The sequence below is a fragment of the Symphalangus syndactylus genome, chromosome 18, assembly GCF_028878055.3.
Source record: "Symphalangus syndactylus isolate Jambi chromosome 18, NHGRI_mSymSyn1-v2.1_pri, whole genome shotgun sequence".
Taxonomy (NCBI): Eukaryota; Metazoa; Chordata; class Mammalia; order Primates; family Hylobatidae; genus Symphalangus; species Symphalangus syndactylus.
In genome coordinates, this window is record NC_072440.2 from 104,412,980 (window position 1) to 104,557,158 (window position 144,179).

General features: G+C 42.0%; 2 long non-coding RNA genes across 2 annotated transcripts; both read left to right on the forward strand.

Annotated features, from left to right (window-relative positions):
* The first annotated feature begins 18,697 nt into the window (after nucleotides 1-18,697).
* On the forward strand, nucleotides 18,698-32,101 carry LOC129468586 (uncharacterized). Its single transcript, XR_008652713.2, has 6 exons — nucleotides 18,698-18,846; nucleotides 21,006-21,182; nucleotides 22,240-22,347; nucleotides 29,051-29,124; nucleotides 31,118-31,152; nucleotides 31,863-32,101. It is a non-coding gene; the product is annotated as an uncharacterized lncRNA (long non-coding RNA).
* Nucleotides 32,102-46,704: 14,603 nt separating this feature from the next.
* On the forward strand, nucleotides 46,705-116,160 carry LOC129468657 (uncharacterized). The gene is made up of 3 exons (XR_008652743.2): nucleotides 46,705-46,769; nucleotides 81,433-81,613; nucleotides 116,078-116,160. It is a non-coding gene; the product is annotated as an uncharacterized lncRNA (long non-coding RNA).
* Nucleotides 116,161-144,179: the final 28,019 nt, after the last annotated feature.

A 144,179-nucleotide genomic window follows, 5' to 3' on the forward strand; every position in this document is an offset into this window, starting at 1 on the left:
CTGGCAGAAACAGCATCAGAATGCCCCTGCTCTGGGATCCACAGATGTCTCTTTTTTTCTCCCTATGGTGGCCATGAGAAAGGTCTCTCAGACAGCGTGATTGGCCAGGGGATTTGCTGCTGCTATAGTTGGAGACCCTGCAGCCCTGCCTCCCATGGGCAGCTCCTGGGCAATGATGCAGCAGGAATACCGCAGGAGACCTGCTCCTGGGGCTTGAGATTCACTGACACTGTCACCAGGCACTGTGGCCTCCTTGTGCCAAGAAGAGTCACCAGATGGCAGGGAGAATTGACCTGGACCAGCAGGATAGGGTAGGATTGTTTTTATACATTGTGAGCAGGGAGGAAACTTAGACCCATGTAACTGTGAGCAGACATGCGCAGCAACTCTAAATGAAAATGGGTGTGATGGCTAAGGGCTCAACGTTTTGGGTGGCACTGATAGGCAGGTAAGCCAATGAGACCTTGTGAGCTGAGAGCTGAGTGGGAGAGGAATTTGGAATGAATAGAGAAGGGCGAGGAGGAGTCCCAGTGTGGAGTTGAGACCACCTGCAGTGACAGAGGCTGGAGTTTGTCCCACTCACCTCCCTCTTCCTAGTTTGCCCTCAGAGGCCTTCCTCTTCTGAGTCCCTATTTGATCCTCCTTTTCTTATCTCTGGATAAGGGGCATGGCCAAGACACCTGTGGCAAGCCCCAGGATATGGATTGGCTGTGTCCCCACCCAAATCTCATGTCGAATTGTAATTTCCAGTGTTGGAGGAGGGGTCTGGTGTGAGTGATTGGATCATGGGGGTGGATTTCCCTCTTGCTGTTCTCATGCTAGTGAATGAGTTCTCTTGAGATCAGGTTGTTTAAAAAACGTGTAGCAACTCCCCCTTCTCTCTCTCTTTCTCTCTCTCTCCTGTTACCACGTGCAGAAGGCACTTGCCTCCCCTTTGCCTTCCACCATGACTGTAAGTTTCCTGAGGCCTCCCCAGCCATGCCCTCTGTATAGCCTGCAGAACCGTGAGTCAATTAAACCTCTTTTCTTTATAAACTACCCAGTCTCAGGTAGATCTTTATAGCAATGTAAGAATGGACAAATACACCCTGCTAGCTCCAAAGTCCAAGACCCAGTAGGAGGAACGGGTAGGCTCATTAGCACTTCGGCCGCTAAATCTTCCTTTAAACTTTCCATCTTGGAGGTTGACCCTGGATGCTAGTCTGTGAGGAAGAAAGAAAGGGAGAATGGTCCCCTCTCTGAAATCCAAAACAATTTTGCTGAGTGTGGTGCTCTGAGAGCCTGTGGAGGGCACTGGCGAGATGGGCCCCTCCACTTTCTGCCTGACCTTCACAATTAGGCTCAGCACCTAGTGGGCCAGGCTGGGGCTCTGCACACTGGGGTGCCCCCCAAGACATCTTTCAGAAACAGGTATTCAACCTGCTTTGTCTTGAGTAACAGTGGTGCCCCAAGTGTCAGATCCTCCCACAGGAAAGGATTACGTTTATTTACATTCTGGCCTTGAAATTCTCTGGCTGCAGTTGTGTTGTGGAAGAAGTTTTTGCTGTACCTCACTCAGTCACCTCCTCCTTCCTCACTGGAGTTCTGTTCTTTTTGGGTTTCACTTGTTGGGATGACATAGCCTCTTGTTCAGAAGATTAAAACTGCAGATAAGTCAATGAGGTGTATTTGTCTATCTACCTTTTTCTTCCTTTCTACCTTCTCCTGTCTCCATCTAAGCTACAGTCTTCATTGCCCACACCCTCAGAGCTGTCTGATGACACCTTCCATTCCTGTAATTTCAAGTACTCTCTCTATGTCTCATGCTCAGCAGTGTCTAAATATGGGCAATATGTCCTGCACCTTATAAAACCCTTGCTCGGCCTCATCCTATTCCAGCTACTACCCTTGTGCTTACCTTCCCTTCATGTTCAAACCTCTAAAAGCATTGTCCATACTCCCTTCTCTCTCTCACTCTACATACACATGCAGGCACATAGACACACACACACACACACACACACACACACACAAATAAGTAAACCATATATATGTAACACAAAAGGTTCAAATGGTGCACAGGAATCCAGTGAAAAATGAGTGCTTCCCCCAGTATAGGCCACTAGCCACTCAGCTGCCCTCCTAAGTGAAACCACCAATATGAATTTTTTTTGTATATTTCCCAATATATACAAGTATGTATATAGTGTGTGTGTGTGTGTGTGTGTATAGTTTCTTTCTATATATACTACATTATATATTGTTTTTATTTTAGGATATGTTTAAGAGAACCTGTTTCATTTCTGTGTGAATAGAACTTCTCCATTCTTTTTCATGACTGCATATTATTCCATTATAGAAATGAGCTACAATATACTTCACAAGTTAAGTATTGAGAGGCATTTCATTTATCTCTAGTCTTGTTTTATTATAATACTGCAATTTATCTCCGTGTGTGTGCATTTGTGTGTGTGTATGTGTGTGCAATTATATATCAAGGATAAATTATGAGGAATAAAGTTGCTGGATCAAAGAATACATGCATATAGAGTTGACGCATATTATCAAGTTGCCAGTTTCTTCTGTTTCTTTTGTTACTGCAATAGAGAAAGCGATTGTTTTCCCTGTACCATTACTAGTAAAAGTTTACCTTTTTGAACTTTTGCTAATCTGACAAGCAAAAAATTGTATCATATTTTGTTGTTAATTTGTCTCTTACTATAAATAACATTGAATATCTTTTAAAATGTTTAACAGCCATTTGTGCTTGTGCGAATGTGTGTGTGCAAGTCTGTGTGTGCACCTGCCTCTCTTGTTCTTTGCCCATTTTTTATTGAGTTTTTTTACTTTTTTGACTATTTTAAAGTGTCTTTATAGTTTAAGAAAATCAGTACTTTATTTAATTTTCCAAGCATGTATTTTATCTTTTGATTTTGTTTAGTGTGGTTTTGTCCACAGAAATATTTTTATACGACCTACTTTATCAAACTCTTCTTTATGGTTTCTGTTCCTGTTCTAAACTTTGAGATGTCCTTCTCATTGTTTTAATGGATATTTGATATAATCAGATTTCATCTTGAAAAGATTATTCTAGTTACAGTTTAAAAACTAGATGGGGTGATAACAATTAGAAGGCAATTGTAGAAATTCATGTGAGTGAAATTAACAGCCAAGCTTATGATGATGGCAGTGAAAGTGGAAAAACAGGGATGAATTCAAGATCCATTTAGGAGGCAAAATAGACAGGCAATAGATTGGATGTGGGAGAAGGTTTTTTTGTTGTTGTTTGAGCAAGTATTTCGAGGATATCATTTACTGAGCTAATATTACCTTTTGTGTGGGGGATCATGAGTGTGGTGTAACACACATTATCTTCAGGTGGATTTGAGATTTCCTAAGGGAGCCATTGAGTGCAACATCTCAGACTGTGGACCAGGGGATGCATGCATGAGGAGTGGTGAAATAGTCACGGGTATTTGATGGCATGGGCCCAAGATGAGATTTCTTATGAAGACAGCATGAAGAGAGCTGGGAGCCAGGAAGGCCTTTGAAGAAGTCCAGCCTTTCCTTGCTGAGTGTAAGAAGGTGATGCTGCTGAAGGCATGGCTCGTGAGCAAGCCCTGGATGCTGCCTGGCTTCTGGATGCACGAGACGGGATGGACCTCGAGCAGAGGGGGGCTGCGGGGTCACCCAGCCCGCTGGGCGCAGGCGAGTATCTGTGAGGGTCACTGCGGAGAATTCACTGGTCTGGGCTGCTTTGTCTACCAGGGAACTCTGGGACCCCCATATTTTGCTTTGTGTGGTTTTCTTTCTGCCTTTGTTACCATTTCCACATTATGAGAGGAGATTCAAGAAACAGATTACTCTAACTGTGCCCCAACATTGACACCAAGTGTTTTCTCTCCACGTTGACTCATTAGTGATGCAAAAAGATTTCTTCAAGAGAAATATGCTATGTTCTTTCCAGGCAAGATGGCAGAATAGATTAAAGAAACCACATTTGTACCTCAAAATCAGGAGATGAAAAACATGGGAAAAGGGTTTTTCAGCAGTTCTACCTAAATGCCTGTTACCATCTGCCTTATTATTAGTGTGGTGTCATAGAAACAGCTTGGATTTTAAAAGTATATGGACCTTGGTTCAAATCCCAGCACTGTCTCCTGCTGCAGCTGTGGCTCTGAACGAATGGCTTAACCTTTTTAAACTTCAGTTTTCTCATCTACGAGGTGAGGATAATTGTGTTATTTCCCAGAATTGAATCAAATGAGATGGCACGGACGAGGGCCAGGCAGAGGCTCTGTCACACAGCAGGTGCTTAATGATCTCTGGTGAGTCCCTTTCTTCTCCATCCACAGCCTGGATCTTTAGCAAGCTCATTCAGTTCTGTGCAAGTATAGTGCATTTTTCCTCCTGTCGAAAGAAAAAAAAAAAAAAGCAAAATCCTCTGAATTTCATTCTAAGCAACAAAGGATTTCTCAGGTAAAAAGGTCCACTTGTATTCTAACTAACATTGCCACTGGCTTCTGGGTAACTGTAGTTGGTGAACAAAATAGTTACAGAGATGGTAGAGGACAGGATCCGTGGTCTTGAAAATTCATCTGTTCAGAGCAAGAAGACAGCCAGTGAGAAGTGTGGTGGCAAAGGGATATGATGATTAGACAAAAGTGTAGCCTAATTTTAAGCCTAAAGGCTGGAACTAGGGCTTCTTATGGCATTACAGTCAATCTATTCATCTTTTGAGAGGCTTAAAAATATCCCTTGTTGGCATCCCCTAAGCCGCCCCATACAGGAAAGATTGTGACATTTCTGAACCAAAGACTAATTTATGTACATCTCATTTTAAAGCACCTGGGCACGATATTCCGCCTGATGCAAACATTCAAAGCTTACCATGTTTTGAGAGACAAGAGCACACCTGTGTCGACAGGTGGAACTGTCCTGGCACCGGGCCAGTGTGCTCGCACCGTGTCCAAATCTCTGGCACTTGTTTGCTGGTGCACCGGGCTGTACAAGGTATTTGCCTTCTCTGGCCCTCAGAATCCTCACCTTAAAAATGACAATATGATGTGCCCTTTGACCTCTATGATCCTTTGCAGTCTGACAAACTATGACACAAAAGGCCTGGAGATCTTTGTAACTTCACTGGGGCTGATATTGGTATCAGAATTCCAGGAAGGACTCCATCTCTCCTATGAGCAAATTTTACACTTTTATTATTTGCATCTCATTGTGCAGCAAAGCATGCATCATTGGTTAATTAATGCTGCCAGCATGGCACTCTGCTAAACGATTGTTTAGCCTGGAGTGGAATAAAATGCTACAATGACCAGCACTGTATCATTATGTAACAGAAAATTAAAAATCTGATAATTTGATTGGAAGTCTCAGGTGAGTTTTCTGTATAAAAATGTTAACCTCAAGTAGCTATAAGCAGGTAAATGTTTTATTCATCCCACTGATATGAAATAAATGCTTGTGATATAAATTATGTATAATTAATGCTCCTGGGATAAAAAATGTATGCTAATAGGTTGTCAGTTAATTAAGAAAGGAATATGAGGTAAACAAAGGTGATTATAATTTATCTTGGGACCATAAACAGAAATCGTGCCTTAAATAATCTCTTTGAAAAAATACATTATACAGCAAATCCTTCATTTTTCTCCAGAGCGGCCGCCTGATGGTATAGAGCAAGGGTTCAGTGGAGATGTTCAATGAGGAAGCAGCTCAGGAGAGCAGAGCAGGCCGCGGGCTTACGAACAACAGCTCAGCTGAGGTGGTCTCCTATGAGCAGTCCTGTTCTCCTCAGGAACATTTTCTGAAATATACAGTTTTTTGGAAGCTAGACGCTACATTACAAGAGAGGAGAAAATACATCAACTGGTGACAACTTGAAAAAGTGTACCTATACTAAAGGCAGTCTTTGGCAGTCTGGCTAATTTCATCTGCTTTGAAACTGCCTAGCAGGTACATTACACTTTTCCCTGTATGTGGCTGGGGAAAGTCAGAGCGATGGCAGCTAGGGACCAGTAAAAAGTATCCTCTGAGTATTTCTGAGCTCACTTGACTATACATGTATTCATTCACTCATTCATTCATTCAACAGACATTTCTTAACTACACAGCGTGCTCAGCGTGGAGGATAGAAACGTGCTGTGGGTACTGCCATCTTGTCTCTTTTCTCCTCTCGCATGGTGGTCTTCACTGATCTATGGGATCTGGGTATTCAGGCGAAAATATCCAGCTAAGAGATGGATATAGAAGCTTAAAGGTCTGCGGGAAAAATAAAGGCTTAGGTTATGTGAGCTGTGTGAGCAGGAGACAGAGGGGAGTGTCCAGGGATGATGGGCATTCAGGGGCAGGAAGTGGCGAAGTCCAGCAGGGAAGGGCACTCCACTCCAATCATCTGGTCAGAAGGGCATTTGGAGGAGCCTCTGGGAGGGCAGAGTCACCCACTATGTCACTGCAGCAGAGAGGGTGAGCCACGAAAAAAAACCTGGAAGTTTCAGGTAGATTTTGAAATTATAGAAGTTTGGTGGAAGCAGCTACAGCAAAGTGGAGGGTGCAGGCTCCATCACACCCACTCAAAAGGGTATCCAGAAGCAGGCAGAGGATCATGGCGGCCTTGCTGGAGACCAGTTTAGATGAGAGGTGAGTAGGGGAGAGGTTTTGGATGGTGAGCCAACATAGGAGGAGTCAGTTTGGAGGGTAATTCAGGTTCAAGAGTGAGACATGAAAGAGTGGCTCAGTTTGGGGAATTGAAGAGACATACTTTTTTGTAAACTGCTTGAAAGAGTCCTTAAAGGAAGATAGCAGGATTGAGGGCATGGGGGAATGGTTCTGTGTGAAGAACCCAAGGCCATCCTCCACCCCTGAGGCAGGAGAAAAGGGATGAGGATGGCGAGGGCCTCTCTGCAGGCACATGGGCAGAAGGGCTGGGGTGGCCTATTGGCTTCAGGTTCTTCTAAAGTAGAAGTTCAAGATCAAATGCTGGAACAGACGAAGGAGGTCCAGTGAGAAACTACAATCATGGTGAATAGTGAGAATTGTTATCAAGAGAAACAAGAGAGGAAATTCACCAGGGACAAGAAAAAGCCTAATTGCCTCCTTCAAAGTGCCGTTTCCTTCCATCCGCAGTTCATACTTTCTGTTATGCAGAGGAGATGGGGGACTGCCAGGAGATGGAGAACTCTGTGAGATGGGGGACTCTGTGAGACGGGAGACTCTAGGAGATGGGGGACTCTGTGAGATGGGAGACTCTGTGAGGAGATGGAGGACGGTGTGAGGAGATGGGAGGACTCTGTGAGGAGATAGAGGACTCTCTGAGATGGGGGACTCTGAGGAGATGGAGGACTCTTTGAGATGGGGGACTCTGAGGAGATGGAGGACTCTGTGAGATGGGGGACTATGAGGAGATGGGGGACTCTGTGAGATGGGGAACTCAGTGAGGAGATGGAGGACTCTGTGGGATGAGGGACTCTGTGAGATGGAAGACTCTGTGAGAAGATGGAGGACTGTCAGATGGAGGACTCTGTGGGATGGGGAACTCTGTGAGATGGGGGACTCTGTGAGGAGATCGAGGACTCTGTGAGATGGAGGACTCTGTGAGATGGGGGAGTCTGTGAGATGGGATAGTCTGTGAGATGGGGGACTCTGTGAGGAAATGGGGGAATCTTTGAGATGGGAGATTCTGTGAGGAGATGGGGGAATCTGTGAAATGAGAGACTCTGTGAGGATATGGAGTACTCTGTGAGGAGATGGAAGACTCTGTGAGATGGGGCACTCTGTTAGGAGATGGATGACTCTGTTAGGAGATGGAGGACTCTGTGAGGAGATGGAGGACTCTGTGAGATGGGGGACTCTGTGAGATGGGGGACTCTGTGAGGAGAGGGAGGACTCTGTTAGGAGATAGAGGACTCTGTGAGATTGGGGACTCTGTGAGGAGATGGAGGACTCTTTGAGACTGTGAGATGGGGGACTCTGTGAGGAGATGGAGGACTCTGTGAGATGGCAGACTCTGTGAGATGGGGGGACTCTGTGAGATGGGGGACTCTGGGAGATGGGGGACTTTGTGAGGAGATGGAGGACTCTTTGAGACTGTGAGATGGGGGACTCTGTGAGATGGGGGACTCTATGAGGAGATGGAGGACTCTGTGAGATGGCAGACTCTGAGATGGTGGACTCTGTGAGGAGATAGGGGACTCTGTGAGATGGGAGACTGTGAGGAGATGGAGGACTGTGTGAGGAGATGGACGACTCTGTGAGATGGGAGACTCTGTGAGGAGATGGAGGACTGTGTGAGGAGATGGAGGACTCTGTGAGATGGGTGACTCTGTGAGGAGATGGAGGACTCTGTGAGATGGAGGACTCTGTGAGATGGAGGACTCTGTGAGATGGGGCACTCTGTAAGATGGGAGACTCTGTGAGATGGGGGACTCTGTGAGGAGATAGGGGACTCTGTGAGATGGGAGACTCTGTGAGGAGATGGAGGACTGTGTGAGGAGATGGAGGACTCTGTGAGATGGGTGACTCTGTGAGGAGATGGAGGACTCTGTGAGATGGAGGACTCTGTGAGATGGAGGACTCTGTGAGATGGGGCACTCTGTAAGATGGGAGACTCTGTGAGATGGGGGACTCTGTGAGGAGATGGGGGACTCCGTGAGATGGGAGACTCTGTGAGGAGATGGAGGACAGTGAGATGGAGGACTCTGTGAGAAGATGGAGGACAGTGAGATGGAGGACTCTGTGGGATGGGGGACTATGAGAAGATGGGGGATTCTGTGAGGTGGGGGACTCTGTGAGCAGATGGAGGACTCTGTGAGATGGGGGACTCTGTGAGATGGAGGACTCTATGAGATGGGGGAATCTGTGAGATGGGGGACTCTGTGAGGAGATGGAGGACTGAGTTGGAGGACTCTGTGAGATGGAGGACTCTGTGAGATGGGGGACTCTGTGAGATGGAGGAGTCTGTGAGATGGAGGAGTCTGTGAGATGGGGGACTCTGTGAGGAGATGGAGGACTGTGATGGAGGACTCTGAGATGGAGGACTCTGTGAGATAGGAGACTCTTTGAGGAGATGGAGGACTCTGTGAGATGGGGGACTCTGTGAGATGGAGGACTCTATGAGATGGGGGAATCTGTGAGATGGGGGACTCTGTGAGGAGATGGAGGACTGAGTTGGAGGACTCTGTGAGATGGAGGACTCTGTGAGATGGGGGACTCTGTGAGATGGAGGAGTCTGTGAGATGGAGGAGTCTGTGAGATGGGGGACTCTGTGAGGAGATGGAGGACTGTGATGGAGGACTCTGAGATGGAGGACTCTGTGAGATAGGAGACTCTTTGAGGAGATGGAGGACTCTGTGAGATGGAGGACTCTGTGAGATGGGGGATTCTGTGAGATGGGGGACTCTGTGAGATGGAGGACTCTGTGAGATGTGGGATTCTGTGCAATGGGAGACTCTGTGAGATGGGGACTCTGTGAGGAGATGGGGGACTCTGTGAGATGGGAGACTCTGTGAGGACATGGAGGACTCTGTGAGGAGATAGAGGACTCTGTGAGATGGGGGGACTCTGTGAGGAGATGGAGGACTCTGTGAGATGGGAGACTCTGTGAGACGGGTGACTCTGTGAGGTGATGGAGGACTCTGTGAAATGGGAGACTCTGTGACTCTGTGAGGAGATGGAGAACTCTGTGAGGAGATAGAGGACTCTGTGAGATGGGGGACTCTGTGAGGAGATGGAGGACTCTGTGAAATGGGAGACTCTGTGAGACGGGTGACTCTGTGAGGTGATGGAGGACTCTGTAAGATGGGAGACTCTGTGAGATGGGGGACTCTGTGAGGATATGGGGGACTCTGTGAGATGGGAGACTCTTTGAGGAGATGGAGGACGCTGTGAGGAGATGGAGGACTCTGTGGGATGAGAGACTTTGTGAGGAGATGCAGGACTGTGTGAGGAGATGGGAGGACTCTGTGAGGAGATAGAGGACTCTGTGTCATGGAGTACTCTGAGGAGATGGAGGACTCTGTGAGATGGGGAACTATGAGGAGATGGGGGACTCTGTGAGATGGGGGACTCTGTGAGGAGATGGAGGACTCTGTGGGATGAGGGACTCTGTGAGATGGAGGACTCTGTGAGAAGATGGAGGACAGTGAGATGGAGGACTCTGTGGGATGGAGAACTCTGTGAGATTGAGGACTCTGTGAGACGTGGGACTCTGTGAGATGGGGGACTCCGTGAGGAGATAGAGGACTCTGTGAGATGGAGGTCTCTGTGAGATGGGGGACTCTGTGAGATGGAGGACTCTGTGAGGAGATGGAGGACTGAGATGGAGGACTCTGAGATGGAGGACTCTGTGAGGTGGGTGACTCTGTGAGGAGATGGAGGACTCTGTGAGATGGGGGACTCTGTGAGACGGAGGACTCTGTGAGATGGGGGACTCTGTGAGGAGATGGGGGATTCTGTGAGATGGGAGACTCTGTGAGGAGATGGAGGACTCTGTGAGATGGAGGACTCTGTGAGATGTGGGACTCTGTGAGACGGGGGACTCTGTGAGGAGATGGAGGACCATGTGAGATGGAGGACTCTGTGAGATGGGGGACTGTGTGAGATGGAGGACTCTCTGTGATAGAGGACTCTGTGAGATGGGGTACTCTGTGAGATGGGGGACTCTGTGAGGTGATGGAGGACGCTGTGAGATGGGAGACTCTGTGAGGAGATGGAGGACTCTGTGAGATGGAGGACTCTGTGGGATGGGGAACTCTGTGAGATGGAGGACTCTGTGAGATGCGGACTCTGTGAGGAGATGGAAGACTCTGTGGGATGGGAGATTCTGTGAGGAGATGCAGGACTGTGTGAGGAGATGGGAGGACCTTGTGAGGAGATAGACGACTCTGTGAGATGGGGGACTCTGGGGAGATGGAGGACTCTGTGAGATGGGGAACTCTGTGAGGAGATGGGGGACTCTGTGAGATGGGGAACTCTGTGAGGAGATGGAGGACTCTGTGGGATGAGGGACTCTGTGAGATGGAAGACTCTGAGAGAAGATGGAGGACTGTCAGATGGAGGACTCTGTGGGATCTGGAACGCTGTGAGATGGGGGACTCTGTGAGATGGGGACTCTGTGAGGGGATTGAGGACTCTGTGTGATGGGGAACTCTGTGAGGAGATTTAGGACTCTGTGAGATGGGAGACTCTGTGAGGAGATGGAGGATTCTGTGAGATGGAGGACTCTGTGGGATGGGGAACTCTGTGAGATGGGGGACTCTGTGAGATGGGGGACTCTGTTAGGACATGGAGGACTCTGTGAGATGGAGGACTCTGAGATGGTGGATTCTGTGAGATGGAGGACTCTGTGAGATAGAGGACTCTGTGAGTTGGGAGACTCTGTGAGGAGATGGAGGACTCTGTGAGGAGATGGAGGACTCTGTGATATAGGAGACTCTGTGAGGAGATGGAGGATGCTATGAGATGGAGGACTCTTTGGGATGGGGAACTCTGTGAGATGGAGGACTCTGTGAGATGTGGGACTCTGTGAGATGGAGGACTCTGAGATGGTGGATTCTGTGAGATGGAGGACTCTGTGAGATAGAGGACTCTGTGAGATGGGGGACTCTGTGAGATGGGGGACTCTGTGATGAGATGGAGGACTCTGTGAGATGGAGGAATCTGTGAGATGGGGGACTATGAGGAGATGGGGGACTCTGTGAGGAGATGGAGGACTCTGTGAGATGGGGGACTCTGTAAGATGGAGGACTCTGTGAGAAGTTGGAGGACAGTGAGATGGAGGACTTTGTGGGATGGGGAACTCTGTGAGATTGAGGACTCTGTGAGATGTGGGACTCTGTCAGATGGGGGACACTGTGAGATGGGGGACTCTGTGAGGAGATAGAGGACTCTGTGAGATGGAGGTCTCTGTGAGATGGGGGACTCTGTGAGATGGAGGACTCTGTGAGATAGAAGAGTCTGTGAGATGGGGGACTCTGTGAGGAGATGGAGGACTGAGATGGAGGACTCTGAGATGGAGGACTCTGTGGGATGGGTGACTCTGTGAGGAGATGGAGGACTCTGTGAGATGGGGGACTCTGTGAGATGGGGGACTCTGTGAGGAGATGGGGGTCTCTGTGAGACGAGAGACTCTGTGAGGAGATGGAGGACCCTGTGAGGAGATGGAGGACTCTGTGGGATGGGTGACTCTGTGAGGAGATGGAGGACTCTGTGAGGAGATGGAGGACTCTGTGGGATGGCAGACTCTGTGAGGAGATGGAGGACTGTGTGAGGAGATGGGAAGACTCTGTGAGGAGATAGAGGACTCCATGTGATGGGGGACTCTCAGAAGATGGATGACTCTATTAGATGGGGAACTATGAAGAGATGGGGGACTCTGTGACATGGGGGATTCTGTGAGGAAATGGAGGACTCTGTGAGATGGAGGACTCTGGGAAATGGGGGACTCTGCGATGGAGGACTGTGTGATGGAGGACTCTGTGAGATGGGAGACTCTGAGATGGGGGACTCTGTGAGGAGATGGCAGACTGAGATGGAGGACTGTGTGAGATGGAGGACTCTGTGAGATGGAGGACTCTGTGGGATGGGGAACTCTGTGAGATGGAGGACTCTGTGAAATGCGGACTCTGTGAGGAGATGGAGGACAGTGAGATGGAGGACTCTGTGAGAAGATGGAGGACAGTGAGATGGAGGACTCTGTGGGATGGGGCAATAAGTAAGATTGAGGACTCTGTGAGATGTGGGAATCTGTCAGATAGGGGACTCTGTGAGATGGGGGACTCTGTGAGGAGATAGAGGACTCTGTGAGATGGAGGTCTCTGTGAGATGGGGGACTCTGTGAGATGGAGGACTCTGTGAGATGGGGCACTCTGTAAGATGGGAGACTCTGTGAGATGGGGGACTCTGTGAGGAGATGGGGGACTCCGTGAGATGGGAGACTCTGTGAGGAGATGGAGGACAGTGAGATGGAGGACTCTGTGGGATGGGGCAATAAGTAATATTGAGGACTCTGTGAGATGTGGGACTCTGTCAGATAGGGGACTCTGTGAGATGGAGGTCTCTGTGAGATGGGGGACTCTGTGAGATGGAGGACTCTGTGAGATAGAAGAGTCTGTGAGATGGGGGACTCTGTGAGGAGATGGAGGACTCTGTGAGATGGGAGAGTCTGTGGGATGGGGGACTCTGTGAGGAGATGGAGGACTCTGTGAGATGGGGGACTCTGTGAGATGGAGGACTCTGTGAGATGGGGCACTCTGTAAGATGGGAGACTCTGTGAGATGGAGGACTCTGTGAGATATAAGAGTCTGTGAGATGGGGGACTCTGTGAGGAGATGGAGGACTGAGATGGAGGACTCTGAGACGGAGAACTCTGTGAGATGGGGGACTCTGTGAGGTGATGGAGGATGCTGTGAGATGGGAGACTCTGTGAGGAGGTGGCGGACTGTGAGATGGAGGACTCTGTGGGATGGGGAACTCTGTGAGATGGAGGACTCTGTGAGATGTGGGACTCTGTGAGACGGGGGACTCTGTGAGGAGATGGAGGACCATGTGAGATGGAGGACTCTGTGAGATGGGGGACTGTGTGAGATGGAGGACTCTCTGTGATAGAGGACTCTGTGAGATGGGGTACTCTGTGAGATGGGGGACTCTGTGAGGAGATGGAGGACGCTGTGGGATGGGTGACTCTGTGAGGAGGTGGAGGACTGTGAGATGGAGGACTCTGTGGGATGGGGAACTCTGTGAGATGGAGGACTCTGTGAGATGGGGGATTTGGTGAGATGGGGGACGCTGTTAGGAGATGGAGGACTCTGTGAGATGGAGGACTCTGAGATGGTGGATTCTGTGAGGTGGAGGACTCTGTCATATAGAGGACTCTGTGAGATGGGGGAATCTGTGAGATGGGGACTCTGTGAGGAGACAGAGGACTCAGATGGAGGACTCTGAGATGGAGGACTCTGTGAGATTGGGGAATCTGTGAGGAGATCGAGGACTCTGTGAGATGGAGGACTCTGTGAGATGGGGGACTCTGTGAGATGGAGGACTCTGTGAGATGGAGGACTCTGTGAGATGGGGGAGTCTGTGAGATGGGAGACTCTGTGTGATGGGGGACTCTGTGAGTAGATGGGGGACTCTGTGAGATGGGAGACTCTGTGAGGACATGGAGGACTCTGTGAGGAGATAGAGGACTCTGTGAAATGGGGGACTCTGTGAGGAGATGGAGGACTCTGTGAGATGGGGGACTCTGTGAGATGGGGGACTCTGTGAGGAGATGGAGGACTCTGTGAGATGGGGGACTCTGTGAGATGGAGGACTCTGTGAGATGGGGCACTCTGTAAGATGGGAGACTCTGTGAGATGGGGGACTCTGTGAGGAGATGGGGGATTCTGTGAGATGGGAGACTCTTTGAGGAGATGGAGGACTCTGTGAGATGGAGGACTCTGTGAGATGTGGTACTCTGTGAGACGGGGGACTCTGTGAGGAGATGGAGGACCATGTGAGATGGAGGACTCTGTGAGATGGGGGACTGTGTGAGATGGAGGACTCTCTGTGATAGAGGACTCTGTGAGATGGGGGACTCTGTGAGATGGGGGACTGTGTGAGATGGAGGACTCTCTGTGATAGAGGACTCTGTGAGATGGGGGACTCTGTGAGGAGATGGAGGACTGAGATGGAGGACTCTGAGATGGAGAACTCTGTGAGATGGGGGACTCTGTGAGGTGATGGAGGACGCTGTGAGATGGGAGACTCTGTGAGGAGGTGGAGGACTGTGAGATGGAGGACTCTGTGGGATGGGGAACTCTGTGAGATGGAGGACTCTGTGAGATGAGGGATTTGGTGAGATGGGGGACGCTGTTAGGAGATGGAGGACTCTGTGAGATGGAGGACTCTGAGATGGTGGATTCTGTGAGGTGGAGGACTCTGTCAGATAGAGGACTCTGTGAGATGGGGGAATCTGTGAGATGGGGACTCTGTGAGATGGGGGACTCTGTGAGATCAGGGACTCTGTGAGGAGATGGAGGACTTAGATGGAGGACTCTGTAGGATGGGGAACTCTGTGACATGGGGGACTCTGTGAGGAGATGGAGGACTCTGTGAGATGGAGGAATCTGTGAGATGGTTTACTCTGTGAGGAGATGGAGGACTGAGATGGAGGAATCTGTGAGATGGGGGACTCTGTGAGATGGGGGACTCTGTGAGATCAGGGACTCTGTGAGGAGATGGAGGACTGAGATGGAGGACTCTGTAGGATGGGGAACTCTGTGACATGGGGGACTCTGTGAGGAGATGGAGGACTCTGTGAGGAGATGGAGGACTCTGTGAGATGGAGGACTCCTCTTCCTGCTAGGAGGACTTTCCATCTTCCTTTCTCTTATGCAGAGGAGATGGAGGCCTCTCATGTCAAATTCTCTTTGGTATTCCACATTCTCCTTGAGGTGGGGTTTAAAATGCTCATTTTACCAAACCCTCTCCTACAGCTTTATGAGACATTAAATATTCTCTTTTTTACCAAATGAGAAAATAACATTTTATCTGATTCCACAGATTCACAATCTCCAATTTAGCAGGATGAAAAGAAGAGAAGACATTTCTGTAGATGGGACCCTGACAGGCAGCTGCCAGCCCCACAGGCTGTTCTTATCCCTGCCCAGTACTACGGATGTGAGAAAGTTCTTCCTACTAAGGATGGGAAGAGCTGCTTAGGATTGGCAGATCCTGCATCTCTTGAGTTATGTACTTTGATGAGGGTTGTTACAAAGCACCACAAATGCATGAGGGACCCTACACAGTGGGGGCAGAAATCCCACCAGCATTGATCTCTGCCTCATTCAGACAGACAGAACTCCCAGCACTTTCGTGTCACTGTGGATAGGGGCGTCAGTTTCAGTGACTCAGTATTTACAAACTGAGAAGGGTTTCTGAGTTACAGATGAAAAATCGTACCATTCTTTCATGAAGTGGGAAATCTGCATAGAATCAATAGATTCTGTCCAAGAGTCAAGTTTGACCCTGACAGGAGCTGGGTGACTGAACAAATTAGCTACCTTCAATTTCCCAATCTGTGCAACAGGAATTCCAATTCCTGATTCCCAGGACAGTGTCAGGTTATCAAAAAGTCACCAACATATTGTCTATCACCTAATAAATAGTAGTGCTGTTTTCACTGTAGTTGAAGATATTTGTCGTTGTTGTCATAATTATCACCACCATCTTCATAACCATGGCCCTGAAACCTATTAACTATAAATTTTAAATAATTTACTCTGTCAGTCAGGAAAATAGAAGACACTCCAGGTATCCCCAGGCTGAATTTTTTTAATATAACATTTTAATTAAAGTATAAAATTTATTTAAAAGTGCACAAATATTAACAGTGAATTTCAATGAAATTTTACAAACTGAACATGCCATGTAACAAGAATCCATGCTAAGGAGGTCGACATTAACAAGAAGTCCCCCGCCTTCTAATCATTACCTCCCAAAAAGTAGCCACTATTTTGAGTTCTAAAGCCATGGATTTTTTTTCTGATTTTTAACCTTTATGTAAATAGGATTATCCAGTATGTATTCTTTTGTATCCAGGCTATTTTGATTGTGAGTCATCAAAATTATGATTTGTTGGGAAAATGTATAGTTATTTCATTCTCGTTGCTTTATAGTGTCACATGTATGAATACATCACAGACTATCTATTCTATGGATTGATCGATGGGTTGTTTGTAATATGAACTACTCAAATATTGCTGCTATAAATAGTCGTATGTCTTTTGTAAACATGTGTGTACATTTCTATTAATATATATGTAGAGGTAGAATTGCTAGGATGTAGGATGGATGGATGTTCAGTTTAACTAGATAATTTCAGTTTTCCAGTGTTTTCCAACGACATGCAAGCATAGCTGTACCAACTTACTCTTAAAAGTAGGTGAATTCTAGTTGCTCCAAACACAATACTTTGTTTTGTCTGTCTGTCATTTAAATTATAGACTTTCTCTTGTGTATATAGTGGTTTTAATTTGCATTTATCTAATAATTACTTAATTTGAGAAATTTTTAACATGCTTTTGGCTACTTAGATATTCCTTTTTGAGGTACCTACTTTGAGACGTCTGTCTTTTTTATTGATTTGTGTAAATTTTTATATGCTCTGGGTAGTCTTCTCAGATATGTGTCATGCAAATATCCTTTCTTATTCTGTGGCTTGACTTCTCCTAATGGTGTTTTTTGATATGCAGAGAATACTAACTTTATTGGAGTTCTATTTATGATTTTGTGTGTTATGACTAGCATTTTTTGTGTCTTGTATAAGGTCTGCCTACCCCAAGGTTATGAAGATGCTCTTGTATGTTTTCTTTAAAACGTTATTGTTTTACTTTTCACATGTAGATCTAAACTCTGTCTGGATTTTGTTTTTATGAGGGAGGGGTCAGGATTTATCCTCCACCTCAACTCTGTGTATCTAACTGACCCAGCACCATGCATTAAAAAGATGATTCTTTTGTCGTAGGAAGATTTTAATGCAAGGAAATAAAACCTAGCAAAATTTTGGAAAAGCCAGGGAACAAAGGACAGTGAAGTTATTGCTAAAGTTTTCAGCTTGCAACACTACAGCAGGAGCTGTGGAGGAGCTTGCCTGGGAGCTGCTGAGACCATCCCATCTGCTTCCTCCCCACACTGGTCTATGAGTCACCTGTGCTTCTTCCCACCATAGCTGCTGGAGAACATGGCATCCTAACATGGCCTCCTTCCTTTTCACGGAAGCCTATGGGGAAGGGATTCTAAGAGATGCCGTCCTAGGCTTTGTCTCTGAGACAAAGTGGTAGAGCAGACTCCAGGAGGTGGAGTTGATGCCAAAGTGCAAACATAGTTCACAGAGTCACTGAACATTCTTGCACCTGTGATGCAGAAATTAATTTTGAAGTTGGGTTAGATGGTCTCTAAGAACTTTCTATCTCAAACATTCATTAAAACATTAGATATTATAAATGCTTTCTTAATGAATTTTATTCATTCATTGAGGTATTGAACTAGGCCAAAAATATAAAAAGAAAAAGAAGGAAAAGCACTTTTATCAGAGGCACTTCGAATACCACTGAAGTAGGAGCATGCAAACAGATGACCCAGTGCAGGAAAATAATGGCTATGGCTGTAAGAATACACCGTGCAGCAGGTTATAGGCAAAGGTGTAGCCAGACCACCTGAGGGACGCTCCTGCAGTGTTACTGGAAGGCTGCGTAGAATCCTGCCTGTAGGAGCAGAGCAGGAATTGGGAGCCCCAGAGAAAGAACAGCAGGTGTACCCAGGGATGCCGTTGTAGTACCTGGGAAAATGTAAACTCAAGCTTTGTTTTCTTTTATCTTGAATTTCTTGAGGAAAACCACAGGTGCCTTCAAGGAAACAGATGGAAGTTGTAATCTGTTTTGTGTAACCAAAGCGTTAGGCAGTGTTTGTATGGCATTGGGCAAGTTACTTCCTCTCTGTGCTATGATCTCTTCTCTCAGTTAAATCTCCAGGATTCTTCCTGCATCTTGCAGTTTGGGCTCTGGAAGGTTCTTGAGTTTGTTCTTCCACTGCACTGTATTTGCAATTGCAAAAATTCAGGCATGCCGGGCTTACAAGTTAGAGACAAATGGCATCTAAACTCGCTTTCTCTTCTCTACAGGTTTCTTTCCAGAATCTTTGGACAATAGGTGGAGTGATGGCAGAAAGGGGAAGAATGGACATGGTGGGTGTCAGTCAATCACAGCATATTCAATGATTCCACATGGATTGGAGAGCGCTGAATCATGAGGAGGCTGGCAAAAGGGCCCTCTCCTCATGAGGTCTGGTTAATATCAGGAATTATTGCCTCAAACGCTGCAGGTGTGGATCGATCTCTTTCAGTCCCAGTAAATGGGGCTGCAACCGCCTTTGACAACCTCAAAGCTGCACAGTGCTCATGCCCTGGGGCAGACAATGATGTGGGGGAGTTGCTGATTTTAGGATAGAAAATTACAATGCTTATATAGTAAACAGCACCTGGAAGTTTACTAATGATTTTTACAATTAACAGCAGCAGTGCGGTCTGATTATTCATGCGTGCTTTCTGTGAAAGAAAAGAAAGGAAGCAGATGTTGAAAAAAGTCACATGGCTTAGATTTTATTGGGAGGGGAGATGCGGTGGTGAAAGAAGGATATATGAGTAGGAGCAGGAGGAAGGAAAGAGTATGAGGTAGAGAATTCTCACTGTTATTTTCTTCAGGCTGTAATATGCAAATCACGCTGTTTCAAATTTCAAAATTAACCTCAAGGTATGTTCTATATCATAAGAACTCTTTTCTACAGCACGTATGTTTAAAAGCTTATATATTTTGCAGTAGCTAGGCAATTTTATAAGTGCATTAGGTATCAATAAAACATATATGATTGGGCATTTTAAAAGTCTTTCTTTTTCTTTTTTTTTTTTTTTTTTGAAGCAGAGTCTTGCTCTGTTGCCCACGCTGGAGTGCAGTGACGCAATCTCGGCTCACTGCAACCTACACCTGCCAGGTTCAAGAGATTTTTGTGCCTCAGCCTCCTGAGTAGCTGGGACTACAGGCACCAGCCACCACATGCAGTTTTGTTTGTTTGTTTGTTTGTTTGTATTTCTAATACAGATGGGGTTTTGCCATGATGGCCAGGCTGGTCTTGAACTCCTGGCCTCAAGTGATCCACCTGCCCCAGCCTCCCAAAGGACTGGAATTACAGGCATAAGCCACCATGCCCAGCAGTTCCGTGTAGTCTTTAAATGTACCAACATTTTCTTGGTTGTTGAAAAATCTAATATTTTTTACATACAGTAATTAACCAATTATTGATGGGGAATTTGTATTATTTTAGATAGAAGAAATGTGCTTGAATAGATTTTTGCTTCTGTTAAATTTTTCATTAGGTAAAATTCTAAATGATGGGATCACCTGGTCACAGGAAAAGAGCAACAACAATCAAAGAAGGCTCTGGTTTCTTTTTATGCTATTGGACTGGAAAGTGCTCTCAGGAGCTGCTGCATGCTAAATGCAGCCCAGTCTCACCAATATCAGAGTGGGGGTCTCTGTGTGTTCACGTGCACATATATGTGTGCATGCAAATTTTTCTATCTATGCCTCGTATCACAAGATGGTTTTAAATCTATTATTTATTAGATTATTGGCCAAGAAAAATTTTTCTGTTTTTAAATTTATTGAATTTTCTCCCATGTATCAAGGGACCTTTCATATTTGCCTCATTTATCTACCATTGGAATCTTAACATTTTATTGAAAATGTCCTCAGGCAGTAAGTTCTACGAGGGCAAAGATGTATCTATATATACACAGAGATGAAGAGTGACTTGCCCCTCTTTTTGTCTATCTCTCTTTCCCTCCCTTTATTTTCTCTTTCTCTTTCTTTCTTTCTTTCTTTTTCTTTCTTTCTTTCTTTCTTTCTTTCTCTTTCTTTCTTTCTTTCTTTCTTCTTTCTTTCTTTCTTTCTTCTTTCTTCTTTCTTTCTTTCTTCTTTCTTCCTTCCTTTCTTCCTTTCTTTCTCTCTTTCTTTCTCTTTCTTTCTTCTTTCTTTCTTTCTCTTTCTTTCTTCTTTCTTCCTTTCTTTCTTCTTTCTTCCTTTCTCTTTCTTTTTTCCTTTCTTTCCTTCTCTCCTTTCTTTCTTTTTTCTTTTCTTTTCTTCTTTCTTTCTTTCTTTCTTTCTTTCTTTCTTTCTTCCTTCCTTCCTTCCTTCCTTCCTTCTTCCTTTTATTTCTTTCTTTCTTTTTTCTTCCTCTTTCTTTCTTCCTCTTTCTTTCTTTCCTTTTTTCTCCTTCCTTCCTTCCTTCCTTCCTCTTTTCTTCTTTGCTTCTTTCCTTTCCTTTTCTCTCCTCCTCTTTCTCCTCCTCCTTTCTCTCTCTCTTTCTCTTCACTCTCCACTCTTTCTTCAATGTTTCTGTTGCTGAGGACCTCAGTAGACGATAATGGCTGTATTTGAGATTCCTAATTAACAAACCAATATGGTTTAATTTTTCTTTAAATCTAGGTTCAACCTGGATCAGAAGCCAAGACCAATGCTGCACTTCGAAGGGATGACCAATAGTTCTGTGTTCCTGACCTATCTTACAATCTTTCTTTTCTATCCACAGGGGACTGTTTGGCTGATCACATCACTCTACAGCTGAACTTCTGCCACATTTGTGCACCCACATTAAAGATAAAAGTATGTATGAGAAATAGAGCCACTCAGAGCCCGTCTGCTACACACGATTTCAGCACCAGGACAAACAGCATGGTGACAATGGCTAATCACTGCTGTTTACCTTTATTTCTTCCTTAAAAGTTGAGACACATTAAGTCAGTGTTTACCGACATGCTATATCTCAGACTTGTCTCCAAGAAAGCTCAGTGGAGATTTTGTAGGTAAAGAGAGAAAATAATGTCTTGTATGTCTTTAGCAACATACGCACAATGCTTTTTAGTACTGTGGGCAGTTAAATGCATCTAGGAGTCTCAGTTCTTCATCTATAGGTTGTGGATGGTATAAAACACCTCACAGAATTCTTGGGTAGTTGGTCAGGCTGGTCTCGAACTCCTGACATCATGATCTGCCTGCCTCGGCCTCCCAAAGTGCTGGGATTACAGGCATGAGCCACCGCACCCGGCCAGTAGTAGAGTTCTTAAACCAACATCCCCCAAGGGTCTAAACACAGGCTCTACTAAGTTCTACTTCACCTACTGAATTTCCCGGGTGATGGGGGAAGCGCTGTCTTTGTTCATTCAGAGGAGTTAACATCTGGATATTCATAGGCACATACTTTTATCCCTCCCAAAATGTCAAAACTTATACAAATACAAAGATGATAATTAGAAATTGGTCTCCAGCCTTTTTGGACTTGGCTTCTCACTTGAGATAGAATCAGAAGATTCTGGAGATATTTTCTAATTGACATGAAATGCCTTTCTCATTTTCACTGTCCTCAATCCTGTAGGTTATAAATCTAAGCACTTCCTGTAGACAAATGCATTGACTTCTTCCAGCAGGCTTCCAAAGTGAGCATTCATTTCTGACATCCATATATACTAAGTTTCGCTGGGTTTTACCAGATTATCAAGAACACAGGAACAGTATGCACAAACAAAGAGACTGGCTGATATCATGATAGGACATTTTCTATTTGGTTCAAATTGGGTTGTTAAACCCTGCTTCAGTCTTATCAGGTAATGGACAGTGCTTACTTCTGAGCTGACAAACAAAATGTTTCTCTTTAATCTCTCAGGTTGGGGAGATAATGGAGAGGGAAGACAGCAATATGGGATTGGCTGGAAAGATGACAGACTGCATATGCACATCAAATAAATTCTGAACACAGCCGTCTATTCCCAAGGTAACTTAACTCCACCAGATATCATCTCACTGCTATCTGTCAATGATTACTCTGTCTAGTTTTAATATTGAAAGCAAGTTTTCACCTTCAGCAAAGCCATGCAATGTGACCAGCATGTGATCTAAGAATTCAAGGCTGTACCAGCTGTTCTGTAGACACCGAGTCCCACCAACCATGGCAGGAAGAGTGGGCCTTGGGTTGATATGGCTGCCAGCTCACCAATCCCTCCAAATGTTCTTCATGCTACTTCTTTCTAGGAATCTCTATTCCAGGCCCTTCATTCTGACCATCACCACCTGCATCTTGTATCCTGGATTCTTTTATTTTAAGAATTTTAAATAGTGCACTAGAGGTTGTAGAAGAGATACTTAAGATATGGGTGTCTTCACTCTATTCTTGAGAGGCCGTGCATGATACATGGAGGTCAATGACATCAGAACTTTATAAAGCCTGACATAAAGATTGTGGCGAGCCCTTAGCAGGAGAGAAGGTCATTGAGTCCCCATGGCTGCAGCAGAAGGTGGAAGAGGAACTGGATAGCAGCCTGGAGCTGGAGAGAATCATCACCCACATCCAGGGAGGGGTGGACTTGTTTTGTGTTGGTTGTTTAGTTTTGCTTTTATTCTCATGCTTCCCTGAATGGATCTCTGTCAGTGCTTTAACATCAACAGAGTAAGAATAAAACATGGGTCAGCCCTGTCTCAGCCCAAAGTGGGTGGGTGACGTTAACTTGGAACTAGACCACAGCATGGGTGGAGTCCTCAGCAAATGGTACAGCAGACTTGGCCAGCCTGACAGAGCCCCTGAGCCCCACCTCCACCAAGTGGGACATGTAATGACAGAGGGGTTGATAACCATGGGGACAGAGCAGTGCCTGGAAAGGAAATCCTAGAAAGCCCCATGGTGGGGAGAAGGCAGTAAGGAGAGTCCAGAACCTAGAATGTAACACTGGGAACTGTGTTCCCTGGAACAGCCCCAAACTTTCCTGGAAGAAAATAAACTAAAGGCATGCTTTTACTCCATCATCCAGCACACATTGTAAACAAAGCAGCTCTCTGGAATGGGGTGGTATTAGTCCATTCTCACACTGCTATGAAGAAATAGCTGAGACTAGCTAACTTATAAAGAAAAGAGGCTTAATTGACTCACAATTCCACATGGCTGGGGAGGCCTCAGGGAACTTACAATCATGGCAGCAGTCACCTCTTCACAGGGTGGCAGGAGAGAGAATGAGTCCCATGAGAATAAAAGATGACCTCACAGGAAATCCCTCTGGCCAAAGCACTATGAGAACCACTGAATAAACAGAAATATCAATACTTGAGGAATCAAAACTAACAGAATGTTATAGAATAAGAATATAAAATATGTATATTGTCTTCTGAAGGTTCACTGACAAATCATCTTGCAAAATGCAGCTTAATTGGAGATAAGACATACAAATTTACTTAATGCATATACACAGTAGCCTTCAGAATGAAGATGCAAAGATATAGAGGAAATTGTCAGTTTTTATGCTTAGGTTCAGCAAAGTATGCACAGCTGTATAGAAATATGATTGGACCAAAAGTATATGATCTAATGCTAATAAGCAGAGTGGGGACACCCAGCAAGCCCTGTCTATCTGGACTCTTCTTAGCCTCCCTGAGCCTGCATTCTTTCCTTCTGAGTATTGGGCAGGACCCTCTCTGGAATGGGGTGGTATTAGTCCATTCTCACACTGCTATGAAGAAATAGCTGAGACTAGCTAACTTATAAAGAAAAGAGGCTTAATTGACTCACAGTTCCACATGGCTGGGGAGGCCTCAGGGAACTTACAATCATGGCAGCAGTCACCTCTTCACAGGGTGGCAGGAGAGAGAATGAGTGCTGAGAGAAAGGGGAAGCCCCTTATAAAACCATCGTATCTCGTGAGAAATCACTCACTATCATGAGAATAGCATGGGGGAAACTGACCGCATGATTCAATTATATCCATCTGGTCCTGCCCTTGACATGTGGGGATTATTACAATGCAAGGACAGATTTGGGTGGGGACACAGAGCCAAACCATATTAGGGGTCTTATGATCTACAGTCAAACAAGGTAGGACAGATAATTTCTCTGTGGCCAGTTTTTACACAAAAAGGCAGAGACAACACTTACGTAATATTTCCAGGTTTTATGATTGACTTAGGGACAGAGGGGCTTTGGTTTCTATGATCTGCCTTGGGAAAGAGAGATTTTCATTTCTATGGCTGGCTAAGGACTGAGAGACAGAAGGTCAGGAGAAAGAGGAAAACTTTCACTGCTGAGGCTGCTGCTGAGGCCTTCTTTTTGGAGTGTTGTTTTTCTGAGCTCTAAATGTGTGTATGTGTGTGTATATATATATACACATATACAGATATCCTCAGAATAAAAAAGATATTGAAAACAAGAACAAGCATACATGAAGTCTTTGGGCATGACAAATGAAATTGATGAAATAAAGAGCTTAATGAATGGATATTTACAGATGAATAGATAATAGATAATAGATACAGCTGAAGAATCAATTTGTAAGTTGAATTTAAATAATGTCTTCCAGAATACATTCCAAAGCAATAAAGTAATATGATGATTGAGAAAACATTTAAAAGATATGGAAGATAGAAGTACTAACATTAATTTAATAAAAGTTCCAAAGGGGTCAGGCATGGGGGCTCACGCTTATAATCCCAGCACTTTGGGAGGCCAAGGCGGGCAGATCACCTGAGGCCCAGAATTTGAGACCAGCCTGGCCAACGTGGCGATACCCCATCTCTACTAAAAATTTAAAAATTAGCCGAGTGTGGTGGCACATGCCTGTATTACAAGCTACTTGGGAGGCTGAGGCAAAATAATCACCTGAACCCGGGAGGCGGAGGTTTCAGTGAGCCAATATCGGGCCATTGCACTCCAGCCTGGGTGACAGAGCGAGACTCCGTCTCAAAAAATATCATAAAAATTTTAAAAAGTTCCAAAGGCAAGAAATTAAAAGAAGGAAATATTGTCATATGTATTAGAATGTTTTCTATTATTTTTCACTTTTCATAGTGAGTATTTATTTGCTTATTTTCTTTTAGCATCTAGTTTGTCTATATCTTACTTTCGTACAAGTAAAAAAATCTTTGCTTTAAAAAAAAAGCACACAAAAACACACACCAGCTGATTAACAAATCCTTCAGCCCATGAAATGGAAATACTAAAATGTCAGCTAGATTTCTGACAAAAATGATCCCGAAGTTAGAGAGAAGATGGTAATAGATAAAATGGACTATGAAAATTGGAAAATGATAGTAAATTAAGCAAATTACTAAACCTAACGTATAGTAACACTGTAAGAACTATCTGCCAATAAAATGGAAATCTCATTGATAATAGATGGATTTCTGATATGCCAAATTCAGTATATATGCATGTATGTATATATGTATGCTCAATACAAATTTATTTATATATGTATATATACACACATAAATATGTGTGTATATGTACAGACTGGTAACCATGAAAGAAAATTAAATATTAATGATATAATTGTCTATAGGTAGCTATGTAATTTTAAACTTCCAGGAAACAGGTAATCCCTATCTGATGGAACTTGTCCCATACAATATAAAAAGTGAAGTCATCTCAAAACACTTCATGAGGCTTCACACTTTATAAGATTGATTCTAAAATTGGACGAAGATATTATAAGAGCAAAAATAATCACTTTTACTTATATATGTAGATTTAAGATCCTAAATAAAAATTAATTTACTAATTTAATGACAGCATGGAAAATAGTATCTCACAATCAAGCAGCATTCATAACAGAGATTCAAGGACAGTTCAGCCTCAGAAAATATAATTATTCAATATATCATATAATGAAAAGTAGAAAAAATCCAAATAATTATCTTAATGGAAATGGATACAGAAAAAAGCATAAGACAACTTCAATACCAATTTATCATTTTTAAAAAACCAGTGCCATTAGAATACTAGAAAGGGAAGATAGATCTTGTAGTTTGTTGAAAGTTATTTATCAAAACCCTACATCCAATATTATATTGAACTGGCAAATTTTAATCACATTCTCTTTAGGCACATGATAACGAAAACAACCATTATATGTGTAAGTGTTCAACATCTGGTCTGTGAATGGCAGTCAACTGAATGAGTCAAAGCATTAAGAAAAGAAAAAGAAATGCACATAGAGACTATAAGAGCAGTGACATTGTCATTAGTTGCACATAATGTGATTATTTCAACAGAAATTATCAAGAGGGGATGGGTAATCCAGAGGAGCCATTAATACTATCATGAGGTTTAGTGAGATTGCCAGAGAGATAACCAATAAGTAAAAACCATCAGTGTTCTTCCACACTAGCTAGAAATTTGACCACCAGAAAATGTTAGACAAAATGGCAATAGAAATACCATTTATAATAGCAACAAAAATACGGTATTTAAGAATGATAAAACAACAATATAAAATACCTTTATTAGAATAAAACAAACTCTAAGAACAAAAAAAGGAGCTCTGTACAAGAGCTGACTGATTGGATGAGTTAACTTCAGCACTTTGAATTTGCCTTTGGGTCTCCGTGGTTTCTGAGGCGGAATCAGCTTTGAGTCTTATTGAGGATCCTCATAGGTGATGAGTTCTCTGGACCTAAGGCTTTGAGGCAGCTCCAATCCTGTTCTGCCTCCTGCCGGGTTTTCATTATGAGGGTGGGATGTTGGTTTTAAGGCCCCTGCAGAGATGGAGAAAGAAGGAAGGCAATTGGGCAAGTTCAAATCCCTCAAAGCTTGCTGTTCTTACTGAGATTCTGTCACCTTTCTTGAATAAATGCAACCTGAATTGCTTCAAGTCTCTGGCTAATTTCCAGAGTTCTGAAAAGGTTGATTCAGACCATTTTTCCCCAGGATTTTGTTTCCATAGAGAAAGGAATTCTCAAAAGTCCTCACTTTGCCATTTTTGCTGCTGCTACCTGTTGGATGAGTTAATTTTATGAATAATCAGTTTTGCTAAATTCCATTAATCAATTCAATACAATTCTAAGCAATTTCTCAGTAGCAGGTTTTGGCAAATTGGAAAACCAATTCAAAATACATTCAATAGTTAAGAAACTTTGGAAATGAAGAAAAGAGATGGGGGAATAGCCCTACCAGATAATAGGACATGTTTCCAAACATTTGTCAAACAAATAGTATTTTAGAACAGAAATTGACATACAAGCCAGGAACAGATGGAGAAACCTGCAAACTTGATGTGTAGTGAAGTAGTGAAAGCACAGAGGCTCAGGAAATGTATTGGGAAACCTGGGTCTAAAGTTTGAAAATTAAAAGTAGGTCCCCAACTCATAACACCTCAAAAATCAACTCCAAATGGAACAAAATCCTAAATGTAAAATGTAAAGATTTAAAACTTATGAAAATGAGGAAGAACATCACTGAGATGAGGGAAGACTATCAGTAGGATTTCAAAAGCACAAACCAAAAAGGAAAACTTAATAAAGTGATAAATGTAAATAAAGGATAGCTGTAAATATGATTACCTCTAAATTAAAAATATGTATTTAACCAAGAATGTCAGAGACAAACATGGAAGAAGGGACACTAATGAAAGACAGTTATAAAATCTTAAATTTTCAAAAAAATTCACATCTAGAATACATAGGAGCTCACATAAATCAGGAAGGAAAGGAAAACACAACAGAAAAATGGGCAATGAGTATGAACAGTCAATTTATAGACCTTGAAATATTAGTGATTAATAAATATGTAAAAGAAACGCAAATTCATGAGCAATGAGAAGGATACTGATTTTGAAAAGCACATGAGGTCATTTATTATAGCTTCGTGTAAGGTAGACATCATGACATATGTGTAATATGAGATGCTATTCAATGACCTGAGTATGTAAAAATTGAAAAAACATAACATTGTATCAAAAGTTTTTAAAAGACTTTTATTTTATGTTTAGGGTGAACACAAGTCTTAGTTTGGCAAGGATCGTCCCAGTTTTTGACTGTTATCTCAGAGTGAATATTACTAGGTGCCCATTTCACTCTCAACATTCCCTGGAAAATCAGTTATATGCCCACTGTACTTGCTGCACAAGACCATTAATTTAAATTTAAAAACACAAAGCCTTCACACTCATTTTCCAAAGAATACATTGGTTTTATGTACATAAGGCCCAAAGACAAACAAATGGACAAAAAGTATGTGTCGGGGTGGAGGGGAGGGTGCAAGGGATATTTAAGAATAACGTAAGGAATCTGGGACTTGGCGCTCAGGTTAGAATTTAGGAATTTCCTACGACCCCTTCTTTCCACAGTCAACAATTAATTTCCAGATTTATGTAAGGGCCACCCATGCTTTCCTGGATAAACCTGAGAAAAGCAATGCTTTTGGAGGACAAAATGGAGTCCTCAGAGGAGTCAAATAAATCCCTCTGTAATGGTACGCAGCCTCTGTCTAGGATGCAAACCAATCTCAGACGTTAATCAGAAGTCTCAGCTGTATAAACCAAAGTTACAGGATGTTAAACTCAGGAAATCTCATTTTACACTAAACAAACAAGGAAAGGGGGTCTAATTGGGCTCCTCTGCAATCAGATCCTATTGCCTTCTTGGGCTCACCAAGCTGTGCTGAGGGATGGTCTGGGGGAGCTCATGCAGCCTTGGGCCGTATGTCTCTTCCTTTACAGGTTTGGACAAAACAAGGGAAGGAATGTGGAACAGAAGTTTCAAAGACCTCTATGGAAAGATAAAGCTCTCAGAGGTATCAACCTCATATGAAAGGGTCTTTTAAAAGGTCATTTTATTAAAGCTATGGAGAAGAAATAACCTTTGGAAATGGCAGTTTTTCATTAGATGGAATATTTGTTTTCCCTTGATTTTATACAGTCTACAGTGTACTTTGATTCCTTAACTTATTTAATTGTCAGAACAGCCCTATGAGATAAGTAGGATTAGCATTTCCACCCTTGTAGGAGAGCTGGTATGTCAACCCTTGTCTCCTGGACATGAAAATCCATGTTCCTAATTATTATATCAGGATTTGGTCAGGAATACAGGAGCAACTCCAAGTATTGTAAGTAAGGGAAAGTGAGGCTCAAATCTTTTATCAAAAAATAGAACAGAAAATAAAGAAGCACGAATTACAAGCAAATACCTTGTTAAATGGGATTTTTGTAAGCATTGCATCACCTCCTCTATCTTTGCAGGTGTCTGGTCTTTTGCAATAGACTGCAGGAGGGGCAACCTTGTGTTCTCTATATTGTGCCTTTTCCTAGGATCTCAAAAAAACTACGTTTCCCAGCCTTCCTTGCAGTTAGGTTGGGGCCATATAACTCAGTTCTGTTCAGTGGAATGAGAGGGGAAATGATGTCTATCACTTTCAGGCCTGCACTTCCTCTACCATCTTTTTCTTCTACCACTGAACCCTTGGATTCCAGATTTTCCAGATGCCACGGCTACAAGATGGAGGAGAGCCACTTGACCTGTAGGGACTTTGAGTGAAAATAAATAAACCTTTATTGTGTTAAGCCATGCAGATATGGTAGTTGTTATAGCAGCTAGCTGGTGTTAATTACCCTCTTAAAGGGATGCCAAGACATTGGTATATTTTATCTTGCTTGAGAACAATAGACAGCTGTCAGTCTATTTCCTCTGCTTCCCATAAATAGGAAGAGATCAACACCTGGTAATATTATTGGGTTCCTGACTAGCTTATGGAGTCCTTGTGGGCAGGGATGTTGTAAAACTTCATTTCGTAGCCTTCTTTTCTTCTATTAGGTTGGTGCAAAAGTGATTGCTGTTTTACCTTAGGCAAAAACCGCAATTACTTTTGCACCAACCTAATAGGCTAGTACCTGACACATTGAGGGTAGGCAGTAAATGAATCTACAGGGACTAATGAATGATTTGATGAGCCATGATTTTGATGTATTATCATTCAATGCAGACTGAAAGTTTTTAATTATTTGAATGGTAAATAAGACTTAACTTGTTGTTTTGCTAAAAAATGATAAGCAACTAAAAGGAGGACTATAATCTCATTTGTACTAAAAATGTAAGCTTATTTGAGTTTTATTACGTTTAACATTTTTCTTACTGATTACCACAATAATGAGGAATCATTTGTGCCAATCAAAATCAGTATGGCCTCCACACACAGGGAGCTCTGATCACTGGCTATACTTCTGATAAATCTGAGACGCTCTGTGCTCAGCAGTGCTCAAGGTTCTGTCAACACGAATATCTCCTTACCCCATGGAACCAAAGGAAACCAATGATGTTCCTGACATCTACAAGAGTGCCTCTGAAATGGGTTAACTGTAAAAAATTTTAAATATGTGTCTTGTCTTTTATAATTCAATTGGTGTTTGGATTTAAAGTTAATTATCTGGGCCGGGCGCGATGGCTCACGCTTGTAATCCCAGCACTTTGGGAGGCCGAGGCGGGCGGATCACGAGTTCAGGAGATCGAGACCACGGTGAAACCCCGTCTCTACTAAAAATACAAAAAAAAAAAATTAGCCGGGCGTGGTGGCGGGCGCCTGTAGTCCCAGCTACTCGGAGAGGCTGAGACAGGAGAATGGTGTGAACCCGGGAGGCGGAGCTTGCAGTGAGCCGAGATTGCGCCACTGCACTCCAGCCTGGGCGACAGAGCGAGACTCCGTCTCAAAGAAAAAAAAAAAAAGTTAATTATCTGATTTCCTAAACTAACTTCTCTGCGCATTTTTCTCCCTCTGATTTTGAACATTCCTAAAGATTGGTTGGCCTACAGTATCTAAGTGGTCTATAATGTAAGTTGGAAGGCTGTGATGCAAAATGGAACTGGAGTGGTTTAATCCCTCCTCTTAGTGACCTAAGCTATTTAGAGGACATGAAGAAATGCTTGAAACGCTTTTAATTAACCAAATAGCTGTTGGAAAGCCATGTAGCCCACTGCCTGCCAGAAGCTGTCATAGCTCAACTATTTCAGGGTTTCTTTCACACAAACAAGACTGATTAAAAGTGACCAAAGTTATGTAATTGCCATTGTCTTATTCATAACTATAAAGGTTTTCTCAGAGAAGCCACTGAGTCTGCTCATTTCCACAGTTATTGGTTGCTTCTCCCTGGCCGTGGAGATTCAGCCCCTAACTGGTGTCTGGAAGGAACAGTCAGGGAAGCTTCTGCTGAATGATGTGTGCTGTGTGCCGTGTTCTATGTGCCACGTGCTGTGCTCTGTGTGCTCCTGCTACACTGGCAGGCAGGGAGGTGATAGTAGGGAGGAGATGGGCCTGGGGTAAGGAGGAGGCTGAAGGAGAAATGGCCAAGTGGGTACATTCATTATCTGCCCTTCTGGAGCAATCGTAGACTCTAAGAAGAAATTATTAAGGAGCAGGCATTTGACTGCCATTTGAGTCTCATTTGTACTTTTAAAAACGGTTATGAATAGTAATAATGAAAAATAGAAATGTTTAGGAATATAATAGTGCTAAAGACTGTCCATTCAATCTTGTCCTTTTAGATATTTGTAACCCCAATGACCTGCTGCTGATGGACAATCAAACCACAGCGACTGGGAAATCATTTCATCATTCCGTAAAGATCTGCTGAGCCCCTCTAGGTGCTGAGGACTATGGAAGGAGGCCACAGGCAGGGGAGATGGTCTTTGCCCTTAATTGCTCAAGAATGAAGTGGGTGCAATCCTGGAACTCACAGTTGTGCGGGGGCAGTTTTCAGATATGACAGGCCTGCTTTCCTGAGGTATGACTCAGCCCAGAATAAATATTTGTGCTGCATCTAAGGGTTTTACCATTAGAAGTTCTGTTCATTGTTTTCACTGATGCCCAAATGACCAAAAGTGAATATAAGGGTTTGACTTGTCTTTTATTAAATCCAGATTTGCCTTTCCAACCAAATAATAGAGGCTTGAAGCTAGTATAATGTTTAGGTGAACATAAAACATGGAACTACCACAGGCAATGATATCTAGTCCTGAGAGTTTGTATTTATCAAAGCTTTGAGCCCAAAAGGGAAAAGGAATCAGAAGTCTCCCACCAGCAAAAATCTGGTGCTGTCTCCTGAGCACTTCTGGCTACACTGCACCTTCCTAGGTGAGAAATGCTCTTTCTCTCCATGGGGCTGGGTACCACTCTCCATGTCTTGAAGGCTTCTCTCCCTAAAGTTTGACAATGGAGAAGGGCACAGCCTCTTGTTCCTCCAAACATTGGTCCACGTGTCTTTTGGGTTTTAAAGATTGAAGCACAGTATTTAGGGCCACTGAGTTTGGATTTGAATCATATCATATTTCCATCACCATGGCTGTGTGGCTTTAGGACCTGTGTACTCTTTTAGACATTCCGCTTTAGCTTTCTCATCCTTAAAAGCAAAAATAAAGCCATTCAAAGGAGAGCACTCGGTGTGCCATCTCATGCGGATCACACACTCTGTAAAGAAACTCTCCCTTCTTCCTGCCACCCTGTGCCAAAACTGCCTCTTTTAGAAGAAGGATGAGGATTTACACTCTGCTACATGCTTTATGTGGATTGTTCCTTTACTACAAAGTTATAAAATGGGTGTTTTTAATATTCAGAATATGGATGAGAAAGCTGAAGGCAAGGAGAGAATGAGAAATATACTCAATTTTACCCAGAAGCAAGCACTAATGGCAAGATTTGAACTGAGGCATTTACAACCTAGAACCCTTACTCTCTCTTATTTTTTAAGAGTCTGACATTTGTGCATCTCTATTTTCCCTGGACACAATTATTGGACATTGAAGAACAGGACACACACACACATACACACACATACACAGAGAGAGAGAGAGAGAGGAGGAGATAAAATTCTCTATTCTCAGTGGGAGAGCTGTAGTTTATATCTTAGGACTCCAACATATAAATTGCAAAGTTGAGGGGAGCTTAGTTCAACCCACAACACACAATCATCTCTACTATAAAAAGTCACATTTCTGAGCATGACTTTTCCTCTCTAGTATTCTGTTTTGCTTAGCCCCATCACCAACATGGTAGCGATGAAAAGAACTAGCAGAACATGCTCATCTCTCTGTGTAATGCACAAGCCAGTTTTCTAATTCAACCTTCCCACCCTCTCTGCAAGGCAGCAAGGTGTGTCCAGATCACACACCTAGAGGATTGTGTGATCTTGGAGGGCCTTAACCCCAGGCCTTCTCCGAGTGTTGTGTTCTTTTCATAACATCCTGCTATTCTGCTGTTAGATATAACCAAGTGTACTGCTGGAAAACTAGTGACGTGGTTGGGGGCAGTCTGAATGCACTGTGATTTCATGGTAGCATCCCTTTCTCATGCCACCAAAATATAGATTCACAACAAAAGGAGAAAAGATACTGGATGAGGACTCGTTTAGAGCAAGAGTGGTGAACCATGCCAAGGGCCAAGCCTCTTCCGGTGAATAAAGTTTTATAATAACACAGCCACAGCCATTCAGCTAGACTTTTCCTGTGTCTTCTTCCATGTTGCAATGCAGGCCTGAGTAATTGTGCTGAAGACTGTGTGTTCCTCAAAGCCAGAAAGCAAGGGGGCTCTCAGAGCACTCAGTGACTAAGGGGATGATGTCAAAGGACATTGAAACTGGAGGGAAGGGCTCTGGATGTCCTAACTTGGGACACTGGAGCATGAAAAAGGAAGAGGATGGAAACTGACATATTGAATACATAAAAATCCATGAGCCCATAGCAATATTCAAAATATTAATAAGAGAGACAGGGCAGAAAAATAAAAAGTGTGAGGGGAAGAAGTTCTTTAGCAAAGAAAGCCAGCTAATAGGTGAATAATAGAATTAGAAAACTACAATTCTTATTGGTACTGTTGCTATGAAAAATATAAAATAAAGGTATCTTGAAGACTCTAATTACTGTATTAATCTGTAATTCTTATAGGTAAAAGTATTATAATGCACAGAATAAGAAACCCAGATTAGGAATCAAGGAAAAAACAACAAAATCAAGCCCTTAGGCTTCCTGGATGGTATTCACTGGCCTGCGATGGAGTCGAGCCTCTTCCTGTAAGTATGTGGCAAGGCCCCAGGCTGGGTAATGGAGGAGATTCCCCCCCAGTTCCCTCCCTAACCCCAGGCTCCTGGCTTCCAGATGTCACTTCCCAGGCCCTCTTGCTCTTTGCTAGGCCAGGACAAGCCAGAGTTGAATGGCCCCTAGAGGAGACCATCCTGTTCATACCCCTCTCTTTCTGCAAGATGTGACAGTGTTTCATTTGTTTGATTATCTCATTTTGTAACTTTTATTTGAAAGGGTGCAAATTTTGCAACTTCCCTAGTGGTGATGTTTGACAATCCGTATGCATGGAGTTTCTCCTCCCTCACAGTTCACCTCCATCTAAGGGTTTTCACTGTTCTCCTCATTAAGGCTTCATGCAGATTCACCTAGGTTGTTGTATTAGTCCATTTTCACACTGCTGATAAATACATACCCAAGACTGGGCAACTGGAAAAAAAAAAAAAAGTTTATTGGACTTACTGCACCATGTGGCTGGGGAGGCCTCACAATAATGGCGGAAGGTAAAAGGCACATCTCAGATGGTGGCAGACAAGAGAAGAGAGCTTGTGCAGGGAAACTCCCCTTTTTAAAACTATCAGATCTCGTGAGATTTATTCACTTTCGTGAGAACAGCACGGGAAAGACCTGCCCCCATGATTCAATTACCTCCCACTGGGTCCCTCCCAAAACACGTGGGAATTCAAGATGAGATTTGGGTGGGGACATGGCCAAAACATATCGGTTGTCATTATCTATTTCTCAAGTCTCCGTGACAACCAAGGGGCTGCAATGTGTGATGGACTGTACAGTCAGTTGACTTAAGTTTGAATCCAGATTCTGCCATTGATTTGCAGTGATGGAGGATGAGTTACTTAGCCTTTTGAGCCTCAGCTTACTCATCTGTAAAATAAGACTATTCAACACTGTATCTATTTGCTAGAGTTGTTATTACAAAGTACCCCAGACCATGTGGCTTAAATAACAGAAATTATTGTCTCACCATTCTGGAGGCCAGAAGTCTGAGATCAAGATGTGACCAGGGCTGATTCCTTCTGAGGCTGCAAGGGACAATCTGCTCCAAGCCTCTCTCCCTGGCTTGTCTTCTCCTGTGTCTTCTGCATCTTCTCTCTATATCTTTTCACATAATTTTCCTTGTGTGTGTCTGTCTCCAAACTTCCCCTTTTCATAAAAAAATCAGTCGCAGTATATTAGGGCCCGTCCTGATGCCCTCCTTTCAACTTGGCCATCCCTGTAGAGACCCCGTCTCCAAATATGGTCACACTCTGAGGTATTGGAGGTTAGGACTCCAACATACAAATTGCAAGAATCAAGGGGAGCTTAGTTCAACCCACAACACACAATCATCTCCACTATAAAATCCATTGGAGATGAAATGTTGTGTAGAATTTAGATGAGACCCTGCTTCATGGTGAGGCCTGAGTAAGTGTTATTTATTATTAATACATTGACTCTCTCCTTAGTGCTCCTTGAGGAGAGATTTTACTGCCTCCAGTCTTTTCTGCAGGTCATTTCTGAGCCTCGAATTATCTTTAGAACTCTCCTGTGAACTCTCTCCTAAAATCCCTTGACTTTTTATTTGCAAAGTCTAGAAGTGGGAGATGGAAGACAAGAGATTATTTGAGAACAGAACATCTCCAACGAGGGTCTGGTGGCCACTGGGGCCTGGGGGTCCTGGTGGCAGCCTTTGGACTTTCTCCCGAGTGGTCACTCCATACACTCAAGTCCTCCCTGCTCCTTGCAGTAGGAGTCTCCTCCCTTCTCCCTGGGCCTCCATCCCACATCTTTCTTGGAGCAGACCTTGACCTCTTCAGCTTCCACTAAGCAGGTGTAACTTGTCTGCCTGTGAACCAAGTTCCCAGTTTTTCAAGAAGGGAGGTTAGATCTGACTCTGGTGAAAGTGGACCTTGCCTATCTATCTTGGCTTCAAGCAGTGCAATTAGGTGAACCCTTCAGGCTAGGGATGTCCTAGCAATTTCCTCCAGCCTCTTTCTATTTCTCATTTATTCCTGCAGCGGACACTTTCTGGACCCCTACTGGCCAGTCCCTCCTAGCACTGGTTGTGGGATATCCCAGGTAGGCCAGGCATGGCCCCTGCCCTCAGGAAGCTCACAGGCTAGTGGTGAGGACACAAAAATGTCTGAGGCTGCCCCCTTTACTTCTGGATACCCCTCCTGTCCTATGGGGTCAAGATTTAGCCTTCTTCTCTGGGAAGCCTTTCCTGACCATGGGAGTCTGAAGGGTTCACGCCCTCTCTTAATTTCCTCTTGCACTTGTCTGTCCTGCTCAGCTATCAGCCCTCACCTGCCTTCCCATCTCCAACACAATGGAACTCTCTGCAATCCTGCCCCACCAGACTCAGCCTCATTTCTGACTGCACATATATGAAGAACTGTAGCTGTGTTCTTGAAGTCACAGAAAACAGCGAGGCTCCTATCACTGCCTCTGGTTGGGCTGGGCTTCATGCCCTGATGCAGCCCTGCTTACTTGTGACCACTGCTGCTGGTGGTGTCAGAGTGCCCGCACAGACCCGCACCAAATGTCCCTGATCTGCTCTTTTACAGAGCTTTTATACCAAGGCACAAGCCATGGAAAGAAAGAGCTTCAAGAATAAATGTGAGCGTCCTCGGTGCCTTGTACTTGAGAACTGCCTCTCTGTCTCAGCCCAGGAAGCAGCCTGGTGTCCCATTGCCCTAAGGGCACTAGGAACCTGCATTGGTCTTGCAATCTAGTAGGACTACCACAGAGAAAGTCAAGTGGGTGGCCTCACAATTTTAGGAAGTCTTTTAGACCTCATCTCTGTGCACCTGCCTTGCCTCTGCCCTGCCACTCAGCGAGCAGATAGAAACCCCCTTTGTTCCTCTCTGGATTGTGACATCCACCCACTAAAGTAACTCGGTCCTTTGGGCTGGATGTAGTGATGATATTTTACTCATGCAAACAATACTGACAAGAAATGAACCTGTGGGAGACTGCAGTTATTGGAGCTCCGTGATTTCAGAAGAAAATTAAAACTCACCAGGAAGTCAGAAATGCTGTCCCAGCCTCCCACTTCTGCCTGCAATCATTCAGGCCCTTCCACTTTCTGAGATGCTGATGCGTCTCGGTACAAAGAGACCCCCACGTAGGCCTCCCTACTTCACAGCTTCCTGAGAGTGTGGATAACAGAACCTTGGAAAAAGACTGGGTTCAAGGAAGTGATTTGTTTAATCATTAAGTTTCTGGCTTGACTCTGGGATATGGATTCCCAGTCACATTCTTTCCATGCAACTAGCCTAACCTAAGCTGGCCTATGGACACTATTTTATCGAGTTGATTGTTGTTGTTTAGTCTTTGCATGAGACTAGAAGGAAAACCAGAGAAAGGTGAGGCGCCTGTTAAGACTTTCAGAGGAAAGGGAATTCTTTAGAGCCCGCATTCCATATTTAACCACAGTGCCACACACATACTTCTTTCTCTGCTATTCAAAAGAGGAAATATCAGAGAATAATACACCAAAAAATGCATTTGTATTCTGCTTGGGAATGGTGTTTTCAAGTTCTGCACTTGAGAAGGGGTGTATTGTTATACCATTTACCCTCTCATAGAAATTTTATTGTTTTATTGAAATAATTAATCTACTATATTAGGAAGACCAAACATTAAACTGAAACAAAAGCCTAAAGCTGTTTTATTGATATTTAACACAATAGTACTTGAAATCAATTATATACTGTCCTAATGGCTTTCTTCCAACCTCTTCAACGCCCCCATTACTGTTCTTAAATACACACACATGAACACACACACTCAGGAACACACACACACCAGGAACAGAAAGAAGCTGTTCCTGCTTTCCGATTCCCCAAGTCCCCTCACCAAAAATTCTTAATTCTTAAACTCAGTATGGATAAAATAACCAGGAACTTGTTAAAATGTAGATTTGGTGCTCAAACCTCCTAGAGATTTTGATTTAACAATACAGTTGATATGGTCCATGAGCTGTCCTTGAGAAACACAGCTCTATACCTACAAATTCAATCTAAGCTCACCCTGGCCAAAGCAAAGCATTCTGCAGGAGCTTCCATTGCACCAGTGGCTAGCACCTTTCATTAGCTGAGCTTTCAGTGTCTTGGTCAATGCCTGTTAGCTCTTCAGGCATTACCTGAGATGAGTTACTGTGCTGATCCGACAACCTCTAATCTAAGACATAGCACAATACTTACCAACGAGAGATTCTGAGTCCGAATCCTGCACTGCAAGGGAGGGCTGGCCTGGTTCCTATTTTAAGCCTTGGATAGGATGGTCACTTTCCTGATGAGATCTCTCAGTTTGTAAACTTTCACATGTTCTTCTCCTGTGGTACTTATCACTCAACCTTGTATTGCAATTTATTTAGTTCATGCTCGCAGGGCCTTAATTAGGTTTAGTTTTCACCTTATGTAAAACTTAGCACAATGACTGGCATCACCATTAAAATCAACAATGGAATAAATAAACTCATTCAAATAAACATCAACCATACTTTCAACCTCTCTGGCTACTAAAAAGATAGACCACTAATTCATGCTGCCACTCAACCAAAGCTAAATCTCCATTTACATTACTTCCTCATTATTGAGGTATTTACTAATCCTTCAAATCCAATTGATTAGTCAATGAATTTATTTGCCTAAACAGACAGCAGATTTCTGCTTTGTCCTCCTAAGCTGCATGGCTTTTATCACCCAAGGCTTGAACTCTTTCAGCTGGAGGCTCATTCATTCATTTAATTAGGTGACAAATATTTATTGAACAATTATTCTGTGATAGGCATTAGTGTTAGCACAAGGGATACAGAGAAGAAAATAAGTAGTTTCTGTCCTGAAGAAATGTAATCTAGGAAAGGCAGAAAAGCAGGCAATCAAATGATTACCTGCAGCATGCAGAGTTCAGGTGTGCACAGGGAACATTGCTCAACTCTTTCTAGAGGGAATAGGAAAGAATTGAGAAAATCCTTAAAGAAAACAGGCAGAGTGGGAGAAGAGCATCCCAGATAAAGGTCATCTAGAAACCTAGAAGGGAAAAGATGCACTATATAATATAGAAATCCTAAGTGACTTCAGTTGGGTTTCCCGGGGCACAGATCTTTGAAATGGAGATTTGCATGCAATACATTTCTTGAGGAATTTCCCCCGGGATCACCCAGTAGGGTTGCACAGAGGGAGCATGTGAACCGTGATTAGTTGCAATGCAAGCCAATCTCAACAGGAAGCTCTGGGGGTGGGGCAGCCTGCAACACTGTCCTGCTTAGAGCAAGGACCAGGCTTTCACACACGGAGACTTCATAAAGTTCAATCCCTACCTCTCCCCTCCTCCTGCCCCAAAAGGTATTGCTTTAAGCTAGGTAGGTCTCTTCCTTTGGCTGGGGACAATTCTTGGGGAAGGATTTCCCTGTAAGCTGTCCGCTACCAACAATCCCAGCAGTCGGGGAATGAATGTGTCAGTCCTAGAAGTGCACCTGGGCCATAGGACAGCATCCACTCCAGTAAGCCCAGGAAGTATGAAGTGTGAGAGTGGCAGATACCTTGTAGAGCGGACAGGAAATAAAGCTGGGGAAGTGGTCAGGAGTCAGATTGTAAAGGACACTTGTACATCAGAGGCTTGGATTTATCCCAAGAACAATGGAAGCCATTTACAGGTTTTAAGAAAACAAACAGATAAACAAACAAAAACCATGACCAGTTTTGCATTTTAGAAGGATGTTAAGTATAGTATGATGAGGATGGTTGGAAATCACTTAAGAAACTTCTGAAAACTTTCAGGTGAGGGGTAGAAGGGAGGTAAGGATGTGAGAGCTTTTTAGAAGGTAAAAGAATTAAAGATGAGTGGCTGATTATTTGTGATTAATGTAGGAGAGGAACAGAGTTAAAAAACTGGTGAACAAAGAAAACTTTGGCTCCTGCAGTAAAGAGATTTGAAACCACACACAGAACTTCTTAGTTCCTAAAGTGTAGTTCGCTTAAGAGAGCCGGCAGTGGAAAAGATGCCTCCAGAGTTGCGAGGGAATAATGAATGTGATGGTTTGAAAAAGAGAGATGTTGTTTTCATGTTTCAGTAATTCATGTATGACAAAAAACACCACTGGAGGAGACTGGTGGGCACTTGCTGAACAAATTGCATATTTTTTAAGATAGCAGACTCAAACTCAATTAAAATTATTACTAATTAAGGACATGTGAATAAATTTGAATATCTAAGTGTGTGTGAAGCTCTGTATTTATGATCCTCATGGTCTCCGACTAATAGATTCCTCAACCCTAAAGCAGTTGTGTGTGGGGTTATCTGGTGGAGAGAGAAGCAGCAGAGGAACTGAGGAGAGAAGACATCCAATTAATTAAAAGGGTATTAGTTCTTGCTCCTAATTAAAATCAACTAAAAATAGGAATTTGACAGGTGTTTGGCCAGAAAGAGCATATTAAACAATATTCAATCTTTAGGGAAAGAGCAGAAAAAACCCACAGAAGCATCCAGAGGCCATTTCCTAAAAGCTTTTGCAATATAATGCCTTCCACATATTTTAGGAACCCCCTCCCCGCTTTTCCCCAGAACCAGTAGAGAGCTATCCTACTCTACACAACTGAGTTATATGGACTCACACCTAACCACACGTCTTCATAAAATCTGTTAAATTATCTTATTTTATATATATATGTATATATATATTAGAGTTACAACTGGACAGAAAATAAGTTAGACAAAATGCTCGAGCTGTCAATTTGATTATTCCTAAAAAGCAAAGTTTTTCGTCAACTACATTGAATATGAACTCTATAAGGACATGGATTTTCCCTCTCATCTGTTCACTGATGTATCTTCTGTGTTCGGAACAGCACTGGGGCCATATTTTCTCTGAAGGCTAAAGGGAAGTTACTTTCTGGCCTCTTCCAGCTTTTGGTGGGGGTCAGCAGTGCTTGGTGTCTATTGAGTTGTAGACACAATGCTCCAATCATTGCTTCCTTGTTCATGGGCATTCTCCCTGGGCCTGTCTCTGTGTCTCCTCTCTTCTAAAAACACCAGCCACGTTAGGTGTAGGGCTCACTGTAGTCCAGCATGGTCCCATTTTAACTTAATTACATCTGCTTCCAAATAAGATCTCGTTCATGGGTGAGGACTTGAACATATGTTTTCAGAGGGTGCAATTCAGCCAACAAAATGTTCTTCCAAGGTTGTTTATTCATACGCATCATACTCTTGGAGTGCATCTTCAAGGAAACCAAATGTCTGTTGATATTACCAAATACTTTCTTAACTCTCTCCTGGGTTTCTCACTGCCCATTTTCCCCATGTCAAATATAATACATAAAATATCTCCACTCTCCTGAGACATGACACCTACTGGGATTTTTCTGAAGATAGTTTAGGTGAAGAGGGGGCAAAACAAAAGACACAAAGGAATGGTTGATTTACAGGGATGAGAACAGGTTGAAAAGAGGTATCTTAATGAAGGATAAAGGATTTCATAAGAGGAGATTCAGGATAAATTTCACTGATTTTTTTCTCCAGCCAGCTGTGTTTCTGATGATAACATGAATTGTCACTTTATTTGCATTTTACTGCATTCTTTATTTGTAGAAAAAACATTTCATACATATATGTGTGTATACACACACACACATGTGTGTGTATATATACACACATATACATATATATACATATATATAAAAAATGCCTTCATGGGAAAATTTTCTAACATCAGCTTTTATTCAACAGATTCTTATAAAATATGATTTGTTATGCACTGTATTAGGTATTGGAGGAACAAAGGACATGTCACTGATATGAGAAGGGCTGCATTTGAGGAAGGTTAAACGGGGCATTGTAAGGGGAATGGAGTGGAAGAAGAGACAGACTGACTGGATGAGGGGACTGGTTTAGATACTTTTATAGTAGTTCAGGTGAGAGGCAATGAGAGTTTGAATTATAGCATAACCACAGGGCTGGGAGGCAGGAGCTAAATCAAGACCTTGGACAAAAGTGGACACAGAATCTTGTGACACATCAGTCATCAGATGTGGGTAAATAAATGTAATTCATATGACCCTTGGAATTTACTTGACCCATAGAGATATAGATCATCCTGACCCGATATTCCCAATGAGAAAAACTAGTTAGTCCAGCACCCTGTCTGTAACACTTGTGGATCATCTGTCTTCCATGTGGCTACCTCTTCCTATGTCCTGTGTTAGCTTGTGATGTTTAGGTTTCTTCTTTGCTGACCGAGACCTCTTAATTCATCTTTTGATTGATATCACTATAAATTAATTCACATTAAGATTTTTGAAACTTTGTGCACAAGTTTTGGATCACACTACAAGATAGTCTTATCAGAGCACACATGGTTGATCATGATTTTATAGGAGTCCTCTGACATCTCTCTCTTAACCACCCTTCTCAAGCTCTCAGCATCTCGCATCTGCAAAATTCTCCAGGCATGTGACCATTTCTTGATCATTTATGTACAATTGGATAAGAAAAGAAGAATCACTGTGGGTGATAAGAAGTCATTCTCATGCTTTATTTAGGTATAGATATAGGCCTTGTTATTGACCTCATGGGTTATATAGTCTACTTAAGATAGTTATGTATGTGCTTGCCTTTGAGTTTGAAGTCATCAGGGCTGGTGCTTAAGAAAGAAAGATGAATGTGACATGGGAGAGAGAGGACAAATGGGAATTTGAGGGAACAAACTTGGTCTCACATCTCTCTGTCACCCCCTCCAATCTCAGTGATAAGGTGCAGATAGGTGAGTGTCCCTCACCAAGGAGCTGCACAACTGCCTGACTCAAGGCTCAGAGAAGCTGAAGAGGAAGGTCATGTGGGAGCTGGGAGCACTGGGCCTGGCCACTGCCCACAATCCCCCAGGGGAATCCACAGAGGAGCACCTGGATGCACAGCAACCCTCCAGGTGGCAACACAGCTGCTGCTTCTCTTCTGGCTTCCAAATTACATGCAGAGTTCCTTTGTAGAAGAATTGAAAATTCAGAGAAGTGGATTCTGGGAAAGAATTTCCAGCTTAGCTAAGTCATCTGGGGCTGTGGGGCACAATCCGCAGATCTACCGTCATTATGGAAAGATGGCCCTGCTCTGTTGTGTTTTCAGGAAAAACGAAAGGGCTCCCAGGCCTGCTTGATGCTTCCAGATGCCTGGTAAGGGGAATCAAGAACCAGGGAAATGCCTCAGGATGCTGAGTTCAGATCGAGAAATCTAGAGCAGGTAATTACCTTGGAGAGATCAGCAGCAACACTAACAATAGCTGATGAGGTAAAAAAAAAAAAAAAAATTATAATGTTTTAAGAAAGCTTACTAATTTGTGTTGGGCTACATTCAAAGCTGTCCTGAGCTGCATGCAGCTCGTGGCCTGTGGGTTGGACAAGCTTGCCCTACAATATAGCACCATCTGCCAGGTGCATTATGTAGGTTAACTCTTCAAACCTTATAAATATGTATTATGTTAGTATTCATCCTATTTTGCAAATCAATGACCTGAAGTTCAAAATCTTATGAAAGATCATTCAATTAATAAGTGGTAGAGTTGAGTTTTGATAATTGGATAATTATGACTAGATTCTTACTATAGTTTACCTGTTGTTTCAAGTTCAGTATGCTGATTTTATTTAATTTTTTTCCCAAAAACAATCATTAAAAGTTGGAGAAATTCCCTTCAGGTTACTCTTGCTATTGACTAATTCAAAAATATTTTCCCGAACAAAACTTTATATTTCCCAACTTATCCATTAACTCAGTTATTTTGAAACTAAATCTTCTTAAAACTCAATAAACACTTTTAAAATTTATTCCACAAAATCATATAACACAATTTTTCTCCCTCTTGGAAATAATCACAAAATGCTAATTTGGTCATTTTTACTCTAACTTTTTTTTCAAAGCTGTAGTTGGGAAATGTATTGGCACTACATCTAATTGTATAAGATTCCATTCAGAACAATGGTACAAAAAAATCACCTAGCCCTGAAGTCTCAACACATTTTCTCTTTTTTTAGAGTTTTACTGTGTTTATAATTCCATTCTGATTACTCTTTCTCTTCTTTTCACCTATATTTTTATATTGCCTGTCAGAAGAGATGAAGTTGAAACCTCAGGAAACACATAACATTTTTCTGTTTTAGAAATCTCTTAAAAAGAATCTTCTTTCAAAACTTTTTTGTTTGAAGATATTTGCTAATTGGAGACTCATAACTGGGGAAGTCTTTTGCTTCACTGAGACAAATTCTAAGACAAAATTTTTTAGGAGTTAGAAAATACAGCCACATTCATCCATCTATCCATCTATCCATTCATCCATCCATTTGTCTGTCCTTCCATCCATCCATCCATCAATCCATCCATCCCTCCATCACTGTGTAACACCTACTGAGCCATGCCAGTGTGGAGCATGTGAATCCACCTGTGCTCACATTTACATACTCTTCTTTTATAATGAATGAGCAGACCCTGCTCCTGGTTATGAGATTTCATCCTGTTCCGTAAATTTTGACTCTGCTCTTGAAATGGTGCCCTGTCTTCTACATCACTATTATTACCTCTTCTACTGGATCATTCCTAGTAGCAGAGAACATTTCAATACTTTTCTTTTCTTTTCTTTTTTTTTGAGACATGGTCTTGCTCTGTCACTCAGGCTGGAGTGCAGTGGCATGATCACAGCTCACTGCAGCCTCGACCTCCTGGGCTCGAGTGATCCTCCCACCTCAGCCTCCGGAGTAGCGGGAACTACAGTTGCATACCACCATGCCTGAATAATTTTTGTATTCTTTGGCCAGGTGGGGTCTTGCTGTGTTGTCCAAATATCCGTCTGACTACCACTTTATTTCTCTTTTCTCCTAGACAGCATAATTCCTTGAGAATAATTATTCTATTTTTCTCAGACTCCATATTAGTACATCTTACTGGCTCCACCTCCAAAATACAGCTCGAAGGAGGCCACTTTTCACCACCTCTGTCATCTTCTACTCCCAATCTTGCTTCCCGTTATCATCAATTCTCCACATGGCAGGATAATCACTGGGGGAATATATATCAGCTAATTAGACCAGAGCCCATCAATGCCCTCCCCAGCTTCTAATTACACATGGATTGTGACCCCACATGGAATCTGTAGCCCAGCAGCCTGCATTCTTCTTTCTATACTTCTGTCTACACGTGCTTCTCTATTGCCTTGCCTTTCATTTCCATCTCAGGTCATTTCTACTGGGCTTTGGTTCCCATCACTCCACTGAACAGGAGCTCCTTATTAAGGAGACAGTGATCAATTCTCAATCCTCATCTTTCACCTGAAAAAGGAATTTATTTTATTATTCCTAAAGTGCTTTCTTCACTGGCCTTCCTGACCCTGTACTCTCTCGTTTTCTTTTTACCCTCACTGATCATTCCTTTTTAGCTTCCTTCCCTAGCTGCTGCTTCTCTCTCAGATGTCTGAAGCTTTTCATAACACACGACTCACCCTATCCTTCTCTCCTCTGATACTCTCCTCTAATGCTATTTTAAGGCCTAATTGAATTTTCTTTAATAGACTTTATTCTTAGGCAGTTTGGCTCACAGTAAAATTGAATGAAAGATACAGAGAGTTCTCAAATGCCCCCATCCCCAACACAGGCACAGCCCCTACCCCACCTCAGATCAACATTCCCCATCAGCGTGGTCTTTGTTACAATTAATAGACCTACATTGACACATCATTATCACTCAGGGTCCACAGTTTATGTGAGTGTTCATAATACTAACTCTTCAGGTGACCTCATCCCAGTCCCTTGTCTTTATGGCTGAAGATTCCCAAATTTCATCTTCAGCCCCAAACTGTTTCCTGGTCTCCGATTTCCTGATGTCTCCATTTGAGTATCTAGTTGATACCTCAAATTCAGCATGTCCAAAATAACTTTTAATTTCTTGATTTCTTCCATATCACAGAAAATGTCACCAACATTCACTGAAGAGCTCGGGTCAAAATCTGGGCATCATTTTTGATGCCTCTATTTTTCTCAAACTCCCTATTAGTAGATCTTACTGATTCTACCTCCAAAATACAGCTTGAAGGAAGCCACTTTTCAACATCGTCTTCGCTCCCAATCTTGCTTCCCCCCACCATCAATTTTCCACATAGCAAGATAATCAATGGGAAAATATATATCAGCTAATTAGGCCACAGCTCATCAATACACTCCCCAGCTTCTAATCACATATAGATTGTGACCTCACATGGAATCTATAGCCCAGCAGCCTGCATTCTTCTTTCTGATGTCATCTCCCCCTGGCTCCATGTCAGGCTTTGTTCTCTAGCAGATTGTCCTTCTTACTCTTCCTGGAACAAAGGCCTGCATGGAGCCATTTGCACTGATGCTTCCAAAGGTAGCTACAGAGCTCACTCTCTGCCTTCCAGTGACCCTGTCTAGAATTCCTCCTGCCATCCTTCTTTTCCCATCACTCTCCCTTTCCTATCCTGCTTATTTTTCTTTTCTTTATGCGACATTTATTAACAATTATTTGACATTTGATTTTTTTCTTTTTCCTTTTTTTTTTTTGACAGAGTCTCCCTCTGTCGCCCAGGCTGGAGTGCCGGGGCATGGTCTCGGCTCACCACAACCTCTGCCTCCTGGGTTCAAGTGATTCTCCTGCCTCAGCCTTTTGAGTAGCCAGGATTACAGGCGTGCACCACCAGGCCTGGCTAATCTTTTTGTATTTTTAGTAGAGAGGGGGATTCACCATTGTTGGCCGGGGTGGTCTCAAACTCCTGACCTTATGATCTGCCTGCCTTAGCCTCCCAAAGTGCTAGAATTACAAGCATGAGCCACTGCATCATTTGATTTACTGTGTTATACATTGACAAACAGGATAGTTCACAATCTCCTCTCTAGAGCATAAACTCCATGAGGGTAGGAACTTGGTCCTGTTCACTGTCCCAAGAATTAACACATGTCTATTGAATGAGTGATCAATATCGTTTCTTCATAAAAAGGTGCTGACCCTTTTATCAGTGGGGAAAGTACGTGACTGCAAGTAACTGAAAACTCAACGAAAACTGGTTTAAGCCTTTAATGGTATGTTTTTAATATAAAATAAAAAGTCTGGAGGTAAAAGGCCAAGCTGAGTGCAGTTGCTCAGGTGTCACCAGGGACCGTGATCCTCGCCCTCCTGCACCACGGTCCCTGACTGTGGCTTTTGTCCTCTGCAGGCAGTGCAGTGTTGCTTTTCCGGGAAGGGCATCACATTCTGGACTAAAGGGAAAGGAGCCTTCTCCTAGGAAGACTTTGCTTTTTTATTTGGCAAAGGGTTTCTATCTTTCCTAGCCAGGACTCGAGCTGGGCATGTTTGTAGCTGAAGCTCAGTTCTGCTCTGACAAAACTGAGCTCTGTTAGGAGGGAGAGAAGGGAAAATGTGGAGTTGCAGGCAATGGGCCACAATGAGCCCTGTCTGCTACAGGCTCCGTGGGTGCCTGGCCCTGTGCTACGAGACACTACAGAGATATCCTCTCTGAAGGAATATGTGCTGTAGAGAAGATGGAGGGTAAAAATAATCATCATAAGGAAACCAAAACTCTTGTGAGAACCCAGAAGGAGCTATTGGATACTTGGGCTGTCAATCAGAAAACAGTTTGCAAGGCTTATGATTGCATCTTGAGGGAGGCTTGCTAATTGAAAAATTCTGAGAGGGTCTTCCAAGCACAGGGAAGACTATTCACAAAGGCGTGTAGTTGTGAACATCCAGAGCATGCTTGAAAAAGGAAACTCATTTAAAATATCTGAAGCATAGATTAGCAGTGCCTGAGGGTGGGCAGGGAACTAGAAACTGTGGGTTACAGAGAGCTTTCGAAAGCTTATAGTAGAGGAGTAATAGAATCAATACATTCATTTCTGAAAGTTCAGTCACTTTCCATGAGGAGAAGGCATTAAAGAAATAGAGACTTGAAGCAGGGAGATAAATTTGTAGATGATTATGTTGGTATTAAATCAACCCTCTCCCAAACTCGTATGTTAGGCTCTTGTGTTACAGGTAGGTGTGACTAGATGTGGGCATAGTTCAGAGCAGTGGTCATCACTTCCAATGGCCTACAGACCCTGGAAGGTGATATCTTATAGGAATCAAATCAGATCAGAGGCACAGGGAGTAGTGGGACTGTAGCAAAATGAAGGGTGCACCTCTTCTCCCCAACAAAAACATGCAAATTTAATTTAAAACAACATATGAAATGCTGTGCCTAGGAGAATGATCATCGGGACAAGCTGAGTCCAATGTTACTGGCTCCAAGCACAAATAGTAGAGTAACCTTCCACTTACACACATACAGCGACACTCATCATGCAGGAATACGGAGGTTTGTTCCCCACAGGTTGAACTGGAAACAGAGAAAATGAGATATTCTTGACTCTTTTACAAACTCCCATGACTGGCATTGAATTGAACCAACCAGAGGAAGAAATACTCTCAATTAGGGAATTTAATGAGGGAGGCCTGAGTTTGCGTCACTGAGCGTGATTTTTGGCAGCACCCACAAATAACAGGAAATAGAAATGGAAAAAGTCCAGTTTCTCTCAAAAAAACCCGTTTAAACCACAATAACAATACAAGAATTAAAATAATAAAAATAGTTGTTGGTGACTTACAATATGCCAGAATTCTCCCACATGTAATTTCATTCTCATATCCCTATAAGAGAAACATCATTTCACCCATTTTATAGATAATAAAAGTGAGGCTTGGAGGGGATGTATAATGTACTTGAGGTTACGAAGCTAGTATATGCAGGATATCAGATTTCAGTTAACCCAAGTCCAACACTAGTCCCAATATGTTACAGTTTCCTATTTATGTCCCAGGAGAATAAAACAGTGTTAATCCAAACCCCCTTGCGTTATGCCTAAATTAGTAAGCACTCTGGTTTGAACTTGCTTTCCTTTGGCAAACATTAATGTGCGCCTCTCAGCTGGCAAAAACCACTGCCCCCTTCCCTGTGGAGTCAAGTTAAGGGCTGAATTGAGATGTGCGGTGTAGCCTCACTCTGTTTCATCATGTGCTGAAGAAAAGATAGATCTAGGTCAGATTAAGGTTCGTTCATTTCATATTTATTGAGAACCTACTCCTTACACGTGTAATGTCAGCAGAAGAGAATCAATAGCTGTTTTCTAACTGACAATTGACATTTCCACTAAAATTCAGATATTATTACCAACGAGACACCCTCTCCTCTGTGCCCTGGGTGCTGTTTATTTTACTAATCTGGCATTGACCACATTTTACTTGAATTCAGGTGTGCACCTGCCTCTACAGAGAGGAGGCTCCAACCATCCACATTTCCTAATCCCTGTTCTGGCTCAGAGTAGAGGCTCCATTTTAAAAATAAATGAATAAAAACAAGACAAATAAGCATTCCACTGGGCACCTACCCCCTTCTCTAGACATTGTCTAAGCCACTATCTCATGGCAGAATGAAAAAATTTATTTTCACAGGGAAGAAACGACCACCCGTGGCTTTTTTCTTTCTCCTACAAGGGTGGAGGAGAAAGGGAGAAATAAATAATATACTTTCACAGCCTTCTCATTATTATTTCTGGGAAAACATAATAAAGCTACAGCTGGCAGGCACTTATTTTTTTCTTAGCATTTAATAATAGAATTAATTGCTAAGTGGAAAGCTTGCAACCCCCTTTCTGTTGTGCGTTGCCCTCTGCTATCATTATGAATAGATGGAAAAATCAAAGCTAATTATCATTCAGAATGTTTGAAGAAATAGACTGAACCACACACACAAAACTCATTTTACCCTCTACCCTGGCCCAGGTTATAAAGTTGAAATATGCACACATACACATACATACGCACACTCTAGGGTACCAACAATTCCCACGGATAATTAACTATGCTAATAATTTAGGTTTTTGTGCTGTGACCATTGATGTAGTTTGGCCCTTTCACATAGAGAGGGACCAGAGCCAGTTGGAAGTCAAGGACTTGGGTTACCTCAAGAAGCCCACTACCAGGCAAGCATGCAGCTTATCTTCTCCAAACATGAAATGAGGGACCTCTGAGCTACCAATGCCACCTGGCAATGTGTAATGTCAAAAAGCAAGAGTGGAGGCCAGAAAAGTGGAAATACAACCCATTTCCCAAATGTGGAAATGCAACCATCTCCTTTTAGAAAGGAAATGGCCGTAGGTAGCGAATAAATACAGGTAAAGGGGAATTTAGCACGGTAAGACCTTTCATGTTACAGGATGATATGCAAACATGACCGAGAAAAGAAAAGGATAGACCGGGCGCGGTGGCTCACGTCTGTAATCCCAGCACGTTGGGAGGCCGAGGCAGGTGTACCACGAGGTCAGGAGATCGAGACCATCCTGGCTAACACGGTGAAATCCCGTCTCTACTGAAAACAAAAAATTAGCCAGGTGTGGTGGCGGGCGCCTGTAGTCCCAGCTACTAGGGAGGCCGAGGCAGGAGAATGGCATGAACCCAGGAGGCGGAGCTTGCAGTGAGCGGAGATTGCACCACTGCACTCCAGCCTGGGTGACAGAGTGAGACTCCGTCTCAAAAAAAAAAAAAAAAAACGAAGAGGATAATGATAATGATAAGGAGATAGGAGATGACGTTCCTCCCTTAGCCACGGATCCATGAAGGCCTTCCAAAAGAGATCTGGAATGAGCATGAGTGATGGCTACTTGCCAAAAGAATAGTTGTTGAGGAAATAGACTGTAAGAATGGAGGTGGTAAAGGTAATTTCCTAAAGGGTTTTTGATGTTATGTAAGGATATCAATGTATAATCTTTAAGCAGTTAAAGTCACTGTTCTCAAGTAAATATAGAATAAGCACATGTCAAAGATTCTCTTTGACCCATGAGTGAATGGGTGAACAGTGAGATGCTACACTTAATTCAAAGAGCATTAAGAAGCTCAAAATGAACATAGACACAGCCGGAGTACAGAGCTGGCTAATGTCCAACACAGCCAGCAGCCTAAAAAGTTATAGTATATGTCCTTTCACATAAGAATTATTTATATATTTAACAGGCAAACTTTTGCAAGTTAACATGCAACTTTAGAAAACGGAAGTCGAGGCGTCTAATTGAAAGGAAACAGTGAAACTCAGTACATCGTTCTAGGTCATGTTTAGGTGGCCTCTGGCGTCATATGACATGGAGAGGCCACAGTCTCCAACTCTGAGACTTATTTCCATGTTTTGGATCATTTTTCTGACCATCCATGGGGGTATCCTGTGAGCACTGAAGTGGAAGAAGAATGGGGCACAGGAATGGAGTGAGGGTGTGCTTTAAGGATGAGCTGCTCGCTGCTGGGTGGAGAATGGTATGGTGGAGACATGGAAAAGTTTTGCTGCATGTGATATTAAGCTTCATTTCAAAACTCTGTCTTTGAAATCTTTAAGGAATTTACATTACTTGCTAATGCATTATGGAATTGGGTCAAGACGCAAGACAGGCACACAGGGACTTCCTGGGGTCTGCTGGCAGGAGGCATGCAAGCTTCTGTCTGCATTACGTCATCAGTCCTCAGAAAAGGCCTCTGAAGTGGATCCCATTGTCACCACTTTAGAGATGGAGTAACTGAAATACAGAGAGATTAAGCAAGTCGTGCAAGCTCATCCACACGAGTATCAACCCAGAGTTGAGTCAGTTCTGCTAACCTCTAGCTGGTGCTGCATTTTTTCCATGAACTTTCCAGATGACAAGAGTCAGAAAAATGTAGGCAAACTCTGTCATTCTTCAGCTTTGAAGTAAAGCAGTCTAAGGGTATATTGTGGAATGCATTCCCAGAGAGCGTGGTCATTTGAAATACCACTCCATAATTTTCCCTTTTTCTATATTTAGTTCCCCCACCCCCAACCTTCACACATCTGCAGCCATTTCATTGGGAGAGCTAAGCTGAAAGACTTGACTTTCTTCCCCAGATAAACAAGGCCACCTAGAACCAGGAACCTTTGCTCAGCTTGAATTTCATACTAGACTTTTAGAATTCTGTAGCAAGGCAATAGTTATTTCAAGAGGAAAAGGGGTTTAGCTAGGAACTCTCAATGCTTGCATTTTGCTTATCAGGACTTAAGGCTGTTAAAACTTATCACAGAATAACTAGCAGGGATGGAGGTGAGAGAGGAAGGTGAGAAAGGCAGAGACGAGACCCTTTGGTCCATCTTTCCATTTGGGAGCCTGACCTCTTCTGAGAGGTAGACACTATCTAATAAATATGGGAGGGAGATGCATTTGGGACCATTCAGCTGGGCCCCGGACCCCTGAGCACAGCCTGCGGGGCTGCAAGCCTCAGCTTCTTGTGGTGCCAGCGGGTGGTAGAAGGGGCAGGCTGAGCCATGGCTGAGAGTGAAGTCCAGTCAGCTGGTGGGAAGTCATCCTCCCGTAGTCTCACAAGACAGCTGTGCAGAAAGCTGCTAGGAGTAAGCGGGACTCCCAGTGGGTCACAGGCTGCTTAGAGGACAGGTCAACAAGAGGGGTCTAAACAAGAAGGTTCCCAAGCACAGGAAACTTGTAACAAGAACAGTGGAAGATTTTCAGTCGCCATCAATGGGCACCTACCTGTGCAGTATCTGTGCTAACCGGAGCAGGTGGGACCAGCCACACTCACTAGTCCCACAGCCACCTTTCCATCACATGGTCTTTTCTTACCAATATGTAAGAATTATCTCCATATAATGGGTATGAACTTTTGATGATTGCTTATATGAAGCAAATATCTTTAAAAATTCTTTTTATGGTTTCTTTTGGTTAACATAAAATTTTAATTTTAATGTAGGCTAATTTATCATCCTTATCTTTTAGATTAGTGCCTTTTGTATTCTAGTTAAGGAAGCCTTCTCTACCCCAAGGACGTGAAGATACTATCCTACAGACTGTATTATCTTCTAGAAGACTGTTTTGGTTTTACCTTTCATTCTCTATTTTAATATGGTATGAGATAGAATCAAGTTTCATCTATTTTTATAACTGGTCTCAACTTTGTTTATTGAAAAGACCTTTTTTTTTGCCCTCTTCTCTATAATTTCACTTCTAACATAAATCAGTGTCCACATAAGTAGACATTCTTTTTGGTGGATTTTTCTGTCCCACTGGTGTCTTATCTATCCATATGCCCATGTCACCCTCTCTTCTTTACTGTAAGTGTTTAATAAATTTTGATAGCCATTAGAGTAAGGTTTTCTGTGTGGTTCTTTCTTCAAGAATGCCTTATTCTTGTTCCACTACATTGCCATATATATTTTAGAATCAACTTTTCAAGTTCCACAAAAGAATATTGTTTGGATTTTGGTTGGAATTGCATTGAATTTTCAGATATTTTAGGAAGAACCATCATATTTAATTAAAATTTTGAGTCTTCCAATCTGTGAACATGGTATATCTTCCCATTAGAATTTCTTTACCATATCTTTTTATTTATGTTTTAGTGTGCAGATATTGTATATGTATATATTTCTTATTTTTCCTATGTATTTAATTTTTATTCTATTATAAATTATAACTTTTCTCTAAAAATTTTATTTTTAACTCCTGATTGCTGATACACAAAAGTAAAATTGATTTTATGTTTCCACTTTATACCTAATAGTTCACTAAGTTTATTTACAATATTCTATCTGTAGATTCTTTTGAATTTCCTATGTAGGCAGGCAATCAAATTATCTCTGAAAAATGGTGTTTTAATTTTTTTCCAAATAATATAACTTTAATTTCTTGCCTCTCCTTTTGACATAGACTGAAACCTACAGTAAAAAGTTTAATAGAACTTCCCTCAGATCAGAAAAGAAGGCTTACAATCAATAACTAATAAGGGCAATATTCACTATTAGTGTTTTCCCATAACCCTTTATCAGGATTTCTTCTGGGTTGCTCAGATATTTTTTCCCCTTCCTTCCTTTTCTTTCTTCTTTCTTTCTTTCTCCTTCTTTTCTTTTCTTTCTTCCTTCCTTCCTTTCTTCCGAGTGTTGAATTTTATCCATTTCCTTACATCTCTTGAGATGATCATGATTTTTCTCCTAGATTATCTTAATGCCATCAATTATAATTGATTTAATATATTAAATCTTGCATGTTGAATACAAATAACTTAGTAGTAATATAGTATCATTTTATACATTCCTGGATTTGTTTCATATTATTTATTTAGGATTTTTACATGTATATTCAACAGTGCAATTGACCTACAATTTTTTCTTTCTTGCTATGTCCTTGTTTCAGAACTAAGGCTATGGTGGTTCCTAAGAGAAGTTGAGGTAACCTCTCACTTTGTCTTTTCTCCAGAAGAGTTTCTTTTACTTTTTTTCATCACTTTTTTTGTGTAGACACATTTATCTATATATTTATAATGTCTGTGCTTCTTCATGCCTATCTGAATCATTACCTCTGCACTTAGGATTTTCTTTTCCCTAAGACACCTTTAGCACTTACTTTGTTTCAGGTTTGCTAGTGACAAATTCTCTCAGATGCAGTTTAAATGAAAATCTCTTCATTCTAGAAGGATAATTCTTACATGATATAAAGTTTCATGTTTGTAGTTTTTTTTATTTTGTTTTTTTGAGACGGAGTCTCGCTCTGTTGCCCAGGCTGGAGTGCAGTGGCGCAATCTCGGCTCACTGCAAGCTCCGCCACCCGGGTTCCTGCCATTCTCCTGCCTCAGCCTCCCGAGTAGCTGGGACTACAGGCTCCCGCCACCACGCCCGGCTAATGTTCTGTATTTTTAGTAGAGGCGGGGTTTCACCGTGTTAGCCAGGATGGTCTCGATCTCCTGACCTCGTGATCTGCCCGCTGCAGCCTCCCAAAACGCTGGGATTACAGGCGTGAGCCACTGCGCCCGGCCTTGTAGCTCTTTCTTGCAGTACCTTGAAGATATCACTCTAATCACTTCTGGTTTCCTTTTTTTAACTGAAAAGTCAACTGTCAGTCCATTTTTTAAGTAATTGGAAAGTAATCTCTCTTTTTAAATCTGTTTTTAAGAATTCCTCTTTGGCTTTGATTTTTTAGCAGTTTTGCTGTGAAAGCCTTCAAGGTGCATTCCTTTTATTTATTCTGCTTGAAGTTCTTATGGATTCTTGAATTTCCTGCTTCACGTCTTTTTTCACTTTCGAAATTTTTTCATCCATTATCTCCTCAAATATTGAGTTTGTCACTTGCTCTCTCTTGTCTTCTGGGATTCCTACTTCATGAATTTATTTTAATTTCATTTTGTCTAATTTGTTGCTTATTATCTTTTCTGTGTTGACTAATTCTCTGTTCAGTATGTCTAATCAGCTGTTAATCACATACATTGAGTTTGTAATTTTGCTTATAATATTTTTGATTTTTAAACTTTCTATTTGTTTCTTTTTAATAAATCTGCTATGTCATCTTTATAGTATTTCAGTTTCTCTACCAAAACTCTCAGTCCTTTTTTGTGTGTATGTGTTTGTTTGTTTGTTTTAGCATTTTGTAACATAGTAATCATAATTATTTTAAAATATGTGTCTGATTAATACTTGGAAGCTCTGTGGTTTTATAATTGGCCTGTATTCTCTTTAGTTCTTGTACATGTTGTCTTGTTTCTTCACTTGCTTTTTTTAAATTGAAATATTGTTTGTATAAATTTTTTGAGACCAGGATGATATTCTCTTCCTATAAAGAGGATCTCTGTGCGATGCATCCTTACTCTTGTGAAAAGCTCATTAAGTTCTAATGCAAGTAATCTGCATGTTAATTATGGACCCAATGGTCTTACATGAATTGGTCAAACAGACTGTTCAATTTCTTGCCCTCACAGCCAACTTTTTCCATATCGACCAAACTCCTAAAGGAGAAGTGGCTCGAGAAGTTGAGCTTTTAGCCCTTTGCATATCTATTTTCTCCATAATCTGGACCCGGGACATTTTTTACTTTCTTACAAATTTCTAATGCCACGAAGACACTTAAAAAACATATATATTTCCAGCTTTTCTACTTTCTTTACAGTAAATGGGTCACTTTGAATTACCAAATCTGCCATTACTTGAAAAAAAGGTCAAAAATTGTTTTTATCAGTGAAATTTGTTGTATTCAAGATACATGAATTATCTAAGATGTTTTGGAGACATTCCTCCTCCTTATATGAACACAGTTAAGTAGCTGGGGAGCCCTCTGGGCTTCATCATTAGGAATAGCAACTCAGCTTACTTGCTAAGTGTCTATGTTCAGGTATTAGCCTAATGCTAAATGACGAGTTAATGGGTGCAGCACACCAACATGGCACATGTATACATACGTAACAAACCTGCACATTGTGCACATGTACCCTAAAACTTAAAGTATAATAATAATAAAATTTTTTAAAAAAGCTCTTGGTCACTTGGTTCATCTTTATAGTCAGGTCATTCTTGTGGCTAGAATATTACTGCTTTTGCCTCATATAAGCTTTTAATGCAGAGTATTAGTGGGGCACCAAATAGACAGAGCTGGAATTCCATTGAGCCCCAAATGCAGGTAGCAATGCTGCTTTGTGTTTGCATATGATAAAAGCCAATCTATATGCTGATGTACTTCCATGAAACTTGATAGAGAGGTTATGGCTGCAGAGAAAACTCACCTGTCTGGCCATATCTACTGAAAATTACCTCATATTTGTGTACAACTAAATTGGCAAGCTTGAAACAGGATTTAGAAATATCTTTATGTAGTACACAATCAATAGTCAAAGATTAGCTGGGACTAGTAAGATGAAGTCTAAAACATGGAGGAGCCTTTTCCATAAGGCATATCTGGGTAAGAGCAACGCAGGAACTATGGTGGGAATCGGGAGAATTGTGTGAGAGAGGAATCCTGCTAGGGCCAGAACAGACATGTTCTTTACTCTCTTAGTGTGGGCTGAGGATATTCATCAACATTTAAGGAAATGTATGGGACCTATAAAACTGGTATAAAATGCCAAAGGAAGAGACAAAGCTGACATGAAACGAGAGACATATTACAGTGGAAATGGGAAAAATAAGGAATGAAGTAGGCAGAATTCTAGAATGGCCTCTAGTTCCTGTTCCCTTCTGTAATCCCGTGACCTCCTGCCCCAGATGTGTTAGTTGGAGGGGGTAGGTTGTGACTATGGTGAGATATCACGCACAGGATCCTATTGTGTTAGATAGCAGAGGGGAAGGAATTTTGCAGATATAATTAAAGTTCCAAATCAGTTGTTTTTGAGTTTATAGAGAGTATTGTGGGTGGGCCTGACTTAATTAGGTGAAGATCCTTAAAAGGAGGTCTTGCCCCTTTCTAGAGTTTCTCCTGCTGGCTTTATAAAAAGCACACCACCAAGACTTCTACAGGTGTAAGGAAACAAATCCTGGCAACGGCCATGGGAAATGGCGAGGCGCTCCAGCCTCAGATGAGCCCCAGCCCCATGGAGACGCCTTGACTGCAGCCTTGGGAGAACCTGGGTAGAGGACCTGGCTGAGCCACGCTTCTAGGGCCCCTGACCCACAGAAACTGACATGATGAGTGTTTCTTCTTTTATGCTGCTAAATTAGTGGTAATTTCTATTTCTATTGGCAATAATAAAAAACTAATAGAAGGAATTACAAATTCAATAACAGAAATTAAAAATATTAAGAAACAAGATCATTCAGAAATTATTCTTGAAAAATAAACAATATCGTAGCCAACTAAAAGATGAATAGAAATGAATAATTCAAAAATGGGTAAACGAAAATATTAATTACAAAAGGGCAAACAAAAGTCTTAATCATTAGACATTTTAAAAATATAAAAATTGCCTCTGGAATCACTCCTGGACCAAAGAAGGATTTAAAAAAATTAATACAGACTATTTAAAAAATAATAGCCTTGAGGCTATTATGCATAAAGATTGTAGAAGCATAAATATTCTACTCCAAGTTACAGTTATAATCCTAAGTATTTTTATTATTAAGCCTTAATGATGAATAAAACATTTAACTCAGATGTTTGGTAAGAGAACAATATTAAATTAATGAAAAAAAGTTGAAGAATATATTTAAGACAAAAGCAGGCATTAACAAATTAGAAAAAAAGAAATGTGAAATATGTAAATATCAAGAGTTGTATCTTTAAGGAAAATAATAAAGCATATAAACCCTGACAGATCTAACTAAGCAAAACAAATAGAAAGCATAATACATTCAAATAGGAATACAAGCAGAGGATCTATAATCTGAAACATGGAAAAAAATTCAAAAACTGAATGACCTGAATATCCTTTTAAATCTATCTTAATAAGCCATGCCCATTTAATATCTATATCATTATATGTCTCTTAATAATCTCCTTAATCTATCTCTTAACAAGTTTTTTTTTTCATTCTTTTGTGCTTTCCAAATTTCATGTTTAGTCTGCATTATGTTTAAAATAAGAAGAAAATTGTAGCATCATTTGGGGCCCATCTTCCTCTCCCAAATCCTAAAGAACCAGGAGGACTGGAATTCATTTTTTCTCTTCCTATGAAAACTCGGGTGAGCCTCTCACCTTCCTGGGACTCCATGTAAAAAGTGAATAATCTCAAGGACCCACAGGATGGAAGGCAGTCCTTTTGCTCACCGCCTCCTAATCTCAAGGACCCACGGGATGGAAGGCAGTCCTTTTGCTCACCGCCTCCTAATCTCAAGGACCCACGGGATGGAAGGCAGTCCTTTTGCTCACCGCCTCCTAATCTCAAGGACCCACGGGATGGAAGGCAGTCCTTTTGCTCACCGCCTCCTAATCTCAAGGACCCACGGGATGGAAGGCAGTCCTTTTGCTCACTGCCTCCTCGTGCAGTCAGGATAATCAGGGCTCACTGTCAGGTATCTTGGGGACCAAGTTCCCGATGGGTTTCTTGGTTAGCTGGGAGCTAGAGAAGCCCTTTGGCGCCAGCCCTGCTAATAAAAAATCTCCCAGAAATTAGAAATGGAAAAATGTTTCCAGTAATGAATTTGAGAGATGAAATCACGCATCTAGAGAAAACGAGCCCACACCTGGAAAGAAGACTGCCTGGAACTAATGGAGGGGAGGCTGCAGAGGAGGACAGCATCCCTTAGGACGGCCCCGGGGCTCTTTATCCTGTGGCCTTTTACCTGTTGTAAGTGTAGGAAGCCACGTGTTCTCATCTGTGCTTGATGGTGTATTTCACAAAGCCCCTGTCTCTGTGAGGACGTTCAACTCTCCAGAAGGATGTTTTGAAGACGAAACAGGATGGAACACAGTCCCACCAAACTTCTTGCCTGGGGCAGTGGTAGAAAATGCACAGGCTCCCAAGCCCCTCAGAATAGGGTTAGGTTCAAGAGTGATGTTCAAAATATCTATCAGCCACTGAGGCCCAGGAACCACATAATCAGAATAGACCACAGCCTTTGTCCTGATGTGGGGTCCCAGAGTCCTGTGCAGTACCAGGATGTACCCATTAGTTGGTGGATTTAGGTGCCGTTTGGAATTTCCAAGGCAGGTAGCGGAGAAAGACAAGGGGCTGTGGGGCTGGGGAGAAGGGGTTCAGGGAGCTTGGAGAAGTGGTGATTTGCCAAGCTGTGTAAAGCATGCATTTCAAGATCTTAGCAGCCAGTGTGTCCGACGGGAATTCCATTATGGTTAGTGACCTCCTTCGTCTCCCCAGACCCACATTTATAACCATCACAATGTGGATCACAGTCTACTGTAATGGTCTGATCATGTGCCTAATGCCCCAACCAAGTAAAAACACTTTAAAGACAGGAGTTACATCCTTTTAATAAGTGCACCCAATGTCAAGAGTGATGCCTGCCTGGTTTCTGTTTCATGCCCATTTGCATTAGTGAGTCGAGAGCCACCAAGTTGTCAGGGCAGGGATGGTGGGCACAGTAGGCAGCCTGTGGCCAGTGTCTTGCCATGGTGAGGAGGCATGAGTCTCCACCAGGAAGCAGGGCCGTGGGAGGCCAGCTAAGGCATGGATCCCACCCTCAACCCCCAGAGTGGCTCCCATGCTCCATCCGGGTGGCAAGAGAGAATGGCCAATGCCAGCAGTCAGTTTGGTACTCTGCCTCCATTGCTGTGTTTTCCCAGCTTTCTGTGCAGATCCTGGAGCATCCAGAGGCAGCATAAAGCCGGGGAGAGAGGAGGAGGAGGAAAGATGGAAGAGACCGCACTCCTCCTTCCTCCGAGGCTCCAGGAGAGGAACAGCTCCCTGGACTGGAAGGTTCCAATTAGACAGTACTAGTCTTTTAAAATAGCTGACGATGACTCTTAATTATCTAAAATAATTATATATAATTGAGATCTGGCACAGGCTGGAGAAAGAAATCAAGCTTTTTATATTTGTCCCCTCATTGAGCTTAGCTCACTTAATCCACTGGATACACATCTACCCTTACAACAAATACTTACTGAGAAACTATTACAGATAAGACACATTCCTGAGGAGCAAGGGCCTGAGGATACAAATTGTTCAATGATCTCTAACCTCTGACATCTCAGCCCAACAGTGGGAATGGTGGCTCAGCAACTCAATACAGCATAACACCAAGAGGGCTGTCATAAAAGGACAAACACATTAAAAGTTACTATGGAGAAGGATGAAGGTAATTGTCTAGGTGTCTGGCAGCCGTGGCCTCTGCCCTTGTGTGCCCGTGCTGTGGTCTTCACTAACACCCCATGATGGGAAATGCCCCAGGAGACTGATCCTGCCTGTGGGTAGGGGGTGCTTTTGAAGAAAGTGAGATGGAAACAGACTAGCTAGGAAGCTACTGGATGTGGGGCAGGATGGTGTGTAGGGACAAACAGAAAAGACAAGAACCCATTTTGATAGAATTGCTCTCTGGGAACATCTTTTTTTATGAATATCAAACTAATTCTCCAAGTCAGCCTGGAGTGGTGAGTGGCCAGTGGGAATGCATGCCGCGGAAATTGCTTAATTAAAGGCATGATATCCTGTGTTCATTTAATGCGTTAGTTCATGGTCACTGTTTCTTATCTCACAGCAAGGTCCAGGCCTCAGCATCATGCAGGGAACACTGCATCAAGAGGCCAGCATCAGAGCCTCCTGGGTAACTGCAGGAAGGGGTCCTCGTCTTGGTGGCCCCAAGTAGAACACCTTTCAGATGAATGCCCCCACCTATAGGGTGGGTGTATGGAAGGTGAAGGAGAAGCAATCACACTTATGGTTTCAGGACTCAGGGAAGATAAAAAAGCAGAGGTGGCTGAGCGTCTGGGGAAGAAGGTGATAAACAGCTTCTCAGAGCTTGCAGCACAGACAGCTCCATTCATAACCTGTTAAATGGAAGCTCAGGAATGCTTTCAACAAGCGGGGACATCTTATCTGCAGCACGGATGAGAAATTTCACTCACAACAAAGCTCAGCATAGAAAGGGCTCTTATCTCAGAGTCCAGAATGAGGATATTAGTAACACTGCCTGCTTCTTTCTCAAACCCTATTAGCGTCAGGTAATAGGTTTCACCAATGGCTTTTAGCATTTGCTCAGCTGCAGAGAGCTACTGAAAAAGAAAGTTTCTTTGGAAACAAGAAGACTTATACTGAGAAACATTACCCAATCATTGAGGTTGCTATTGATTCAGGTATTTCTGAATAGTTGCCTGGAAAGCACTTCTGTAGAGTGAGTCAGGCTTTTCCCCTTCACTTTTGTTATGAAGATGAGAGTAGTTGCTTCTGGGCAAGGTTTCAGGAAGCCACACACACACACACACACACACACACAACTGTGTATGTGTGTGTTTCTGTGAATGTACATGTCTTTATGATTTTATGCTTTACTGAAATCGTTTGAAACTAAGGGAATACACTTCTAGGGATCCCTGAAGTTCATGAATTTGCATAGAAGACATCTGTGGCTTTTTAAAATTTGTACCGGAGAGCAGGGTCATGCTCTAATTAATGACACAAGTAAATATACAAAGCACTTCTGCCTACATTACTGGAGAAAAGGCCTGAAAGAGGTAGGTGAGAGCTATTCTTTCTGTAAGGTTGGAGCAAACAACAAATGTAAAAGCCCTGAGTCAGGAACGTTCCTGAGATGCTCCAGAAATAGCCAGAAGGGCAGTGTGGATGGAGCAGCGGGAGTGGGGAAGGGAGGTGTAAGTGATGAGGCCAGAGAGAGAACTGATGTGTAATGGTGTGGGTACGGCTTACACTCCATCACGCATCAGTTCTGGTGGCCAGCGCAGTGGCTCCCACCTGTGATCCCAGCTACTGGGGAGGCCAAGGCAGGAAGTATAGCTTGAGACCAAGAATTTCAGACCTGCCTGGGCAACATAGTGAGACCCTGACTCTACAAAAAAATTTTTAAAAAATGCCTGATGAACCATTCTGAGGATTTCAGCTTCTGTGTCTGTGTGAGATGAAAAGCTAAGGGAAGCTTTTGAGTCCAGAAGTGTCGTGATTGGATTTTCATTCTGAATGAATTCCACAGGTTGTCCTGTTGAGAATAGAATTAAGGAGGTTGGGGGATAGAGAGGCTCAGGGTTGATCAAGGGGTGATTGCAATCATTGAGGTAAGAAATTACGGGGATTTCACTTAAACTAGAAGCCATGGAGGAGATTAGAGGAAGCCATTTTCTGGGTGTGTTTTGTGGAGCCACTAGGATTGTTGATGGATAGGTTATAAGTGTCATAGAATGAACGGAACCATGGATGACACTGATTTCCAAAGCAATCTCTCCATCTCTTTTTATCTAAAAATCCTGGCACCGCAGCGGCTTTGATTTTGGAAGCTGGTGAGCAGCAGTGGCCTCACACTCGTGGTCCATGCCCATGAGGAGCTGTTCCTTGCAGAGGAGGTTCCTGGCTCTTGTGGTCACCTTCTGCAGGGATCATGGGGCCGAGGGCCCACTTAGGGAAATCCCACACCCACTGATCTGTCCTGATCAAATCCTGAATGGACGGTATCAGAGAAATGAGCGCCCCTCACACCTTTGCACTAAAGACAGGACTAGAAAGAGGTGGGTAGGGGGTTGGGGGAGAGCTGATGCCCCCAGAGCACTGGAAATCAAATAGCGGCAGGTGCTCAGCGAGACCATGCTGGCCACCCTCTGTTTGCCTTTCAGATCCTTCTGCCTCCTTCCGAGTCCAGCCCGTGCCCCAGGACACACCCTTAGGGACTGCCTCCGGGGCCTCTGGCTTCAGGTTGAACTTGGGTATTGAGGAGCACCCGCATAAGGAGAGTTAGAGAAGGGTCAGGTGTGTATGTATTTGTTTATTCATCTTATTTGTTTCTCTGTTTCTCCTTTGACGTCTTCATTTGTGTAAAACAAATTATTTTCAGTATGCTGTTAGTAATGTATTAAATTTTATGTCTGTATGTACTGGCTCCTTAAAGGAATGCAATACATGTCTTTAACTCATCTCAATCTAATATTCAGTGACTTAATTTTTGTAACACCTAATAACTTTGCACATATATATTTCTATGCCTTTGTCCTCTCTCTGATGGGCTCAGGGTCCGGCTGGATCTCTTGACTGTCCTGAGGCCCCCACCCCTGCTTAGTGGCCTTCTCACACTGCTGACCTCTCGGGGGGCACAACTTCTCCCACATCTCTCCTCTCAGGCTGGAAGGTTTGGCAGCTCTAGGATGTTACTAGCCCAGGAAATTAGACTGTTCTCGTGCTCACCCTACACCTTGCCTGCTTCTTTATAAACAATCCCTTTACTGAATTATACTAAAATTATCTCATTTGGGTGTGCCATCTACTTTCTGCAGAAATATTGACTGTAACAGAGGCATACTTTTTGGATTTTCAAAGGCAGTTAAGAATTATAGCCTATGGATTATAACTTTGAAGACTGTTTTTAATAAACTTTATTGAAGCATAATTTACATGCAATAAAATTCATTAATTTTTAAGTGTATAATTTGATTAGTTTTGACACATGTAAATAGTCCTGTAACGAATAATACAATAAAAATGTAGAGTATTTGTATCAAGATGTTCTGAAATTTTCCAATTCCCCTTTGCAGTCCAATCTCTCACTCCACACCCTGGTCCCTAGAGACACTTGTTCTGGTTTCTGAGGTTTTATCAGTGTTCTGACTTCAGCTGGCGTGTCCTCTGCAAGATGTCCCAGCCTCATGGAAGTGATTAAGCAAACAATCTTTTAAACAGAAAGACCTTGCATGCCTCAGAAGTGCTTGGGATATTTGAACTCATTTCAAAGTCAGGCTCTATGAGTAATAGGATGCTGTCTGCTGCCTGAAAGGCAAGGAGGCAGGATGACAATCGAAACCAAAGATCGGCGTTGCCTGGACACAGATCTCACTCTGAGATGTAGTTCCGAGGGGAGTCATGGAAAGGTTGGTCCTTGACAGTTCAGAAGAAAGGAATGGGCTCTGGCTTCCAACAAATGCCAAGTTCAAATCCTGGCTCTCCCACTAACCAGCCTGATGTTTCAATTCTGTAGACTTCTACTAGTATCTTTTTCTCTGTAAAATAGAAATAATCATACGTAGCTTATGTATTATTGTGAAAATTAAGGTGTATTATTGTATAGAATGAGCCCAGAACAGTATAACAATATATTTGTACAGTACATATGATATGTAAAGTGCATAGGCTTATCAGCTAATATTATTATAATCATTACTATCTATGTTCTCCAAAAGTTTACCAGGATATACAATTTGTAAGACCTTTATGGTTCTTGACATTAGTCTTAGCTTTTCTCAGTCTAAGAGTTTACTTTGTTTGATGTAAAAATCCCAGTACTAATTTCTAGAAATTTGAACAAGGCTGACAAAATTTTGAAGTTTACTATTGTTTTGATGCCTGGAGTGAAATGCTGGCTCGGCTGCTCCCTAGCTGTGATGGGAGGGGAGGGATTATCCCTGCCCTCTGCTTTGTTCCTTCCTCCTTAAAATGATCTGGTTGGACTGAGCGATTTCTACTGTCTGTGCCAGCTCTAGAATATGAGGGCTCGAATTCAAAACAGGAATGCGATCTCTAAGGAAAAATGCTTTGGGTGTCTCCAAACCTGATTTGGACAGAGCATGCAGAGCAGCCTAATGCAGCTGTATTCCTGGTGTTCAGTGGGCTCTTCCTGCTGAACCTAAGCAGAAAGAGTCAGGACAAGTTGGGTTGGATAATACTGTATTATCCTGTCATTAAAATGTCAAGATGCGAGAAGGCATTCTCTGTCTTCCCAAATAAATAGAGCAGACCTTCTGGATTTCTCATAGGCACATTTCTCCTTTAGTAATGCTAGTGAACAAGGTGATTATTGATGCTCACAGGTGTCAGGGCTCAGACACAAAGAGGGATTAGCCAGACCCCCAGCAAGGAGCTCTTTCCTATAACTTTATACATGGAAAGTTAATGCCACACAGGAATAAAGCTGGGCAACTTAAATACTACAATGGGATTTAGCATTCAGGTTTCAGAAGCAGCTAGGGGCTATCCTAATTTCATTCTTCAGAAAATTATTCTCCTGAGTTTCTCAAAAGAAGATACTTTAGTATATATTTTGGCAATAGTAAGAAGCTTATTTTAATGTAGCCAGCTTCTCTACTAGCTTATTTTTAAATGATCTATCCCAGTTGCCACAACTCTTGAGTTAGGTGCTATTATCCTCATCTTACACAGGAGGAAACTGAAGATCCATCGCTTGGCCAATGCCATGGTGTAGACAGTGAGTGAACTGGGATTTGGTCTGAGCTGTCTGATGTCCACACCCAGGCAGGATCTTTCTCCTGGACCTTAAAAAGCCTTTCATCATCTTATTCGGCCAGTGAGCCAGAAACATTAGTATTGGTATTAGAGCAATGCTTTTGTGCTCAGCAATTATTAAAATGCAAAGAGGTAGAGAGAGCCAAGAAAACGAAAGCAGAGACAGGTTTACCTGGGAAGAACTGGCTTTGAGATGAGCACTGTGAAGGCTTGCATGGACATCCCTGATAGTTCAGTTACATTTCTATGATATGGTGAAGAAGATGTGTAGACCACAGTAACAAATATGGCTGTTCCTACCGTGCCCCTGTCCACACTGTGCAGAAAGAGAACTCCCCAGCACCCCAAACTGGAGGGGCTTCGGTGTTTATTTCCCTTCCTTTTTTTCAAGAAAGTGTGCTTTACCAAGCTCAGAAACACATCCTAGCCAGACAACAGCCTCCTTTCTAGGTGAAGTAAGGAGAATTTAGGGTGTCTAAGCCAGAAAGCCAGCACCCATTTGAACCCCGGACATGCATATTAAAGAGTTATGCAGCAATGATGGTTTTGTGTAATCAACAGTGTGTTAGTAAATGTTTAACAACTGTCTCTTGTGGGAGGTAGTAGGGGAACCCTGACTTTGTAGCATTTGCTGATTTTCATGCTATAAACATCGTGCTTCAGCTGATTTCAACCTATCAAGGTGATGTCACTGAACAGGTAGTTGGGAAGAGATGCTGAGAAAAATACTGTTATGTGGTATTTATACCATACAGATGTAATGGAAGTAAATAACCTTCATGAAAGCATAGCTGCTGGTATACAAGCAAAACACCTAAAGCAAAGAACATTCACATTTCTATGCGACATGGTTTTCAGTGTGTTATTCCAGGTCAGTGGCACCAGCATCACCTGAGAGCTTGTTGAAGATGCAAATTCTCGTGTGCATCCCCAACTACTGAATCTACAACTTTGGTGGAATGAGACTCAAAATCTGTGTTAATAAGCCCCCCTATGATTCTGCGGCATACTGAAGTTTGGAAACCACAGATATAGAGGCTCAGATGAGTTCTAGAAACAATATTTTGAGAAACATTGTGGTGTAATAGGAAGCAAAACTTATCTTTGAGGCACTTGTTTTAACAGTCTTGTGTATGGGAGAAAAAAGAGAAAAAGGCTGTTAAAAAAAGGGAAAATGCTCCATCCATGTCCCTGCAAAGGACGTGATCTCATTCCTTTTTATGGCTGCATAATATTCCATGGTGTATATGTACCACATTTTCTTTATCCAGTCTATCATTGTGGGCATTTGGGTTGATTCTATGACATTGCTATTGTGAATAGTGCTTCAGTGAACATACACATGCCTGTATCTTTGTAATAGAATGATTTATATTCCTTTGGGTATATACTCAGTAATGGGATTGCTGGGTCAAATGCTATTTCTGGTTCTAGATCTTTGAGGAATCTCCACACTGTCTTCCACAATGGTTGAACTAGTTTACATTCCTACCAACAGTGTAAAAGTGTCCTTATTTCTCCTCAAACTCACCAACATCTGTTGTTTCTTAAGAGCATTAGGAAATATAGCTAATGCATTCTAGGCTTGATACTTAGATGATGGGTTTATAGGTGCAGCAAACCACCATGGCACATGTTTATTTATGTAACAAATCTGCACTTCCTGTACATGTACCCCGGAACTTAAAATAAAAATAAAATTTTAATAAAAAAAAAGAAAAAGAAAAAATCCACATATCACTTCCCAATGGCCTCAAAATTCCCCCAAAATCAGAGCTGTAGAACACCATCTTCATTATCAACCTTATTTTTTATTATATTAGTAATGAACAAACACACTCATTTTATTGAAAACTATTCAAATATCACTTCTATGTGCACACTCTCCTTTTCCCTTTGACCACAATCTGAATCCCAACAAAGTCTCTGAGATAACCTTTGCTACCCATTAGGGCAGGGGTCCCCAAGCCCCAGGCCACAGAGCAGTACCAGTCTGAGGCCTGTTAGGAACTGGGCCGCCCAGCAGGAGGAATTGGGCCTCCCAGCAGGAAGTGAGCAGCAAGTAATCATTACTGCCTGAGCTCTGCCTCCTGTCAGTTCAGTGGCAGCATTAGATTCTCATAGGAGTGCAAACCCTATTGTGAACTGTGCACACAAGGGATCCAGGTTGCACACTCCTTATGACAATCTAATGACTGATGATCTGTCACTGTCTCCCATCACCCCCAGATGGGACCATCTAGTTGCAGGAAAACAAGCTTAGGACTTCCAGTGATTCTACATTATGGTGAGTTGTATAATAATTTCATTATATATTACAGTATGATAATAATAGGAATAAAGTGCACAATAAATGTAATGCGCTTGAATCATCCCAAAACCATCCCCAACCCTAGTCTGAAATCATCCCCCCAACCCAGTCCATGAAAAAATTGTCTTCCACGAAATCAGTTCCTGGTGCCAAAAAGATTGGGGACCACTGCATTCGAGTACGTCCTTACTCACTGTGTCCTATGCATTCATGTGTCTCTAAATAACTATGATAGTGATGTTGTTATTTTACAGTAAATGGCATCATTTTCTTTATTTCTGCATTTTCATTTTTATTTCTGACTTGAAAGGATACATGTACATTCACCTCAGTCTCTATGTATGGAATGTTGTCCTACAGTTAGATGTTTCTCTCCTGTTAGACACTGAGGCACAGACAGCTTAGAGTTCACCAAACCTTACTTCCCTTGGCCATGGACACATTTCCCAGCATGCCCTGCAGCTGGATGGAGGTGACTGAATTCTAGCCAGTGGAGACCTTGTAGATGCTGCTCCTGGGCCTGGCCCCTTTACACCCCCTTGGGCTTTTGTTCCATGATCTTTCCTCTCCCCCAGCCGGATATAGACTACAGACTCAGAAAACTCCACAGGTTGGCTGAGCCCTAAAATAAAAGGAGCCAAACAAAAAAAGCAGGAGTGCAGCCCATTGACCAAACATCTATCAGGACAGTCACTGAGCAAGAATTAAACTGTCTGTTGAGTCATTACCATTTGGTTTCATTTATTATAGCAGTTAGCCTATTCTACCTAAGGCCAATACTTAGGTTGTTTACAACTCTTTGCTTAAACAAATACTGCAGGCTGGGCGCGGTGGCTCATGCCTGTAATCCCAGCACTTTGGGAGGCCGAGTCTGGCGGATCACAAGGTCGGGAGATTGAGACCATCCTGGCTACCACAGTGAAACACCGTCTGTACTAAAAATACAGAAGAACGTTAGCCAGGCGTGGTGGCGGGTGCCTGTAGTCCCAGCTACTCCGGAGGCTGAGGCAGGAGAATGGTGCGAACCCGGGAGGCGGAGATTGCAGTGAGCCGAGATCACGCCACTGCACTCCAGCCTGGGTGAGATTCCATTTCAAAAAACAAAACAAAACAAAACAAAATAATGCAAAGATAGCCTTGTGCTGGGTATCTTTGCATTAACATTTTAGTGCAATCTACCCGAAAGTTCTCCAAAGACCAATTTACATTCCCACCAGTACTGTGTGAGAGTAACAGCAGTTTTTTCATTGTAGTCAACATTAAACATTGCCAATCCTTTGAAACTGTCAATTCTATGGATCTAAAATTGCTTTTTAGATTAGATTTATACGTAAATTTTCTGTTTACTTCTTAGATGGGTTCTTTTTCCATATATTTTGTAACCTTTTGTGTACCTATTTTCTTTTCTTCTTTTTTTTTGGACAATTGCCTATTCATTCATTCTGCCCATTTTTTTGTTGAGTCTTTCATATATTTTTTATTAATAACCAAGATTTCTTTTTATTTTCTCTTCCTACTCTCTCCTTTGTACTTAAATATTTCATGACATCTTTAGTCATATAAAAATTCTACCTTTTAAGGTAGAGAAAGGAATTATTTATTACTCTATAGACATTGTCTTATTGTTTCAATTATGAATCCCTTTTCTAAACTAACATAATAAACATGTTTTTAATATTTGTCTGTTTTTATATTTGTCGAATGTTTCTATAGTTCTAATTTACTTATTTGATTTCTTACAAACAACTTTTTTGTGAATGGTACAATGTAGAAATATAACTCAAGACTGTTTTCTGAATCAATAATTACTTTTTTTAAACATCATTTCTAGAATAGCTTCTACTTTCCCTATAGATTATCACCTGTGTAAAACCTGTGGAGTACTCTGGAATCTGTCATGACCATTGACCTATTTTTTATTAATGTGCTATTACTGTACTCTTTTAAATACTATGGAAAAACATTTCAACTTGACTTTTGTGGAAACATGTTTGGAACTGAGAAATTGAATTATATTCATTTTATTTTCTTTGTACAATGTAAAAACAAAACAAAACAACACAACAGCAACAACTTTCACTCTTATTGCCAAAATTGGTTCTAATAAGTCAATCCTCTTTTTGAAATTTAAACCTTTTGAATAAATTATTGATGTTTGATTTTAGCCCTGTTTATTCTCACATTCGAAGACAGGATAAAAAATAGGCGAGGAAATTTTTTCCACCCTATCTCAGACACAGGGCACCAGAAGCCTTGACCAGGTGCCTGGGGAGCATGAGGAAGACTTACAACTCCACGAGAAGTTTTAGGTTCACCCAATTATACATGCTTTCCTGAATGGGCAAGTCCTGAAATTTCTTTCCTGACCATTTAACTTTAATTGATGATTTTCTAATAATCCAAAGCAACTTCCACAGATACAACACTTTCCTTGAACTTAAAGGGGATGGAAAGAAACAAGTGTGTGTATGTCGCACACATGAATTTTGACTGGATTGTTAAAAATGAATCTTAAGTCCTTAGAGCAACACCACCTGAAATTTGGTACATAATTGTTTAGGTAGAAAAGGAGAAAATATGAGGGTCAATTATCAGAACATGCTGATCCTCTGTTTCAGGGATGCTAAAGCCATGGCCTTTGCTAAAATGATGTTCAATAGGCGTTAGGTGTATAAATAGGATGACCGTATTTCCCAGTCTACCCAGGAGAGCCACCATTTATATCTGCTGTCCTAGTGCTGGGATTTATAGCACCTCTCCACTCTCTTCTCCAGAGGGTCTTATTTTGGATTATGAATCATGTGGTAACTGTGTGCATAAGGTTAGTAAGCATGTTTGTGCCCAGTCAGGGCTTGGGATTCCTCTGGGGTGAGGAAGTGGGGCCCCTCTCTTATGTTTAGAGGTGGTGTTTGAGGATTTATGAGTAAGAGCTGGACACATGCTCATGGAAAATGCAAATACTGAGAAGACAAATCAATCATTCTTGATGAGTAGGGGTGTGTGTTTCTAAAGGAGATGCCTGGGGAGAGTGGAGTTGTTGGACTGTAGACATTTACCTTCAGGGAACCCTGCATTTGTACCAGGTTTGCAGAGAGTCACATGGTCTGGACACTTTAACAGTAGAGGGGCTGGGGCTTTGATATCACGGCAGCTGTGGTGAAATGGGAAAATCACTGAATTTGAATACTAGATGTAGCTTGCTAGCTACGTGACTTTAGGGTGCCATAAAGCCTTTTTGAGCCCTTTAGGATGGGAAGAATAATACCACTGTATTAGTCAGTGTTCTCCAGAGAAACACACACACACACACGTATATGTATGTGTGTGTGTATACGTATATGGAATTGACTTGTGCAATTGGCAAACTGCAGGCTCAGGAGAGTTCAGTGGTATAGTTCTCATTAGAATCCAAAGGCCTGAGAACCAGGAGAGCCTTCTGATGTTGTGAGTTCTAGTCCAAAAGCTGGCAGATTTGAGATCCATGGAGAGCCATTTTTTTCAATTAGAATCTGAAAGCAGGAAAAAACCAACATCCCAATCAGCCACTTAGGCAGGGGAATTCCTTCTCACTCAGATATTTGTTCAGGTATTCAGTTGACTGATGAAGCCCACCCAATGTAGGGAAGACAGTCTTCTCTATCCAGTCTGCCAATTCACATGTCAATCTCATCCTAAAACACCCTCACAGACACACCCAGAATAACGCTTAACCAAATGTCTGGGCAGTTTGTGGCCCAGTCAAGTAAAATTAATCATTACACCTAACTCACAGGATTTTTGTGTGAATTAAAATGTATAAATATGTGTGTGTAGATATATACTAAATTTACTTGCTGAAATTGTATGTAAAGAAAAGGGAATCAAATATCATGGACTGAGGACAGTGCAATGACTTGAAGCTTCAAAGCCTGCTTTTATAGAAATTTGTGTAAGACTCTCTAGCAATTTTAATGTTGTTTCTCACTAAGTGTGGTCTCTGTGTGTGTCTAGGAGAAAAAGAGAGATCTTTGTTACCACGTCTAGTTGCTTTGAAGAAAATGAATTAGAATACCCAAGTTTGACCTTCATTTTTTTGTTTCTAAAAACACTTGCTGTCATAGAATTCAATTCCTTACTGTCCTGGTTTGACAAATTCAACAAGCCTTAGACAGAACCCCATTGTTTGGTGCCTGGGGAGAGTGGGAAGCTGGATGCACAGACGGCTCTCCAAACAGGGAAGTCTGTGCAGAGCAAGTGCCTGTCCTCGAGGGTGATTCAGAGGGTCCTCCTTCAGGAGAGTAACAGAAGTGCCACTTGTGTCACAGAAGACTACTGTAATTAAAAAGGAAAAAAGAATATGCGTATAATGAAGTCCAAGGATTACTATATGCTGTTTCTTGTATGCCCACAATTGTGTCTGCTCAATGGGCACAATGAACAGCAATTATCTTCTCCAAGCAATGAAAACCCAAGTAGCCATTGTCAGTGATGGTGGCATCCCACGGGCTCTCGGTTTGAAAAAGCTTATTGGTAATCACATGACGTCTCCTCCCTGAGTCAAGCCTCGGAGACGTAGGCATCAGCGCTCCTTCTGCATGCCGCCCGAACCCAAGCAGCAATGAGTGCTTGTAAAAGCCACTGTTTGGTGAGAAGGTGAGGACATGGAGCTCTAGCTTCAGTTTTCCCAAACTATCCAGCTGTGCATTTGATCTTGCACCAAACAATGGCAACTTAGATGACAAGCTGAGGCCTTAATCCCCCAAACCAAATGAAATTTCAATGGCCACAAAGGGGTTTCTTCTTTTATTCAGCAGATGTAAGATCAAGGCAAAGTTTTCCCCTGTTCCCTAAGCCCACTACAGCAATGGAATTTCCTTCTCACCTCTCCAGTGATAGAGAAAGGCCAACTTGAAAAAAAAAAAAAAGTAACCCAATCAACCAGAAGCAGAGCCTTTCTTCCAGCTATGTCATTTTTAAAGCAATCAAGCTACCATTTTCCACCTGAAAATGGGGCTCCGTGAATGTTCTTGAACTTGAGATTCTATCTCCTCTCCTGTTCTCTGATGATGGAATGTGGATGCAGATCCAGAGAGAAGTTCTTTTGTTCTAGATCATAGCTTTCCAAACTGAGTTCTTGAATGCTCATAGGTTTGTTGAGCTATTGATTCTCCTGTTCTCAGGGCAGAAATTCCTGAACCTGATCAGTATATTTTATAAATACCACTACTTACTATGTGTACCATGACATGAAAACTTGGGGAAGTGGTGTTCCTGCAAACACTTTCCAGCAATTTTGTTCTTTGCCATCCTGTTTATCTCAGCTGCCACATCCAGGATTCATCAAGGTGCTGCTATCTTCATGTAGGTCAGAAGGTCTCCGGAATATAAGAAAATCCTATAGCCACCTACATAGACACATGCTCCAAGTACACTCTGTTTTTCCTTTGTAACTACTATTCAAAGTTCAGACATGTGGAGTACAGGTCACGCCTTTGTGAATTAATGGTTCTTTGATGTTATGACCTAGAGTTATGAAATAAGTGAGGACCAAATATTACTTAAGTTTACCTACCAAGCCTACTCTGAAGTTAGCTGATTAGTTACGTTGGTTTATTTCCCTTCTCAATAATATGCTTAGCTACTACTGTGGTTTGGATATAGTTTGTCCCCACCAAATCTCGTGCTGAAATTTGATCCCCAGTGTGGTGGGAGGTGTTGGCTCAGGGTAGTGAGTGAGTTCTGGCTCTCCTAAGACTGGATTGGTTCTTGAGAAACAAATTAATTCCCCGGATCCTGGGTTGTTATAAAGGCAGGAAGCCCATCAGGTGCAGTCTGTCTTTGCACTTGCATGTTCCCACTTCCCCTTTGAACTTCCCTGTCATGCTTCAGTGCAGCACAAATGGCCTCACCAGAAGCCGAGCACATGCTGCTGCCACTCTTCTTGCACAGCCTGCAAAACCATGAGCTAAATAAACCTCTTTCTGAACTAAATTACACAGCCTCAGGTTTTTTTTTATAGCAACAAAAAATAAACTAAGATCGCTCTTGTCCATCCAAGTTCACAGGCAGTGATAAATAAAGTGTACCAGGTTTGGGTGATGATGTTGCTTAAAAAATATATCAACCTTGAAATTTGCAGCTACACTAGTGATGTGACAAAGCAAATCCTTGACCAGTAGCACATCTCAAAAATGAAATATTCTCCAGCCTTTCCCACAGAGAAATCAGAGACCAAACATTTCAATTTCCTTTATCCTGTTACCACAGACATTAGACCTGAGAGATACAATGAAGCATATCCTGTCTTCTATGTATTTCTACTTAACCCCAGTTGGAAGAGCATCTCTGAGTGCCAGGTTCAGGTCTGATTTCCTTCCTGAAATTGCAGTCTGGGTCGTCCTCCACTGACGCTGATACACAGCCAACAGAACATTCCATAGAGTTAATAAGACACAGGCAACTCTGACTCCCAATTTGAATAACTTAAAGCATCTGCAACTACACAGCTCACTGTCCACATTAGCAAGACTTTAACCTTTGACTGTCTAAATGTAATTTTTCTATTCTAGGAAATCTTTGCCGAGATGATAAACTTACAAATATCTTTATGGTATCTGGATCTTCTCAAAAATCTATTTATCTGGAGAATAGACTTGTCAACTGAGTCCTTATCTCCATCTCAGGCAATAGATTTCTTAACTAGTCTCAGTAAATAACTGTTTTCTCACCAAACAAGGGCCTATTCTTGGAGACTTTCTTCAAAGTCTCCTTTTGCTGCACCCACCGGTTCCAAACTATAATGCATGCACTTTACATAATCCCCATTATTTCATGCTATTCCTAATAGCATGAAAAGACTTATCTTAAAACAGAAACTCAACCCTCGCCAAAACCATAGAACTCCACTCAGATGTTATTTAGATGCTGTCATAATGGTTTAGTGGATTCCTTGCTGCAGCAAGCAGTAAACTCAGCTTTACTATATCAACGGGTTGTTTTGGTGCCCTTTTGGGGAAGTTAGGAGTTAACAGTTCCTATCCACAAAACGTAGAAAATATAAACAGATGCCATATTTATATGTTGCCATTATAGCAGTTTGCAAGCTAAATACCAATTTTCTGGTATATGTAATAATATTTCTCAGATAGACATGAAATTCCCAAAGCCTAATACATGAAATCAACATGAGGTTCTGATTAACAATGGAGATCTGTGAGCCCACTAGGTGGGTTCTGCTTCATTATATCTGGGAAGGGAGTCAAACGTCTCCCATTCCAGCTATGCAGGTAGCTGATGCAGATGGTCTTCAGGCAATATTGGAGAAACAGTAACCTAGACCACATGGCTGTTTTCAGCTACAGACCATAGTGGAGAGTTAATATTATCTATTGTCAGAGTTCAGGCTGCTATAACAACATACCATAGACTGGGTATCTTATAAACAACAGAAATTTATTCTTCAGAGCTCTGGAGGCTGAGATGTCCAAGACCAGGGTGCCAGCATAGTGGGATTCTGATGAAGACTCTCTTTTGAGTGGCAGACTGCCAACTACTCATTGTGCCCTCACATGGCCAAAAGAGTGCAAGGGAACTCTCTGGGGTCCCTTTATAAGGGCACTAATCCCGTTCATAAGGGCTATACCGTCCTGACCTAATTACCTCCCAATTGCCTCCCAAAGGCCCCACCTCCTAATACCATCACACTGAGGTCAAGACTTCAACACATGAATTTTGAGAGACACAAACATTCAGTCAGTTGCACTGGGGAGAAGATATAAAGAAAATATATATCTTCTCTTGTTTCAGCAAAATAAAGTGCCAGTCAGCCCAGGCTGGGCATACGTAGATGAAGACCTTCATCAAATGGTTAACTAGGAAATCATGCTTCTATTTCCTATGTGTGGGAAGTAAGGGTGATGGGCTGGAAAACCACACCTGTAAAAACAATTTCCTCCTTCAGTGGCATCAAAAGTTCCTTTTTTACCTTAATTTAAGAAAAGTGCTATGGTGGGACAAATGTTTATTGAGGAATTTTCTTTGCCAATTCCTTAAAGCCTCTCACTTCTTATTCAGTGTGCTCATTGATTCTAACATCTCTGATATTCCCACGCTGCATCAGTTCCAGTCTCTGACAGGGGACATCAGCTTCACTTTCTACCAGCATTCACAGCAGACAACATCCGTGTCTTGCATCCCGCGTAGTACTGGCTCCTGATCTTTGGTCATTTCTTCATTCTCCAACAGGAGGTCAAGGCTCTGTTTGTCTATCCCTTCTATCCCAAGGGCTTGCTTCCTGCACAGAAATGACTTGGACCATGGAGTTTTGCTTAACATGGGCCATTTTCCTTTCACTCCCACATTTGTTATGGTGGATCTTTCACCTCAATCCTTTCAGGCCATTATTTTCATTCTCATTCTCAGGTCTATGTGAGATGGGCAGGCAGGTTTATTCTTCAACCTCTGGGATTTCAGCCACACACATAGTGTATCCCTTACTGGAGAAGCATTCGTTCTTCTAACAGTCTCCTTCATTTCTGTTATATGAGCCCATCAGGAACCACTGTGATGACGCTGATGGGACCTGAGTCTGTCCAAAGCACCCTTTGCTGAAATGCAGCATGCCCATGTTGCCTCTTTGGCAGGGTGACTCTGCACGGGAGGTTTTACCAACACAGTACCAGCAGCACACTGAAGCTCAGCTTATGCTGAGTGATACTTTATTAACATTTGACATTCGGACTATGGGACTAGCTATTATTTATGTATTCTTTTGTTATTTTTCGGAGTCCGTGTTTCCATACTGTGCCTTCCCCATGGGACAAACCTTTTACCTGTATGTGGTAATCGTTATGTCAGATGGTTTTCTGGACCTTTGGGAACCCCTTCTTTTACCTCTGTGAATAGACCCAATTCCACAATTAGAGATACATCTCTTTGACTTAAAACAAATACTAATTGGTATGATGGATAAGACTTTCAGGTCACTTTTGTAAGGCAGTTTCCTTAGAAGCTGACCTTGATATGAGAACTTGCGCTCAAGAAATTTAATAAGAATGCACTCTCCAGGGAGATCACTAAGAAGAGGGGGCACCTGGGGAACCTGGAACTAAAATTTGGATCCATCATCCAGGAGAAACTCATTTCTCCCGACTAGAACAATTTAATTGCCCTGACCCAGGAGACATCCTATGTGTTCTACTTGAACCATGCCCTTTAATAATAAAAGCCAATTTCACATTGTGCTGAGGACAGGCACTGGGCATACACTGCCTGGGGTTGCAGAGGTTCCTTTAGGAATAACATGTCAGAGAATATTCTTTTTCATTATTCCACGCTCCTTCTGGTAACACAGCCAGTATGTGTCCTTGAAAAGGTGCATGTATGTGTGCTGGAAATGAACATAGTCTCCTCTGAAGTCTCTGAAATTACAGAACTTTATGAAGCCTATCACTTCTGATTGGTTGTAAAGCACCAGCTTGACCAATTATAACCTAGTAGCGGCTTTCAGTTGCAATTTTGCAAAGTCTTCTTACTGCAAAAGAGTTGAATTCTTCTAAAGAATGTCTTCTTCTTTACAATCTGTATTTATGATTGAGGAAATTATTGAATATGGCAACTCACTTAAGTTTTGTTGTATTTTTTTCGCACCATTCCCTTTGCTAGGCACAATACTTATATTTATGATTTGCAAGCCCATTTAACAGTTAAATATTTTGTCTTAACTATTCATCCTAATTAAGTTAGCATAATTGCAATAACTGGTATTGTTTTTGTCCTGTTTCTGTGGATCTTATTATGATTTCCCTTTGATACATCTTGAAATTCTACAGGCATTTCTTCTGACCCAGAGTAGATTTCAATTTTTGACCCTCTGCCATCCTAAATTTCATCATCTTATTTTATTTCTAATTTGCTTAGAATTCACCGGACAGTAATGTTGTTAGATGTCTCATGTAAGACTCTGAATTTGAAAAGGATATCTCTTCTTACTTTTTCTTTCCAAATTATCTCCATAATTGTAAAAGAGAATGAAAACAAAATGAAATGAAACAGAATAATGTATAAGAGAACTTTGAGAATAAGTTGGTTATATAAAAACAGAAACAAAAACAAAACAAAAACGAAGAAGCAGCCCCAGGATTGACCTATTTCACCTTGACCACTTCGATGCTCCACGCAGTGGATGCCCTTCCAAGTTCCTGCGTCAGTGACTTGATGAGTAGCCTAGTTGCCTCTAAGTTTCATTTTACCACGTGTTTTCCCAGGACCTGTTTTAGAAATCACTCCAAAATGCCTACCAACTCCCTCCTACCTCCCCCTGCATCCTGTGATCTTATTTTGAACATTTTACAACATATATGTTCAGAGTTGGGCGTTATTACAGATCGGTGATACCAAGTAACAACAAAAAATAAAACCTGATATATCTTTTAAAAACCAGATGACATGAGAGTATAATTTACTAATTTAATAAATATTTCTTAAGTTCTTATAATGAGCCAGACACTGCATTAGGTTTAGGTTTAATGGGGACCAAAACCAAACACCTTCCCCACCCCCATGGAACTCCTGGGGAGGGTAGATATTCATATTTCCAGATGCATAAGATATCCAAACAAAATGACTGTAATTCCTGGTGAGCTTATAAAACAGACAGGCTTATCAGGGAATGACATTCAGAGGAAGTTGTGCTTGGGCTAAGATTCTCAGGTGATAACTAAGTAAAGCAAAATGGAACCATGTAGGTATCGTTCCAAGAATGGAGAGTAGCCTGTCCAATAATAAGCACAGAAAAAAACACAGATTTTCAAGGAATGGAAACCAGTCTGGTGCAGCTGAGCACAAGGAGCAAGAGAAATCACAGGAGGTGACGTAGGCAGAGGCCAGGAAATGGACAATGTTCTCGGTCACATGTTAGCAATGCCAGACTTTATTCTAAGAGATGGGAAGCTGTTGATGTTTCCCATATCATCAACTGTGCACTTAAAATGGATACTTCACTTGCTCTAGTGTGGAGAACTAAATGGACACACACAGCATACACTCAGGGAGGCTAGTAGAAAACTGTAGCTGTAGCTGAAAGGTGACATAGCTTAGACTAAGGTTTTGTAGAGGGTACGGAAAGAAACACGGACTTGAGAAGTGATTTGGAGGAAAACCTGATAGACCTTTCTGAGAAATTATGTATGGGAGAGACAGGAAAGTCAAAATGCCCTCTAGGTTTCTGCCTTGTGCAACACTTAGAGATTGGGAACACTAAAAATAACAGATTTGGAGGAAAATAATAATTTTGGTTTTGAAGTTAAAATTGTGACGCCTTTGAAACATCCAAGTGAGCATACTGAGAAATAGTTGGATTTAAGATGTGAAGCTAGAAATTAGATCTTGTCTAGAAATATAAAATCAGAAGTAATTTGCATACATATGGTAGGACTAGATGGTAACTGAGAGTAGATGGGATTATATGAGAAGAAAGAAGCTTAAGAAGAAAAGAGAGCCCGAGACTGAGCTTTAAGAACACTAATACGTGGCAGAAGAGAACTGAATAAACACGCAAAGGCAATACAGGAGAGAAAGACCACCCATAGATAAATGAGCAAAAGACACGAATGGCATTTCATAGAACAGAAAAAGCAAATAGGCAATAAAAGCATGAAAATATGCCCACTCTTACGAGTAATCAAGAAAATACAAAGTAAAATAACAATGAGATATCACCACTTTACAAGACAAATTAAAAAGTAATAAAACCAAGTATTGGGGAGTATGTGGAGCAATGAGGATACTTTTTGTTTGTTTGTTTGTTTTGAGACAGAGTCTCACTCTGTCACCCAAGCTGGAGGGCGGTGGCGCAATCTCCTCGGCTCACTGCAATCTCTGCCTCCCGGGTTCAAGCGATTCTCCTGCCTCAGCCTCCTGAGTAGCTGGGATTGCAGGCTCCCGCCATCACACCTGGCTAATTTTTATATTTTTAGTGGAGACGGGATTTCTCCATATTGGACAAGCTAGTCATGGACTCCTGACCTTAAGTAATCCACCCACCTCAACCTCCCAAAATGCTGGGATTACAGGCATGAGCCGCTGCACCTGACTGCAATGAGGATTCTTAAACAATGCTGGGAAAGGTACAAAATATCTATGAGAGTGTGGAGAAGCAGTTTGGCATTGTCTTGCGAATTTGAAGATGCACATATGCTATAGCCCAGCAACTTTGCTTCCTGGCATATCCCCAGTGCATACCGGTGTGCATAAGCAAGAATGTTCATGGCAGCATTACTTCTAATAGCCAAAAATTGTAAACCATGCAAAGGTCCAATGACAGGACAATAGAGAAATATATCGTTATATACTTATACAATGTGTCCATAGAATGAAAAACTCAGCTGCAAAAATGAATTACTTGTATTGATAACATTATCATGGCCAAATCACAAACATGGCATTGTATGTAAATACAAGACACAGAAGAAGACATCCATACAGTATGATAACCATTCATATAAAATTCTAACACACAACACTAAATTATTTAGGGAAATAATAAGACTAGAATGAATGCAGGTGAATAATTGTAAAATATTCAAAGTGATACTTACTTTTGGTACTGAGGTTGAGGTTTTGCATTGGGAATGATCACATGTGGCCTCCAAAGCTTGGGTAAAAGTGCTTTTATTATGCTGGGTGACATGCTTATATTTTTTATACCCATGTACACTTTCTTTATATTCTTTTATATGCATAGTATGCACAAAATAAAATAAAAACTTAATTAGGAATCAAATCAGAAGTAAAAAGTAAATAAGGCAAAACTCACATTTAGAAGGTGGTGTACTTTGGGATGGCGCAAAGGTCTGAGGGGTGACCAGAGAAAAGATGGCAAATATGCAGATGAGGTGAAGACCATTGACGTTATGGAGGTCAAGAATTCAGCAGGTCCATATCTTTGGGTAATCAACAAAGTGAGTATAGGCAGCAACCAGGACGATCTGAGGCATCGACAGCATGTGGAACTGAAAAGGCACTGGGGTCTCTTTGCATGTAGGGGTCTACACATTGGATGCTGTTGGGAACAGCCACTGAAGAAAGCCTTCACTCATTTTCAGTCACTCCTTTTTCTTCCAGATGAGGGTCCCAAAGCTGTAAGAGAGAAAACTACTTGAGCAGAGGCCCTGGCTGGGCTGGTGGCCCCAAGGCTGACTGCGGTGTGTGCTCCTCCCTCAGGAGGCCATTGCCTTGCTTGACATCTCCTGGGCAAGTCTCCACGGAACCTCTTATCAAGCTCCAAAGTCATCTTCTTCCACAAGTATGTTCTAGTTTAAGTGGAAATGACAATAACCACGTTTGCATAACCTACTGATTATGCCCAATGGATGGCAAGAGCTTTGTGTTGAGTGCCTCGTGTGTGCTAATTCTAATTATTCCCCATGATTTTTCTATACAGTAGTTAGTTTCCAGACTGATGATGGGAAGGCTGCTCAGTGCGGATGGGAAATGCTTATTATGCTAATTGAGTTCTGCATTGTTAGTGGAAATTATTAACTGGAGATGTTAGCAATACCTCTGGTAGAATTAAGGGAGTGACAAAGTAAAAGGCCAAGATAAATGGCACCATGTCTGTAGGATGGGCTGGGCCCGGGCTCCAAGTTCAAAGGAAGAAAATAGAGATTTTGTTTGTTAAAAATTTTAATTTAAAGGGTATCATATTTTTACAGTAAAATTTACTGGAAAAAAATGAGATAAAATGATAGGGAAATGGCTTCTGTTTATTTACTAATTCTAAATATGATAATTGCATTAAAATAGAGTATTTTAACAAGAAGACACTCAGGAAATGTCAAGAAGAATAAAAGACAGAGCAATGAATCCAACAGAAACTCTGATGTAACATCCATATATTTAGACAGGAACACTGAACAAAAAAAGAAGAAAAGAAGTCAGAAGAAGAGTCTCTAACAACACGTACAGAGGACAGTTGTTGAGACTAGTTGAAAAAATAACTTTAACTCTTACCAATACTCTGAAAGGCTGGAAATTGATTATTTTTCTAGAAAAATATAGATTAAAAATTGATTCAAGCAGGTAAATAACTTGAACATACCAATAAACATGGCCTTAAAAAATTCAAAGAATTCACTTTAATGAGTGTCCTGAAACGAGACAGTTCTAAAATTATGTTTTTTCATGCATTTGGGTTTTAGGTAAATCTGATGTTTCATAACATATTCCATAGAATATGGTGGTGAGTAGGGAAAGAAAAAGAAATTTTATTTTATTTAATTTTGAAGAGAGCATAACTCTTATACTAAAATCTGAAAAATAAATTATAGAAAAATTATAGATCATCTTTATTTTATATGCTAATATCTATAATGAAATTAAACAATAAGGTATAAATGTCTGTAATGAAATTGAACAGTAGAATATATAAAATATTAAAACCAGAAAGGGCTTATAACTCAGGAATTAAATAATCCTTCTCTATTAAGTAATGTATAGCTATTTCACAATATACTTTCAAGAAAGATAACATATATTCAAAAATACAGTAGGTGCTAAAAACACTTGCTAAATCTTCATTTCCTTTTAAAAATGTAGTGTTACATAGTAGAATGGTAGCCTCTTAAATCATATGTCCACATCCTATTCCCTGGAACCTGCAACCTTACTTGGAAACAGACTCTTTGCAGATGTAAACAAGTTAAAGACCTCGAGATGAGATCATCTGTATTATTTGAGTGGGCCCTAAATCCAATGACGAGCGTATTATAAGAGACACACAGAGGAAAGGCAGGCACAATAGTAGGAAGCAACTGACCAGAGAGGCAGAGATTGGAGTGATGCGGCCATAAGCCAAATGCCAGCTGGAGCTGCCAGCAGCTGGAAGAGGCAAAGGAAGAAAGTCTGTGTTGCTTTGGAGGCACTAAAAGGACACCTTGATTTTGGACTTCCGGCCTCTAGAATATGAAAGAACACATTTCTGTTATTTTAAACCACCAGTTGGTAGTAAGTTTTTACATCAGTCTCAGAAAACTAATTTAAAAACTTTAAAGTATTAATAGATGGATACTTATGTATTATGATGAAAAGTATCTATCTGCCAACGCTGGACTCTGTAAGTGCTCAAAATATAACTGCAACTTATCCCAGATAGAGCAAAGGATTTGATTGCTAAATCTTTTGGACCACTCATGAGTTTATGACAGTGGACAAGTTTGCTTGTAGGTAAACCTCAATTTCTTCATCTCTAAAACGTGGTTAACAAAACACCATTCAGAGTAATTATTACAATTTGACATAATGCATTAAAAAGTTTACACAGTTCCCAGCACACAATAAGCACGTGATAAATATATTCCATACACACAAGGACATGGTACCTGGGGCCACGCTGATTGACATCTGGCAGCTTCTAATTTCATTATGCGGTTCAGTAAGACAAGTGCTATTGTGCAAAAGTAAAGCTAACAAAAAAGCTTAAACCAAAGTTTATTTTTTTCTTCATATGACTCAAAAAGAAATAACATCAAAGAAAAATCAGTTACAATTACAAAATGACTAAACTACAAGAAAAGTGTAAGGACCTTTTGTATCGGCTATGAATGAGAACATACTTTCCCAAATGCTGTCTTTAAAAGCTGTGAACACCAGAGAAAAGCAGTGCTGCACACCCAGGTGTTCTCTGTGGGCGTGTTCTGCAGATGACTTGGGGTTAGGAAAGTGAGTTTCTAGAATTCTTGGCTTGTGCATCTGAGAGGTACTTTCCTCGGCTTGTTTGTTTTGCATGAAGAGTTGCTAGGAATGATTCAGAATGTACATGTTTGTGTAGTGAAAGTCCTGAGGTTCTGGCATCCAGTGGGGGTCCTGGCCCCTGTGGAAAGGCTTCTTTCTGATACGGGAGCTGGCTGCTCCCCGGAAGTGGGTATAAAAGTCAGACAGCATTCCTCTCATTCCCAACCAAACAGGTCTCTCACAGACAGGGAAATAAATGTCCCACTGGCCTGTATGAGAATGTTCTGGAAAAGGGCCTATTTCCATTCCCCAGGCACTTCTACAACTGCCCTGATGTCTGGAAGAGCCTTAGTGATTGGTGAAAATACAACTGATTTTCTAGTAGAAATATGGCTTCCCTCCAGAAGCTCTATTCCACCTGAGCAAGAAGCTGGTTCTTTAGGCTGAGGAGATGGTATGGAGACTGTCTTAGTCTGTTTTGTGCTCGTATAACAAACCACCAGAGACTGAATAATTTGTAAACAACAGAAACGTATTCCTCACAGTTGTGGAGGCTGGGAAGTCGAAGACCAAGGTGCCAGCAGATTTGGTGTCTGGTGAGGGCTACTCTCCGTTTCTAAGGTGGCACCTTGTTACTTCATCTTCCAGAAGATACAAAGGGTGTGTCCTCACATGACAGAAGGCCAAGTGAGCTGAATGCTGCTTGAAGTCTCTTCTATAAAGGCCTCAATTCCATTCTCAAGAGAGGGGCCCACATAGCTTAATCACCTCTTAAAGGTCTCATCTCTTAATATCACCACATTGACCATTAAGAGTCAACATCTGAAGTTTGGAGGGGACCCATCCAACCCATAGCAGGGATTGCCTCTCCTGTCCTCCCACTCATCAGTGAAAGGATGCCTCTGTCCCCCTCTCCTATTTCTGGACCTATTAGATTTAAGGACATTTAGAAAGAGAGAAATGGCTGAGGAAGTTAAAAAAATGGTTTGATAAACTATGGAATAAAAATAACCTCCATAGAATTTAATTGGTACTTTTTACTTGAGGGAAATCCATGTGGCCCCAGTTAGCATGATTATTTTTGGTCACGCTTACATCTATGTTTGCAAGAATATTAATTTATTTGGCTGACAAGCCATGAAATGTCTATCTTTATGTTTCCCATTTGGTTATTCATCCTATGCATTAGGCAAAACACAATGAAACCTAAAGACACCAGTAGACGGTCCAAGTGGGGAGGCAAACACTGGCAACTGACACATCTTTCTATGTGTAAAAAACTATGTTCACATTGCTCTGTTTTATTCCACAGGTTGTGCTAATAGAGATTAGAGAAGTTAACGTAGGTGCAGCTTCCTCACAGAAAATGTAGAACACACAAGGGCTGCTTTCAGCATTCGGCTTGACCGTGCACAGCCTAGATGCAGAGCACTCAGGAGCACACAGGAGGGTAATAAAAATCACATCCACCATGCTTTCCGGTTTGCAAAAGCCCTTTGGGAATGTCATCTCACGTGCCTGAATGCAGTGCTCCCTACCTCTGCTTCTCACAGTGGGGTTCTCCTTCCAGATCCTGGTGTCCAGGAGAAACCTAGACATGGTCTTTATCACATTCAGACACTTCTCCATCTGCATGCGCAAGTACAGGATAAGGTGCTATGTTTTACTATCTTTGTACTGTCAGGGATGCAGATGGATAAGTGGTATTTTGGCACTAATTTGCAAAGCTAAAGGCCCCAGCTCCTAGTTACAAAGAATTTTTTGCTTCTCTTTAGTGGTTTCCATAGCAGTGTGTTTCTCCCCACAGAACAAGCTCTGGAAGAATTAGCACAAGAGTTTTGGAGATGATACTACTTGTTTCATTTTAGAGTGCTTACCCTTTGACAATAGCTGCATTCTTTGCTACATCTGAGGTTCATGATATTTTTATACCAACTCAAGAACTTAATTTAAAATACTGTCCAAAATAACATCTCATCCAAACTTGGAAATCTTGGGAAAAAAAATAACCAACCATTATGAAACTTTTAACCCACTCTATAATTTCAAGGGATAAAAAGCTCTTTATGTGAAAACGTATTGATAACATTTTGCCAGCCACACAAGGACTCGAATCTTTCCCATGGTAAAAGCTTTCTTCACCCATTGGGAAGATGTGTTTGCTCCTTACTTCATGCAACAAACACTTACTACACGCAAGGTACATGCCAGCATTGTTTCAACCCTTGGAGATATACAGCCCTAGGACATTGTCCTCAAAGAACAGCAAGAATGTAGTGTGAGATTTTTTAAAAAGGAAAAGACGAAGGCACTGTGGCAGTGGTTGAGGGAGGGCTTTCCAGTGTCTGTGGAGTATGAGGGAGGGGCACGGAGGTGGGAGTGGCAGTCCTCACTCCTCCGTCTGCATGGAGGGTCAAAAGAAGAAATATACCAGCATGTGCTGGATTTGTGCTATAAGCCAGACACTGCACTGGGCTGGTGGACACTCTGGCCAAACACCTTGCAAGTATGTTTGTACATATAGATTTTAAGAATTCAACAATTCTAGGAGGTAGCTAGCCTTAATCCCATTTTCCAAATGATAAAACTCGGGCCAAAAGTGTTCCCAAATATATCCTTCACCCATCCCATTCTAAAGCCAAGTGTCTTAACACCTCCTCATCAATCTTCAAAAATATGTAGGAATTGGCCAGATTTCACCATGAGCAAATGGACAAATGCCCAAATTGGCAAAAGTCGGGGTTTAACTTTTGAATTAAAATTAATTCAGGATTAATTAGGATTAATTAATTAATTAAGATTGAGATGGGAAAGGAGCAGGGGCAGATTGGGCAACCCTTGTATGCTTCAGTCAGGAAGGAAAACTAAGTGTGGGTTGGTGCCAAAGGATTTTATAATGGGGAGGGATGTTTTTAGGAGATAGCAGGTACAGACTGCATTGACAGGCGAAAATAGGAAGCTGTTGCCCAGGGAAGACCCCTTCATACCCTGGCTATGAGATGCAGAGGAGTCATTGTTGTACTGGCTTCATGATTCTTCAGGTACCAAAGTCTGAAAACAACATCGGGTTTAGTTCTGGAGGCCCGGGTGATCCCTTCCTTCCAATCAATTGCTCTTCCTTCTGTGGAAGAATGGAATAAAGAGGGAACTTTCCATGAGGCTGAAATGTCATCCTTTGATCTCAAATCCACTATGCACCTGGATGGGACTAGCCTCATGACACCAGGATAGGACCTAATTCCAGCATTCAAGCAACTCCATGTCTGTACATATAAAACATGGTTAAGAGGCAATCAAATAAAGACCACTGCCCCTTCTCCCTGGCTGGGCAGCGGCCCTGGCGGGCAGTCGGGTCCCTAGTGCCTGCTCCTGCTGCTGCCCAGCACGAGGTGGGCACAGTGGTCCAGGAGGACTGTGGCCTCCATGCTCCTAGACTGAGAAAGCCCCCATATGGCAGCTCCAGCTTTGCAAGGGATTTGGGGGATTGCCTCTACAGGAGCCTTTTCAAATATGCACCAAGTGTAGACAGTTCTGCAGGCCTGGGACTTCTGGACATCCTGGGCTTTAGTCTTTCAGGCTCAGCTCAGGTGCAATGGGTGGGCAGAGGCTTTGTTAGTGCTTTGGACCACCTGGGACCTACCAGGAGTTAGCAACTGTCATGTCCACAGCAAACCCTTGCTGCTTCTGTCCTCGGACCTTGGGCACATGGCTCATCTGGAGGCTAGAGGATGAGCAGATCCTGAAAAGGGTGCAGCTGGGAGGTCCAACACCCCTCCTGGGCTCAATCAGTCACCTCCTTCCTGGTTATGGCTGGGACCAAGGCCCTGGGACCCTGGAACTGTGTGACCTGGGGCCTGGGACCCAGGCACTGAGACCTCAAGCTGTGACCAGGAGCTGCACCCGGGGAGCTGGGTGGGCAGGTGGGATTCTGGGCACAATCTTTGCCAGCTTTATCTTCCTGAGCAATGTAGAATAAGAACAGGGATATGGGCTTCTCTGTCTGATTTCTGAGTAAAAGGGAACTGTCTATATTTTCACCGTTAAGCATGATATTTGCTATAGATTGCTGGTTTTCCTATTTCTAAAGTACTCAGTTTTTATACTAGTGGATTATGAATCTTATATGTAATTTTTCTGCATCTAGTATGAATATTTTTCCTTTTGACATCTATATATATGGTAAGTTTGTTAACACATTTGTAATGTTGTTATTTCAACCTCTAATTCCTGAATTATAACAAATTTGGCATGGTCTATTGTATTTTTTTTTTTTTTTTTTTTTGAGATGGAGTCTTGCTCTGTTCCCCAGGCTGGAGTCCTGTGGTGCAATCTTGGCTCACTGCAACCTCCACCTCCTGGGTTCAAGCGATTCTCCTGCCTCAGCCTCCTGAGTAGCTGGGATCACAGGTGCGTGCCACCATGCCCAGCTAACTCTTATATTTTTAGTAGGGGTGGGGTTTCACCATGTTAGTCAGGTTGGTCTCAAACTCCTGACCTCATGATCTGCCCGCCTCAGCCTCCCAAAGTGCTGGGATTACAGGCTTGAGCCACCATGCCCAGCTGGTCTATTGTATTTTTATGTATATTACTTAGATTCAATTTCCCAATATTTTGCTAAGGAACTTTTTGCATCCTCATTCAGGAATGAAATTGCCTGCAGTTTACTTTTCTTTTGCTTCTCTTGTATAATTTTTATGAAGGTTTTGATATGAAAGCTTAAACTTTTACATCTCATAAATGGACATAGTGAGTGTTCTTTTATTTTCTGTTGTCTTAAAGACCTTGTGTAAGACTAAAATAATCTACTTAACATTTTGTAGAGCCCACCCAGAAAACTGCCTGAGTGTGATGTTCTCTCTGTAGAAAGATTATTAACTAAGGATTTCTTAAGTATGTGTTATTCAACTAGTTGTGGTTTCTATTCTTCCTTGACCTAATTTTGTTCAATAGGATTTTTGAGATGTTTGTATAATGAAAAGTTGTCCATTTTAGGGTAGACAGGCCTCCCCAGTATTCTTTTACTATCTTTTTGAAAGATTTGATTTTGGCTATAGTGACCTTCATTTGCATATCTCATCTTTTACCTATTACCTTACTGCCTTTATTTTCTTTGGTTTGAATCCTTTCTGAAATCTCAGCCTTTTATTCTAGCATGTATTTCAGACTACACATTTTTTTCCTAAAATACTGTTCTAGCTATATCTTCAAATTTTTAATTAGAGTATTTTGTTGCCATTCATTTCCAAGTGTTGTATGATTTCTCTTATGCAATCTTCTATGACCAATTTTAAAGTGTGGTTTAAATTTTCTAAACATATCTTAGGTTATTTCTTGTTATTGTCCTTTAATTATATTTTAGAGCCATATTTGTGTTTATATATGCAATATATTACATGTGATGATCCTGATGCTTTGGTATTTGAGACTTGTTTAGGAAACGGCATGTGGTGAATATTTGTAATTGCTCTGTGTGCCTGAGAAAAATACATATTCCCTGACTGTTGGGTAAAGACTTCTTTAAAACAAAATCAAATAATTACAGTCATGGAAATATATACTTCTGCCACAACTGGGACCATCTGACAGAATTCAAGAAAGGGATGCAGCTGTAGCATTTCATTGATTTTTATCTTTCAGTCATTCAATACATATTTGAAGTATCTACCATGTACCAAACACTGTTTTAGTTTTTGTGGAGCTTATATTTTAATTAGAGAAAGCAGATCACTAAGTGTGCAGATAAGTGAATACATAATGCCGTATTAGTTAGTCATACATGCCACAAAGACACCAGAATAGTGTGATGAGATTGGAACACGGAGGAAGATCAGGATGAAGCTGTTGGAGTGGCACTGGAGCTGACATCAGCAGAACGAGCCAGTACAAAGTCCCCGAGGAAAGGACAAGCTTTGTGTGCTCATGGGACAGAAGGACGTTCAGTAAGGGAAGGACAAGTGGAAGGTTACTATGTGGACTATCAGGGCTGAGACACTGAAGTTCAGCAGTCTCGTTGCCAGGCTCCAGAAGAGGTAGTTTTCTAATCAAGATGGGAGCTCACCTTCCATTGGTGCTCAGCCATGCATTAGAAGTTTCGTGTCTCCAGTGGCTCGTTCAACTAGACTTCTCTCCAATTGCCATTTCACTTTAGAAAAACTAAATGAATGGGTGTGCGTATAATTACCATTTAGGAAAGAGAGTGGCAACTAAATATAATTAATAAGGACCCAAGTTACTAGGAATATACAGTGTTGAAGCTGAACTGAATCTGAAATTTACCACAGCTCATTGCCCAAGCAAATTGCTGTTATGTAGCATAACTCTTAATTTATTAATAGAATTTTAAAATATTATAGTTTGTTTGTGCACGTGTGCATCTAGGATAAGATGATGCATTTAAAATGTTCCTAAAGGCCAGGCTCGGTGACTCACACCTGTAATCCCAGCACTTTGGGAGGCCAAGGCAGGTAGATGGCTTGAGCCCAGGAGTTCGAGACCAGTCTGGGCAACATGGCAAAACCCTGTCTCTGCAAGAGAATACAAAAATAACTGAGCATGGTGGCATGCACCCGTAGTCCCAGCTCCTTGGGAGGCTGAGGTGGGAGGATTGATTGAGCCTGGGAGGTCAAGGTTGCAGTGAGCCATCATCATGCCACTGCACTCCAGCCTGGGCAACAGAGTGAGACTTTGTTTCAAAAAACAAAAATTAAATAAAAATGAAAAATAAAATGTTACTGGAATAAAATTTGCAGAATTTACAAGTAAAAAACCCATCAAATTGTGTTTCTTGTTAATGAGGAAGCTGGGGTTTGAGTTGGATGCATCCCCTTACGTTCTTGAAGCACTCTACCTCCCTCACTGAAGAATTATCGTAGTGCAGTGTAGTCACATGAGGGCAGGACTCATGTCTATTTGGTCCACCACTGCATTACCAGTGCCCATCACTGTTACTGATACGTAGGAGCTTATTTTGTTGAGTTAATGATTCATTGCATGCAATCGGTTGGTCTATTCCACACTTCTGTCTGTAGATCATTCCTACACATAACATACTAATTTTATATATATAGATAAAAGTTCTAATTTAGAAATGGATTTAATCAGAACAGAAAACGTGTGGCTCTTTTTGTTAAGATTTAAAACACATAACCCTATAAAGACAATGATAAAATATACTAATAGAGACGACTCAGGTAATTAAGTACTTAATTTTAATTAAAGTAGGCAACAATGGGGCTGCCTGAGGACACATCTATAAAAACACAAAGCAAAGAACTCACTGGGTTTTTGTGGGTATGACTTGTTTTTAAGCGTAAAGGAGCATTGATTCTTTGACCTCCACGTGCCCCATGTGCTCATACCTGCTGTCAGCCTCCATATCCATGGATTCTCTGGTCCATAACAGGAAAGGCAAATGGAAGCTGCTTAGGGACTACTTCACGTTATGGTGGAGATGGGCTGGGAAGAATGGAAATGAAATTGGAGAAGAGAAAGAGTGGGGCTCTCCAGTTAGCCTTGGGACTTGGTATGGGTCCAATTTTTCTTTTTTTTTTTAATTTTTCTTTTTTTTATTTCCATCGGTTATTGAGGAACAGGTGGTGTTTGGGTACATGAGTAAGTTTTTAGTGGTGATTTGTGAGATTTTGGTGCACCCATCTCCCGAGCCATATACACTGCACTCAATTTGTAGTCTTTTATCTCTCACCCCCTTCCCACCCTTTACCCCCAAGTCCCCCAAATCCATTGTGCCATTCTTATGCCTTTGCATTGTCAGAGCTTAGCTCCTACTTATGAGTGAGAACACATGACATTTGGTTTTCCATTCCTGAGTTACTTCATTCACTTAAAGTAATAGCTCCAATCTCATCCAGGTTGCTGCAAATGCCATTAATTCATTTCTTTTGATGGCTGAGTAGTATTCCATATGTTGAAGCCTTAACCCCTAATGTGACTGTATTTGGAGGTAGGACCTTTAAGGAGGCAACCAAGAATAAATGGGGTCATAAGAGAAGGGCCCTAATCAGATAGTGCTGGTGTCACTGTAAGAATTGAAATGCCAGAGTTCCAGGGTTCTCTCTCTCTCTTTCTCCCTTTGTCCTCCCCTCCCACCGACATCTGCATGAGGATACAGTGAGAAGGCAGCCATCTACAAGCCAGGAAGCAAGCCCTCAGTGGAAACCAACTGTCACAGAACCTTGATCTTGGACTTCCAGCCTCCAGAACTGTGAGAATTAAACATCTGTTGTTGAAACCATCCAGCCTGAGGTATTTGGCTATAGCAGCCTGAGCAGACTAAGACATCCAGTATGTAATTTTAAGACTAAACACAGGGAGAAGCTCATAACAGCAGCTTATATTTGCACAGTACTTTATGATATGTAAGCTATTTTCATTTACCTTATATAATTTAATTATTCCAAAAACCTTGCAAAATAGGTACAATTTACAGATTCAACAATGGCATAAATAACCAAGGCTAAGAGAGTTCATTTACCTTATCGAAACCCGAACTAAACCAGATTTTATTCCTTCAATTTATTCATCAAAAAAAAAAGTACCACCAAAGAGAGGATGCATCCATTCTCACATTTCTTTGGTCAAAGTGAGATAAATTGTAATCACTCATCCTGCCTTTCTACCCTTTTCTAAAAATAATTTTATCTTGGTACATTGATCCGATTCGGCTTCAGGTGCTTAGAAAATCTGTCTCTATCTCTCTGTCTTAGCCAAGCCTGGTCCAGAACATCAATTCAGGCTGTGCCTGTGAATTGCTGGTGTCACATAGCTCCATGCTCCACCTCTTTACAATGAAATGCCGGTAAAGTCTTCAGTGACCAATGTCAGCAAAAGCCTCATCTTCCTTCATGTATCCTATTTCTGGGCACTACCCAACTCTCCTGGCTTTTACCATTAAGTTTGTAAATATCACATCAAAGCCACAACAATTTAGAAGCTATGGATCGTGTTTGATAATTATTCAATAAGCTTGGAATTTTACCTAAAATCCATCTCTGGGGAAGGATACTCTTGAATAAATCTTGTCATTAAGCCCATTTCTGGGGAGTATTTGTCCACTTACCTTACCTCAAAAAATTGCTTTTTAAATTTGCAAGGTGACATTTTTTATGATACCTTAAAGGAACTTAATTCATCAAAGGCCACCCAAGTCATGCAGGACCCATGAAATAAGATATGGGCATTTCCTAATCAGGAGAATAGGGCTAAAGCCTCTGTACTTGTTGCATGGTGGAAATACTAACCACCTATATTCAACTGGAAATAATTTAATCCTTTCATAAAGTCCCATGACATCTAGGTTTATGCCAGTCCAGTAAAATAAAATATATATACATATGTGTGTGTGTGTGTGTGTGTGTGTGTGTGTGTAATTCCATAGTGACTCATCCGTCATCTCTCACCAGGACTGCAGCAGCCTCACAGTGCTGTCCCCTCTTCCACTCTTGTACTCTTAACATTTATGCATTAATTCAGCAGCCAGGATGTTTCTTGGAAACATAAATCAGATCTTGCCCCTGACTCTGTGTTCAAGGTCCCCAGTGGCTTCCCGCTAGAATCAGCACAGCGTTCTCTCTCTGTGCTGTGGTCCAAAGTCTCTCTTAGACTGCTGACTTTCCCATCACACTTCCCCCTGCTCTTCTTTCCAGCCCCAGCCTCCAGACTTTGCAAGGATTTTCAACACTTAAAGTTCACCTTTGCCTCAGGCCCTTTGGGGGAGTTTCTTTCCTTACATTTCCGTTCTTCAAATCATGCAGGTCTCAACTCCAACGTCTTCTCCTTGGAGGAACTTCCTTGGCCAACTCACTGAGGTCCTTGTCACCTCTCCCCTCCATGGCATCCTCCATTTCCATCATTGCATGTGTCCCTTGCTGCCACAACTTAGCTTATTTATTTGCTTACTTGCCACTGATTTGCCCCTCCACATGCTCAACTCGAGGTTTCCTAGGCCAAGGACTTCTTTGCTTTCCTCTGCTCAGTCACAGCAGCTACACAAGTCCGTGACCTTGAGAGGCACTCAATAAACATTATGAATCACTTTTGTTTATTTTCTCTTTAGTGGAAAATCAGATAAAATTTGGAAAACTTTCATCTGGATAATCATCAATTAATAAACTTTTAAAGTACATATTGATTTATATAAATGTAAACTATATACAGATGAAGAATAATAGCTGTTAGCAAAAACAGATGGAATAAGACAGGTATGGACAGGGCAGGTGTGCACACACAGTACAGGTAGGAGAAGAGAAGTCCGTTGTGGGGGCAGAGAGGATGTGGCCTGGATGTGACTTCAGCAAGAAATGTTAGTGTCTTCTTGCCCTATCCAGGAAGAGATGCAGGATCTCAAGCTTAAAATCTACATCACAGAGCATGATTGTTGCAGTGTGTGTTCTCTGCACAGGTTGTTGGTCCCAGAGCTGCCAGCAAATTCTCTTAGGGCAACAGTGCTGAGGGATGCAAAGACCTTCCTAAAGTAGTGAAGACTCGGAGCAGAGTGTGTGCACTTCACATGCATCCTGGGGGCCTGGGCACTCTGTGCGCTTTCTGAGTTCTGAAACAGATGGGGGTGGGGGGAGGATCAAACCAGAAACACAAGCTCTGCAGGCCCAGGACAAGCCTGAAAGTGAAAATCTGCCAAAGCCACTGTTTCACTCCCTCTTGACATGTGCAGAGCCCTCTGGAGAGCTCAACGGATGAAACAAAGTGATTCAAAGATAAACAGAAATAGAGAATGAAACCAGAAAGTGGCTTTCATGGCAGTCTGTGGTCAGCTGGCCTCATGTAGTTGAGTATGAAATTTCGAGGTCCCACGCTCAACAGGCACAAAACTGGACTCCTGTTTGTTATCCCTAAGGAGAGCCTGTCCTGGTTGGGCCCCCATCTCTAAGAACTGGGGCCCCCTGAGAAAGTCTAAGGTTGTCACACTCTCTTCCCCAAGATGGGTAATTAGAACATGTTTTAATTATGGAAGGAACACCAATTTTGGTCAATCGGTAGTAAAACATCTTAGAAAACCACTGAAGCTCTCTGACCATCTGACCAGGTGTAAAACTTACATAACAGAGGTGGAACTAAGATAGTAACCGTGGGAATGAAGAGAAGAGAAGAGATCTGAAATAATTTAACAAAATAGAGCTAACTAAACTTAGTGACCAATTAGATTGGAGTGAGAAGCTATTGAATGAGAAGTGGAAATCCTGACTGAATATGGGTAGTGAGTGAGGAGAGGCAAGTGAACATTTACCTGCTTGAGTTTGATAAGCCTTAGCCTTCAAAAAAAAAGGGACCGTGGCTGGGTGCAGTGGCTCACCCCTGTAATCCCAGCACTTTGGGAGGCCGGGGCAGGTGGATCACCTGAGGTCAGGAGTTTGAGGCCAGCCTGGCCAACATGGCAAAACTCCATCTGTACTAAAATACAAAAATTAGCCAGGCATGGTGGCACACGCCTGTAATCCCACCTACTAGGGGAGGCCAAGGCAGGAGAATTGCTTGAACCCGGGAGGCAGAGGTTGTAGTGAGCCAAGATTGTGCCACTGCACTCCAGCCTGGGCAACAAAGCAAAACTCCATTAAAAAAAAAAAAAAAAAGGGAACCCTACAGGAAGCCTGATACATTGGTCAAAATTTCAGAAACGGTCTGCACTTTGGTATAGATTTTAGAGACAACAGCAAGTATACTAACCGAAAGCAAAAAGGAGGACAGAGAGAGATTTTGTGACAGGGATCGTATTAGTTCGTTCTCGCATTGCTATAAAGAAATACCTGAGACTGGGTAATTTCTAATGAAAAGAGGTTTAATTGGTTTGCAGTTCTGTAGACTGTACAGGAAGCATAGTAGCTTCTGTTTTTGTGGAGGCCTCAGGAAGCTTCCAATCATGGCAGAAGGCAGAGGGGAAACAGGCGTCTTACATGGCAGGGGCAGGAGCAAGAGAAAGAGAGGGAGCAGGTGCCACACACTTTTAAACAACCAGATCTCACGAGAATTCACTATCATGAGAACAGTACCAAGGGGATGGTGCTAAACCACATATGAGAAGTCTGCCCCCATGATCCAATCACCTCTTAGCAGGCCCCACCTCCAACACTGGGGGTTAAAATTCAACATGAGATTTAGAAGGGAACACGAATCCAAACCATATCTAGGAGAAACACTTACCTTCTGTATTCTAGAGTTTATGTGGTTGCCTCCCATACCTAATGTCTTGAAGCCTGGGAATGGGTTTATTTTGAACTGGCTATATATCACATGAAGTCTTTTACAACAATCTCTTGAGTTCATTCACTCATTTATTCAATAAAATATTTATTGCATGCCTACTATGTGCCAAACCCTGATCCTGTCTCTGGGAATATAATGGTGAAATTCCATTTTAGAAGAAGAACAAACTAATTTGTGAATGAGTAGATGAATGAATGAACTCTTCATGGAGTTTTGGATTATATCAATTAAATAATAAAATTTCACTTCAGTAGGACTGCCCCATGTTGTGAATGAATCACTGGCAAAAAGCTGTTGGCCAGTAACTAAATGTTCGCGTTTCCCTTGAAAGTCACATTGCCATAGTTTAAGACTAAATTCCAGGTCACATCTGCAGCAGCGCTGAAAAAGTGAGCAAGTTCATGAACTGTATTTGGCTGTATTCTCATTCGGTGACATCTGGACATCCTGCTGAAGTCTGAGATGATTATGCAGGCTCACTGAAGGAAAACACAACCTGTGTCTAGCCTTTGTTTTCTCTTTTCCTTTTCTGAAGAGCCTTTCAATCTTCGCTTTATTGTTTTCTTTCATAACCTCCTTATTTTCAACCCCTCAGCTCAGTTTGCAGATGTGGATGAAATCTTCTCTCTTAGACTGTCGTTGATGGACTATGACAGCCAAGGACACCAGCTTGGAGTTTTCAAGGGTGTCTGGTTTATGGGAATTGATACTAGTCTTAGGCAAAAATAGGATGGAAGCCAAGCTATAACTGGTCAATTCACATGGCTGATGTGAGCACAGGAGCAGGTTAAGTAAGGCAGTCAGATCTGGAAGGCCTAAGAAGCTTGACACAAGCAGGTGGGACAAGTATCCCGGTTAGGGTCTACTGCTCCTTGGAAAGGCTTAGCTCTCCAATGAAAATCACTCCACTGCCCCCCTTAGTTTCCATGCAGGTGTCTTGGCTCTGCTAGTCTGATCCCCCATATCAAATATTCCCTGACCCTAAAAGACCCTCTGCTCAGATATGTGGGTCATTTGCAGTCCTTTGAATAGGCCCATCTTCCTCAGAGGGCTTGAGGTCAGCTTTCTTGGGTTGGTCTCCATTACAATGGCATTCACCAAGGAGCCACACTCCCAGAAGGTTGAGATTCTAGAAGCAGAGTCTAGGCCTGTGCCTTCTTGCTGATATCAAACTCTGTACATTAGAGAAGGTCCCCAACTCTCATTACCTCCTTCAAGCTGCCTTCCATAAATATATGTCCATAGAACGTATCACTGAGTCCATTTTCTCCACTGATCTTGAGCATTTACTGTCAGCTTGTAGCAATCCTTGGGGAAACACAGTCACAATTGTTAAAGTGAACTAGATATGGCCTGCAAAGGACTCCATACTTCTATATTTGAGTCCCTGTGGATGAACCGTAACTTAGCTTAATAGGTAGACAAGATTGAAAACCTAACAATAGCTGAGTGTTGGCCAATCCCAGCAGCCATCCTTCAACCACTCATAGACTGATGAGTGTTCAAACTGTGTTCAAATAAGGCAAACACCAGCCTGTAACCAATCCAGCTGTTTCTGTACCTCACTTTCAATTTCTGTAGATCGCTTTTCTTTTTTGTCTATAGATTTGTTCTGACCACGAGGCATCCCTGGAGTCTCTCTGAATCTGCTGTGATTCTGTGGGCTGCCCAGTTCGTGAATCGTTCATTGCTCAAACTCCTTTAAATTTAATTTGGCTGAAGTTTTTCTTTTAATGCTAACCATATCTCCATTCCAGAGAGCACCTCTGGGCTGTGTGTGTGTGTGTGTGTGTGTTGTTATCTTAACTACCCAAGCATTTTAAGGTATGCTTCCTAGAATTAATGTTTGAAGATGAATAAAAAATATTTTTATGCAGTGCTGGTATTTCACTCTTTAAAATCAATTTTTATTTTATCTATGTTTAATATTCTCTGATAGTTAATCGTTGGAATCGATTCTGTGTTTAATGGGATATAAAGAGCAATGACTAAGAATCAAAGCACAAATGTTATAGTCCACTCATATGACTGTGTGATCTTGAGTGAGTCACAACATTCCTGAGCCTTAAAAAATGTTACTTGAGAAACAGCATAAGTCCCTGCCCAACTGGTACAGTGTTTTAAAAAATCAATTAGATATAAATTATGAAATTATTAACTCTATTACACTATGTAAATGTAAGGTGGTTATGGTACAATTATCATCCTCTTCACAATTGCCTTATTAATACTCAACCATTTAGTTGCCTTTCTGTAAATTTTCATGAGGATAGAAATTATATTTGAATGTGCACAGTATGTTGGCCATTGAAGATGCTCAATAAATATTAGGTACAGAATAAATACATCTTCCAGATGAAAGTTTTCCAAAGAGAGGATAATAAGCCACTAGTGAATCATAAACTGAATTTAATGAGCCATTACAAACATTTAAAAAAAGTAGAATAGAGTGAAAAAAGAAAATATTAGTGCAGTATACTGGCAAAACTGAGAATTATTTGGTTGTTATTTGTTATAGATGTGTATGTATATTTGCAAATGTATGAATCTCAGGGTAGAGTGCACTTATACTTTTTACCTGAAGATATAATCAAAAAGTCTAAAAAGTACTTCTTTAAACAAGAGGAATTTAAATTTTTAAATCCTCGGAACATTACACAACAGATAATATGAGTGAAGAAAGTTTTGTGTCGAAAGTACTGAAGAAACTTCCTGGGTGAACACAGATACAAGTCAGCATTTTTCGGTTCTCTGCATGGACATTATACCAAAGCAGCAGGGAGAACGTTAAAAGACAAAACAAAACAAAAACAAGCATATAATCTCCACTTTAGTGGAACTTGATGATACACATAAATCCACAGATCTCTAAATACATACAAAGCTTGCCCAAATCCTCCAAGATCATGCAGAAACACTGGTGTAAGGAAGGAAGGAGGAGAAGGTCAGCGGTAGTGAGAGACCCAGCAGGCGACCTTAGAACAGGCCAGCAAAAGACACTCCTGAAGGCAAGCAGGTCCCCCAAAAAGAACATATTTTGCTGCCTGTGTGGCAACAATGGGTTGGGAAACTGGGGAGAACAAGGATGGTGGAATAATTGTTTCTGTATCTATTTTAAATCAGGGCAAAGATAACCTAAGGGTAGAGAATGACTCACCCGAGGTATTAGAGAAAAACAGTTCGTTTCTGTGGCAGTGGGAATCTACTGAACCTTCCAGCTCTGAACCCTAGATTGTCAGCCTGCCAGTCTTAGTTTCTCCCCCAACAGCCACCACTCTCAGAAATTCCTGTGAATACGACTTAAGAAAATCCAACCTATTCAATGCTAAGTGTTAAAAGACACAACAATGATCTAACAATAAATAAATGTAAAAAAAAACTTGATATATGATTACTTACCAGAAAAAGTATTGCCATATAGCAAAAGAAATTTGTTCCCATTTCCCTATGAAACACAAGGCTTTGAAAGAGTTGACTCTGAGCAGAAAGACCACAGCTCAGAAATGCAATACTGGAGGGAAGTAATTGAAAGCTGATATAAGCAGATTTAAAAAAAAAGTTACTAGTGTAACTCGAGAACAAAAGTAGAAGAAAAGAAATGGAAAGATCATAAAAATGAAGTGTGGGAAAATAGACACTTCACAAAATCTACCAAGAGACACGGCTAGAAATGAGAGATGTGAAAAACATACAAAACTAAAACAAATGGAGATGAAAACAAAGGACTAAAAAGGATAAGAAAGAAAATAATAGCCAAAAAAAGGCTAGAAAATAGAGCTAACATACACATTGGCATCTCCAAAGAAGCAATAGAACACACTGCCACAGTAGAATACAACAGACATTTAATGTTATTTAAAAAAAATTATTGGCCAGGCGTGGTGGCTCACACCTGTAATCCCAGCACTTTGGGAGGCCAAGGCAGGTGGATCACCTGAGGTCAGGAGTTTGAGACCAGCCTGCCCAACATGGTGAAACCCCGTCTCTACTAAAAATACAAAAAAATTAGCCAGGCTTGGTGCCCAGCATCTGTAATCCCAACTGCTTAGGAGGCTGAGGCAGGATAATCTCTGGAACCTGGGAGGCAGAGTTTGCAGTGAGTGGAGATCGCACCACTGCACTCCAACCTGGGCGACAAGGGTGAAACTCCGTCTCAAAAAAATAAAACAAAATAAAATATAAAATAAAATAAAATAAAATAAAATAAAATAAAATAAAATAAAACAATTATTTTCCTGAAAGGAAAGAATACTTGAATCTATGTGTGGAAAGTCTTCATTGTGTGCTAGAGGAAACTGATGTGAAATGGTTAACTTTGAGACCTACACGAATGATGCTAATGGTTTTAAAGATAAAGGAAGAATCCTTAGGGCAGCCAGGGAAAACATCACAATAAGAATGGAAAAAAATGTAATCTCAAATTTCCCCCAAAAAATCTTTAACACCAGAGGAAAGTGAGGCAGCACCTACATGACTCCTCCAGGACATGTGAGGATCAATGATTTGATATCTAGCCAGTTTGTCTCTCAAATATTAAAACTATAGGCAAACTTTATGAAAAACAAGAACACCAGGAGTATTACTACAGTATTGCCAAGAACCAGCACAATAAAATTACTAGAGGATGAACTTCAGCCAAGAAGTGATGGGGGAAACTGTCACCCTAGTGGTGAACATTGAATAGAATGAATTGTAGACATGAAACAGAAATTCCCATGAGTATTGCTGAGATATAAAGAACTACAAATTTCATATGCCTAGGCAACCGAGAAATAACAAAATTGGGAGGCAAAAGGAGAAGAAAGGTGAGGTAGAGTCAATTTTTTGATGACTTTAGCTGTGATAGCTGGCTGTTGGATCATATCATTTAAAGATGAAAAATCAAATAACAGAAGTATAAGCATATTTGACAAGACAAAAGTCCACATTAACAAAGACTTCATGGACTAAAATTAGGGGATTGAACAGAGAAAGGTGACCAGATGGGCAAAGTACACATTATTTTCGAAATCTTTTACAATAAGGAAATAGTAGATACTGTCTAAGTAAATAGAGACCAGGGGTGTTATATTAAAGTTTAGCACTAAAGGTAAACATGAAAGAAAAGCACAGATTTTTCCAAGTATTAGAAAAAATACAAAAAATAAAAATGATCATGAAAGTAGACCACACAATTTTAAACAACAAATCAGAAAAGGTAACATAAAATGTCAGAGGAGTTTCATGCGTCGACTTGTCTAAGCTACAGTCCCCAGTCATTCAGCCATTTAGGAGTTGCTAAGGAAGTATTCTGTAAATGTTATTGAAGTCCACAATCAGTTGACATTAATTAGGGAGATTAGCTGATCTGGGTGGTTCTGATTCAATCCATTGAAAGGTCCCAGGAGCAGAGCCGAGGCGCTCTTGAAGAGATCTTACCTGTGAACATCAGAAGCTGTTCTGGCCTGTGAATCACAATCTGTTTTTGCTGGTGGCCTACCCTACAGATTTTGGACTTGCCTTTCCAGATCCCACAATTGTATAAGTCAATTCCTTACAAAAATATTTTCATGTATATCTGAGCTACTGGTTTGTTTTTTCTGGTTAAACTGACTAATGAAAGAGGCAAGTTCAAGTATATTTTTCTCATCAATAAATGTAAACAGCATATCTCTCCTATTATAAGAAAAAAATTTTGAGAAAGAATCAGAAAACACATAACACAATCCAACTCTATAATGTGGAAAAGACACATATAAGCAAAGTGATTGAGGAAACTTGAAATTAAATGAATGGGCATAGCATAATGGTAAATGCAAGAATTATATAACTAGTGGTAATGATCTTAATGCCAGGCAAGATGGAATTCATTGCACAAAATATAAAATGACCCAGAGTTGATGAGCTTCTGTTTTTAAATAATACTCTCCACCATGAAGAAACACTGGAATCTAGATACTTAGGGTCAGGGATTAGAACCACTTTTTTAATCGCTACATCCTAAGTCCTTGGTCAATTTCTGACACATGGCAATTAATTGCTCAATAAAAATGCTTGCTGAGTAAATTTATGAGCGGTTTTGAAAATCTATGCATAAAGTATCATATCAGCAACATTTACAAAGTAGAAATTAGAAGAGATACAGCACGAAATGTAAGCATACTAGGATAAAAGACATTAATTCCTCTCTCTTATCTCACCAGCCATGATATAGCAAATGGATAAAAAATAAGTAAGACTATTTCCTGTGCCTGAGTTTTCTTGAAAGATGAGCCTGAAACAAGGATTAAAGTGCTGACATTGTTTCAAGCCCCAGGCTGTGAAAACGAGAGGAAAAATCAGTGAGACAAAGGGACGCTTTCAGCACTGCAGTAGGCGAGGTGGTGCTGGCCTCTCAGGTGTTTGGCAGTTGTGTTCACTCGACATGTGATATTTCTCGAGGAGATTTTCAAGGAGAAATTACCCTTCAGAACCTTCCTGAGAGAAGAAAGAGGCAGAATCGGTCTACCTAGCTTTAAATGGTCAAAGTTCACCCACAGGAGCTCAGCTCGTGGCACTTTCAGATTTCATCATCCACGCTGTCAGGAGCCACCCAAGAAGCCAGGTGCCATGCGCGCTGCCTTTCCCCATGCACGCTGCCTTTCCCCATGCGCGCTGCCTTTTACCATGTGCACTGCATTTCATCGTGTTCACTGCATTTCCCCTCATACACTGCATTTAATCCTGTGCACTGCATTTCATCATGTTCCCTGTGTTTCCCCCATGCACTGCATTTCATCCTCTGCACTGCATTTCATCGTGCACATTGCATTTCCCGTCATACACTGCATTTCTTCCTGTGCACTGCTTTTCATCAAGTGCACTGCCTTTCATCCTGTGAGCTGCCTTTCATCCTGTGTTCTGCATTTCATCCTGTGCACTGCCTTTCATCCTGTGCACTGCCTTTCATCCTGTGAACTGTATTTCAGCCTGTGCACTGCCTTTCGTCCTGTGCACTGCCTTTCATCCTGTGCACTGCCTTTCATCGTGCACACTGTATTTCATCCTATGAAATAGGATGTCAACTGCATTTCATCCTATGCACTGCCTTTCATCCTGTGAGCTGCCTTTCATCCTGTGAACTGCATTTCATCCTGTGCACTGCCTTTCATCCTGTGCTCTGCATTTCATCCTGTAAACTGCATTTCATCCTATGCACTGCCTTTCATCCTGTGAACTGCATTTCATCCTGTATACTGAATTTCATCATGTGCACTGCATTTCATCCTGTGCACCGCATTTCACCATGTTCGCTGTGTTTCCCCTCATGCACTGGATTTCATCCTGTGCACTGGATTTCATCCTGTGCACTGCATTTCATCCTGTGCACTGCATTTCACCATGTTCACTGCATTTCCCCTCATGCACTGGATTTCATCATGTTCACCGCATGTCCCCTCATGCACTGGATTTCATCCTGTCACTGCCTTTCATCCTGTGAACTGCCTTTCATCCTGTGCACTGCATTTCATCATGTGCACTGCATTGATTCCTGTAAACTGCATCTCATCCTGTGCACTGCTTTTCATCCTGTGCACTGCATCTCATCCTGTGCACTGCCTTTCATCCTGTGCACTGCCTTCCATCCTGTGCACTGCATTGCATTGTGTTTGCCACACTTCCCCTCATGCATTGGGCTTCATCCTGTGCACTGCATTTCATCATGTTTGCTGCATTTCCCCACGTTCACTGCCTTTCATCATGCACACTGCCTTTGACCTTGTGCAGTGCGTTTCACCATGTTCACATTTCCACATGTGCACTGCCTTTCATTCTGTGCACTGCCTTTCATCCTGCACACTTCATTTCATCCTTTGCACTGTATTTCATCCTGTGCAAGGCTTTTCATCCCATGCACTGCCTTTCATCCTGTGCATTGCCTTTCATCATGTACACTGCCTTTCATCAAGCACACTGCATTTCATCCTGTGCACTGTATTTCACCGTGTGCACTGCCTTTCACCACGTGCACTATGTAAATCTGATTTATACAGACCAAACTGTGCTCTGGTATATTAAAGTTTTTCAATATTCAGGATAAATGGTCACATATAAGGCCACAAATAAATTCCAAATCATTGCACAGAGAATAATCATATAGATAACATTTTCTAATCACAATGCAATAAAGATAAAGCTTATTTAAAATAATAACTTAAAAAAACTTGGAAATTTTAAAATATTGCTTGAGCAACATATATCTTAAGGGAAAATTTAAAGCTAAAACCATACCTTACACTATATAGCAGTATTATTTCAAAATGATCAAATATTTAAATATGAAAATGAAATCATAAACATACTGAAAGAAACAGAACGTTATAGTTATGTATTGAAAAAACCTTTTTAATAAAGCCCCAAATTAATCAGCATTACAAGAAAACAAATTTGACTAAGCAAAAAGACTAGAAATATAACTTCTGCCTAAAATGACTATATAAGCAAAATAAAAATAAGACAACAAAAAGCATTTATAATTCCTATTACAAAAGGACTTGCATTGTAATGCATAGAGAACTCAAGAAATGTTTAATAAAATGACTAACAAAACAATAGGAACATGAGCCAAGGAGAGGGGGATGGGCACAAAGGAAGGAATGGGAATGTCTCCTAAGCACATGAAAACATGCCCTACTTCTGTCATAAAATGAGTCATGTGACAACCTACGCTGAAGGTGCCATTTTTTGTGTGCAGAATTAGTGCATATCAAAACTTTCCTCAAGTGTCTGTGTCATTGACCACGTTATACCTGGATGGAAGCATTGTTCATTGTTGAACTCTTTTTGGAGGGCAATCCAGCAATGGCCATCAGACTGTCATATACACATGCTCTCTGACCGAGTTCTTCCACGCGTGTGAAATGGTGTACCTACAGAATTATGTTCAGCTGCATTTCAGCAAGGTACTGAGAACTAGGTAAATGCCCATCAATAGTAGCATTTGAATAATTTGTATTGCCTCTATTCACAGAATTCTATCCAGCTGTAAAAACACATAATGAAGATATTCTATAGGTACAAATAAAAATATTTCAAATACACATTTAACTGTTTGGTACAAAGGGGTAGAAATACATATACACATTTGTATCTTATTGTGTTTAAAGAAAAAAAAAATCCGCAGAAAACTTGGTAGTTATTTGGTGTTGTGTAGTCAGGCAAGGGGAAGAATATATACATCAAAATATATTATTTCTAATAAACTTCAGAAATCTAAAGTATTTAGATATTTCTAAACCTAAAGTATTAGAAACATTTGACATAAATCTAGATTGATTTAAAATTCTGGAGGAATCTTTGGAAATAAACTTCCAAGTCTTCAAAAATAAATGTATCCTAAAGCAGGGGTCCCCAGCCCCCCAAGCTGGGGTCCAGTGTTGGGCCCTGGCCTGTTAGGAACCAGGCTGCATAACAAGAGGTGAGCATTGGGCAAGCTAGCATTCCCGCCTGAGCTCTGCTTCCTGTCAGATCAGTGGCAGCATTCGATTCTCACAGGAGCACAAACCCTATCATGAACTGCACATGTGAGGGATCTCAGTTATACACTCGTTATGAGAATCTAATGCCTGATGATCTGAGGTGGAACAATTTCATACTGAAAGCATCGCCCCAACCTCCCACCATCCATGGAAAAATTGTCTTTTGTAAAACCAGCCCCTGGTGCCAAAAAGGTTGGGAACGATTGCCCTAAGCGCCCAATAATCTCATTCATAGGAAATTTCCATAGACACTAAAAATAAATTTCATAAAGCTTGTAAGTTATTATCAATATGGGTAAATTGGAATAGATAGATATTTTCTTAAAATAATGACTGATATCTCTTAATGCGGAAACACTAGAAGCATTCTAGACAATATTGGCTAAAAACCTATAAAGTGAAATGCTATCAGTGTCGTTTAATACAATCACTAGCTGCTTCAATTAGAGAAGCAATAAAAGCACATAAAATGCCAAGAAATGAGCAAAATTATCTTTATTTGCAGATATTAACCCTTTAATCTCTCCATGCCTTATAAACTTGAGGTAGCAGTCTGAATATTTTCCCAGTTGAATGGTCTTTGTTCCAACATTTATCAAATGTGCCATACCTCTGCTGCTCTTACAATATAGCATCTTATGCTCATATGCCTGTTTATTCCTCCATTCATTCCATTGTCATATTTGTCAACCTCCCCATCTGTCAGTACTCTTTTAAAGTCTATATTTTTGTGTTGTTTTGATATTTGATATTGTTCACCCTTTTCAAAATTAGAAATAACTTTTTCATAACTAAAAGTACCATAAACGAAGTCCAAAGAAAATTAGTATATTGATCATACTGTAAACACCTACAACAGCAGAATTAAGTGATGTGTAACCTCTTCTCACATAGTCAGCGTTGGTCAGGGAGTGAGCCAGTGTGTATCATCATCTGTTTGTGGGAGGGAAACTGAGGCAACCCTTATGGAGGAAATTATCTTTTAAATTTAGGTGAATTATCTGTCTTTACCTTTTTACTTATTCAAATATCATCATCCTGTCAATGAAACACCCAGACATGCACAGCAAAAATGAAATTCAGTCATCTTTAATATTTTGCTGAATTTCAGTTATAGGAAAAACATGCAACTTTTCATCTATATTATGAAGTTTTATTTGTTAAGGTTTGTGGATCAAATCTACTTTAGTTAACAATTTCTTGGTGTACTTGATATTTTTGTCAAATGGGCCTTTATATTAATATATTCTCTTTTTTTTTTTTTTTTGAGATGGAGTCTCACTGCATCGCCCAGGCTGGAGTGCAGTGGTACAATCTCAGCTCACTGCAACCTCTGCCTCCTGGGTTCAAATAATTCTCCTGCCTCAGCCTCCTGAGTAGCTGGGACTACAGGCATGTGTCCCTATGCCTGACTAATTTTTTTTTTTTTTTGTATTTTTAGTGGAGACGGGGTTTCACCATGTTGGTCAGGCTAGTCTCAAACTCCTGACCTCAAATAATCTGCCCGCCTCAGCCTCCCAAAGTGTTAGGATAACAGGCATGAGCCACCATGCCTAGCCTAACATATTCTTATCATGGGCCCTGCAAGTTTATGAATGGGCCCCACCCCTGCCCATCACCTTTAACATCTGTGGGGCCCAGGCCACCACTCGTCAGCTGTGTGTCCTTAGGCCAGTGGCTTTGGCTGTCTGGGCACTGGCTGATAAAACCTGCCTTCTCTGGAGTCGGCCCTACTGGAAGCGCTCTACACACCAGACAGTCCTTTAACTTAGATGCGGTGGCCGTATTGCCGGTGCAGACTCCAGCTTCCTCAAGGGCACTGGCCACGACCTGACAGGCATTTCCCACAGATTCAGCTTCAGAGCAAGACGTGTTCTTGGGGCCTCCAATCCCAGGCTCTTGTGGCTGTCATCCTACAGGGAAGGGAGGACCAGAGGCTTTGAGGCCACCAGGCAGGCAACCCTTTGACCATTAGGTTGGGTAAATGGACCTGATGCTGTGTGGCCTCGCCCCCTGTGGTCCTCTTCTACCCTGACACTGCCTTTGGCTCCTCACTCTGGGTCTGCTGACCACAGTACCCCTACCTCTGGCCAAAGCAACCAGAATATGCCCTGTGTCCATTGACATCTGGGTTAATGAATCTCCATGGCCCAGGTCACCACTGTTCCTTCTCAGTACCTTGTGGAAGACCAGAAACCACTCACTGGAGAAGGTTATGGGGATGTCTGGGAAAGAACAGAGAGCAGAATAGGAGCACCCACACCTGTGTGTGTGTGTGTGTGTGTGTGTGTGTTTATGTATGTATGTGTGTGTGTGTGTGTTCAGTGTGGGCTTTCTGTGGAGGTCTGTGCCATCGGGTACTCTGGAATCCTGGTGCTAAATAATCTCCACTCAAATGTTACTGCAGGCACCACAGGCAGAGGTTCCCTGGGAGTCCTGGGCAGATATGGCCACCATCCATCATCTGGGCTTCAGTTAAGCTGCATCCTGGATGACACTGGGCTCTTGGCTGTGCAGACCAATCGTCCCCTTCTCCCATGCACCTCCTCCCTGCCCGTGCACACATGCCCTACTCAGACCTGGGACCCTACTCTCTATCTGCAGTTCAAACTCATGCCCTTTGGGATAGAAATGTGGGGGATGCATGGCCTTTACTGCTCCAGAAAGGTTTGGTCTTGTTTAAGTAAAATGAAAGGTTGAATTAGATGAGCTCACAAATCCTTTATAGCATTCTTCTCTGAATTCTAAAATTCCCTAACTCTACGATTCTGTTAGGATGGTGCAAAAGTAGTTGCAGTTTTTGCCATTTTTTTTTTTTAAAGTAATGACAAAAACCCCAATTACTCTTGCACCAACATAATAGTACTAGAGTTTACTTAGAGGTAACTTACAGATGCCTAATTCAGATCAAGTTTTATCCAATGCCCAGTTTTGTGAAGCTAGTATCTCACATCTTTACCATACATCTAAAAAGATGGAAATTAATACAGCAAAACTAGGTATGCTTGATTAATATGATTTTGAAAATAGTGTTGCAATTTTCTTCTGAATGTATTTTGCTTAGAAGAAAACAGAAATATTCTAATGAGAGGGAAATTGAAGTGGGAAAAAAATCAATGTTCTTCTGGGTCATTGTGGTCAAGACCTTTCAGTGAGTAAATTAGTTTAATATGCGTATAAAAATAATTCTGAGTTGAGCTTTTAAAGTCAATTATAATACCTTAAGTTCAAATTCCCTTGTTTTAAGTAAAACAATAAAGTAGAACATATGTAAGTTTTTAAAGAGGAATCTCCCAGCGGGGGAGGGTTGTGGGGAAGCCACCAAGTCAATTTTATGCCTTTTGTGAATGTTTTGGACTGTAAAACAAGAGCATTTTCCAAAATCACATCAGTTTCAGCCTTGGGTGGTTGGGGAGGGAAGGCCGGGAGAAATGTCCCAGTGCATGCTTCTTTCCCAAAGTTGTCAGCCTGCTCACAGCTCACCAGACTCCTGTTCTGCATTTTTCACTCACCAGGAGGCCTTGGTCCACACATGTTCCCAGGCTTCATAGGCTGGAAAGGTCAGGGAATGAACCAGAGAGGAGACCATGCAGCACCAACCATGGAGATTCTCCTAATACAGAGGACACACAAGAATAGAGTGTTCATGCTTTTATTTTCTGTGGCCTGTCTTAGTCTGTTCAGGGCACTATAACAAAATACCATAAACAGGGTGACTTATAGATGGTAGAAATTTATTTCTCATGGTTCTGGAGACTGGAAGTTTGAGATCGGGGTGCCAGCATGGTCAGGTTCTGGAGAGAGCTCTCTTCCCTGTTGCTGACTGCTGCCTTCTTAGGGTGAGGGAGCTCCCTGTTCGGCAAAGGCATAAATCCCAATCATGATGGCTCCAGTCCCATGGCCTCATTTGTTCCCATAGTACCCATCTCAGAATACCATTGTATTGGGTATTCAATATATCCAACATATGAATCTGGGGAAGACACAAACATTCAGACCACAGGATGGTCCCACAGGTATTTTTAGAGAAGGGATAAGTTGTAGCTACTGGGGGTGAATGTGAGTGATGGGCCAAGGAAAACACAGAGGCAAGGGAGTGTTCTGACAGCTTGAGAGGCAGCAGTCAGGGAAATGACAGTGGGAACCCAGGAGCTCAAAGGCTGTGAAGTCTGACCAGGTTGGTCTATACCAGAAATTCTCATATTATTCTGCCATATGCCCAAGAACAGAAACAGATTGTAAACAGGTGAGACACAATGCTCCACTGTGTATGTAAAGGGTTGTTAACTTCTAAGAGGGCCTGGCAGTAAGCAACATCAGGCTTCCCAGAGCTCCTCTCCAACCACCAGCACAACAATTAGGGCCACGTCTCATGGACCACCTTTATTCTTGCAATATTTCATGAATTTCTCCAGGGAATTAACTACATGGAATATTGCCAAATGGCTTCTATCCACCCCATTCTCCCAATAGATCCAAGAGCAGGTAAAATTTATTCAACCACAAAAATGTATTGTATCTCTCTCATGTGTCAGTCATAGTTCCAGGCACTGAGGGTACAGCACTAAACAGGAGCAGAGTCCCCGCTTTGTCTCCCATATGTCCTAGTAACAGAGGTAGATGAGATAAACAAACAGACAACACACATGTAATATGTCAGAGAGCAAAAAGTGCTGAGGATTAAAGTAAGACAGAGGAAGGGAGAGAACATGATGAGGATGATATTTGATCAGGTTAGGTAGTCACTTTCCCTCTGACAAGGTGGCCATTGAGAAGAGACCTACAGGAAGTACAGAACTATGCAGACATAGTGTATGAGTCCATTTTCACACTGCTATAAAGATATTCTCAAGAGTGTGTAATTTATAAATAAAAGAGGTTTAATTGACACAGTTCTGCATGGCTGGGGAGGCCTCAGGAAACTTATAATCATGGTGAAAGGGGAAGAGGCACATCTTACATGGCAACTGGTGGAAGAGAGCAAGAAAGAGCAGGAAAAACTGCCTTATAAAGCCATCAAATCTCATGAGAACTCACTCACTATCACTAGAACAACATTGGGGAAGCCACTCCCATGATCCAATCACTTCCTATCCTCCACATATGGAGATTATGCAGATTACAGTTTGAGATGAGAATTGGGTGAGGACACAAAGCCAAACCATATCATTCCTCTCTGGCCCCTCTCAAATCTCATATCCTCACATTTCACAACAAAATTATTCCTTCCCAACAGTCCTCCAAACTCTTAACTCATTCCAACATTAAGTCAAAAGTCTAAGTCCAAAGTCTGAGGCAAGGCAAGTCCCTTCCACCTATGAGCCCATAAAATCAAAAGCAAGTTAGTTACTTCCAAGATACAATGGGGGTACAGACATTGGATAAATGCTCCCTCTCCAAATGGGATAAATTGACTACAGGCCCCATGCAAATGCAAAATCCAGTGGGGCAGTCATTAAATCTTAAAGCTCCAAATAATCTCCTCTGACTCCATGTCTCACATCAAGGTCACATTGACACAAAGAGTAAGCTCCCACAGCCTTGGCAGTTCCACTCTTGTGGTTTTTCATGGTACAGCTACCCTCCTGGCTGCTTTCACAGGCTGGTGTTGAGTGTCTGTGGCTTTTCCAGGCACACACTGTGCAAGCTGTCAGTGGGTCTACATTCTGGGGTCTGGAGGGCAGCAGCCCTCTTCTCACAGCTCCACTAGGCAGTGCCCCAGCAAGGACAGTGTGAGAGGTCTCTGACCCCACATTTCCCTTCCACACTGCCTTAGCAGAGGTTCTCCATCAGGGCTTAGCCCATACAGCAGACTTCTGCCTGGACATCCAAGTATTTCTATACATCCTCTGAAATCTAGGCAGAGGTTCCCAAACCTTAATTCTTGTCTTTTGCACACCTGCAGGCCCAACACCACATGGAAGCCTCCATGATTTGGGGCTTGCACCCTCTGAAGCCACAGCCCAACCTATACCTTGGCCCCTTTTATCCCTGGCTGTTGGGATGCAGGGCACCAAGTCCCAAGGCTGCACAGAGCCACGGGGGCCCTGGACCCAGCCCAGGAAACTAGTTTTTCTTTCTAGGCCTCTGAGCCTGTGATAGGAAGGGCTGCCACAAAGGTTTCTGACATGCCCTGGAGACATTTCCCCATTGTGTTGGCAATTAACATTTGGTTCCTCATTACTTATGTTAATTGCTGCAGCAGGCTTGAATTTCTGCCTAGGAAAAAATGAGTTTTTCTTTTCTATCATATGGTCAGACTGCAAACTTCTTTTATGCTTTTTTGTTTCTTGAATGCTTTGCTGCTTAGAAATCTCTTCTGCCAAATAAGCTAAATCATCCGTTTCAAGTTCAAAGTTTCACAGATCTCTAGTGCTAGGGCAAAATGCCACCAGACTCGTTGCTAAAGCACAGCAAGAGTGACCTTTGATCCAGTTTCCAAGAAGTTCCACATCTTCATCTGAGACCACCTCAACCTGGACTTCATTGTCCATTTCACTATCAGCATTTTGGTCATAACCACTCAATAAGTTTCCAGGAAGTTGTAAACTTTCCCACATCTTCCTGTTTTCTTCTGAGTCCTCCAAAATGTTCCAACCTCTGCCTGTAACCCAGTTCCAAAGTGGCTTCCACATTTTTGGTTATCTGTATAGCAGTGCCCCACTCCACCCCACTCCTGCCCCACTCCCATTTACTGTATTAGTTCATTTTCACACAGCTATAAAGACATAAATGAGACTGGGTAATTTATAAAGAAAAGAGGTTTAATTGGCTTACAGTTCCACATGGCTGGGGAGGCCTCAGGAAACTGACAATCATGGCTGAAGGGGAAGAAGCACATCTTACATGGTGGCAGGTGACAGACAGAGAGCAAGAGCAGGGAAAACTGCCTTATAAAACCATCAAATCTCATGGGGACTCAGTCATTATCAGAAGAACAGCAAGGGGAAACCACCACCATGACCTAATCACCTCCCACCTGGTACTTCCCTGGACATGTGGGAATTATGGGGATTACAATTCAAGGTGAGATTTGGGTGGGGACAGAGCCAAATCATATCACATAGAGAGGGAGTAGATTCCCAGAAGAGTAGACAACAGATTCAAAGGCCCCAGCCTGGAGCTGCAGGGAAGAATGGACAGAGGAGGCCAGAGCACTGAGCAGAGTGGCAGGTGGGCTGTGGTCCTTAGTGGAAAGGTAGTTTATGAGCAACTAGCCTCAGCAAAAATTAATTGAATTATAAATTGATATTAAGCAATAATTATTAAGAATTATATTAATAAAATGTATAAGTTAATAATTACACTAATAAAACAATAACTACATAGACAACTTGGAGATCATATAAAGTTAATAACTTTCCAGCTTATCATAAAATTCATTTAAGCAGAGAATGGAAACCTAAGCAGAAAAATATTTATGGAGAAAACTAACAAAGACTCTCCACAATGTGGCTGTGTCAGTCATCAATTTATTGCCTCTGAGATCCAAAGGCACCTACTAGACCCACAGTGGGATTCTTTTCCCTTTTAAAGTAAGCAAGGGTGTTAGGCAATAGAGACACTTCAGGGGACATGCAGAGCAGCTGGGCTTCTGTGATTACTCGAGAAGGTGGGGCCCTTGGTGGGGGGGTGTGAGGACACCCAGGGAGCCTGCCCCATCCTCCAGCTTGAATGCAGCCCTATGCACACCCCCAGCCTGGGAGGCAATGACCCACAGGCACTGAGAGCCACTTGCCCCATGCTGCCTGGACAACCTCAGCAAACTCCTGCGCTGTGCAACCTGTTTGCTCCACCTGTGTCCAGAGAGTCACATGGAGCAGTTGTCCCTTGCCCAACACCTCCCAGCCCAATGTCTCTTTCTTCCCCCTCCCTATGCAGTCATCCAAGTTTGGCCCCCACCCCCTCCTCGCTCACTCCCTCTGTGCACCCTCCCACGTATCCTGGGACTGCCTTCTCCCCAGACCCACACCATACACTCAGAGGGAGGCCTCCTGCTTTCCCAGAGACTGCTGGCCAGCTTGGGCCTGGCTAAACTATGAACTTCTCTACCACCCAGGGGGTTAAACTGTATCTTCTCCAACAAGGTTTGACTCCCTTCCAACTTTTTCCTTACTTGGGTACTGTCTTGGTCCTAGTGTACCGGAGACTTTCCTTACATCAGTTACTCTTTTGTAGTAGTTAGTAATTCTTTATATTAAACATCCCTGTTTAACCTGTTGCACGGATTCTAACTTCTGATTAGACCCAGACTCCTACAAACACCAAACCAAGTTTTTAAAACCTTCCAATTTAGAGATGATTTCATTTTTATGCAAGCTCTTTATGTTTGTTTTTAAAAGTTAACCCAGCATAAAATGCAAAAATAAACAAAAAACAAAATACAATGTCTTACTTGTAAACGTTATTGCAAAGATAGTAAATAAGAATCATAACAAATGGCAGTCCATTAGAAAGTAGCACAGGTAAGTGCGAGGGGCAATTTTATGTGTCAACCTGTCTAGGCTACAGTTCCTAGTTAGTCCAACCTTCATCCAGGTGTTACTGTGAAGGTATCCTGTAGGTGTGATTAAAGTCCATGATCAGTTGACATTCATTAGGGAGATTAATGTGGGTGGATCTGATTCAATCATTTGAGAGATCTGAAGAGCAGAGCAGAAATTCCTCTGAAGAAAAAATTCAGCCAGTGGATCAGCTCTAACTGGTGTCTAAGAGTTCTGGCCTGCCACTCCAGATGGCCAGCTTTATGGATTTTGGAATGGCATAAGTCAATTCCTGCAATAGACGTCAGTATCTATATGCCACTAGTTCTGTTTTACTGATGGAACCCTGACTGATATTCATTGTAGGTATGTAAAAATAGATGTTATAATCATGAGAAAATTGTCAGGAAAACTGGATTGCATCTCAGTTCTTAGATCAAAATAAATAATTAATGGATTAACAAGGGAATAAAAACATGATTTAAAGCATAAATAATTAGGAATGGTAAAGTCTTTCTCGATACGATACAAAACCAAAAAGCCACAAAGTAAAAAAAAAAAAAAAAAGTGAGACATTAAGTACATACAAATGTGAAGAAAATCTGAATGGCAAAAAACTCATAAAATGAAGTAGAATGTCAAAACAAAAGCAGATTATATTTACAAGAGGATGATTTATTTACCTTCTATGTAAAATACCAACAAAATAAAAAAGAAATAATTAGCAACCCATTGAAAATAGTCAAAGATATAAAGATACAACACTTAAAATTGAAAGTGCCAATAAACAAAAAGTAAATCAAAAAGAAATTTCCTCTGTTCTAAGAAATTTAAATTAACAAAATTTCAGAAATGTTGGGTATAAGTGATTTGAGTAAAGGATCAAAAAACAGAGTTCCTCAGGTACTGTTATTGGAGTATTAATTGTTGAAAATCTTTAAAATGCAAATAGACAACATCTATTATACTTATTTTAGGATATTCATGCTATGTGAATCAGCAATTATATCCTAGGAATTTATTCTAAGGAACAGTCACAGTTTTTCAAAATCTACGTAAAATCATATTCATTACATATTATAAACAGTGGAAAATTTGGAAACCAGTCAAACATATTGTTTTGTTTGCTTCTGATCCACAAGAATGTCATGGAGCCCATTCATTGTAACAGTTGTTGGCCAAGCTCCCCCTTTTTCTGATGTGTATGGGTCTCCAAAACCCTGTCCAAAACCACTAGAATTGTCAAAAATTAAGAGAAACTTAATTTTTCTGGGAGGTTTCTTTTTCTTTTTCTAAAGTTTTTTTTTTTTTTTTTTTAATTAGCTTTGTTCTAACAATTTTCTTATCTTGACTGGAGAATCCTACCCACCCCCAGTGAAATATTCAAAGACTTTCACTCTGACTTCCTCCTCTAATTCTCTGCTTCCCAATCTCCAAACCAATGTCTGCCATTCTGTTTCTGATCCAAGCAAAGAGTGAAGCTGTGTATGTTGCTGGATGCCTCCGTGGCCATCTCATTTTTTTCAGCTAGTCCATACTTCCTTCAGAGGTTGTGGCTTCTGGTGATTGGTATGTGGATGTCTCCTATTCTGAATCCAATCTGATTCTAGGAATCTATCCTAAGGAACAGTCACACTATTTTTGAAAATCTATGTAAGATTATATTCATTACATGTTATAAACAGTGGACAAGTTGGAAACCGATCAAACGTATTGTTTGATTGTTTTTCGAAATCTATTATAATCAAGTTCATTGCATATTATAAACAGTGGAAATCTGGAACTCAATCAAACATATTGTTTTCTTTGCTTCTGATCCATAAGAAATGTCACAGAGCCCTTTCATGGTAACAGCTGCATGTGCCTATTAAGGTGTGGTCAAGTATGAAGCAAACCCCTTTAACAGGTAAGTGCTGCACTTTTGACAGGTGAGTGGACCTAGCCCTACAAGAACATCTTCCAAACTAGCCACAGAGGGTCTGCATTTCATCACCTGATGAGCAGGTTCCTGATCTGTGGGTGTCATGGCCATGTCTGAGGTTTAGGCACCTCCCTCACTGGGTTTGTGGACTCTTCCGTTTGGATAACCTAGCCTGCTTATGCTCTCCCTTACTGAGATCCAGAACTGGAACTTACCGGACTTCCTCCGGTAGGGACCTCTGGCAAACCCCAGGCTGGGGTTTCCCCCATGCCATTCCCAAGCCAGATTGTAGGTTTGGGTGGATGAGGAGTGGGGTGGAAGGTGCTGGGGCTTCTGAGTGTCCTCAGGTCTTGTTTAGATAACAGCAAAAGGAGAATCAGGGACCCCGTTTTGAGTTGGATTGTGTTCTCTCAAAAGATCAGCTGATTTTGTCAATAAAGTTTTATTGCAACATTGTCACACTCACTTTTTTACAAGCTATCTGTCCCTGGCGGCATGTCAATGGCAGGACTGAGTGGTTGTGACAGAGACCACATGGCCAGCAAGATATTTACCACCTGCCCTTTCCAGAACAAGTTTGTCAACCCCTGCCCTAGGTCATAATACACATTCTTTACATTTTTAGACAACTGAAATAAATGGAAAGGATTAATGCCCACAAAACGACTCCACTGGCTATTTCACAATGACTAGGAGGTATGAGACAACTTCCCTTTTCCACAGCCCAGCAAGAAGAAATTGGCTTAAGCTTTTTATAAAACTTACAAGAGAGAAACTACACTGTGATTAGGATGGATTTTCTAAGCTTTAGAGAAGCTTAGCTTTGTTTGAAAGACAGAATTATTTGTGGGGGAAGCAAAGGCAGCCTGCCAAAAGAGAAGAGATTCCTTTTTTCAAAAAAAAACAAAAGGGCTTCAAAGTGAAACCTGAGTCAAGCCAATGTCACACATGTGCCCTCTCCAGCCTCTCTGAAAGCTGCAATAGGAATGGGGAGATTTGGATCATAAGAGGGCTCCCTGCTCACCAGATGGGTGGCCTTGAGTGACTTTTGCCAATGTCTCAGCATCTCACTTTTTTCATTTATAAGGTAAGAGATCTAAATAAAGAGTATCTAAACCATGTTATGCATTAGAAGAAACTGGGGAGCTCTTCAGAACCCATTGATCCTCCAGTGGCTTCTTAGAGATTTGAATTCCTCAAGTCTGAAATGGGACCTAGGAATATGACTTTTCAAGAAGCAAGCCAGGCTGTTGCTAAGCAGTCTGTTTGTTATTAATTCCTGGGCTGGCATCTAGAAGCCTCTGAATTAGAGTCTATAACATCCCTTCCAACTCAGTGACTCTTCAGGTACAGAGCCTTAACCCAGCTTCATATACACTGTTTCCATCTTGTGTCTATTTCTGGGGAAACACACACACACACACACACACACAAACACACACACACACACACACACCATTAAGCTTTCTCTTTTCCGCTATCTTGGGTTTCCATATCTATGGGATGAAATCATGCTTTTTTAAGTAAGCTGATCTTTCATTATAGCCCTTGGCATTCTAGGAAACATCTACCCCAAACTCATCTCAACATCCATATTTCACTAAAATCAGAAGCTTCCTCATGTGTTGGGCAGGCCACAGGCCTTGCTGACACAGGACCTGGGATGGAGCCAAAAGGTGCATGGAAGCTGCCGGGTTCCCTGTGCACCTGTGTTCAAATAACTTCCAAAAGCATGCTGTGCTTCCTTAAATCAACAAACAACACAAGGGCTTTGTTTCAACTCTAATGCTGGGCATGTTCCATTTTCAAAAAATGTCCTGATGATTTAAGAAGAAGGTGAATGATTTCTGATTACACTTGGTACATAATTTTAAGGGGGTCCAAACAGCCCAGAAGACCTGGTTGTCGTTCTCAACCAGGTTGAAACAATTTGGCAATTGCCCAATCTTCAAATGAGATTAAATTGTACTTCTTTGAACAGATTCTCATACATTTTGGTAAGTAAGTAGAGGTTAGAGACACATGTGATTACATGGAATGAGGCTACAAAGTTAAAAACCATGTCTAAAAAGAGGTTTAAACACCAGGCATGTGTGGCTTTTTCTGCACCTGGGAAGGAAAGTCAGGAACACTGTGAAGTGAGTTCCTATTTTGCAACATTCTCTCTTTCTTCCTCTTCATCTTCCTTCCTCTTTCTCCCTCTCCCCAAACTGCTTTCCCTGTCTTTCTGTCCCTCTGAAGTGATTCCCTTGAAAATACAAGCTGTGATTGTGTTAAGTCAATCTGGTTTTATTAGTAAGATGATGATTCCATAAATAAAATCCATGCCAAAATTCTGTCTGAATGTATGGTCAGAAACGGACTTAATCCACCTCTTTTGGTACCTTAATACATTTTAAAACAGCCAATTATACTGATTCTTCACCTCTGAAGTTTTCCCAGTGGTCTTTTGGGCAAAGGTAATCAGCTCTGTTCTGATGGGTCTCAGATGTAAGAATGCAGATGCTCGGCTCCCAGCGGGCAGTGGAGCGTGCGTTCCTGTGCAGCCTCTCACCTGCACCCTGGGGAGCCACAGCACCTGCTCACAGAACAGGAGGAAGGGAGACGGGACCATTGGCTTTGTGCAGTGACCTGCACTAGGGTCTGGAGGGCAGAAATGAAAGATGTTTCCTGCACTCAAATCCATGTGGATTAATGGAGACAGGGATATGCAGAGAAATAAGCAAATCCATAATTATAAATGTTATGCCCAGTAAGATTCTAACGTCCTTTATTCCCATCCTGTAATTGAAGTTCCTCTTCAAATAAGAATGAGTCCTGAAGACTGTGATACAGATCAATCCATTCCTACCTTCAAGTCCCATAAACAAACAGGGAAGGTTGTCACCGGACAGAAAGAGAGGGTGACCCAGGGATACTGTCTCGTTCAAGCAGCCTGGTGGCTGGGAGTGCACAGGATGTGTGTTCAGAAAGTCCACAGCAGTGAAACCTCTGCTCGCAAAAAACAGATCTTTTCCAACTTCTCAGCCATGGTTTCACCAAAATGCCAAATAAATGAAGTGCTGCTGTGAGAATTAAATGAAACGACGTTAAGTGGGGCGGCCACCGAGCCCCGGCTGCACAATCACCATTCATTTTATTCGTTTTTCAAAATATAGAGCAAGTTTCTGAATGGGCAGTTTCCACATGCCTGCCTTTGTCAAAATACCACATATAATGTGATGGTTAGAGCAACTAACAGGGTGCAACGCCCGGCTGCTCCTCTGTGAGCCGTGTGTGGGAACTGTCTGGGCCTCAGTTTTTCCACGTATGTGCAAAATGGGAAAACCAACTCCTTTTTCTCCTGATGTGGTCGTAAGGGTGAAGGGGGCCAACAGACACAAAAAGCCCACAACGGCGCCTGGCCCACTCTGAAGTCCATCAAGTGTCTACCCTTGTTCTTGTCCTTGGAGGTGTAGGAGTGTTGCTGCTTCTTCCTGTTGTGCAAACAACCTTTATTAGAGGCTGTGCTATCTGTGTCGGGGCTGAAAAGCGCCTGCCATATCTTAAAGTCCTCCCTAACCATGGAGCCCACAGTGCAATGACATCTAGACCGCTTCTCCACTGGTAGAACACACACGGAGATTTTTTTTGGCAGGGACTAACAGAAGCAAAGGATACCCAATGTCCATATTTTGTCCCAGGGGTTGATATGCAAGCCCAAAACGTACATTAAAATTGGAAGAGCCCTAGAGGGAGCTTGTCCGTACCTTCCATTTATAAATAGGGTCAGAGACATTGAAACAGAGGGAGCAATTCATCTCTAGCCAATGTCAGACTTGGGCTGGAATCCAGATTGCTCCTCCCCTGACCCACTGCTCTTTCTAGAACACATTGAGGCAGCATAGTGAAAGCAAAGATCATGAACTAGGGGTCGGAATGCTCAGTCCAAATCTTTTCTCCTCTGATGTCTCATTTTCAAGTTACTTAAGACTTTGAAACCTCACCATCTTTATCAAATAAATATATTAACACCTTTCTTATATAGTTGCTTAGAAGATTAAACAAAGTACTGCTTGTGAAAGCACCTGGCTGGAGGCAGGTGCTTATTGAACATTAGTTTCTTCCCCATTGCAATAGAACTTGTATATTTATTGATGCTTGGAAATAGGAGAGAGACTCAGAATCAACAAAGACTTCTGATGGTGCAGCTGGCCCAGCGCCTGCGCTCAGAGGTGTACACAGGTGAGTGCCTTTAGGCGTCGACCCCGGGCAGATACTGAGCATTGGAGCAAGAGAGCAATGGGATCTTTCTTTTCTGGGAATACACACTAGCTGGCTGGGATGCTGTGGGCAAGGGAAGGTGGGTTGTGAAACCCACAGGTGGCCCAGAGCATGGCAGTGACCAGAGTCAGTGTCAAGGCTGTTTTCCTCTGGGCTATACCCCCCACCAGGTTTGTGAGGACTGCAGCCAAGTCAAACAGAGCTGCACACACTCAGAGCTGCACTTGCTTCAGGCTTTCCCAGGGATGGCTTCACCAGGCTCTGTGGGTCAAATGTTCACCCCGCGTCACTGGGAGGCAGTGCACCTGTGTGGTTATTATCCGCCAGCTGAGAAGCCAACCCCTCTGTTCCCAGAAAAGCTCCTGGGTTTTCATTTTCTTTAAAACATAGAACATTCATTGAATGCAACTTGTCAAGCCCTCAGCCAAGCCTAAACATTTGCCTTGGCACCAGGCCATCCTAACACAAGGACTCAATGCTGTCCCTGGCTGACATGCCTTTAAAAGAGCTTCAGAAGTTGAAATTCAGTGAGATCGTAAATACACCAGGTAGACAGTTGAATCTGAAGATTAAAATCATAAGGAGATTTGCTACATCCAAGGAGAGGTCAGGAAAAAGCAAGCTTCTTTCCCGATGTCCTAAAAGTTCAATAATTCTTCAATGATAGCTTCCCTTTATTGAATGCTCTTTATGTCCCAGGTTGCTACTGTGCATTACTGCTAATCCCTAAGGACAACTGGTTGTCATTATGTCCATTTTGTTGGTGCGCAAACTGAGGCTCTGAGGTGATAGGTGATTTAGCATGAGATCATAAAGCTAATACATGATGGGGCCAGAATTTACATCAATGCTGGTTTAAGGAACACAAAATCAGAAACAAAAAACTCAAGTTGTTTTCACTATACCATAATATCACGCTAAGAAACCAATTGAAGTGAAAAAGAAATTAAATATCCTCATGAGATTAGAGGCGTAACCAAACTTAACAGAAGTGCAGTCTGCCCTTTAGCAGTCTTCAGACAAGTAATAGCCTTAGTTAGGGCAGAAGACCCAAGGTCACGTTCCAGCTCATCTTGCTCGGTTCGTCTTCACATACAGTATGTTCCAGCCAAAGTGCATTCCTTCCCAGGATGCTTCCCAAGGCTTTTTTTCGGTGCCTGCAAGCTCCTCCTCCCGGGTTCGGGCCATTCTCCTGCCTCAGCCTCCGGAGTAGCTGGGACTACAGGCGCCCGCCACAATGCCCGGCTAATTTTTTGTATTTTTTAGTAGAGATGGGGTTTCACCATGTTAGCCAGAAGGGTCTCGATCTCCTGACCTCGTGATCTGCCCACCTCGGCCTCCCAAAGTGGTGGGATTACAGGCGTGAGTAACCGCACCCGGCCGTGCCTTACTGCTCCTTCTGCACAAAATGCCTTTCTTGCATTTCTTTTTTTTGAAATCATAACCATCTTTAATTCTACTGCCTCCAAGCAGATCTCTGACTCTCTCGAGTCATTCAGAGAACAAAACATTTGGTTTTGTGGGTGTTGATTAAAATGAAGATTTCCAAGTCCTGCCTGTAGAGATTCTGATTCCACAGGTCTGGAGTAGACTCTCAAAATGTCCATTTTAATAACATTCAGATGAGTCTGATGCAGAAGATACATGGACCATGCCTTGGGGAACACAGGCCTAAATGTATGAGTTCTCTCCCATTAGAACCTTTAGAGTTCTTATTTACATTGCAGTTGTTTCTGTGTATTTGGTTTAATGTCTTTACGCTTCATGCAGTGGCTGTGCCTTGTCGTTCTTCGTGTTCTTCTAGTGTCGGACAGAGTTGGAACTCCACAGATATTTACCAAACTGACCTTACTATCACACTTTTAATTAGAGAGATACATATTTTGGAAAATATCATTTTTCTAAATTTTCATGCTTGTATCAGGTAAAGAGTAAATCTGGAGAAGGATTAAGAAGAAATAAAGACAGCAGATTTGGAGAGATGGGAATCCAGTTATCCTGGAAGGAAATGTCAGGGAAGGGTGTGGACTCAGATTGGGCCTTTTTTTTTTTTTTTGGTTTTTTTGTTTGTTTGTTTGTTTGTTTTTGAGACAGAGTCTAGCTCTGTAGCCCAGGCTGGAGTGCAGTGGTGTGATCTCAGCTCACTGCAACCTCCGCCTCCCAGGTTCATGCCATTCTTCTGCCTCAGCCTCCCGAGTAGCTGGGACTACAGGCACCCGCCACCGCGCCTGGATAATTTTCTTTTTTTGTATTTTTCGCAGAGATGAGGTTTCACCGTGTTAGCCAGGATGGTCTAGATCTCCTGACCTTGTGATCCTCCCGCCTTGGCCTCCCAAAGTGCTGGGATTACAGGCGTGAGCCACCACGCCCCGGCCCAGATTGGGCCTGTTTTAAGGACACTTGCTTACCACTAAGAGTTAAATGAGGTGGTTGCAGCATAGCCATGAGGTTCTGAAGGAAAATGGAAAAGGCTCCAGGACAGAGGATGTAGTTTTATCCGTCACTGCCAACTGACTTTCAATTACATTCAGCCTTGGGTGGTTTGGGAAGTATCTACATAGAGATGGGAGACTGAATTATGTGAACTCCAATACCCATTGGTCCCTAATTGGATGAGATAGACAGGTTAGGCCTCTTGAATGTGCATGCATCTGCAGTTCAGGATAAATTAATATATCTGCAAAAAACCTTCAGAATGACAGTCCGTGTTTCACCCTAGGTCAAAGCCTCCTAAAGTCCATGTGGATTTAAATTCACTAAATTCTGAGTTCATAGGGGAATGCAAGTCTCAGGCAGAGCAGAGCTTTAGGAGACTCTAATATCTTTCAGGTTTTGGAATCCAATATCTTCACAAGCAGGCTTCGGAAAAGCCAGCCTGGATCACCGATGCAGCCTCCTACATTACCACGCTCTTCACCTACGGACTGAGTCCGCAGACTCTAACTTTTGTGCTTGTTGTACTTGCCCATTGCAGGATTACTCCTTTGTTGTATTCTCTCCAAAGCCAGGAAAGTGCTCTTTACTGAAACAGCTGTTTGGTTCTGTTCTCTCTCTTTCCCTTCTCTTTCCTCTCAATTCTAGAATGATTTTGAAATTATAATCTTAAGAGAAAATTCAAGGCCCCTTTATATTGCATACGATTATTTTATCAGGAAATTTGAGTGAGGATGTTACTCAGAATTAATTTGTAGTTAGGAAACCAAGACATAAATGTCCACTGGTGGGTGGACCAAGAACATAATTTATTTAGCTGATGTAAAAGAGGACCATTACTACCATATTTTACATTTCTTAAACATTTAACAAGAGGGTCACTTTCTGTTGAACTACTTTTCTTATCTCACTGGACACAGGACATCCCTGTGGCGAAGCTGGGAAGCACCAGTTTGAACACTTAAGCTGGCATTTGCAACTCGCAACATTTTCTCTCAGCCTCTTCCAGATGTATGTGATGATTCCACAACTCAATGAACCTTTGATCATCTACTCATTAAAAAACAAACAAAAATCAGCACCCGTTATGTGCCAGGAACTCTGAAAGATGTGGGGAAATATGACCTTTCTTAAAGAACTCACAGTCTACTAGACAAAGCCAAAATGAAAATGGACACTTTCAATAAAATCAGGCAATTGCTCCAAAGAGGGTGTGAATCAGCTCAAAGAGGCAAAGGAGAAGGACCCACTAGGAATGCCTGGCCTGCCTGGGCAGAGAAGGGACCCTGAGCAAAGACTGTCTGAACTCAAATTCTGTCCTCTTTGTAGCTCTTTTGTCTTGAACTAGGTATTTAACTCTCTATACCTGTTTCTTCATCTGAAAATTGAGATTAATAATAGCATATACCACATAGGGTTGTATAAAGGTTATGTGAGTTGATATTTGCAAAGCACTTAGAGGAACACAAGACATATTTTAGTTTATTTTATTAGCATATAATAGTACATGGTTTCAGCAGAAATATCTATCAATAGCATTTCACAGTTGGCAGTATACCTTTGCACTTGCTACTATATCTTGGCATTAAATGAATATGAATGGTTACACCAAATACAGTGATGATCATTAGAAAGATAATGCCCCATCTTCACAATTTCTCATTTGTTTATTCATTCATCATTATTATTATAAGAACCAATGTCTACAGGACACCAGGCTTCTGGCTAACAGAGAGTACCATTAAGATCATTAGGGAATTTCCCTCTGCAAAACAAGCTCCAAGTTTAGTAGGCAAAATGGGCACATGGCTTTAATGTAAAATTGTCATAGAGAAAATTGGCATATGGCCCTAGGAGAGCAGTGAGGGTCTCAAAGGAGCTTCCCAGGGCAGGTCATACCTGAGCTAAGTCCTAGAGGATGAATTGAAGTTAGTCAAGCAAAGATGTGATAAGCTAAAACTTCTGGTGTGATCCCGGTGAAGACAGCCGGTAGAGAGAGGCAGGGCCTGGAAGGTAAAAACAGGTCACACTGCCACGGAGTTTCTGATTGGTGTCTATCCTGTTGTCCTGAGAAACAAGTCAAGCAAGGCTTGGGTTATTTGAATCTCTGAGAAGTAAAGTGGCTTTTCCAGCATGATGTCAGCATGAAGGAGCTGAAGAGGTGCAAGCTGACAAAGCTCCCAGAGCGACAGAGGAAGTGAACAGGAGCAGGCTGGGCTGCAGCTCAGAATGGGGACCAGCCTGGCTGCTTCTCAGTCACCTGCTGCAGAGAAACACAAGGGCTTACTCTCAGCCGGGTTGGGCCATAACTTTCATCATGATTTGGCAGAACCAAATGGGTTGACAATACTGCTGGCCTTCCCTCTAAGGCCCCAAGGTAGCTCACTTCAGTTCTTTTCTTTCTTCGTATTTCCTAATTTTAAGAAAAAATAAAAATATCAAAGCATCTTGTTATGTTTTGAGACGACCTTATTAAAATGTTTAATAGCAAATAGAGAAACAATTGATCCACAATGTTCAGTGTATGGGGCCTCAGTAAAATCGGTGAGGTAGAGTGGTTTATGGAGATTACTTACATTGTAGATTAGAAACGGTAAATATGGCTGACAGCTGGGTGTGGTGGCTCATGCCTGTAATCCCAGCACTTTGGGAGGCCGAGACAGGAGTATCACGAGGTCAAGAGATCGAGACCATCCTGGCCAACATGATGAAACCCTGCCTTTACTAAAAATACAAAAATTAGCCAGGCATGGTGGTGCGCACCTGTAGTCCCAGCTACTCAGGAAGCTGAGGCAGGAGAGTAGCTTGAACTCAGGAGGGGGAGGTTGCAGTGAGCAGGGATCATGCCACTATACTCCAGCCTGGTGACAGAGTGAGACTCCATCTCAAAAAAATAAATAAATAAAAATAAGAGAGAAATGATAAATACCACCAACAACACTGAAGAGAAACCTGACTTTGGAAAAATATTACTTGTATGTTGATTAAGAAGAAAGATTTAAAATACCATAAATGGTAACTTCTTTTTTCAATTCTGGGCACACAAAACCTTCTAGTCCCAGTGTTCTGTGTTTGGGCACCCAAACTCCAGAGCCCTCCCTACTCTTTTGTTACTGGGAAGGGCTAATTATTTCCTGAAGATATCCGCTCACTCAAGTCAGCAGCAGATCTCAAGTGTCGTGGAATGTTTGTGGATCAGCTAGAACAGAGCTCCCAGATGTCATGTTGTGTTTTGCTATTTTCATTCTGCTGCTTATCCTCTCTCAGGTGGTCCTTAAAGAGAATTTGGGAAATAAGCTGAAGATGTTCCCTAGTCCCCACTTTACAGATGAGAAGAGGGAGGTGGGAAATATTAATTTCATACAGACTGATGCCTAAAGATGACAATTGTTTCTTTCCACTCCAAATAAAGGATTCCATCTGCTGAACCACGAGGAAGGCAGATTCAGTATCACAATCCTGTTTCAAGCTCAACATGGCCAGATCTCACCTGCCACAGCCACTATGTAATAATCCTCAGAACTCAGCTTTCTCATCTGTAAGATGGGAATAATAACAACTACCTGTTGGAACTATTGTGGAATTAGAGAGGCTGTTTATGAAGTCATTAGAATAGCACTTGAAACATAAATAGTGAATTAGTCTTACCTTTTCCTTTCCTTTTCTTTTCTTTTCTTTTTTTTTTTTTTTTTTTTTTGAGACTGAGTTTTACTCTTGTCACCCAGGCTGGAGTGCAATGGCGTGACCTCAGCTCACTGCAACTTCTGCCTCCCAGGTTCAAGCCATTCTCCTGCCTCAGCCTCCTGAGAAGCTGGGATTACAGGCGCCTGACACCACGCCCAGCTAATTTTTGTATTTTGTTTTGTTTTGTTTTAGTAGAGACAGGGTTTCGCCATGTTGGCCAAGCTGGTATCAAACTCCTGACCTCAGATGATCCACCTGCCTTGGCATCCCTAAGTGCTGGGATTACAGGCGTGAGCCACTGAGCCTGGCCTGTCCTACTTTTTCTTAAGATATTAGTATTATTCCTACTTACTATTAAAATTTTAAAGCACCTTCAATGCCTGGTTATATAAAATACTTTCTTTTAACTTTAAAAAATGTTTTCTTTTACTTGATCCCATTGCAGAGGGAGCTCCTGAATCTTATTTGCATATGGGAAAGCTGAAGTGGCTGGCATTGTGGAACTGGACTGAGGGACTTGGTTGTAGTAAGTAAAAGCAGACTGTAATACACAGGGTCAGCTCATCACTATTGTGCTACTTGAAATGTACTTACAAGTAGCCCTTTAAAGAGATTAGGAAGAAATAACTGTGCTACTCACCTTTTCTTTCAAGAGAAGCCAAAGGGAATGAGCAATTCTGCTCTTTCTTCACTGGGTAAAGGACTCAAAGGGCTCAATTAATCTTTTTTTTTTTTTTTTTTTTTTGAGACGGAGTTTCACTCTTGTTGCCAGGCTGGAGTGCAATGGTGCGATCCCGGCTCACCGCAACCTCTGCCTCCCAGGTTCAAGTGATTCTCCTGCATCAGCCTCCCGAGTAGCTGGGAATACAGGCATGCGCCACCATGCCCGGCTAATTTTGCATTTTTAGTAGAGACGGTGTTTCTCCATGTTGGTCAGGCTGGTCTCAAACTTCCAACCTCAAGTGATCTGCCTGCCTCAGCCTCTGAAAGTGCTGGGATTACTGGCGTGAGCCACCGCACTGGGCAATCACTCCTTTTTTAATTTTAATTTTTATTTATTTGACAACAAAGTTGAGAGTTCAAGCTTGCTTTGATTTCTCCCAAAATTTAGGTTGTACCCCAATGCTCCAAGATCTCACATACCCCACACATCTAAGCAGAACCTAATACATCTAGGATGATATACCTCTGCCAATCTGATCATCGTAGGGTCTGTGAAATTTGTGTAATAGCTTCCACTTCTCTTAGAATAGAAAACCTAAAAGTCCCTGGCTTGAAATTCGTGATTTAACCTCAACTTACTTACTTGCCATATCTCCTCCAATAAACACGAACCCTAGGATGGCAGCCTTTGCAACTTATGAATTCAACAGTCACCCAACAAATATCATTCCCACAATGTGATCTGAGCTCCATTCTCTAACTTACCTTGCATCAGAAGAAAACTAAATTACAAGCTGGAGAGTCAACAATAGTATCCATTAAAGATTATATATAACAGCAGAGCAGGAACAAACAGAATGTTAAGACACGTCTCTGGGGCACCAAGGATCAAAGCCAGGGGAAATGACTGTCATCATATCTAAAGGGAAAAACAGTGCAGATATTCAAGAAAAACAGCCAAAATTTCAGAATCTACAAATGAGAAATAACATGAGAGCAAATAAAGAGTGAGGACCTAGAAGGAAGCCTGAGAGCCAAGGACTAGCAATCTAAACACTCAGGGCAGAGGGGCTGCAGTTCTTTATCAGATACCTGAGTGGCAAAATGCTGGCATCAAGACAAACAGCTGGAGGTGGTTTAATAAATACCTCGTTTAAAAAGTCAACGGCAGGAGAATGGCGTGAACCCAGGAGGCGGAGCTTGCAGTGAGCCGAGATTGCGCCACTGCACTCCAGCCTGGGTGACAGGGCGAGACTCCGTCTCAAAAAAAAAAAAAAAAAAAAAAAAAAGTCAACTGAATTTTGAGAAGGGAGGGAAGTGTTTGGCTAGACTCTCTCCATCTTGGGTACATGGTTCATAGATATTGAATAGGTACAGAAACTATAAGTAATAGCTTTTTTACTTTAAATCTAGGTTATACTAAAAAGTAGAAAAAATATGATTTTTGAATTCACTTTTTCTGATTCACTTTTTTCATTTTGATTCACAACCAAGTATTTAAACTTTTGAAACTTTTTAATTTACTAAAACTATCTATGAAAAGATGGATAAGTTGACCTACATTAGGAGTGTAATAGGTACAGTTACTTTAAAAAACATTTTGGTAATATCAATAACTAAAGCTGAATATGTGCAGCCCTATCAATGAACAAGTTACTCCTAGGTATATACTAGATGTACCCAACAAAAAGATGCACATCTATTCATGATATGACATCTTAAAGATCATTCACAGAAGCATTATTTTATAATGGGGCCAAGCCGAAAGCAACCCAAATGTCCATCAAGAACAGAACATACAGGAGAAAGAACCTCCTGTAATGACATGGTAAGGAGCCCATAGGCCTTCTTCCCAGCAAAGTAACAAATAACTGGTTTTATATATATATATATATATATATATATATATATATATGTATGTATGTGTGTATATATATATATATATATATATATGCATGTATGTGTGTATATATATATGCATGTATATATATGTGTGTGTGTATATATATATATATATATAAAACATCATTTAAGCTCTTAAGGTGTCTGGAAATTGTTCTAAACATATACAGCAAATGAAGAAAAAAAACTCATTCAAAAAAATCTGTTAAACTCTGTGATATTAGCAAGAGTCTACGGCATTTGAGCTCTGACTTGCTCTATTAACTACCTCTTCCAGCCCCATGGCTGCAGAAGCTCTCCCATGGATGTGTGCAGCCAGAAGATAGAGATTTCCCTCTCTTTCAGCTCCCAGTCTGGGGCTATGATTCTACCCTAGAAGGAGCACGCAGTGGCATTTCTCACCCTCCTCCCGGTCTTGTGTTGCAAAAGCTCTACTCCAGACAAGTGGGACAGAGAGTACCTGTCTCTTTCCCCTGACCCAGTCCCCTCTCCTGGGGAAGACGCTTTATCCTAGATGAGGCAGGCAAGAGTACTGGGGCCTCTATGTTTTCCGTCTGCACTTGCTTATAGGGAAGAGATTCTACATCTGAAAGGGTAAGCCAAGAAAACCAAGGCTGCCCCTTCCTAGTGTCCATTGTAGAGAAAGCTGTCATTGTGGAAAAGAAGAACCCTCACTCACAATGCTGATACAGTTCACAGGGGCTCTTCCTAAAGAGGAGGATGGGCCATAAGTATGAAGAGTTCTGTAGCTCTGCTTGACAGAGCTGACTTGATTTGGAACAGAGTGGGAGAACCCCATTCCTAACGGTATTGTTGAAAAGAATGGAGATCTTGGTGAAGATTAGTGAAGAATAGGCTGGTAGTTGCAGAATGCATGCAAAATGGCAGAGAGGTCAAATGTTTAATAGCATGTAACAGAGAGATCCAGGGAAGGTGATGACCAACAAGAATCCTCCTGAGATCACAGCCAACTCTGGGGTCAGGATAGCATGCACTAGATTTAACTCATTGAGGAACAATCAGAGCAGGAAGTGGGGTGGACTTGAATACATTCCCCAAAAGGCACACAGACTCATCAACACAGAGTGGAAGCCTCACTCATAAAAAAGTCTTAAACACAACCTCAGACCAAACACTGATGGAACCATAAACTATTCTGATCCAGGGGCTAGTCCTAGGAATTCATCCTTAATAATAAAGTCACTCTTAGCCCTGGCAGTATGGAAGACTGTGTGTATGCCCCAGGCTGCACCATCTCTGCAGTAGTCACAGAAGAAACCTCTAAGACAGGAGAGAGAAAAAGGAGTAGGAGAATATTCAAAAAAATACGGCTGAAAACTTCTCAAATTTATTGAAAAACATTAATTATACATATCTAGGAAGCTCAACAAAGTTCAAGTGGGATAAACATAATATAGATACCTCACAAGGTATACAGAGATAAAGACAGAGAATCTTGAAATCAGCAAGATGAAAATAACTTATTCAGTTCAAGGGAATCCCAGTAATATCAGAACTGGTTTCTGATCAGAAACAAAGGAGCTCAAGAGGCAGTGGGATGCCATAGTCAAAGTACTGAATCCCTGAACAGACCATTAAAAGTTCTGAAATTGAGGCAGTAATAAATAGCCTACCAAGCACAAAAAGCCCAGGACCAGATAGATTCACAGCTGAATTCTACCAGATGTACAAAGAAGAGCTGGTACCATTTCTCTTAAAACCACTCCAGGCAACTGAAAAGGAGGAACTTCTCCCTAACTCCTTCTATGAGGCCAGCATCATCCTGATGCCAAAATCTGGCATAGATACAACAAAAAAAGAAAACTTCAGGCCAATAAACATCAATATAAGTCATTTTTCAACTGAGCTGCCTTTTTTGGCAGATATTGACAAGCCAAAATTCATATGGAAAAGGACAGGGCCTAGTAAAGCCAAAACAACCGTAAGAAAGAAGAACAAAGTTGGAGGACACACAGTTACTGATTTTACAACTTACTACAAAGATGTAATAATCAAGACAGTGTGGGACTGCCATGAGGATAGATATACAATCAATGGAATACAATTGAGAGTCAAGAAAAGAACTTATGTATCTAGGGTCAGTTGATTTTTGACAAAGGTACCTAGACTGTTCAATGGGGGAAAGAATAGTCTCTTTAACAAACAGTTCTAAGAAGACTGGATATCTATATGCAAAAAAATAAATGTGCACTCTTAGCTCACACCAAACAAAGAAGATTAACTCAAAATAAGTCATGAATGTAAGAGCTAAAACTATAAAACCCTTAGAAGAAAACATAGAACTAAATCTTAGTGACTTGGATTTGATAATAGTTTCTTAGATATAACACCAAATGTATGAATGACAAAAAAGAAAATAATAAAGTAGACTACACCAAAATGTAAAACTATTGTACTGCAAATAATACTTTAAGAAAGAAAGAAAACACCCACAGAATGAGACAATTGATATGAAAATCATATAATGGCTAAATGACTTGCATCAAGAATATATAAAGAACACTTACAACTCAATATTTTCAAAAAGCAAATAACACAATTTTAGAATGAACAAAGTATTTCAATAGAAATTTTTCCAAATAGGATGTACAAATTGCCAAGCATCCTATGAAAACACTCTCAATGTCATTAAGGAAATACAAATCAAATCCACAAGGAGAGACTACTTTACACCCCCTCGAATGGCTACAGTTAAAAAGACCATAGCAAGTGTCGGTACCGATATGAGAAATCAGAACTCTTACACACTGCTGATGGGAGTAGAAAATGGTTCAGCCACTTTGGAAAACAGTTTGGCAGCTCTTCAAAAAGTTTATCACGGAGTTACCATATGTCCCAGTAATTCTATTTCTAGGCACATACCTAAGAGAAATGAAAACATACGTCCACACAAAAACTTTAAGTGGATGAATCATATGGCATATAAGTTATATCTCAATAATGCTGGATAAAAAAAGGCTAGAGTGAATTAACTGTGGTTCATCTGTACATTAAATACTATAGAGAAATAAAAGTGAACAAATTTATACATGAAACATGGAAGCATCTTGCAAACGTAATGTTGAGTAGAAGAAGCCAGACACAAAAGAATACATACGATATGATTCCATTGACATAAATACACTAATCCGCGGGATTGAAGTAGAGGCAGGGGTCATCTCTGGGAGTGGGGAGGGAGTAGCCCAAGCCAAGGCAGACCCTCTGACCTGCTGCTAATGTTGAAGTTCTTCATCTGGGTGCTGGTTACATGGGTGAATTTGGCTGGTGGAGTTCATTGAGCTGAGCCCTGCTGACTTTGTACACTTTTCTAAATGCCTGTTACACTTCAATAAGGAAGATTTTAAAGCACTGTATATGTCACATCATTTTATTGTGTACCCTTGTTCTGAGCTACGATGGAGAAGCAGCCAACTGCACGAGATTTTCAGTTTGGCAACACGCTCTTTGTTGATTCAGCATAATATTTAAGAACCACATGCAGAGCCTTTGAAAACGGCCCAGATTTCTGGATCACGAAAGTGGACTGAACATTGTAACTACTTCTCTTTCCCCAATTACCCATTGAATTGGCAGAAAATATAGAACTTTGCTTAAACATAAGGAAGGGAGCCGGCAGTGGACCAGATATTTTGAGATATCTTGGGAGATAGAAAGCAGATTGAATTGGATTGATAGACAAAAAAGAAAGAATTAGAGATTGCAGCCCAACACTAGAGGCTGGAGCATACCGCCTGCCCAAGGAGGCCCCAGAGGAGCCTTAAATTTATAGTTGCAAAAAATAGAGAGCAGTGATCCACGGGCCACCACTGGTGTGATTTGCAAAAGAATGAAGAACTACATTCAGAGTAGCTGGGCTAGTCTAGACCCACTCTTTACCTCCTCCAGAACGCAGGTCACAGGGAAGCTAGAGGCAGTCACTTTGGCTGCCACCTTTAATCACAAAGACAGTCTTTTAGGGATGGAGCCCGTAGGAATGTCCAGCAGAGTTCCGGGACCTGTGACCCCCGACAGTAGGTTCTGAGAGAATAGAGGGAAGGTAGCTCCTGTAGCTAGGGTGACCCCACAAGTTATTTGTCCTTATCTCCATAGGTGGTGTTGAGAAAGACTCTAAGAGCTCCCTTTTTAGCTGTGGGCTAAGGAGCCGGACACCTGGAGGCTCCCACCCTGGACCTACCGAATCCAAGTTTTTACTTTTACAAGACCCCTAGGTGATTCATATGCACATGAAATACTGAGACACTTGTTTACTAATACCTTCTAATCTATTAGAACAATAACAGCCACATACATTCCACTTCATCATTGTGCTGTCTTTTAGATGTGCAAGAGAAATGTCCCTCACATCTGAGTGCTAAGAAATGAATTAACTTGTTGTATGTCACGTTTCTTTAGAGAAATAGAACCAGTAGTTTGGATCTATCTACCTATCTATCTAGAGAGTAAATGATTGTAAGGTATTGGCTCATGTGATTACGAGGCTGGCAAGTGCCAATATCTACGAGGTGAGTCAGGAAGCTGGAGACCCAGGAGAGCCCATGCTGGAGTTCAGTTCCAGTCTGAAGACTGGTGGGCTCGAGACACCTGAAGAGCCGATGTTTCCATTCAAGTCTGCAGGCATAGACAAAGCTAATGCCCTAGTCCCAAAGCCCTCAGGCAGGAAGAGAATCCTTCCTTCTTAGGGGAACACCAGGCTTTTGTTGTATTCAGGCTTTGACTGGAGGAAGCCCACCCGCATCAGGGATGGCAACTGTTTACCCAGTCTACCAAATTACATGTTAGTCTCCCTCAAGACCCTCACAAAAACACCCAGAATAGGCCAGGCACGGTGGCTCACACCTGTAATCCCAGCACTTTGGGAGGCCAAGCCAGGTGGATCACCTGAGGTCAGGAGTTCGAGATCAGCCTGACCAACATGGTGAAACTCCATCTCAAAAACAGAACAAAACAAAACAAAAAAACACCCAGAATAATGTTTCACCAAATATGTAAGCATCTAGTGGCCCAGTCAAGTGGATGCACAAAATTAACCATCATACTTACGCATCATTCATGTTCTTCATCGTCCATCTATTAGCCACCATCTAGTGCCATGTCAGGGGCTGTGAGAAGTGCTGGGGAAGCAATGACAAACATGGTGAACCCGCAGCGGAGCTTCCAGTTGTTCCCATGAACAATGCAAGGCTTACAACTGGTTATGTGGTCCTATTGCTTTGGGTATGAGGGGCTTAGATAGAACATTGGAGGAAATAGTTGTTAACTGTGAAAAAGCTCTCTGTATGAATTTTTCTGTACTATAATCATTTTCTTCACTGCCTTACCTTTTACTGTTTTCCTTTATTTTTACTTCACTTTGAATTTTAATATTTATTTTTGGTTGTATATATATTTTTGCTATCTGATCAAACTATTTCTAGGAAAGCACGGCACAGTTGGCTAAAATCAGAGTATTTGCAATATAGCTGCCGTGGCCAGTGGTACACAAGGTGTACATGCTGGCACACAGGATAGCTCTAGAGGAGAAATTGAGGTGCAGTGGTCGTGTGGGGACCAGGAGCCCCCTCCTCTCTCCCTCTCACTTTTTTTTTTGAAATGGAGCTTTGCTCTTGTCACCCGGGCTGGAGTGCAATGGCACAATCTCAGGTCACTGCAAGCTCCACCTCCCGGGTTCAAGTGATTCTCCTGCCTCAGCCTTTCACGTAGCTGGGATTACAGGTGCATTCCACCACATCCGGCTAATTTTTGTATTTTTAGTAGAGACAGGTTTTCACCATTTTGGCCAGACTGGTTTCAAACTCCTGACCTCAGGTGACCCACCTGCCTCACCCTCCCAAAGTGCTGGGATTACAGGTGTAAGCCACCATGCCCGGCCCCTCCCTCTCACTTCTAAGCTCTGTTAGCACTTTTGTTATCTAGTTCTATCCTGGATGCCTGGCATTTTTTCACTGGTGTCCCATTTTCTTATGAACTGAATTGTGTGTTGAGGCCCTAACCCCACTGTGATGATATTTAAGGGTAGGGCTTTTAAAGAAGTAATTAAGGTAAAATGAGGTCACACTGACAGCCTTAATCCAATCTGACTGGTGTCCTTGTAAGAAGGGGAAGGCACCAGGGGAGAGGGTGATTGTGTACAGAGGAGAGGCCACTTGAGGACAGAGCTGGAAGGTGGCGTCTGAGAGCCAAGAAGACAGGCCTCCGGAAGAACCAACCCTGCTGACTTCTCAACCTTGGACTTGAGCCTCCAGAACTCCGAGAAATGAATTTCTATTGTTTAGGACATCACGTCTGTGGGACTTTGTTTTTGGCCTGGCTGAGTTTATCTGATTCTCCTCCACCCCTCAGCGGTAACATCCTGCTCACCTCACTGCACAGCCCCAAGTACCAGGGACAGGAAACTATCACGCATTAATCGGAGGGCAAATGAAGAGGCTGCAGCAAAGACGTCACTTTAAGGGATGGCATTCATTGTCCATTCAGCTTTTCTTTAAGGCCATTTATATTTGCTGTGCCCAGCAGCACACTCTACCCAAAGCTCCATAGCTGTCTAGTTTTCCTGTTTCTTGGAGCTTCATCTGCAAATGGTGTCAAAGGTGGGGAAGGTAGTCTCCTGCAAAGCCCTTCTTCATCCCCCCACCAAGCAGTGTGCTGCCTGGCCTCTGGCTCTGGTTCTGGTCTCTACCCGGCCATTTGTGAGCACTGTGTCATTGCACAGTGGAGGTGAGGTCTGGAGCAAGTTAAGCAACAGCTACTTCTGTCACTTTTCCTCCTAAACAACCAGAGAGAATCTCTAGTTTGTGTTCTTTATGTTAGGCCCTGCTCCAGCTTAGCTCTTTCTAAGCAGTCCCCAAATCCCCTGTGAAAACACCTTCAGGTATCCTTGCCCTCCAGTGCACAGGCATCCCCAGTTGCGTCAGAATCCACGAGCGGACACAGATCAGGTTCACGTTGGGCAGTCCCCGCTTCTCATGCATGCCTGGTCATTAGGGAGGAAGATGAGAGCGCCTAGAAGCCAGAGGAGAAATGAAGAAGGCTTTCACCCCCAAAATGAGCTTATAAGAAGGCAGAAATCGGCCAGGCCAGGCGGTGGCTCACGTCTGTAACCCCAGCACATTGGGAGGCCGACACGGGCAGATCACAAGGTCAAGAGATTGAGACCATCCTGGCCAACATGATGAAACTCTGTCTCTACAAAAAATAGAAAAATTAGCTGGGCGTGGTGGCGCATGCCTGTAGTCCCAGCAATTCAGGAGGCTGAGGCAGGAGAATTGCTTGAACCAGGGAGGCAGAGGTTGCAGTGAGCCAAGATCACACCACTGCACTCCAACCTGGAGAAAAAGTGAGAGTCCGTCTCAAAAAAAAAAAAAAGAAGGCAGAGATTCAGTTTCAGTCAAAAACAGAAAAACAGGAGAAAGCATGTTCGAAAGGATATCAATTATCATGACTTTTAAACTCCTCAGAAATATTTAGCCAGGGAAAAAAATGCAATCAAGAGACAAGCATCTTGGAATTAACAAAGATAAAACCGATAAAATATCAGCCTCTTTTTCAAACAGGCCCTGACAGAACCAATAGACACAGACAGCATCAGCCGTCTTGACCCTCACACTCCAAGATGTACTTAGAGACAGATTCTTGTTTTGCCTTAAAATAAATGCACCTACGATTGGAGAATTCCTCAGAGAGCAAGGCCAGGACGAGCACCTCACGGTGTAAGGCTGGTGCAGCGGAGGGCGGAGACAGGCCTGGATCAAGGTAGCTGTGTGACGCCCACCGACCGCCCTCATCTTTCTAAGCCTCTGCGTTCTTTATCCCCTCTGTGCTGTAAAGATTAAACAAGAATACTGTGTAACATGACGAGGATAGATCAGAAAGAGCCAGAAGGTATGAGGAGGTGCTCAGATCAGCCTGGTCCAGTTACAGACACTCTTTTGAGCCTAGAAAAATCTTTGTGCTGAGTCTGGCCCAGGCTTTATGAACGCTTTCTGGCTGTTCCATGCCTCTCGAACACCCAAGTTTGCCACAACTAAATACAGTAGTTACAGCATTTTCAGGAAACCATTCAGAATAAAAGGGAGACTTCTGTGCTTTCACAGTGTGTAATTTTCTCTAAAAATGAACCTTCTTTCCTGAAAATAGGAAAGAGTCTTGTGAGTTCTGTGTTGGACACATGGAGAATGAAGTTGCCTGCCTGGCATACGTCAGTGCCTTTGGATGCATTTTTTAACTTTAAGTTTGATATCATATTTATTTTTCCTGATTATAACAGTAGGAAAATTCATAAATCATAAAATACAAGCAAGAAAATAATCCCATAGTTGAAGGGCCTAAAAAAAAAAAAAAAAAAAAAAAACAGATCTTGTTGGTGCATTTTTTGTGTGCCATTTTCACTATAGCATCTCTATTATTAAGATAGAAATCTCTCTCTCTCTCTCTCTCTCTCTTCCCTCCCTCCCCTCCTTCCCCCCACAACCACCCCACCCCACCACACACAGCAGAGGCTGCTCTGTTTTGCTTACCTTTCACATTTTGCTCATCCTAAAAGACTCAGCTCACATCCCACCTTCCCACTGAAACTTTCCCCGAGTTGCTGTTAATGCCTTCTTCGCAACTCTCCCTTCCACGCTTAAACATGTCTTGCAGAAATGGCTCACAGCTTCCTTACAATTATTTTAAGTTCATCTCCTATACTAGATTGTAAATTTCATAAAGGTAGGATTGCATAGTATATTTCCTGTACTTTTTGTAGTACTTTTTGTGGCCCTGGAATTTTCCTATGAAGGAAGAAAAAGTGTGGACGTAAGAGCTGGCTAAAACGACATTGGATCGATTAACAATGAGTGCAGAGACTCAGCGCAAGGCAGGCAATAACAATTCAAGTTCGTTCTTTTCATGGAAAGGAACTTGAAGAGATTTCTTGTGGACTTTTTTATTTTATATACTTGTCACATTGAAAATTTAATATTTATTTTCTAGTTGTTTAATATCTGATGCTCCTATTAGACGAAATTTCCAGAAGGGAGGCCCCTGATTGTTTTGCTCACCTGAGCAATGTCTCTTCAGCACCCAGGGCAGGCCCCATGAGCACAAGTACTCATAGAATAGAGAAATGAAGGCATGCCCAGCGCCCTAGAGGAAGGACTGTCATAAAGAAAGTCACATTCCTGAGAACTACTGTGTGCATATTTGCATCAGAGTGTCCTAATGTCAGATCACCTCTGTTGAGTCCCTCATAGGGTAAAACTTTCAGGGAGGGCCAGGATGTCTGCAGAAACGTTTCAGGTCCACATTTCTCCAAAGACAGAATGCACAGCTTTTAGAGACAGCTGACCTTCCATTGCTAGGGGCTTCTTAGTGGAAGTGTGCTGGGGACCATGGCTGGGGAACTGGGCTCAGTGAATTGCCATATCCTTTTCTAAACAAATGATTTTAGAATTTTATGACCGGGCATTACCATAGTGAGATCTGCTCAGTAAAAAAAAAAAAAAAAAAAAAAAAAACACTATAGGGCTCTATCCAAGGTGCTTGTCTAACTCTTTAACCCCAGTTTCAATTTCTCGCCCTTAGGGGCAAATTGGTAGGTTGTTCCCTGCCCCTCCTGGCCCACACAGCCTTGCTTGTTTGTCTCTGTGTGATTTCCTTCTGAGGTATGGCCTCAACATTCCTCTCAACATAGAGTCTGGAGAGCCACTTCTGTAGACCTGTCTGGGCTCATGGGAAGTTGACTTGCTTTGTGAAGCTCTTGTAGGGCCACCTGCCACACCCCTCTGATGACAGGGATCACTCACTGGGATTGAATCTTCCCTTTATTTCTAAATTCATTTTGTTCTTCTCATTTGTCTGCATTTCCTTTTCTTCTATTGTCATGTTTCTCAGACTTGCAGGTGCTTCAGATCACCTTTGGCACTTGTTAAAACACAGCTTCCTGGGCCCCAGCACCAGAGTTTCTGATTCAGTAGGGAATTTGCATTTCTAACAGATTCTAGGAGATGCTGCTGTGGCTGGCCAGGGGGCCCCACCTTGAGAGCCACTGCTATGCTGTGACCCAGGGTGTAAGAGAGAAGCACCTGCTGACCATGGACCCATGGCCAGGAACTCCACATGGAAAAGGACAGCAAGGGTAGCTGCCCTCAGGGAAGAAGCAAGCTGCTGCCAAGTGAAACCTGTGGCCAGCCCCACCTTTCTTAGCAATTCAAGCTCTGAATCAAAGTTCAGGCCAACCTTGGGAATTGTGGTTTTTAGCAACTTTGCTGAAACCAAAAACATTGCCCAACTTGAAGTGTCAAAAGCCTGCACCAAGCACTGGCTCTTCCTCTTTTCTTCTGTAGGAGCCTCCACTCTTCCGTATGTGAAAGTTTCAGCTGCTGTGGTCCTGAGGGTTTGGCAAGGAGGGACATTCCACAGTCGTGAGATGACTGTGTTCTAGAGAGTTGACAATGCGACGTTTGTGTGTGTGGCGACTTCCTCCATAGAAAAGCTGCAGAGAGCCTCCCTTCCGGTGCTGCTGACACCCGTCCTTCCCAAGGTTCAGAATCAGGGTGTCCATTTGAGCAGAATCTTAAACAATATTGCACACTTATAGAGCCACATCAAGCTGGGACATGCCACTGGATCTAGAAAAAAAATTGAGAAAGTATTGCTGTCATAAAGCTGATGTGTTTTACTGTGTTGGAAAGCAAGATAATCTTGCAGAGACACATAACCAGACAATTCCTTATAAAGCAAGGTCATGAATAATATATATCGATAGCCATAAGAGCTGAGGTAAGATAGCAGAAGAAATAAATAGAAGAGCTATAAAAATTGGAAAGAACTTCACGAGAACAGCAGTCTGGGGCCAGTCTTGGGGGAAATTTACTCTTGCAATCTAAAATGCCTGAGGGTACTATTGGGCATGCTGTAGTGGATGTAATGTTCCAAATTCATGTGGGTGACCTTGAATTATAAGCAGAAGGCTCAACTAGGTTCACTATTCTCAATTTGAGAAGGCAAAGATATGCATACTCCATTCTATTAAGATTTCCACAAAACTAGAGAGGGGAGTTGGCTTAGTGATTAAAAGCCAAGAGTGTAGAGGCAGCCTGCCTGAATTTGAATACCGGTTCTTCCACCTACCAGCCATGTAATTCTAGGTAATTTATTGGATGTCTCTGAGCCTCAGTATTGTCATCAGTAAAATGGAAAAATGATAGTTCCTACTTTATGTAGTTTTTAAGAAGACAAAAAGCTTCAATGTATGTAAAGTGCTTTGAATGATACATATTACAACGTTGTTAAATATCTGCTATAGTAGTAAATGAAGTACTGTAGTTATTTGTTAAATAAATACTCGAAATTGAATTTTAGGTGGGTCATGCTTTTAACCACAAAATTCTGTTACGGAGAGAATTCCTATGCTGTGGGAGCTCCCCATTTTCTGAAGCCGGTAGGAAATCAGAAGTCTTGGCTGTTATCCTCTAAGTAGAGAGAACATGGGCCTTGGAGTCCAACAGGTTTAGGTGCAAATCCTGGCTGTGTCAGCTCTAGGTCGATGACCCTGGGCAAGACCACCACCCTCGGTTAACTTCAGTCTTCTACTCTCTGACATATATGTCAATGATTTAATTAAAGCACCTGATAAAAGTGGAAATATTCACGAAGCCATCTCTAAGTGGTGGCTCATGTCAGTGTGGGTGGTGGGTGGTAGGCCAAAGGAGTTATTACTGTAAGCGGAGGAAAGCATGGCAGAGCAATACATGCTGAGAAACCCGAGGTGTGAACGGGGAAGGGCCCAGGGCTGAAAATCACCCAGGTGACATCTGCTTTGCCCTCCTCCTGGTGTGGCATCGGTGAGAGCATCCACTGCATGGGTGCTGGCCACCTGCCTGGCAGCCTCTCAGCACATTCCAGTCTGTTTTGTGAAATCAGGTGCAGATAAAAGCCATACTGAGAAAGCACCCAGAGGCCTGAGCTTTTGCCCCATCGTTGACTTAACTGACTATGAACTTGGGCAAGTCACATTTCTTTTCTGATGTTCTTTTATTCTGTCTGCAGAATAGCATGCCTGAGGCCCGTTCTTGTTCCAAGCCTGCTAAAATCAATTACCCTGCCCATCAAGGCTGTGCATGAGCTTTAATCGCTCTGGGGTGTACTGCATTGTTCTTATCTAGCTTCGTCTATGTGCTGACTTCATGAATCTTCATTGTGTAGCCTCTTCAGTTTTCTATCCTTTGTATTTTTTTTTTTTTTTTTTTTGAGGCAGAGTCTCACTCTGTCACCCAGGCTGGAGTGCAGTGGCGCAATCTCGGCTCACTGCAAGCTCCGCCTCCCGGGTTCACGCCATTCTCCTGCCTCAGCCTCTCCGAGTAGCTGGGACTACAGGCGCCCGCCACCACGCCCGGCTAATTTTTTGTATTTTTAGTAGAGACGGGGTTTCACCATGGTCTCGATCTCCTGACCTCGTGATCCGCCCGCCTCAGCCTCCCAAAGTGCTGGGATTACAAGCGTGAGCCACCACGCCCGGCTATCCTTTGTATTTATGTCCATCAGCCCTTGCCATGGAAGGCCAGCACCTGGCCACATCATCCTCCCTCTGTCCAAATCTCATGTCCCCTCGCCAGTTCCCTGAGTGCTGTCATCAAGGGACAGTTTAGAATTTCAAAATACTTTAGACAACAAAAGAAAACTAGGATATGGCAAAATCACATCTAACAAATATATTTCTAAAGGGTGCGTAAAGGAGAACCCAAAGGTTAGGTTAGGGAAAGCCTAGATTTGGAAATTTTAAGCCTTATTTCATCATTCTTTGCACCTTATCTTCATCATCCATAGGATGGGGACAAACAAAAGCAATCTAGCAGAGTGATCTGTACAGTAAGGTCACTAACTTGTGGTTTTTGAGTATAGTGACTTTTGTGATTGAGTTGATCATTTTATTATTTTCTCTATATGTTTTTACTTTTCTTAGTTAACGTCAATATAGATTATAAGACAAAGTGAACTTTGGAATATCTCACAGGAATTATTGCAGTGTGGAGGCTATGGAGGGGTGGAACCTGACAGAGGGCTTGCTCTGCTAACCTTTGGCCAGTGGGGACCCAGACAGAGCATTGGGTTTGGGTTTGGGAAAGGTGGATTGGGATCCTGGTCCTATCACTTATTAACGATGGGGGATGGTGCAGTTTTCCCGACCTCGGAGCTTCAGCTTCTCATTTGAGGACGAGTAAAAGTGGTGACCTGCTGGCCTGCTATGAATCTCACATGGGGTCCCCTGGATGAGGAAAGTTAGATCCTAGAGGGAGTCCATCCACCTTTCCTTAGATACAGATGAAAAGGCTGCTGGGGGTTCTAGAATAATTGTTGCACCTGCTGCCAGGATCTTAACGGAATGTGGGTTTTCCCCTACTTTTCAAGGTTTTCATTTCTGTTTTCACTACATTACTGAGAAGAAAAAGCCCAGATCCTCAGAGCAGCAATCATAGCTTTTCACAGCCTTTTCCATGGCTGTTTTTTTTTATTTTTTTTACTTAAAAATTGTCTTGAAAATGCAACTGATATAATTTTATTTTCTTGTGCAAGTTAAAATTCAAATACTTTCTAAATGCAAAAACGTTCACATGCTGTCCTGTTTGTTGGCAGCTGCAGAGTTATCAATATTTAGGGGAAAGCACTACATAATCTGAGGTTTTTACTTTTTGTCATCTAGTGAATTTTCTTCTTCACAACTTCACAATTGGCCTTTGGTCTATTTCTTCAACTTTGAGCAAACAAAAACAATTGACAGATGTGAAATTATACCACGGCAGGCATTGCCAAGTTAACTTTTTATCTGTTTCTGCACAGGCATCTTAGCTTTGGCCTTGAGCATTGCTACCATTAATATTTTGATTTTTAGGAAACTAATTTGAGAATTTGATGTTTCTTGCCCAGTATATTTTGTTGGGTTACACAGCTCTCTTCATGAGCTGATATGGTTTGGCTCTGTGTACCCACCCAAATCTCATCTGGAATTGTAATCCCCACATATTGAGGGAGGGAAGTGATTGGGTCACAGGGGAGGTTTCCCCCATGCTGTTCACCTGAGAATGGGTGAGTTCTCACGAGATCTGATGGTTTAATAAGGGGCCCTTCCGCCTTCACTTACACTCTCTCCTGCCGCCTTGCGAAGAAGGTGCCTGCTTCCCTTCTGCCATGATTGTAAGTTTCCTAAAGCTTCCCCAGCCAAGCAAAACTGTGACTCAATTAGACCTCTTTCCTTCATAAAGTACCCAGTCTCGGGCAGTTCCTTATAGCCGTGTGAGAATGGACTAATACATAAGCTAATTAAAACAGTAATGTGCAAACTGATCAAAGCTCCATCTTCCCACTTGGGTACCCTTCCTGCAAAGCAGTCATTCAGTCATTTGTTCATTCATCCACCCATCCACTCTTCCATTTAACAAAAACACTGAACAAACACCTGCTGTCTCCAAGGCACACCGCTGAACAATGTATTGCATACAGAATTCATAGTAAATGTTATACTGGAGTTATATATAAGGTGATACAAAAATGCAGAAGAAATAATTTTAGACAGGTCATGACATTTGAACTGGGCCCTGAAGAATCTCTTCAATGATCCCTTTAAATGAGCCCACAGTTTCAAAACAAACATTCCCAGCCAATAGAAGGGGCTGGCTCTGTTAGAATTCTAGTCCTTAGAATTAGCTCAGACATTTTTGCTACCTTGAACACCACTTGACTGGAATGCAATGCAGGCGTCTTTTCTGGTGTAGGGCTCAGCAGTTTTCTTATGCGTAGTTACCAGCCCTGCTCCTCCAGGCCTATGCAGCATGAGCCATAGAAACGATGCGCCCATTTGTGCCCCTGCCTGCTGCCTGCTCCCACGTGTGGGCCCACAAAGTGGATCAACAACTTCCCCCTGCACACCTCAGTACTATGCTGTGGGTGTCTATGAGCATTTCACTCTGTCTCCTTTTTTTCTCTCTTTTTCCCCTCCCCACCTCCCAACCAGAAGCGAGAAATGCATCTCCCTCCATCTCCTATTTAGCAGCTTTAATGAACGAG